Source organism: Ixodes scapularis, unplaced genomic scaffold, assembly GCF_016920785.2.
Source record: "Ixodes scapularis isolate PalLabHiFi unplaced genomic scaffold, ASM1692078v2 PGA_scaffold7__128_contigs__length_106722199, whole genome shotgun sequence".
In the NCBI taxonomy this organism is placed as follows: domain Eukaryota; kingdom Metazoa; phylum Arthropoda; class Arachnida; order Ixodida; family Ixodidae; genus Ixodes; species Ixodes scapularis.
The window spans coordinates 41,650,311-41,773,683 of NW_024609882.1; the positions used below are offsets into that span (position 1 = coordinate 41,650,311).

The window sequence follows — 123,373 nt, forward strand, 5'->3', positions numbered from 1 at the left end:
TCGCTTTTCCTTCGCACATCTACTCTGCTTCCGCTTGTCGTTTATGCTTGATGGTGATAAGTCAACAGTGCGTATTTGCTCTGCATTACAGGCAAATTTTAAAAAAATCCAGCTCACACTACTCTTTAATTTTAATGAGTGACTGTCACTTTTGAAACGACAATCTATTTAATTGGTATCATAGCATTTACATTAAACACACGTGGTGTTGAATGTAGGACAATCGTCTCTTTATTATTTTTCTTGGTCACGGAGATGACGACCATTCACAAGATTGTACTAGCTAAATTTCTCGTCTACAGTGGGTAACAATGTTACCATACTCTGTCAGACTACACTCCCTGCTGCATAAACAACTAACGATTCATTTTAGGACACACCTGCTCGTAGTTCACTGCAGGACATCAAAAACTGTTTCGTATCGCTGTCCGTCCGATGACTGACATGCAATTCCAGAAGCTTCGAGTGAAAAGGTAAAATATCTAATTGATACAATAAAATGCCATCAATAAAACATCCAGATTTATTGCGTGATTGACAGTAGCTACAAACCGCAACAAATGGTCAACTGAATACATAGGTACTAAGCGTGCACTAACTTCGAAGCGGTAGAAACCCTGAAGTTTTAACGTCAACTTACCACCAAGTTGTTAATGGCAAAGTGGTGTTTGCGGCAAAGTGTTGGAGTCCTTCAGAACGATGACGATCTCCTTCAGGCCGATGATGATGGCGACGAAAGTTTAGTTAGAGTCTAAGTTTAGTCAACGCACCCGACGACGTCGGTGTGCTTGTCATGGTGGTGACGAAAGCCTTCTTTCGCACATGCCTCAGCTGCCTCGGTCCGGGGTTTTGTCGACCCAACCGTCTCTTCCCAGCCGGTTGACGGCGATACTCACGACGGCCGTCACGGCTCTGATCGCCATCCACTGGGCATTAGCTATGTGATCATCGGGGGCAACCGCGCCCTTGTAGTTCCCCGTTGCGAAAAATCTCAGTGTGATTCAATTAGTAGCTGCTGCTCGACGGCCAGCATCTCTCATCGTCGCCGTCTCTCGTTGTCACACTGCGATCACACGGTGCTTTTCGACGAGCGGTATCGTCGTCAGAAACAGTCGTCTTGCATCGCGAAGGCAACCGGGTGCTCGCGGAAAACCCATCATTACACGCGTTGGTCGAGCCATCGTTGCGCAACAAGCATCGCCGCCATTTTCTACGCTCTAGAATCCTGCCCAAAGCTTATTCCCCTTCGTGCAACAGAAACAGAAGTTAAAAGCACGAGCACATCACCCCGAACGATGCTTGCACGAACGTCGGCTTGCACTGCGCAAGCGCGCCTGCTCGACAGGGACGTTGAAAGCCAGGAGCACGCTTTTGTAGCTCCTACACCCGCACTAGATCGCACTCATGGTGAAACAGAAAGTACGGTGTGTCGAGTAATACCGCAGTTAATCTAGTTACGCGACCTCCGCTATGTGCTACGTAGGACGGACGTGGTCATACGTCACTTTGTTGTCACGGTCCGAACTCGAAGAGCGACAGTTACGGCAAACGGTTGCTTTCGTGTTTCGAGAAAGTTCCCATGGGAACCGCGAGGAATTATCACGCGAGCTGTGGCCAGTAGGAGCGAGCGGTTCGTAGGAGTGGAGGAGTTTTTGAGAAACACGAACGTGACCGTTTGTGACCAGAATAGCACCCCTGGAAGAATTAGCACTCGACACAGGCATGACACAGATTTTTTAACAAAGGTACGAACACACATGTCGAGGACTATCGCCGTTCTTGAGGAGCCGAAGGAAACTAGACACGCGCGACGGGACCGCCACCCCGGGGAAGGAAAGGAAACTAGGCACTCAAGCGCTTGGAACGACGACAAAGAGAGGGCGGTAGGGTAGTAGACATGGATTGAGTTTTTGTTGGCGCACACCAAAAATGCACGGAACCCCAGCCATAAACAGCTTCGCTGTAAAACTATAGTACTATAGTAACTATAGTTGCTATAGTAACTGACGAGGTGAGAACGGCAGGGACGTGCTTCTATTGTCCCACTTCCAATGAGAGTTTCCAAACTTTTGACAACGCTTCACCGTCTCGAGCACCTCGGGTGCGCCAGCGCGCAGGCAAGGCAAGACGGAAGGCATGGAGCGCGTTCAGGAGGCCGGCTTCACAATCTGCTGTTCTCATTATGTTAGTAACTATTGTGACGTTCAGATGACCTGAAAAAACTTCCTTCGCCACTGAAACAAAAAAAAATGTTATTTGTAATCTGAATATTGGGCAGTTTACCCAACATAGCCTCCTAAACTAACATAGCAAATGACAGAGAGAAAAAAAATCAGGTCGGTGGCGAGGAACTGCCAGTACTAGCCACAACCGTAAATTCAAGTATACTTGTCCGTTCGTCAAATCTCTACCCCCGAATTGCAAAAACCGAAAAAGTCTAACGCCGCTGCATAAAAATAAACGAGAAAGAAAACTACTGCAATTCTTGACCCCCAGCCCGAGTCAACAAGCCAAAACACGAACGTAAAATAAATTAACAAAATAAAAAAGTTTTTGAAGCAGTCATCAAAGCTCTCCTTCATCCGAAAAAAATCGCAACGTGAGAAAAGAGCGCCCTTAACTAGTTACAGGACTCGCGATTACCGGACGTTCATTTGGCCTTGTCCGTATAGAAAAATCGTTGATGGATAATAAGGATAGGAGTTATTTTATTGTGGCATTGTTTTTTCCAAAACAAGCCCTGAGGTGCAGTCTAACTTGTAGTCAAAAAAAAAGCGTTCAAAGAGCAAGTCACTAGTTGTCATCTGCTTATGATTGGCTCAGCCATGATAGAACACGTACAAGAAACATGACGGACACAATGATGGCACGCTTTTGACGCCGTCAGATTGGTCCCATCAACTTGTAGCGTCTACTGCCAATGAATTTAGGTTGAAACGAAGTATAGACTCCGTTCCACTTTAAAGACCGTTTCACACATACAGCGGAGCGCTCAGTTAGCGCTTCATGAGCGCTGGAAGCAGCGCTCATGTGTCACCGACTTGCACGTGACGTAGCGCTCGGTTAGCGCCTCAGAAGCGCTCCAGTAGGCGCTCAGTTAGCGCTTCAGAAGCGCTTCAGTAGGCGATCGGTTAGCGCTTCAACAGCGCAGTGTGAGCGCTCTCACGCTCCTTGTGCCGTGTTTGCTGCTGCGGAACAGCGCGTGCATGGCGATTTCGTTGTTGTTGTTTTTCCTTTGGAATTGAAAGAAGATGAAGTAAAAGAGCTGCTCTTCAATTTAAGGGTCGGGCAGACGATCTAAGGTCATGGACTCTTAGCGACTAATTAATTGAGTGCGATTTCATCGCTTTCTATTCGATATGAGTGACCTTGGTTTCAAAGACACGCAGTTAAAAAATAATCACCTTCGAAAGAGCTCTGTGTCTCGGTCCCTCAGCCAGGGAACAAGGTTCGCCGGATACCTGTCGGTATCTCGGTGGCGAAAGATTTCGCGCACCCAGAAGGCTCTTCTGGGCGTTAAGTCGTCAACACACATATGCACTAATTGCGTATGTAACAGCATTTGTCGCGTTTCTATTTCAGCGTCCTACATGACCGTCATGGTAACGTTGATGCACATCCAGTCTTGGGTAAGTTACTTTTAAAAAGTAACTCGTTACAGTTACAGTTACTTTCAGGAAAATGTAGCGAAGTTACCGTTACAGTTACCGCATCAAAAGAGTAACTCGTTACAGTTACAGTTACTTTTAAAAAGAAACGACGTTACTTTTCAGTTACTTTTCTATAACACGAAAAATTTATTAAATACTCAAAAACGCCCCTCACCAAGTTTTATTGAATAAAAGTGAAAAAGGTACGCTTTTTACTTCATATTGTATCAAAGCAGCAGTTGCTTCTCGAAATTAGTCTGCAAGTTTCCCTCGTTTGATGGTGAACACGTTCCTGCCCTTGCTGAACAAATCCCGCGCAACCAGAGCAACGAACCAACCCCGCTCAAACAGCAGTAAATTTTGCGTCGACTGTTGACACCATGTCGGAGTAGTGGCGCAAATCAAAATACGAAACATGTGCAGTGCGGAGCAGTGGCGCTAATCAAAAAACAAAACATTCGCAGTGCCCTTCGTGTGTATTTTTGTTTCAGGGTTGATTCACCTGATCAAGAAGCGTTTGCGCAGAAAAGAGAACAGCCGCAGCATAGATAGTGCTTCAAGATACTGAGGTGTAAGCGTTCAGTCATAAAGTATACACGGGTGCGTAAAGATAACTGGATTTTTTTTTTTCATCACATCAACACGTGGCTATTTTTGGGTCGTGACTCGTGAGAAAGAATGTATTCACAAGTGTGCGCATGACCAACTTGACACTCGATATGTCAGAACAGGCAGTTTTGAAAGTGCAAGAATAGCTAGATTGTACTCGTTGGATCATATGTTATTCATAAAAAAACTAGGAAAGTAACGACCAAAGTAACGTCGTTACTTTTATCGTTAACTTAAAAAAGTAATAGAACTACAGTGTGGGCGCTCGACCCGCCACCCCGCGCCCATCCAGCCAACGACGCGCCACCGCCCTGGGGGGCGGCTCCTCGGCACAGGCGGATAATATAAGCGCGTGCGGCAGCGAAAAGGGGGACTGTTCGCCCAGCCTTCAAGCGTACCGCGCAGATGGTAATAAACCTCAGTTTGTGAAAGGGACGAGCCGTCTGGTCAATCTCCCGCGGCGGACGACGGAAGTCGAACGCCACAACAGTTACAAGTTACATTTTTAAAAAGTAACTCGTTACAGTTACAAGTTACCAAAAAAGTAGCGAAGTTACAGTAGCGCGTTAGTAGCAACGCGTTACTACCCAAGATTGTGCACACCCAACCACAGGAACCGAAACCGCAGTGCACGCGTTAATCCGCAGCAATAACCGCCGTACAAGAAGCGCTAACAAGACGCTACTCAAGCGCTAACAAGGAGCTACTAAACCGCTAACAAGGCGCTAGAAAAGCGCTAATCGCGCGCTATATTAGAACTAAGTCACGCGCTAGGAAGCGCCACATGAGCGCTTTTTGGAGCGCTCACGTAGCGCTAACTTAGCGCTCCGCTATATATGTGAACAGGCCTTGAAGGGGCATTGACACCCCAATGGTCGTATTCTTTTTATTGTCTAAGACTGTAAGACGATGCAAGTTGCAGTCATAGACACACAAAAAAAAATCGCATCGCGAAAAAAATTTTGACCGCGCGCGCGCGCCTTTTTATTTTTGGCGTTTGATTCTCCCGCCTCTCGCCTCGTCGCTTCTTTTGATTCTTGACGTCACGTCAAGAATAATGAAATTTAGAAACATCGTAGGCGACACTTCTATGACATTTAATAACGGCAATCGTAAAACATGTTTTTAACGCAATTGCGAACGCACTACGGCCCTTCTTTTTGAAATACCAAAAATCAGAGTCCGTTGTGGTGCCGTCTCCTGGATTTGTATCCTCCCAACGAAAACAGGAGACACCGCTCAAAGCCGGTCCGCCGGCGCTCGCTCCTTTCCTCCTCGCTTTGGGTCGCCATGGCAACAGCAGGGAGTCGTGAAAGAAAGTGGATCCTCAGGACTCCGCAATATTTGACGTCAAGGCACCGGCGCGGATCGCACGGGAACTTCGAATTCGGCATTTGGAAATTGCATTTTTACTTCACAAATACTGAATTCCCAAATTTCGAATTTTGAGGGTAATGTCCTGGCATCATTTTCAATCGCTTCGGATAATAAAAAAAAATATAATTTTGATGTGTCAGTGCCCCTTTAAGTCCGACCGGTGCCAACGCTACGATTCGGTCGGGTCAAGCTGAAGTCAGTCAATCTAAACTTGCTAAACAAGAGTTTCCTGCAAGTAGCGACATTTTTTGAAGCGTCGATTGCGTGACGATTCCGGTGTTAGAAAGCGAATGGCGGCGCACGGCACAAGACTGAACTGAATGACGCCATTTTGTTCCAGCGGTATGTGCTTTGTCATTTGTATCGGTTGTCTTTACTTGTAAAGTAGATATCAAGAAACTTTGGGTCAAGCTAAAGTACCTATAGATAAAAGATTCCTACAAGTAGCAACATTTTTTGAAGCACCAAGTGAGTGATGGTCAACGAGGTAGAGGGGCTTAGAGCGATAAACCGGGGTTCCGGTCTGCACTCGAAAGTGACCCCCATAAGGTGGCTGCCATTGTACGCAAATTTGACCACACGTCACATGACCAAACCAAATACGTGACGTAACAGGAAAGATGGCAGCGCCCATGCAGCGGCTGGCCCTAGCTGGGCCGGAGCTTGTCGGATGCTTTGTTGGTTGTCGTTCGTTTCGGCAAGTTGATTTCAGACGCGGAAGCCTTCATATGAGGCCGGTCGAAAGCGAGTTCAGAGTTCAGCGTGGTGTTTGACGTAGGTATAACGCGAAAATACGGAGGAACAGTGTGCATTTCGCTGGTGACCGTGTGCATTTCGCTGGTGACCGACCGGGATATTGCCACGGAAGAGACAATCTGACCTACGTTGCTCGGACCTCGAATTGATTCGGATACCGCTAGGATAAAATTTAAGGCGACGTTTCTGTGCTCTCGTTGACCATCGGAATCTTCGAGGTTTGCAGTGAAGCGTGTGCAATATATTTGGATACACAGTTTAGCGACGGAAATTGCTTGAGTCGTGCTTGGCGGTGTGCAATCGCGGTGCAGCTTCGATCAAATGACCGAGGGCTCACTTCGGTTGTGCGGCGCACCGGAAGGCTGCCTTGAAGCTGGTAGTTCCCGTGCCGTGCTGAATGATGCTGTGCTGCTTACAAATTGTTCCGGCGTAGAAGTGCACTTTCACGGAGCACAGGTGTGCGGCGCACCGAAGAGCTGCCTTCAAGCTGGTAGTTCCTGTGCCATGCTTTAGGTGATGCTGTGCTGCTTCCGAAATTGTTCCGGCGTAGACGTGCACTTTCACGGAGCACAGGTGTTGCAGTTGGTATTGATCCCGCTGGTCAGCTGTCCGAACATTTCATCGAGCGTGTTACGTACCCAGCTCACGCCGCTTTGTGGCAACACTCTGCAGTGGCTCATTACCAGAAAAGTGGTCCCACATCCATTTCAGTTCAGCTCGTCCACGGCAGTCGCCAAACCCCGAAGGAGAGGATTTATTCGGACAGAATGCCACTAAAGCAATGCAGCTTCTTCAGAGGTCAGGATAGATTCTCTTCTGCGAGTTTTGTTATACTGTCACGGATCCTTGTTCCAGTCCTATCTTCTGTCAATATTCACTATTCTGGGACACTGCAGGTCATGCTCAGCTGTAATCGTATGTTCAGGTGGAGGTGCTGGGCACTTTACCCATAGCCCTTCACTCTGTGTGAACCCGGCGGCTCTTTAGCCGAGTTACCCGATAATGGGACACGGCTGGCGGACTATCCTGCGTCTTATACCCCTGTCGAGCCGTAAGCAAAGTCCTGACACGAGCCTGGCAGAACAACCGCAAGACGACCGAGTATACCACAAGGAGTAACCTCGAAAATACACCACGAAGCACCTGAAATCCGAGCCAGTTGCTGCTACCAGGAAAAACCACCGGAATTCGGTCTCCTGTCAGAAAATCCGAAGCTGACTAAGCCAACAATGACAAACCTGTAGCAGCAAACCGTGTCCCCTCCCACCATTGTTTGCATGCCCGTCGCAAATCACACTCCGACACTTTTTCACGCAAGCTGTATGAAGACGTCAAGGACTGGATTGAACAATATGACAGTGTCGCCTGCCACATTGGGTGGACAGACAACCAGCTCCTGCAGAACCTATACTTCTCGTGGAAGAAACCGCCGGCGCTGGTCTGAGAACCATGGATCCTCCTTAACGTCATGGGAAGTTTGCAAGATCGAGCTGAAGCGCGCATTCGTCAGCCAACATCAACGAGAGAGAGCCGCATTCTTGATTCTGTCCAGGACACTGCCCCAATGAGAGCGCCACCGCACTCGTGGAGGATGTTTAGCGCTTGATCGAGCACCCACGCCCACGCCCACGCCGACCTTAATGCTACAGAAGACAAGAACCTAAGAATCCCATGCCCCTCATGTGAGAGACAACACCTTCGGCAGCCTTGTCCGCAACCCCCCAACAACAGTCGAAGTGTTCATATCACTGAGGCTTCCAACATGGAATGTGCACTGCATGCCCAAGCCTGCCATTATGAACAACTTCTCGGCGTCTCGACACTCGAGTTGTCCAGCTACTACTTCGACGCCAGCCTCCCAGGCATCCACGACACCACCCACGACGTTGTCAGGGAGGAGATCAGGAAGCTACTTCCTGCCATCAGTTGCCCGGCTTTTATTTTGATTCCCGAGATTGTTTCGGAACAAGTTTGACAGGTATTTCAACAGAGACTTCTGCGAGCGAAGCGGCATCTGACAAACCAAGGGCAACTTACGCCACAATGGCACGACGACCGCCACCGGCTGCCCCTTAGTATTCAATGCCAATTCAATGAGACACTCTAACGCCGAAGCATTCCCGACATCGTGTGTGGTCTGTGCTCAACAAAGTACACCGAGGAAAACGTAGGTGATGCGAATGTGCGACCGAAAACCACTTTGCTACCACTGCATGAAGCCGACCATGTCTACCAAAGCAATGAATTGGTCGGCGAGGGTTCGTGCCAAACGACCCTCGATTACGTCTCGAGGAGCGACCACGGGAGATTAAGGATTACCTTCGGCGACCTTTGTCCCTGATGCCGAAGGTGCTGAATCGAAGATTCTGAATCCCTGATTACCCCAAAGCTCCTCATGTCCATCACCTCAACAAGAGGTAAGCACGACAAAGCAGGTGAGCGGCGATGCAGTGACAGTGGATTTGGTGTCGGTTGTTGTCCAAGGACAATACCTAAAAATTTGCTGACACCAATTTTCTGTGTCCACTCCACGAAGCACACAATTTCCAACTTTGAGGGAGAATGCCCCTGAGTGACTTGAAGAAATAGAATGGTTGGTTGCTCTTCAAAGTGAACTGCAAGCATCACCAGACTTGGATAGCAAACAAAAATTGTTGCCAGCTTTCAAGTGAACGGTACAGCAAAAGGCACAGCCACGTAAGCAATACATGCCCGAGCTTGCTACATTGATGCCGAAAACTACCAGGAAAATTTTCGGATTAGAAGCCAGCCCTGCAGCTTCAGTGCATCAGACGTCAGTGGCCGCACATGACGTATGATTACAAGACAGCATCAGTCGGTCAAACTGGCCACTCGACCAAACTGAACACAGACGTGCCTGGAGCGTCATCCGACAACAAGGTCCACAGGTATTAGGACTGAACGCCTGACACGAGACTGTCGCAGAAAGAACTCGTTATGGAACCATTTACTAAGAATCAATAATTATGTAATCAAGTGGAAATAAACATATTTAATACACTAAGCAGATAAACATATTTCCGCTTGCCTTCATGCCTTGAGAGTCTACACACCGAGAATTGTGTCCACTGCACGCTCTGGACCTTACAAGGACACTCCCAACACTCGCTTGTCTCACCCTTCAATATTAATTAAGGGGTCATACCAGACTGGCAGACTTCTTGCAAGGGGCTGCACTCGTTCAACCTTTCCTGAACATGTGGTGCATCCGAAAACCAACTCGTGATGTGAAAATGTTATTTATTAATTTATTCCTTCCAGGGGCCTTCGTAGGCATTGCAGAGAGGATACTTAAAACTACACACATGATAATAGCATTAAAGCACACTGCTGTAACTTGTTAATTGGAAAAACAAACACAACTCTGAGCATATAGTTTAATAGTATGTGTTGATGCATTGTTATATAGCATGACACTTCCTATATGTATGACACAAAAGACACTTGCAGAACCTTATCAAGCAACACAACCGTCACCATTTTTTTCGGCGTTAAGCACACGAATGGGCCCCAGTTCACGTCGAACGCTAATGCAGCATTCGAGTCCAATAGGTGCTGAGCCGAATTCACAGGGATGGCGGACATAACATTCTTGTCGAACAAATACCCAAAGTATGAAAGCCTGGGGTAATTACAGTAGTAGCTACTGTAATTTGTTTCATCAGAATTTGGCAGACGGCAAAGGCTACAGTCTCGGTGAGTCAATACACACATTGGAGAGAGGCACATGACAGCATATGACCAGAGTGGTCGTCTGCACAGATTTGTCACACACCTTCGCTCCGTCTCTCTGATTGGCTCGAGGGGGCTGTGGCGGTTGGCCTTTTCCAAGTTACGGTGATGCGAAGTATAGACAGCCCACACTTTTAAAAAGAGTCTATTGAAGAGACCGAAAGGAATGGTAGTCAACATTTTTCAACAAGACTGCTCTCCAGGCAAGGGATGAACACAAATATGAATCATCTTATCCAGGTAATTAGAACAATTAAATAATTGACCGACTAATACAATGCGCTCTTGATGGAAAAGAGTATAGCTGCAATAAATCCTACAAAACAGAAAAAAATGCGCAGTTAATCTATGCATGCACCAAAACAGTTGTTCTTATAGCAAGTCGAATAGCTTTGAAGCAGGTGCCTGCAACGATTTATTCTTCCCCATACTCAATAAAACGCCAACCTCATAGCTGAAAATAAGGGTGCACTTCGCACTCACACACACACACACACACAAAAAAAAAAGGAAGAAAAGCGATCGAATGTAGAATCGTGGATTAGCACAAAAGGTTAAAATCGCAGGAGCTTCCTCGCTAAAAGTTGCTATGGTTGTTCGGTGACGGAGGGCTTGAAACAACTTCCCTTAGACCCTAACGCGACGTATACACTCCGCGTAGATTCTCAGATATTTCAACGTTCAAAACAAAGCTAAGAGAATGCGAAAATTTCATGTTAAAAACACTCAAAGTTCTATCGCTCCTCGGACACATCCTGGAATCCGAGCACCGGTACGGCGATGCAGAGCTGATGCTGTCTCACAGGCGTTAATATCCAGATGATCCAGAGCGATCTTGCGAAAAAACGGTTTAAGGTCTCATTCCTTCATATTTTCACATTATACCTGCGTCAGCGAGCACGAAGAAGCCCGAAGTCGTCGGAAAGCAGCTGCACATCACGGCTACCGCGCACCGAACAAACTCGCGTCCACCAGCTCTGGGCGCTGCCATCATACCTGTGACGTCACGGCTCTTGGGAGGTCACGTGACGAGTGGTCACATTTGCGTAAAATATGGCGGCAACCGGGGGGGTGCCACTTCCGAACTTCCGGTTTATCACTCTAAGCCCCTCTACCTCGTTGGTGATGGTGCAGCTTTTAGGAAGCGAATGGCGGCGCAGAGTAGAGGTTTGAACTGAATGCCGCTCTTTTGTTCCAGCGGATCGTGCTCTGTCATTCGTATTGGTTATTGCTACTTGTAAAAGAGATATCACGAGACTTTATATCAAGCTAGCGGCGCCAAAACTGCCTTGTCACGGCGTTCACTGCCTTTTTGCGTTCGCTACAACTGACTCAACCAATCACGCAGAATAATTGCGCCGCGATCCTGCGCTTTTCTTTTATTCTTTCCTGCGTGTGTTTGACTTAGCCGGCGATAGTAAATCTACAAAGACTATGACCGCCGTGACAATGCACTTTTGGCGCTGACTGATTGGCCCCATCGGATTGTAGCTATGGCTGTGGTTGGACTTAAAGGGGTGCTCCAATGTTGTCTTCATAGTCCCCGATTGGCCTGAAAATATACTAACTCCAACGAGGTAAAGGGGCTTAGAGCGATAAAGTGGTATCCCGTTCACCAGCCAAAAGTGACTCCCACTTGGCTACTGCCAAGTTGAACGATTGAGACCACTCGACACGTGACCGTACCACATCCTCAGCTTTAACTTACGCAAAACTGGGCAAAGAATTGTATTCCAATTGCTGTAAAAAAAACATATTAAGCTATTTTTTTAGTGCTGTTAGCCCCAGAGATCAGTGTCTAGCTTCGATAAAGACCCAAAATACAGCACCCCGCCTCTCAGCGTCTGGGGGAAGCATCGCCAAGCTGCCCGAATTCTTGTCGTAAAAGCATATTTTGGACTGAAAACAAACGAAACATAACTTATCTCGCCGGTACTGTTATTATAGCTCAATGAGCAATTATTTGTGCGCGGTACTTCGTTAAAAACTAGACGTAAAACTATAAAGTCACGCGGCTAGTGGTCAAAAATGTGCAACATGGTGGCAACCAATGGGGGTCACTTTCAGCTGCCAGTTTATCGCTCAAAAGCCTTCTCCCTCGTTCGCTAAAACGCACCAACAAACATCGCTGAAATACTAACCCAAATATTTAGCCAAAATACAACAACTTTCGCGAAGTAACTGAATTTAAAAGTTGGGACTTCACTGTGTTTATTTTTTTTTTTCAAATTGAAAGTCTCTACGGGCAGCAATGAAAAAGCTACGTCAGCGGAATGCAGGGGCTCACTTTTTTGACTGTATACTTTATTCCCAGCTGATTAAAAGCAGTTTTGTGGTGTCAAATGAATGCTTTGGAAGCTCGCTTAAGTACCCGCGCAGCAGCACGAAACAAAAATGCTCGGCATCGTCCATTTTTTAGACTGCCCGCTCGACCTGCAAGCCTGCCCTCCCCTGACGTCCCGGCACTGAAAAGCGCCGGTATATTGGAATGCAGAGATAGACAGTATTTCAAATACAAGTATTTGAAATACGTATTTCAAATACTTTCTGTATTTTCCATTTGTATTTAATTACAAATGGGGTAATGTATTTGACGTGTGTATTTAAATACTAAAACGTGGGTATTTTAAATACAATTGTAATTAAATACAGTTTTGCGGGCAAAAATACATCCCTCAAATTTATTGTCACGACTCATTTTGCTCATCCTAAGATGTGTCCAAAGCTGCTCTTTTTCATCTCAACGCCAACGGCAACAACAAACCAAGAAACTCTTCATCTCTTCATACACCAGTCCTGCGGCAGTTCGTGTCTCGCTCACCACGGGCGCCCGGGCACGCCGGGCGCCCGCGGCACTTGCTTCTATTACGTTAAATAAATGTTATTGCCAAAGTTACAATTCTTGTTTTTATGCATGTGGTTGTAAGATGTAGTCTCCATCCTTTATTCGGCCATGGTGCTTTTTTCTTTTTCTCCTCCGGCTTTATTTTAAAAGCACTGTCCAGAGCAGGAAGAAAACTATGTTCTGCCCCGAATGCAGTGTCTCTCAATCAAGGACAATCGTTTAGTGACTTTGTGATCACGGTGCTAGTCCAGGGCAAGAATAGTGACGAAATCGACGTTCACAGGCTGACTGGCTAAATAAGTGCCTGTGACAATTAGTGATGCTTTCCAGCCTGATTTCCATCCATATTTTTGCCTGGAACATTCTCAATGCGAGGGTCGTCCAGATTTTCTTAACTGGTGCGAGTTGCAACAATAAAAAATTCTTTAGCTAGTGCTGCCCGTCTTGGTCGACTCGGTTCTTTGTTGGTCTATACCAAAATGTAATTGACAAAAAAGCTGCTTGAAGCTCTGTACTTTTTTCACCTATTACGTCCAAGCTGATTACATTTTTTCTTGTGATTATATTTCTATTACGTTACTAGAGCCTCGCACACTAACTCCCGAGTGTGTGATACAAAATTAAAATGAGATACCCAGAAAACCGTTGCAGGTGCCCTGAAGTCGCTGACTCAAATTTTGAGGAAGGTATTTGGAAAAGTATTTGGAGGAGACCAAATACATATGGTTGTATATGTATCTTGTACTTAAATGCTTTTTTGGAAATGTAATTCGATTTGTAATTAAATACATTTTTGACGAAGTATTCTGTGTGTGTATTTCGACACATATTTGCATGTATTTTGCCCATCCCTTATGGAATGTTGGTTTTGGCATCATCTTTACTTGCCGATTTCACAATAAGTCTTCTAAATTTCGCGATACTAAATAGCATACCGGAAAGGGTAAAGATTGATGATTCCGAAAATGTAGTTACTTGGGGTAGCTACAAAAATTGCCGAAATGAAACGGAGTATAAGTAGGGTAAGCAACAGCAACCAAGAACGGAAATGGAGCTAAAAGCTCGGATAACAGGAAGTAAATTAGTACAAATACAATAAAATAAAATAATTCAGTCTGCGTCAAATACAATACAAGAGAAAGTGACGAGCAAAAGAGTGGAGAGGCTGGGCTAGTCGAAGAAAAACAAAAAAGGTATAGAATTAGAGAAAGGCGAAAGTCTGCCGGACCGCAATCTGGGTAATGTTAATGAATGCCGGGCAGCGTGCTCCAGCAATCCGTGTTCGGATACGAATAGACGTGATTGGAAGCGGGAATGGGCGGGAACACACGGCACGTGCCTGAGTGCCAGGGTCCGGGGCACCGTCCACAAATCCCTGAGGACAACCTTCTATTTCTAGGGTATGTGTACTTTGTAGGTCCAGATTTACTTGCTCGTGCGTGTGCCCCTTTCACCTCTTCACTCGGCTGCACACTCACATTAGTTGGTGTGAAGGACCTGCGTGACTGTTTTGCCTGTATTCACAACAACCATATACGCACACCAAGTTTGTAACGGCCTGTGTGTCTAAAATAATTCGTTTATTTCTATCTACATATCTACATTGATGGTGGAGGTCGAGGGAAAAATCTGTGAAATACACCTTGACAAGGCCCTCGACCCCCCACATAGGCACAACAGCAGAGGTACAGAAAAAAAAACTACTTCATGCGAAAGTACAAAACGGGTGGATAATATACGAGCACAACACACAAATCAAAAAAAGAATGAATAATCCTGGAAATATTAAACAAACCGCCAGATCGCTGGTATTTTACCTATCTAGGTTTACAAAACAAGCTCCAAGTTGCTTAACTGACATCCTACTCAGATCCAACACACTAGCATCATACTGGTTGAGCAATTTAGGCAGCGTATATTTAATTATCTAAGGGCGGTAATTTGTCCTCCGCGCTACCATCTCCCAATGTTCTCCGTGACGAGTGGGGTAAACCGGTTCCTTCACAGATAGGTGTGCCAAATTCGTAAGAAAACGCGTGTTTCTGTAGCTTTGCCATTTGAATGTATTGCTAAGTCTATGGTTGTATCAATTGTATATAATAATGACGCGGAGAGCCGTAAACAGACCAGCTGTGTAAGAGTCAAACGACACGACACCGATAGACCTCAACACCTTTTTTTTTTTTTGTAGTAAAAGTATTTTCTCAAGATTGAATGATGTAGCTGAGCCCCAGACGGAGATGGCAGTAATTTAAGTGGGAATAAAACAGTGAATTATAGATTAGTGACTTCACATTCTTTGGCGAAATTGATCTATGACGGTATATCAATCGAGCTATTCGTAACAGTTTAGGGATTATGAAATTAATGTGATTCTTCCAGGATATATTTTCAAAAACAATTACTCCCAGTGCCCTGAAGTGACTCAGAGTCTAAGTTGGAGTTGAATTTACAGTGATATCTCGCGTTATTCTGACCGATTTATTTTTGATGTGAAAAAATACAGCTTTCGTTTTGTTTATGTTTATTTGTAATGGAGTTCTCCCGACTCCAAATTTCTAGTGTGGACAACGTCAGATTTACCGTGTCTACAAGCACATCGCAGTCTTCTTCCGAAATAAGCATTGTTTTATTGTCGGCATAGTCTACAAATTTGACATTTGGGTTAATGTTTACGACGTCATTTACATATGTCATATAGGTTAAAAAGGAGGGGATCTAATATACTGCCCTGAGGAACACCACGAAGTAATGGTTTTACTGAGGAAGACTTCCCATTGAGACAAACATGCTGGGCTCGATGCTCCAGGTGAGACTTAAAAGTCTGTAACGCGTGTCCCCGAATGTCATAAATGTAAAGTTTTTTTAGTTAAATTTTGTCATCAAGGCAAACAAACGCTTTCATAAAATCCACAAAAACTCCCAAAACCATTTTTCTTTCTTCGAAGCCTCTTTTCTCACAAGAAAAGCGGCCTCCGTTGAACATAGTTTCCTAAAACAAAATTGCGAATCTGTAATCAGTTTGTATTTATTTATAAATTTGTCAAGCGCATATAAAACACTATTTCAAGCGCTTTTGAAAATACCAGTATTATTGATATGGGTCTGTAGTTTTCCATTTAATTCCTTTCTTTTTTATATAAAACCAAAATTTAGCTATTTGCATGGGCTTTGGCAATGCTGAAGTTACTAAAGCCAGGTTAAAAATATGACTTGGTATTGGAGCTATCAAATCAACAACATACTTCATTAGTTTTATCTGGATGCCATCGGCATCACAGCTTCCGTTTTTGTTTTTTTCGTTTTTTTTTCTTTTTTTTGTTGCAAGATAAGAGAAGTTACCTCAGATTCACTAACTGGTTCAAGAAATATTGTGGCGTCGTTCCTCGTATCACAAAAACTAGAATTAAAGTTATGTTTGCTGCTCGTTATACTGACAAAATTGTCATTAAAAGCGTTAGATAATAAACAACCTGTCAGTATTACACCATCACACTCTATTCGTTCAAAAGAGCTTGTTGGTTGATTGCGACCTAAAATTGAGTTTATGTTTCCACACACTATCCACACGTCCGTTTGTAGAATCAAAAACGTCAGAATGATAACGAGTTCGAGCGCGTCGAATCTCTTTTTGTCAAAGCATTGCAATACAACTTAAATACCCTCAAATCAACTAGGTTTCCGGTCTTCACAAACTTATTATACGATGTACGTTTCGTGAGCATTTTACACAGCAAATCCGGCGTTATCCATGGTTTTCGAATAGGTCTTCATTTTCTAAGGGATTTGAACGGAAAATGGGGGTCTTGTGTAGGGTAGAAAAGTGATCTATAAAAGTGTTACAGTCTCCATCAGCGTCGTCCTCGCCAAATACTTCGGTCCAGTCGGTGTTGGTAACATCCTGACGAAACGCATCCAAGCGATCAATACTAATGCTTTGAAATAATATAGGGTGTGTTTTGTTTCTGTTTTGAGATATATTCTTGATACTCAAAAATATTGGGAGATGATCGCTGAGATCATATGCAATGGCTATGCTTTTTATGTCGCTAACTAGATGATTGACTATAAATAGGTCTATTGTAGTTTATGTATGCAATGTAATCCTAGTTGGTGTACTAATGGTATTCTTACAACCGTTGGAAATTATAGGCGACATTATATCTTTTTTTTTTTTGCTTTCGTGTTTGCACTCATATCTAAGTTAAAGTCGCCACCACAGATCAGATTAAATTTAACGTCATTGATAAATACTAGAAAAGTATCAAAGAACTTATAAAAACAACTCACCATTACCATCAGGAGGGCGGTAAACTACAGCAAAAATATTTTGGTTGTTACGTATGCACAATATTTCATAATCATGACTATTGCAACAGTAGTTATCCAGCAGTTTACAGATTATATCTTCTTTCATTAGAATGGTCACTCCTTCTCCACGTTTGGCAACGCGATTTAAGCAGTAAAAAGTTACAGGGGTAAACAAAGTACGTCCGACTTATCCGTATACCAGGTTTTGGTAACCATAATTGTATCAAATAACATATCAAACTGATCAAAAAGCATATCTAGTTTGGTAGCTTTATTTTTGGCCGACTAGGCATTTAAGTGAAAACAGTTTGTAGCGCGTGTGTATTCTGAACCAAGGTAACTTTTGAAGTTCCGAACCGGAGCCGAACCGAACCGAAAACCGGGACCGAACCGTTATTTTTTACCGAACCGGAACAGAACCGAACCGAAATCTTCGCCGCCATCTTCGAACTCAACCGGAACTGAACCGGAAAAATATAACGGTAACCGATTCAAAACGCTTCACGGTAATTTTTTTTATTACAAAATGAGTATTGGAGGCATAGAAATTGGCATCTGTATTTCTATCTAGTGGTCAAATTGTCATATGCCGAATTGCAATGTATCAGAGACAGGGTTTTTCTGGCGGTTTTGTATTAACACTGATTAGTCATCTGTCACATGGTCACGTGACGTCATGGTGTCGATACATGCTGTCAAGTAATATCACGTCACCAAGCCAACTTAAATTGAGAACGTCACTAGATTTATTAACATTGTTGACACCGTGCCGTCATATGATATCACGACTTCTCACCAAGAGTCGCGTGACACCGTGACTTACTCTATTGCCATGAGCCCGAGTCGAGTGCTAGGGTTCATGACAATCAGCTTCGCCAAACATTCGGGAAATGATTCGTGATCAATCAAAGATGAGAATAGCCGCACTCTAACAATGTCTGAAGCTCAACCCATGCCCTACCCTTCGCCAATCCCAGCGCGTGACTATGGTGAACACCGACGGTATAAAATTAGCGTCAGATCACGTGGCCGCTTGTTTCAATAGCAAGTTGAAGAGGCGAAAGAAGTTTCTCCTTTTTATTTTTTCTGCATCTGCCATGACCATAAGAAAAACTAATGGGTGTTTTTGCAAGTAATTAACGTCAGGGATTAGCTCTGAGCGGTATTCACTGAAAGTTCAAAAATTGTCGCACGACCCGTTTTAAATGTACACATCACAGTGGACCCCAAACATGTTTTTGATGTTGCTGAACTACCGCGGAATTCTGTCCTCGAGAATAGAAGCATTGAAAGGACTAAATGTGACTTATCAATCCGACGATAAATAGACCTACAAATTTGTATACGGGAAGGATACCTGAAAAGAAAGATACCAGTGGACTCAGGGGGACAGCCGAATGTTGGCAGCCCCTCTAATGCCGGGGTCACACTGCTTATACAGCATACAAACAACAGTCTCCAAACATCAGTCATCGCGATATTCGTGGTCCGAATGCCGAGTGCCAAGTTTCTTCTTGAACTCGTAGCCATCCGGCATCGGAAGCACGGATCTCGTGGTGACTTGCCCTCGAATTTGTTTGCAGACTGTCTTTTGTATGACGTATAAGCAGTGTGACCTGGCTTTAGTCTTACTGGAGTGTCGTTCTCAAGTTCTCCCCCAAGCTTTGATCACCTCCGTATTTCGCTTAAACTTCACAGTTTTTGGGTGCAAAATAAAAGAAATGCAGTATTAATGTTAACAAATGGCAGCCGTATAATTTTCGAATTAACACCCCCAAACAGAGGAGTGAGTCCCTCAAGAACAAAAATAATCTCTGGATGAGCATCGAAACAAGAAAAGGAGTGGGGATGGGGGTGAGGGGGGAGTTCTTAAAGCATTCTGTGTTGTAAAAATTCCTCAGCACATCTTCGGCACAAACCAGAAAGCGTAATCCCGGAAAATACTTTGTTTGCTAAGACAGACTCGCCAGAAAGCGCGTTTTCGTTGGGCCAGACGCTCGCGCCGTTCCTCACCAAGCTGCACCAAGCAAGCAAAATTTGTGTCTGTGGAATACATGGCTCTCATTGAGCGAAAACTTTCTGTATCGCACTTTGCACCACAGGATTGGATTTTTTCAGCAAGAACAAATCGCAATGACTACCAGCATATAGACTAAAGCAACGACGTCCCGTGCAAACCATATCACACAGTTCCGTTTTCTGGTGAAATGCGATGTTCTCAACAGCAGAAAAAGCATATGCGGAACAAATTGCAACGTTGTTCATCATATATAGCAATTCGCGATGATATGCGACAGCTTCATAAAATGCTATAATGTGTTTCACCTCCCGATGGACGGCAGCGGGCGCTACCAGCCATCCCAGCCAATCCAGCTCTGTGAAGCTGTCGCGTGACGACTCGCTCTGCTCGACGCAGCGCCCTTCCCGGCGGCCAGTTGGTAGTTACACGGCACTGGATCTGTCTCGTTGGTTTGTAGCGTACTGCGCGGTCCATCGTGAGATGAAACAGTATAGAGCGCGCATGACTGATAAAGCAGACAGTTGTAGATTGAGGCCCCGAAAACAGAGTGCACGTAAAAGCGAATATACCATTAGGCTCCCGAGACAGTGTTTTAGGAAGTTTCAAGCTCGTGCAAGCCGATGTCCAAATGTGATTCATTTTAGAAACGTATTCTCTGTCCTTCGTGCTATTTATGTGTAATTAGGAATAGCATTGAATGCACATCTTTGTATTTCTTTTTGGGCTAAGGCGTTCTGTAGGGAATTATAAGAAAGAATACCATTTTTTTATTTCTCTTTCTGCTCATTTAGTGTATTTGCCTTCCGATCTAATATGGAAGCACAAAGTCTTTTTTCTTTTTTTTGCATAGCTTGCGATCCGATGTGTCACACTGCCAGACAGCGAACAAAACGCACGTTTCTGCAGTCACAAGAGCTGGCGTATTTTCGAGTATCGTCCTCCCGTGTTGGTCTGAAGCGGTTATGTGAAGCTCATACAGTAAATTTCGTTGATGATAATAAAATATGCTATATTACTGATGGAAGATTTGACAACATAAATAAAGGCTGATCACCGTAAAGTTATATATCATAAGTAAATGCACACCCACATTATTTAAAATATGCTCTACAAATTTGTTTCCTAGTTTTTTATCCTTGAGAGCCACGTCTAAGTTATTTAAAAGAGCCTCAAACTAATTTCTGATATTGAACAGTGATATAAATAAATAGGTGTTCCCGACACAGATTTAATTATAATGCAATTAAATGCAAAGGTGCAAGCGAGCTGGACAAGAATGATGAAAATAATCCCTGGAGAAGGGGAACACGGGGGACAAAGGACAAACATAAATCTTCAAACATGTTTGTCCTTTGTCCCCCTTGTTCCCCTTCTCCGGGGATTATTTTCATCAACAGATTTAACTTCTCCAACATATAGAACTATAGTCGCTTTACACACGCGCCAAATTACAGCCGCCATTGCTGACCTTCTCTTGTCTTACCGAGATGCCGAGCAACTGAAACGGTAGTTGACGATCCTCTACAAAGGCCGATGCTTTAGAAAAGGACATAGTGGAATCTAATATGCAATAACCTGGACTGCTATGGTAATCATGAAGTGAAACAAACAAAATAAGAGGAAACAAAAACTGAATGTCAGTTATGGCATTGTCCATGCCCAACTGCTGCAAAGCGTCTATACTTAGCTTCAGCTTAAATCTAGATGCAGTCGATGTTACAAGCGCGAGCTCCTGCAGCTTTCAGTGTCCCTGCCACGCACGCGCCCTCATCCAGTGAAAGCACTGTTCAGAGCCGTATGCTCGCGCTTGTAGCATCAGCTGCGTCTGGACTTAAAGGTGCAATGCAAAGATTTTTGTACTTTGCGAAAATAGAGTTTAGAACGGATCCCTGACGTAAATGACCAATGAAACACGCGTTCGTTTTTCACCCCACGCAATACAAGTCCCAGAAAAAAAAATTTAAGAAAAACGAGCAGCGTTCACCCCCTACACTCGCAGCCAGAACAAGCGACCACGTGATCTGGAGCCGATTATATGCCGCCAATGTTGATCATAGCCACGCACTGGGGTTGGCAAAGCACAGGACACGCGCTGGGTTCCAGATATTGTTATGGCTCGGCTATTGTCGTCGTTGCAGCGATTGGACACGGACCACTACCCGAATGCTTCTCGAGCTAGTAATTATCACGAGCCCAAATCGAGTTCCCACGCAATGCTCGGGTCCAACCTATGAACCGCATTCAAATATCGTCATTGGGGTGTGCTGCGATCCCAACGTTACGTCATCAAATTTTGCAAAGGAAAAATTGAATGAAATGATCGCTTTTGTCCTTGAAATTACACCGCAACAAAGGAGTTTCTTGGCCAGTGGCGTTGCGTGCGAGTATCTTTGAGTCCCACTAGTGTCAGTAAGCTCGTGTAAAGTAAAAAACATTCAAATTGAATATATTTGCACCGCTCCTTTAAACTGAAAAAAAAAAATCGGTTGCCGAGTGGGCTAGCGCACACCTTGGCCGTATATATATACTATTTGGCAATTCATTGGGAAGTATAGAAGACAAATGAGGAGGAGCCATTAGCCGAAAGCGGGTTGTGCGTCTTTCAGGGTGCCTTTACAAATCCAAATGTGGCCAACCAGAAGCCGGAAATAATACCCTTGCGGTGGTCGCGAGAAACAAACCTAATAACTGCTTCGGAGTAACTCTCGGTGACTTAAAATAAGGTGCACGTGATGTTTCAATCACCGTCATCCAAAATAATGGCGGAAAAGTGCGACTAGCGGAACGATCGACATAATCCGTACGCCAGGCGTCGAGGGCAGGGAATCTGTCGACAGAGTTCGAGAGGCACATTCATTTCTTACATCTTTCTGCGTAATCATAATCTAAACATCACGTGAACCCTTTATTCAGCCATGATGGGTTGCTACATCTAACTCTTACGCGCTTATTAAAACGATACAAACTGTTTCTCGCTACCACTGCTAGAAGATTTTTTTCGGCTTCTTGTTGGCCATGACAGCATGCCAAGCCCTCTTTCTGCATCTCGTGCACACACTGGCTTTGCCCGCGCCTTTTATTGACTAAACTCTCTGTATAGACGCTTTGCAGCAGCTGTGTATGGACGCCGCCATAACTGACCTTCAGTTTTTGTTTCCTCTTATTTCGTTTATTTCACTTCACCATTACCATAGCAAGCCAGGTTATTGCCATATTAGATTCAACTGTGTCCTTTTCTAAAGCATCGGTCTTTGTAGAGGATCGTCAACTACCGTTTCAGTCGCTCGGCATCTGGGTAAGACAAAAGAAGGTCAGCAACGGCGGCTATAATTTGGCGCGTGTGTAAAGCGTCTATACACGGCCCTAGCCCACACCAGCGCGGAGCACGTGAAGCGAAAGCTCGCGCTGCATAACCCAGGGCATAGCCCCCTCCATACTCACAAAGCCTGGCAGTTCGATGACAGAGCCATAGAGTGCCCGGTCGCAGATTTGGAGCGCGGGAATCTGGTAGCACAGAGCACCGTAGTTACGAAGAGGGAAACAGCGCCAAAAGTACGGAGGACAAAGAACGAGGAACACGCAGACCGAGCGCTGACTGACAACTGGTTTATTTCTGGAAACCACCTACCGGCATAAAAACACAGACAAACATACATCGCACCATCGCCTAAAGGCACGTGTCACAGCTCTCCAAAAACATAATTTTCTTATCGAAGAGCGCAATCGAGGGAGCATTGAAGAACTCATTCTTATACTTCAAAATGTAATAGGTCTCGCATATTTCATGAGTCACCTGCTGACTTCGCCGAGCAACAATCGTCATCCTATGCACAAAACAAGGGGACAGACTGGGTCTAAAGTTCAGCTCCCGTAAGTGCAAAGTGCTGAAGTGGGGGCCTACAGAGAATGTAGAGGGGGCTTTGGACACACCGCTTGTACTGCAGGGGGAGACTGTGCAGTGTGTCACGGACTACAAGTACTTGGGTGTACACCTGTCCACGGGTAGGAACTACATCCAAGCACATGAATCGGCTGTCCGAGCAAAGGCCATGAGGGGAAAGGGAGTGCTGGCAGCAACGTCCATGTGGGCTTTCGACCGCTACGAGGTTGCTCGTAGCCTGTGGAAGATGGTGATGGTGCCCGGACTGACTTTTGCGAATCGGGTGCTGTGCACGTCGTCTCAGACTCGGGAGTTCCTAGAGGTTAGACAGCGGGAGGCGGGACGGATGGCACTTGGGGCACACAGGGGGACTCCAAACGAAGGGGTGCAGGGAGACCTCGGATGGTCTGCTTTTGAGTCGAGGGAAGCGGTGGCTAAGCTGTCTTACGAGAGGCGTCTTTGCGGCCTCGGAGAGGAGCGATGGGCCAGGAGGGTGTTTAAGTACCTCGTGTACAGGAGTGTAAACACGCGCCTGACCAAACGAGTGGCCAGGCTCGCGGGGAAGTATGAGGTACCACCGACCCTGCTGGACGGCCGGCCGCTCCGAGAGGGGGTTGCGGACCTCAAGAAGCACCTGCGGCAGGTCGAGACGCGAAGGTGGACGGAGTCGGCCACACGAAAACCATCAATGACTGTGTATGCGGCCTCGAAGCGGGCGATCGAGCGGGAGCAGCTGTATGATGACTCCAGGGGCAGCGGCTTGCTTTTCGAGGCACGAACGGGGACCCTCAAGACCAGGCTGTGGAGATCGCGATATGACGCTGGGGCCCCAATCGACTGCGTCGCCTGCGGAGCAGCAGAGGAGACAACCGAACATCTGGTGCTGCAGTGCAAGGCCCTCAGCCCGTGCCCCCAGGTGGACCATCTGCCGGACGCGCTGGGCTTCCGGACGGCGGAGCGGGGGGATGACGGCGAGGAACACGTCGAGACCACCAAGCGCCGACTAGAGCAGTGGTGGGAGATTTCCTGGCGGCTGTGGAAGAGGGAGAGGCGAGCTGGGCCGGACGTGCAAGCGCAAGCCGGACAACCTATGTTTTCCGCCCAGGTCGACCTGCCCCACACCGTGGACCCGACCGAAGCTCCACCACAACAAGAACTCGGCTAGGCTTGGCTAGAAACCAGACTAAGCAAGCCTCTTTTTCTTTTTTTGGCAGGCCATCGCCGGAACTTCCGGCGAGCGGCCACCCGTTACGAAGGGGACGCCACTAAATCCAAATCCAAATCCAAAAGTGGGGAGCACTCATATCTATCACAATGAATGGCCAAATTACCCGAAGGTGAAGATCTTATCGAAAGTGCGTGTTCTCTGAGCCTATCATTGATACACCTCCCTGATTGGCCAAAGTACACTCTTCCACAGGAGAACTCAATTTTGTATACCACACCGACCGCGCACGGCACAAACGCATTCTTGTACTTCTTACCACAGTCGAGTTTTTCCTGACGACCCCTCTCAACCTTAGCACATAGACGCCCCAGTTTTGAAGGCGCAGAGAACCCCACGGGGACTCCATGCCGCTGTGCTATCCTTTTGAAAAGCAAAGCGGCATGATTTATGTTAACCTAACATAAATCAAAACATGGCCAGCTTCTATTTTATTTAATTTTTATTTCGCTTACTAAAGTAGGATTTGATATAGTCCCTGTAAACTGAAAGACCAAACCAGTTAAACTACATACCTAACATGAAGGCACAAAAACAAATGTGACTCGTTATTATCTACTATGTCCGTCATAGCTAAATTCCATTCAATCGTCTACCAAATCCTGTCACGTCACCGTATACAACGGTGACAATTTCTGAAGTAAATGCAAATCACTCAATTTCTTTTTCTCGCCCTCTATTGGAGTGAACCAATATTTGCTTATGGGGCTTCTATTAAATGCTACTCCCCTCCTGGTGTTGATCGATATACCGCGTTCCGCCATGTCGATGACCACCGTCCACCCTTTTCTCCATTGGCTTGCATGCAGACGCTTAGTTGTTGGTATCGTTTCTGGTCTTGGTAAAACGCACAAGCATGACGAGTAGTTTCGTTGCTGCAGAACTTCGTAAGTGCGACCGGGGACGCATTTGGACCTCATAAACATACGTATACTCAGCTTTTAACGTGAACCGTTCCTTGCCTAGGTGTTCGGCATGTCGTGAAGTCTGGATAAAAGCGTGGCCGCAAGGCTCGACACTGATTGGTTGACGGGTGGGAAAGGAGGAGTGGGGTTTTCGACACTGCTTGGTTAAAGGGGAGCTCATGTGACCTGGCGGGTAAGCGAGGAGGAGGTTGACCACCTGTGCGCACTGAGGTACATGAGCTCGGGAGTGTGGAAGGCTCTAGCAGATCGCCGGCTTATCAGGTTATCGGAGGCTCCTCGAAAATCTGAATAAAGGCCGGTATGTATAAGAATCAAGTACTTGCTGCCGTTGCTTTTTTTTTTTTTTTTTTGCTTTGGGTTGTTTTGTTAGGCGTGGTCGATCATTACGCGAAAAAGTTTGAGCTATCTAGAAAACACTGCCTCCCCGAATAGAAAGACATGAAACGAAAGTTCATTAGCATGGCGTTTGGCAGGAGTTCGAGCAGGAAAATAACGTCACTTGGAATCGCCCTATAGTCGTGAAATTAAACAGCGCCGTCGGCGCCGATACAGTATCAAGTCTGACTGACAGACCCGACCGGCCCTTTGTCCACATTCGCGTATAACTCTTACAAATGACCCTCGCGAAGAAGGATGGCTTCGCAGCGAAACAAAACTCCACTAGCCGAAAGCGGGTATCTCTTTTGGCCAGACCATCCCCCACCTGGCCCGTTTCGATCCGGATGAGCAGCGTGTATCACTATTGCGTGGTGCACGTTAAAGACCCCAGATTAGCGGTTGTACTGTGCTGGCTAAATTGATCATCTACAGCTGAAAGACAAGTCGCCCGTTGAGGGAGACTAATTTCAGGCTTCATAAACATACACGCAATCAAATTTTTGATTGCGTGTATGTAACACTTTCCTAAGAATTGGTCACTTCACGCCTCTCCACAAAAATTAGGAACAAGAAGCTTTATTGCAGACTTACAATCAAACAAAAACTTAGGTGACGCCCTTTGCAGGCTACGCCAAGTGGCAGTCACAAAAGAAAACTAAAATCAAGGCGGGGGGGGGGGGGGGGGGGGTGGAGTAATAATGAAGAAGAAACGACTTTTTCCTCTTATTTACTTTTATTTTATTTACCGTCTGACGGAGTGTGGCTGACGGCGAGTCTTTCGGCCGAAGCTCTTAAACAATCTGTCTCCACTCCGCCAGAAGTCCTTCTTGCCCGTTAAAAAAAAAAGAGGGAAAAATAGACATATCGCTAAGTTAACACTCTTTCGGTCATGATAAAAAAAAAATTTTACCGTTTCTTGTTTTCGTAACTTTGTACTACTTTTCCTCCACTTGTCTTGATTTCCTTTTTCCGCTTCTCCATCCACTTAAATTGTGCGTGTGTAGTTGTGTGAGCGTGCACGCGCGTGTGTGTGTGTGTGTCTGTGTGTGTGTGCGCGCGCGTGCGTGTGCGCGTGTGTGTGTGTGTGTATGTGTCCTTAGCGACGTTTTATTTTATTTGCGTTGGCGACAAAAGGACAAACTCATGACGAGAACAAAATTTTCAGAAACTAAGACAAAAAGCAAAAATGAAGGCCACTAAAAAAAATAGAGCCCTAGAGACCCTTTCATTCTCCGAATAATAAAGCACAAAGTTACGTAAAAATGCATGGAAATCTTGCTTCCTCAAGAGTGCAGAGTAGAAGCTTGCCTGCACACGAACGGAAGAGGTACTAAAACAGAATCAAAGATGAAGTCAATCAACACTTTTCTCCATCCTTTAAAGGAGCTGTGCAACGATATTCAATTGGAATGTTTTTCTCTCTAGACGAGCTTACCGGCACACCTGGGACTCAAGGATACTCACACGCAACGCCATTGGCCAAGAAACTCCTTTGTTGCGGTGTAATTTCAAGGACAAAAGCGACTATTTTCATTCAATCTCTCCTTTGCAAAATTTGATGACGTAACTCGGGGATCGCAGTACACCCAAGTGACGATATCTGAATGCGGTTCATAGATTGGACCCGAGCATTACGTGGGCACTCGACTCGGGCTCGTGACAATTGCTAGCTCGAGGAGCATTCGGGTTGTGACCCGTGTCCAATCGCTGCAACGACGACAACAGCCGAGCCATAACAATGTCTGGAACTCAGCGCGTGTCCTGCGCTTTGCCAACCCCAGCGCGTGGCTATGATCCACACTGGCGGCATATAATCGGCTCCAGATCACGTGGCCGCCTGTTCTGGCTGCGAGTTGAGGGGGGTGAACGCTGCTCGTTTTTCTTAAATTTTTTTCTGGGACTTCTATTGCGTGGGGTGAAAAACGAACGCGTGTTTCATAGGTCCTTAACGTTAGGGATTCGTTTTAAGCGGTATTTGTGCACAGTAGAAAAATTGTTGCACAGCTCCTTTAATTTCAAAAAATTTTTGTGCGCGCGTTTTTTTTTTTTTTTGTTTTGTTTTATTTTATTGATTTTTGTGTAGATGTTTGTGTTACTTAGCCGCCTCAGCTATTTTCTTATAGACGCTGCCCTCCGAACTTATCTTACTTCCTCTGTCTTTTACGAAAAGATCAAATGAGCGAACTTAAAGTGCAAGGACATCAAAATTCTTTCCCAATTTAAATTTTTTTCTCTTAAAAAGGCCATGAAACGATATCGCTATGCAATGTTCATGACTTTGTAGAGGCGTACTGGTCCTAGTATGGGGGGGGGGGGGGGGGGGGGGTGAGCATACTCGCACAGACCGCCACTGATTCAGAAGCTTTTTTGTCGCGGTGAGAATGCGAGGATGAAAGGGGACTATTTCTTTAAATCTTGCCTTCGCAAATTTTGATGACGTAACTGTGGGATCGAGGCCGCCAACCTAACGACAGTAGAGCGTGGCTCATGGATAGGACACGAGAACTGTGAGCACTCGACATCGGTTGGTAACAATCAATATTTCGGCAGACACTCCAATCACTGTAGTGATGAGAATAGCCGAACTAATGCCCGGAGCTCAGCACGCGTTTTCTACTTTGCCAACTCCAGTGCGTGGCTACGATTAACGTTGACGGCATAGGTGGTATTCACTGAACGCTGTATTTGAGGTGACTGCTCACAGCGCAAGTACAGTGTTCTAGAAGGTGTAGTGGCAAGAACGGCGCCCGCTTACAATGGGCCGCGTGAAGACGGTCAACGTAGATGTGATGTCGCGAGTGGCGCTGGAGTTCCGTGCTCTAGGAGAATTTGCGGCAGATGGCAGATGTGCGATGAGCGAAGAAGACGACGAAGCTGAGGCGGTACGCTGCTCCCGAACGTAGCACCGTAGCCCTTTTCTTTGTGGTGTAGTGGTGGGGAGTCTTCCCCGTTCCGTTGCCGTCTCGGCCATAAATGCAAGGTAAAAGACGGACGCACACACTGCTTCGCGCCGGGATGCAAGTCGGGCAATCCGGTCAACTGGGGCAGCCACCAGCGACCGTAAGCCGTCGCTGTTTCGTGCGCCAAAGGCGGAGTCGCGCAGACTACAGGGTGGGGGGGGGGAGGGGGGGGGGGAGAATCTTAATCGAGAAGATAAACGCCTCGCCCAGACATCAGCGGTGTGCGAGAGACATTTTGAACCGCGCCTTATCCTTCGGGACTATGTGCACATCGCCAATGCGAAGAGGTTAGGATTTTATGCCGAAATATATATTACTTATTTCTAGTCTTATTGCGTACCATGTTGCTGGATATCTGTCATGTGTTTGCTGTGTATGTCGATGAAGTGTATTACCACTTTTGAGAAGTCATAAAGCAGTGAGTTGAGAATAAATTTTTGTTCATATTAGGGGTTGTTGAAGCTTGTGTTCATATCGTATTTTAATGCTTCATGTACTCCCAATCGAGGTATCTTTTTTTCTTTTTTTCATAGATTGCCTTCCACAAAAAACATTTTGTTATATGTTCGCCAGTTGCAGTGGCACCTTGGCCGTTACCAAACGCGCTCCGTCTTGCACCTTACACAACGCTAGTCCCCGCATCAGCAACAAGGATGACAAAAAACAATAGACCAGTTTATTGTTCTTCTCATCGTTAACAAAGTGAGAGATTTATTGAGATTTATTTGTCTATTTTTTCTTGTTATATCAGTATCGCGTGGTTTCTTTCGCAGCTATTAAGCGTGCAGCCAAAGTGATAGCGTTGCTGAACGACCTGTCAGTACTGGGAAAGGGGGGGGGGGGGGGGGGTCGATATTACTCAAATGAACTCTATCAATAATACGCGAATAACAAAAGTAGAGGATAGCACACACTCTAGAGGCATTAGTGCAAAGGAAAACCTACAATTTTTTTTTACATTAGCACTTGTTCTGCGCCGCGAAAAGCTTCAGTCAAACCACAGTAGTACACGCCGAGCAGCGCCGACGACGAGGCTGACGGGGGCACGTTCCTGTAGCAATATCTAGGAAGGACGAGACGAGGCCATGTCCGCTGGGCTTTAGACATGAAGCGCGTGTGTCGCCGGCGCTTTTTTCTTTATTCAAGCCTCTTGACACAGTACCTAGGGCTCAGAACAGCAGCCCTACGGTGTCGTCTACGCGCAAAATCTTCACGCGGTGGCCGCCGCTAAACTCTCTAGAACACTGTAGCGCAAGCTCGGGATGAGTTCTTGTTTATGATATATCCCAAAAAAGGCAATCTTGAGGGTCTGCAACGTGCGTGTTGGAATCGTTGTGCAAGCCTGCCATCAGCAAGTGCTCAGCAGCAGCGAGTCCAGATATGGCCGTCAGTAAGTACCACCTATATATGAGGGGCATCAGGGGTGCTATGTCGCGCTTTTTGCACTCCCAGGAGACTTGGAAGAGGGAAGTGACGTCAACGACACAGCAAATGCAGATTGGATGTTGACAGAAGAAAACGAAATCAACACCCAATCTGCGTTTGCTGTGTCGTTGACGTCACTTCCCTCTCCCTAGTCTCCTGGGAGTGCAAAAAGCGCAACATAGCCCCCCAGGGGTGCTATGTTGCGCTTTTTGGACTCCCAGGAGACTAGGGAGAAGGAAGTGACGTCAACGACACAGCAAACGCAGATTGGATGTTGACAGAAGAAAACGAAATCAACACCCAATCTGCGTTTGCTGTGTCGTTGACGTCACTTCCTTCTCCCTAGTCTCCTGGGCCGGTTTTCTCGAAGCGATGGTAAACCCATTTTGGTAAACCACGGTGCCTAGGAAGGAAAAAGTACCTAGGTACTGTAATAAACGGCTGGATATAAAACAACAATAATTATTTTTGATTGGGCAGTAAGATGCGCCATCTATCGGTGAAACAAGCCAGTCATTTTGTTTATCCTCTTTTTCTGCTGGTTGTTATCGATCTAGTATGGTATTTTAAGTCAAGATATAGTAATATTGTATTTGAAGACCAATTTATTTGCTTCAGATGGTACGAAAAATTTTTAGCTACTATGCTAGAGTTTGCCGACGAATATTCGAAAATGTAAGAAACATTTCGTTCAATATGTTTCGCCATAAACAACGCATAACTTTCCCGTGTGCCTTCCAGTCTGGCAACGCCGGTGCTGTAGTCTCGTTTTTGTTCCTTGCGACGCACGATTCCTGCTGATCTCAACTGTTTGCCCCCTTTTCCTTTTGCCCAACCGATCCACCGGTGACGAGGAGCTAAGCTTCTCGTCACCGTTGAATTGCTGGCCACCGGGGATATGTAGAAACCTTGATGCTGTCGGCATACTGTCGGCGCACTGCGAACAAAAAAACAGTACAATGTCCCAGCTGTTCACCCGGAACGAAGACTTTATCGAGGTTAACCCCCTTTCTTCGCAAAGTAATCGCTACTCACGAGTTGGCGTGTATAATGTAACAAATTAAACGTGTTAGTATAAATATATACCAACACTCGTTCGCAAAACATTTTTTTACTCACCATAAAAACACTTGCAAGGCTTATGTACCGTCATATGTTTTGGATCTCGGACTGCTGAAGAGTGATGCGTTCGCGGAATGCTGCCGTCGGTTAGTTTAGTAGTCCCTCTGAACTACCGCTTTGCTTGACGCGCTAATAGGTTGATGGTGCGTCATTAATATAACAGCCGGATCGAAATGAATGTTCAGCCGAACCAAGAACTATTAGCCCTCCTTAAGCGGAGTCGCGGCCATTTTGCTTGTAGGTACTGCTCCTCCCTCGGCGCCCCTGCTCTCCCAGTCACGTGACCTAGAATTCCCTCTTCTAGGGACAATAGTTAACTTTAACGCACGGTTGGCGTTCGAGAAAACGGGCCCTGGGAGTCCAAAAAGCGCAACATAGCACCCCTGGTCACGTGGCCTCTTGTCCTGGCTCCGAGTTGGAGGTATGAACGATGCTCACATTTTTCGAATTTTCGTCGGTGACTCTCGTTGCCTAGATAGAAAAACTAAGGCAAATTTATTCAGTTATTAACGTTAGGGAGTGATTCCAAGCAGTTTCTAGAGAAAGTAGGAAAAGCGTTTCATGGCTCCTTTAAGCCGGGGTCACATCGCTCATACGTTTTAGAAAAGACAGTCTGCAAACAGGAGTCACCTCAATAACAGCGGTCCGAATGCCACATGCCACGTTTCTTCTTGAACTCATTGCCAGGCGGCATTCGAAGCACGGATCTTGCGCAGACTCGCGTTCAAATCTGTATGCAGACTGTCTTTTGTATGGTGTATAAGCAGTATGATCCCCGCTTTACGCTCCTCTTTACTGTTTCTCTTTATTTCTTCTCACTGCATTCTGCTTTTGGCTTCTCGGCTTCAAAAGCAAAACCCGTCGTGCGGGAAGAAACTCACACCGATACAACTGAACAGAGGAAGACACGCGTGATCTACACCCACCTATTCATTTGGAACGCATCGTGCACACCTCACTTTTTGGGGGTGACCGGGCGTCGACTACACCACAGCCGGCGGCGCGATGCAGTTGATGAGAAGGAAACGCTGACAAAAATCTAGGGAGAGAAGCTTTCGTTAAGATGACACGAAGAGCAAACAAAACAGGCGCTTTAGAAAATATAGAGTAGAAAACGATGCATCGTACACCGGCGTATCTGAAAACATGAAGACCATTTTCTTCGCTTGGATCACGTGCTTATCTTGTAGACGCTTCTTGTATTTATTTCGTCTTTGTGAAACATGAAGCCTGCCACTGAATGAGGTCGACATGATTGAAACTTTAGAAAGATGATCGCCCAGAAAAACAAAGGAATTGATAGGCGTACGTTTAGTAAGGATGAACGGGAGAAGAAAACATGCATGCTCAGCTTACATTTTATGTATGGCTTTAAGAAAAATTGAAACCAGCCTCGAATTACTTAGGTTGTCTCAAAGCCATTCTCAATCTATCGTTTTATATCTTTTTAAGATTATAATTTTGTTTAGAGCTTTCAGGTCAGGCTTTTGTTTACGTTCAGAAGCTAATCTTTAACGTGAACGTAAGAATACTTGAAATTAAGGAAACATAAAACGAGCAAAGGTTTACTAGTTACACAGCTCTCGCTTGATGACGGCAGTGCCTTCTTTCGGCCCTTGCGTTCAACGCTGTCCTTTTTCTCTTTTTTTTGTGTCGTTTTTATGCTATAATACTGAAAAGAATTTGAGAACGGGTACATTATTTATTTATTTTTTATTTTATTTATAAATACCCTCAAGGCATGAAGCATTATAGAGGGGAGTGGTACAGCAAATACAATAAGTAAAATGGAATAATAATTGGGAAAGCATACACGAAAGAAAATAAAAAAAAAACAATAAAAAAAACAATGGTTACAAATGATTAATACACTTTGATACTATATAGTCCACTAGCCTGAAACCGGCAAACACAACGTCTTCTACTAATACAGTTAAATAATCAATCAGATATATTTTTTAAGGCAGATTGAAACAAATCATAATTAGTAATAGTGGCTATCAGAGAGGGAAGGTGGTTTCAGTCACTAGACGTACGTGGGATGAAGGAATAAAAAAAGGAATTAGTGTTGCATGAAATGACTCCTACTTTATGTGGGTGATCCATCCGTGACGACATGTATGAAGGTGATGTTAACAGTTCACCGCGTAAAGTGGTGTGGTGGAAAATTTTATGGAACAAACAAAGTCGTGCGTTTTTGCGTCGTGACGCTAGGGAAGAAAGACCTAGGTTAGATTTCATGAAGGATACGCCAGCAGCTCGTTGGTAGTTAGAATATATAAATCGAACCGAGTTATTTTGAATCATTTCCAACTGATTAACGAGAGTTCCGATGCCAGGATCCCATATCGCTGAAGCATATTCTAGTTGTGAGCGCACAATTGTTTTGTAGAACAGTAATTTAATAGAAGTAGGGGCCGAGTAAAAGTTGCGTTTTAGGTACCCAAGCATACGGTTAGCCTTGTTAGTAATGGAGTCGATGTGAATTTGCCAGCTAAGATTAGAAGTAATATGGACGCCTAAATACTTGTATGATTCGACAATTTCGAGTAGACTACTATCAAGGTGATATGAAGGTAAGTTAGCGGAACAACGAGAGATTCGCATGAATTTGCACTTGTTAACATTTAGTGTCATATGCCACGTTTTGCACCAAGAAGTGATAGCGTCAATATCAGATTGAAGTGCATGCACGTCATTGATAGAGGTTATTTCCCGGTAAAGAACACAATCATCTGCGAATAGATGAATCGAAGGTGATACACAGTTTGGTAGATCGTTAATATAGACAAGGAAAAGTAATGGCCCAAGTACAGTACCTTGGGGTACGCCAGATATTACAGGGTGAAGGAGAGAGCTGACTTCATTCGCGGTTACAAATTGCTGACGATGTGTGAGAAAGCATTCAAGCCATTTTAGTATGTTAATATCAATACCTATTTTTTTTAGTTTTAGTAGCAGGAGCTGGTGAGATACCTTATCAAATGCTTTCGCGAAATCCAGATATATACAGTCGGCGGATGATCGGTTATCGAGTATAGATTGCAACTTATGGGTGAATAAAGCCAGTTGTGTCTCGCACGAAAAAGATTTGCGAAAGCCGTGCTGTGCGCGGTGAAAAAAAGAATTTGATTCCAGATAGTTCGCGATATGGGGGAAAAGTATGTGTTCTAGAATTTTGCAAGGAACGCTAGTGATTGATATGGGTCTGTAGTTGTAGGGTGAGTGCTTGTCGCCAGATTTGTGCACGGGAACCACCCTCCCTATTTTCCAGTCCTGCGGGAGCTCACCAGAATTGAGGGATTGCTGAAAAATTTTAGCGAGGGCGACAGAGGTATAGGCTTTCGTGTTTTTTAGGAACATGGGAGTAATACAGTCAACACCAGAGGAGGAGAAAGGTTTGAGAGAGTCAATAATTTTGGCAACACCATCAGTCTCAATCTGCACAGGATACATGGGTAAATACTCAGGGTTACTAAATGAAGGCAAAACGTCAGAAAAAACACACGAAAAAGCGCTGGAAAACACGTTGTTAAGCGTATCTGGACACTGTTTGTCATCAATTGGTTCACCGTCCAAATTCGTTAGTACAATTCGCGAACTATCAGCCGGGTTCACTACATTCCACTACATTACTCGCAATTCAGGCTATGTGACTTAGGATGCTTGCTTGTTTGCGTTTCTTGTACGTGAACAGAATGAACGGAATCAAGTTGCGTACTAAAAAAACGGAGCTGGAGTGTCAATTTAGAATGCCCTCCTTTCAACGTTGTTTCTTTTTTTTTTTTTCCGCCTGCAAGATTTTGGTCATTTTACTTATTAGTTTGGTTACTACTATTGCTTAGACTAATAATTAGAGGAGTAGTCGAACGAATCATTACAAACAAGTAAATTAACAGAAATATAAATATGCCGTTATGTAGATGACTCGCCGGTTTTTGTTCACCACGCAATCATTACCCTTGTTTTGTTACTCGGTGTTCGCTTATTCGGGCTACAAGCTTGTATTAATATGTAACACAAAATAATAATGATGATCTTATTGATGAAAGTCTATACACAACGTCCTGGCTCGCAAAAACAGACTGCTTATCAGTGGTGCCGGACAATCCTAGGAAACACCCTAACACGTTTAATAATTACTCTTTTAACTCTAACCAACTGAAAATACAACAAAACACGCCCAACAAAAATACTTAATGGTCGAATACAGGGTGAAGAATGCAAAGTAAATCAACCAAAGCAATTATAGATCGAATACAAAAGAAAATATTGCATGGAAATTTCTCATACCGTTTCCTTGATACACATTTTTGAACAGTTTCTTTATTTTCCTAACAAGGAATAAGCCAACCAAGTCTTATGGTATGTTTTTGGAGAAAGAAGTAACATGAAGACCTTTTTTTCATAGTAAACAATTTAGCTGCATTATGCATATCAGTATGTCTCTGGTTTCTTTTTCTAAACTATGCTTTAAGCTCTTATAATTGATGTCATTGCTATTAGCTGTAACTGGTCTAGACTCACATAAAACATAACTAACCAGAGTCTTTTTGGAGCTTGCGTAATATCCAGAACACGGAATACCATTCTGAAACTTTGTAAGTCGTTGCTTCGTTTCAAATCACACACACACAAAAAAAGAGTTCAGGAACGCAGTTCCAGTGAATAAATCAAAAATCAAAAATAAATAAATCAAAAATATTTATTTCGGTTCAGGAGAGCCGCAGCGTTGCTGAAAGGCAAGTTGCCCATACCATAAAGGCCTGCGGTGCCGCACCTAATGATAATATGATGAGATATTGCACAGATGGCAGAAAGGTGCTGACGACGTTTAAATGGAGCTTGTGGGAGATTGTGAGGGGATGACGACGTTTCAGGTGATGACGGACCAGTGTTGTTTAGTGGGCTGCTCGCTGGGCCGGTCGTCGCTGGTTTCACGATTCCCAAAATGTGGTGGCAGATGCCACAGGATACGCTGGATGAACCTGAAGAATTCCCCGGGAATTTATCCAGGGTGGTGTCCGACTTCTTTGCCGTGCATTGGGGCATAAAATCCTTAAAAAAAAAATAAAAAATAAAACTTTAAAAAGATTTTTTTAAGGACATACAAGGACACGTATTGTTGCTTTTTTCCACGAAATACAATTTTGTTTCGCACAATATTTACGCCACTAGACGTAATATAGGTGTAGACCACGGCCCACTCTAGGCCCGGCCCTTTAGTACTGAATTGGCTTGGCTGCTCGGTCGAACATGCTAACAAGCCTATCGTCTCCCTTGCGCGACATCCGGTGCGTCTAGCCTGGCGTCAGACACCGCCTGCTAGTCGTGCGAGCAGACGCGCGGCAGCCCCCGGCATCGTCTGTTATTTCACCACCGTCTATCGTCTCCTGAAATGGCCCTAAGACGCAGACATGAAAGCTGGGCGTCGGCGTCCGTTTTCGCCATCGCCCGTCTGCTATTCCCGACCCGTCTAAAAACTTCTGCAATGCTCAAAAGATGCGACCATGAAAGCGGCGTTCTAGCGTTCCATCATGCACGAGCGGTCCATTAGAAGCGTCTGTCATTGTCTGTCGACGTGAGGTAAAACCACGTTGACAGAATAAGGATTAATTACAGAAAAAATGAGGAGCGGTAGAATCATTCTGCACGCTAAAGGACACTTCGTCGTCGTTTCCAGTTACTGCTGCAGACGCCAGCACCGTGCAGGGACCTTAATCTGAACAATTGGCGAAAAAGTCGGCGAGAAATCTGGCGGCCATTGGCCGGCGCCGGACTTCAGAATGGCGCCGGCCAATCACAGCCGCCGTATTTCTCGTCGACTTTTTCTCAAAGTTCCCAGATTAGGGGTCCTGCGCACGTAACTGCACTCGTGGCATGCTTCTTGGTGCTTGGATAATTTAGCAAAATGTCTCTTGAGATTGAAGGCAGATTTCCTGGGCTGCTACATCACATCAAAACGGCGTAGCAATGTAACCGCTTTTCTCAAATAAAAAGAAAAAAGAATTCAAACTGAAACAGTGTATCTGGTCTGGAAGCATCCAGTCCCAATTGGAATCGTCACGTACCAGCAAATATGTCGAAACATACCCTCTAATAGGATAGTCGTCTTTTCTATGCATCTGTCTCGAACGTGTCTCTGGTGTGAAGCGTACCGCTAAAGGCGACCTTTTGTTCTTCTGATTCGACGTGGCACAATTGTCAGTTTACGCGAGACTCTCAACCAGAACATAGAAATGGGGGGAATAAAGCGAAAACGTGTCCGTACACGTCACACACACTCGTTCAGATCTATTCATTCATTCATTTATTCATTTCACCATTTAAGGCCAGATTACGGCCATACATTAAAAACAAAAAGGGTAGAGGGGGCAATGTATCGAAAAATACAATGCTTACACAAAACAGTCACAAAATATAAAATAATAGTATTAGTAGAAGTTATACATGTACTCAATTTAAATGGGCTAGTAGAAGATTATAAAACACTGCTGCTTGACTGACGCTAACGATGAAGGATGGCAGCTGGTTCCATTGAGCGATGGCATAAGGAAGGAATGGTTCGTTAAACGTATTAGTTTTAGCACTTACTAAGTTGGATTAGGGTGATGTCCTGCTCGCTGCTATTTTTTTTTTTTAAAGGCTGGTTCACAGATTTGCGCTTGAGTGTAATCGACTTTGCTGCAACCGCTTGTAGCCGCTTATGACGAGAACGCACACTGTTGCCCCGTGATATCCGGAAGTTACAAAGTTTTCGCCCTGGTTAAGTAAAGAGGGCTTAAATATCATCAGATGTGATATTTATTTAATTAAAAGTCGCCCCAAGATTTGTTAACTCAGTTATGAACATAATTTCGCAAATATGCATGGCCGGTCGCGTCGTGACGTCACATTAGGCACGGTAACGTCCGAGTCGCGGGCGTTTACTTATTGCCGGTTTTGATCGACATGGCTGATGGTGCGCACAAAGATAACAGTCGAAGAAATTGGGCTTCCCTCAATACCGTAATTTTTTTTTTTTTTTTCTTTTTAACGAAGTTATTTTGCTGAGACGGCAGTCAAGACCTGTCGTGGCTCTCTTTGCATGATGTTACGTCAGAGCTTCCGCTGTGGCCGACGAAAACGCTGTGCGTTTTGCGGGTGCAATTTGAGCAGTTGGGCTCTGCTTAAAATTGAATTACTTGTGCGGCGAAGGATTCAAAATTCAGGTATTGTGCGGAATATATATATAAAAGGGCAATAAAAATATAATTTAGTTGTTTTCATAAAAGAAAAAAGTTTACCGGACAATCCCTTTGAGTGGCTAGACCTGAAACAATTCCGACCTGCGTATGACTAGATCGAAGGTTTTGCAGTATTTCCGAGATAAAATCTACGTGCTATCCTCGAAGAAATGGCTGATTATGACATTCTTAGAACTACATCAAGCACACGGTGAAAGAATAATGTGTAAAATTTGCGCCAATCTTAGGTATTCCAGGGTTAGGCGATACATGCTTCAGTACGTTTTTCTCGTCGTGAGCGGTTACAGGTAGTTACAGGTAAATGTAACTGCGCGAACCAGCCTTTACGAGCTCGGCTCGGAACGAGTGGGTGTGGCGAAAGCATGCGTTTGTGATGTGCGGATCGGTTCCTTTTACGTAGTGACCTGTCATTAGCGCGATGTTCTCGTGTCATGCAGGGCCCCGATCAAAGAAAGTGATGAACGGCAACAACTTGTCAGGGGACACCCCATCTTCCTTCGCGAATGGCTGACTTTTTTTTAACGAATCCAGAACGGCCGCCTTGGTGAAACGGTTAGCGCCCCACTCTGCTCTGCTAGAACCTGAGTTCATTAGGACGCTATATATATATATATATATATATATATATATATATATATATATATATATATATATATATATATATATAAGAAAACCCCGATTATTTATTATTGTTTTGGTTTGTAGTCAGTAACACGTACATTAGCTATTCTTAATAAGTTGTACCACGCCGCTATCAAGCCTGAAAGTTAGTACCGTTAGATCGACGTCAGCGCGCTCTACGTTGAACTGAAGTTTTGGGGTATATTATACGGGACAAAGGGTGTAAGAACACCCTTTCTTTTTTTTTTTCTTTTTTTTTTTTGAGTGTAGTGCTTATTTTTTTACTTTGTTTCACGATAGGGAGTTCTAGTATTTCGTATAGGAGCAAACGCGAGTGGTGTGCGTTTTCGTTAGTGGAGCGTGCTCGATGCTGCGCAGGCGCGTCGTCGCCATGCGTTCATTTAAAACCGCAGTTTTGGACTCCGCACACGCGCAATGTAGAACACGCAGTGCTAACGAAAACCCACAATGCAATGTTCGCTCGTGTACGCAACACTAAAACTCACTATTGATTCAGAGAGCAGGCAAAGCTACGAGCTGATAGAGGGCCAATGGATCGTCTTCAAAAGCTCAACGTCACGGCGTCTGTAATTTTTTGTGAGTGCTCTATGATCGGCGAAATCAACCAAGCGCAGTAATTGCCCTGTGAACATGCGCTTTTAGTTTGCGTGTGTTTGTATGCGTTCTAGTCTATGACTGCGCTTCGAGTTTGGAAGAACGGAAGTGAAACACGGGTGTAGACGTTGAAACTATACTTCGCCGTGAGCTAATAGATCCAGCATGCTACATTTCTTCTCACATTGAGTATAATCATAATGGTAGGTATTTTGAATTTGAAAATTTCGCCTTTTTTAGTATTATTTTCTTCCCCAAACGTTATGTGATTGGAAGCACCTCCCCGCTTGTATGCCTAACATTACTGATATTATTTCGTTTAAAATTGCTCTTAATAATATTCGCTCCTCGAAGGTATTTTAATTAAATAGACTGAATACTGCATGCGGTGACCGGCGTTATACTAATCGGCGTCGCACAAACTTAGCGCCAAACAGGCAGTGACAAGCACAATGCAACTCGTCTCGCTCTTGAGCAGCTGCACAACACTCAGGTCGGCTTCCATTCCTCTTTATTTCTGTAAACTTACTTAATACCCTGAACCTACCGCGTTGTCGCGGACGTTCGAATCAACGCACGAAAACGACGTACCGCAAGAAGACATCACGTTTGTTTGGCAGTCGCGAGCGTTGGCGCGCGTACCGATATTTCCCCCATTGTTCTCTCGACGTCTGCAGTGAATCAGCGTTTTGTTTACGGTCGAAACATCAGCGAGAAGCAAACTAAAGCTACAACATCAAATATGCATATGCAACGAGGAAGAAAAGAAAATCTACCCGAGGTGTTTGATGTACGTTAAAGAAAGTACAAAATATAAAAGAAAAATCATGCATCTCAGAATCGTAGGTTCCGGCTCCAGCATTCTGTCAACCACCTCTCTCCTCCCAATCTAGTAGCGCTATTTTAGTTTGCTTTTCATGCGGTGCGTTTGACAGTTCCTTTGATTTCTGCAGTCCTACAGTATCTTCTTTTCTTTTATTTTAGAAAGACCTAATACGCTAACATGTCAACGGCAGACGTTCCATTTTGGAGGAAGGTTTTCTTCGTTTCGACGATGTCAAGTGAGCAACTATAACATCCACCATTGAAACATACTGAAAATACTTAAGTTGTGCGAGAATCCGGAGAACTGCACTAACTACCCTTACAAATGAGTATGCAAGTGGCAAGTAGAATCAAAGGGGAAAACGATATCATTGAGCGCCGTCGCCACTTTATGGATGACGTTTGCTGTCTATAGTGAGCAGCAGTAATTAAAAATTATGACCGACGCGATTTTATCAACATGATGTTTTCCTTGGGTGCAATGGTGAACTCGAAACTTCTGAGAAATTAAGCTGAATTCGAAATTGCAGGGGGAATGATCAGAGCCAGTTGGTTATTCATTGCATGTGGAACCAGCTAAACACGGGAAGAAAGGAAAAGGTCGAGAAAAGATAGCGGTCGGGTGTCGTTTCTCATCTCCTTCTTTTCTTCCTGTGCTCAGCTGGTTTCACATGAAACGACTAGGATATACTCCAAAAATTTCACCGCGTTACCATAGATGCGTGTACAAATGCATGGAACTGTTCCATTTAAGACAACAGTACTTTAAAAACTGGGTTTTGGGCCCTCGCCTTTTATTTCCGAAAGGCGTAAATGGCTATCAACTCATTGCTTCATTTTAATTGTGTCGTCGTCACTGTTCAAACAAAACAAAAGTTAGAGGTGTAAATGACGAATTGAGAAAGTATCTGAATCAGAAAATAAAACTTTTTTTTTTTTATAAGGCAGATTTTTTTGAGCTGTATACTACTCAAACTTTCTCCGTACTTTCACTTCCTGTCTGGGAAACAGCACACATACAAGCCGTCCCGCGGAACACAACAAAACAGGCGTGGTGGATATAGAAGTGGCGGATAGCCCTCTCGGTAAATCAGATTGTCTGGAGATGCCTGAAGGCAATAAAACAATCCCACACAGGTTCGGAGAAGATAAGAGGACATTAATTTGTTCGCTACACGGATGGATCGCGTTCGCAAAGAGCAGGACTCCTTTACTGACAAGCGATACGTATCAAGATAGATGGACTTCTCCGTGCTTCTGAGCTGTGACCCTGTTTTGCTTTTGTTCCCAAGAGTACCACCACGGCGAAGAGGAATTGATTCTTGTCACTCGTTGCAGTAAACGGAAATCTGCGGTAGGGCAAGGAAAGGTGCGCACTTAAAACGATGGGTTGAAAAAATAGGTACCTTCACGGGGGTAACAACCTCAAACTTTCCCTGAAGGTACATTTTAGTGGCGAACTTTGCCTATCGCTAAACGTAGTTTCGTTCCTATGAAAACTTAGAGAAACATCCTTGACATTTTCAACGGTAGGTTCCAACACGAATAACAGAAATGACCGAGAGTAGAGAGAACCTAGAGCGGTGCCTGTGGCGCCATCTCCCGATAGGCGCAGCAAGCACTCGAGCGTGTGCATGGCCTCGCGCGCTATTCGCGATCTCGGAGGCCATGGCGTGTGCTTGCTGTGCCTGCTGGGAGACGGAGCCAACAGCTCAGCTATCATAAAGTAACAGTTAACTCGGTATTCGGAGTCAGAAAATGTCGTTAAAAATGTAATAAATATATATATATATATTTTTTTTAGAGGAGCGAAGCCACTACTTAAAATTTCTCTACCACAAAAATACAACTTCGTTACGTTAAAAATCTGGGCTCGTTACGTTAAAGTGCCGATTATTCAGGCTGATTTTAGCGCAATTCGTAACACCTTCCTTTTTTTCTTTTTCACATAAGGAACACATGTATCGTACAGTATTGAGAGGGTTGCTGTACTTCTTTGTTTCATAATAAATTGTTTACAATTAATCATCCGTAGTTAAAACCTTATAGCTTTTTTTACTCGCGCACATTGAAGCGCTAACACAATTTCTTTTCCTTTTTTTTACATTTATTTAGCAAATGATGCGCCTTGCGGTTCAGTATTATTCTCAGACTTCCAGATTTTCAGGTCGTATCTTCACTGAATATGAATCCGCTTTTTTAAGCGTTACAAAATTTTATTTGCAGGTCCCGGCCCAATCATCTGGACTCACGGAAATGCGGAAACAGTACGTATTGCACGTTTTGCCCGTTCGAGCTGTTAAAATTCAAGTTTGCTTTGAACATTCTTTAAATATCTGCATTGACTCACGTACTTTAGAAAAATATATTTTGCGGCTTTTCGAACGTGATCAAGTGTCATAAGTGTACTGCGTCTCCGATTTCTTAATGTTGGAAATTTCATATGAAGAAGGCAACTATGGTCAGTGACAGGATAAGAAAAGTTTTCTGGCTGGAGAAAAGAAAGCAGACTCAATGCTGAAGATAGGAGGAGGTTTCCACCTCTCAAGCAATCCGTCCGCTTCCTCCTCCCCTGCCCTCCTTTCCCTCAGAAACTTTTCTTATCCTGTAACTGCCCGTGAGTTCATATGATTTATGTCTGCGTCTTATTATTTGCTTAATTCGCCTGTGCTCGGCGTTTCCAAAACAAACATACAAAAACCCTATCGCCAGAAAAAACATATTTAGGAAATAAATTTTGGATTATGCTCAAGGTGGAGCATGCTCTCCGATCAGATGATGCCACATGTCTTTGCGAATTTTCAGTGGGTGAACACATTCGCGGCGATGTTTTAATATTAATCTATGGCTCACTTTGCGCGTTCGGTAACTTCGGTCTGGCCACCTACCCAAACCGCTCTCTGTAACGAACGTTGGGTGTCCAATTCAGTAAACACGTTCTCACGGGTTTGGTCGTAGTGAATTACCTTAAAAACTCTCAGATCTTAAAGGTTGTTGTCGTCTTCCATGAGCGGCAAGAAGGGCAAACTTCATCGCACGGTTCCGTGCAATCGAGTTTGCCCTGACAGGTCGCGCCATCTGGTGCACAACTTTCACAACGATGAGAAGTCCGGTTCGTCATTTGCGCTGTTGAAGATGCTGTACTTTCGTCGGCATGGTGCACTACAACAGAAATATAGAACCGTTATTTTCTTTTCTTTTTTTTTTTTGTTCTTTTCCTTTTTACAGTTTGCGATAAAATTATACCGTGTGTCATCCTAACGAGTAAAACAGCGAATTCAACAAGCGTGAAGCCCTGGCTTTCCGCACATGTGGGGGGACGTGGTGACAATAATGTGTGGAGATAAAAAGCTGTATTTTTTACCTATTTTATTTATTTTCTGAGTTCTAGCGATCACTTAATTGATACGGTGTTTCGGCGATTGATTAGTTTTTATTGTAGTGCTCAGTCAAAACCGACAAAACTGCATTTGTTCCCGTGTTTTCTTTAATAAGGGAACTAAAGCCCCAGCCGAACGACCTAGGTTTCTGGCGTGCTGCCGGCGGAACAAATGGGTAAGGTGGTAGGTACATTGTTGCCTTTAATTTATTCGAGATGCCAAAATAGCGTTCTGACTCTGCTGTTTTTGTGGCGCTTGATACTGTTATTTCGCGAAGAGTTCCAGTGTGTTTTTCTCAGATTTGCAAAGTTGCTGTTTGTTGTTTGACCGATGCTGACTATTATTTGTTAAACAATTCGGAGTGATTTACTTAGTTTAATTTGAAGCCGAGACATGGTGACATCATAGTCTGGGTATTCATCTAAGCGCTGCATAAAATACATAGTTCAAGTACCAACATACATCTAAACAACACTTCTGTTAAAAAAAAAATCATGTGTATAAATCTTGAAACAATAATAAGGTGCTTTTTAAATACACCGCCAACTTCTGGTCTGCGGGCAAAAGGTTTCGCACATATCTTATTTTTTTTTCGTAACGTGGTCCTTAATTCTGTGGTCATGTTGCGATGCGTCAACATGCAAGTCAATAAATTTTAATTGGCTTCTACTTCTGTCGCAGCGAATCAGTGTTTGCTACGGATTGTAAACAATCCCCCCCCCCCCCCCCCCCCCCCACAAAAAAAGGTTGTTTATGCAAATATATAAGTCAGGTAGGAAATAAACTAAAAATAAAACAAGCTGCTTGAAAATGTTCACTAGCAATAAAATAATAATGTGAATAAAATTAATTTTACCTAAAACACGATTTCGAGTTGCCGCAAAAAAAAACAAAAAAAACATACTGCATACATATAAAAATTTAAAAAAAACAAGGGCAGACATGGGCTGGTGAATGCTAATCACAATTGTTTGCACACCAAGAGGGAAGTCAACCTGAGGCCTTGTTGCGTGAGTGCCTTCTGCGTCAGAGGGCATTCAATTGATTAACCAGGATATGCCCGGAGCATTATGTTAACAATACCAAAAGAACAATTCAGTTCTACCTCAGACAGACCAGTCACTACGTTTTCAATATATGCGGGGACGTACGCAGTCAAACAAGACAGAGCCGCTTTTGAAAGTTAGCAACGCGGAAGTGGTCAAGAGAAGCAGACGACGCGCCGGTGACTGCCCATCGTTGCGCTTCTTTGCCGATGGAGGCGCTGGCTATCGCCCGACTGCGGCGGCTCCTAGACATGTGAAATCTAAGTAAAATTAATCGCATTCGTGTACTTTATAAAGGAGAGGCATGTAAAGGTATTTATGTTGAACACACAGCGAGAAAGTCAGAAAGATCGCCGACCGCTGCAATTGATCAGCGTCAAGGTTAAGCGAGTCGCTGGTCAATCGCGGCGGTCGGCGACCTCGTTGACTTTCTTGCTGAGTGTACCACCAGTTATGTGCGATGATTCACGGTGCGCAATGTTCCCGGTGTTGCACTTTCAGTTCGGACGAGGGGAGCTGGGGGGGCCCGGTGGGATCTTCTCTTCACAGACTGCAACACGTGCTGCTACAGATTTGCGGTCGTCGGACTTAAAGAGATACGGAAACAAAATTTTAGGTCTCATTTTAGTGTTTAGGTATATACCAGGTCGCATCAGCACCTGAGAAACATCAGACTTTCGTTTGTAAACGCGAGGGAAGTCATTTTGAAACTAATAAAACGATTTCCCACTTGCACCTGGTAATTGGGGGGCTGAAACTTTGTTGGGGGATCGTGACGCGTGGCTCCTTCCGCAGTGGCGCCACCCTCGGCAGTACAGCGTACTCATAGAGGTACCCTAGCCGTGAACGCAATGACGCAAGCGCGCTGCTTCGCGCGGCGCGCGATGGTTTTGGTACCACCGAGTTGTTTCTGCGTTTGTTCATCGCGTTTGCGTGCAGAATGCCGCGCTATTACGCGGCAGAAGGCTGCGGCAACAGCGTGCTGAACTGCGAGGCGCCGACCCATGGGTTTCCGAACGACGAGAAATTCCGAAGTTTGTGGATCCGTCTCGCGCGCCCGTCGTCTCTCGGGTGCCGGTGAAAAGCGATCGCCTGTACGGTGACCATTTTCGAGATGAGGAAAGCCCGACCCATTGTCCTCAGGCGTCTGGGTCTTCCTACAAAGAATATTCAGTTGCTACCAGAGGTTGTGCCGACTATTTCTTTTTTTCTAGGAAAAGAAAAGTGGCAGAGTTCGGCGAACCGCACGAAAAGCGAAGCAAACTGGTAAGTGAGCACGCTAATAATAAAACACCTAATACCGGATACCTCCAAGTTGGCTAGTCATTATTAAATAGAGGCATTTCTTGGCGACCCCGACACTTTCAGATTTTGTCGGGCGGACGGTCGGTTTGTCGGATGATTCGTACGGTTCTAGCCCGAATCGCCTCTCCGTCACCATGTGCGAGAGTGACTACTCGTCTTCGCTGACATCTTCCAAGTCCCCTTCGTAGTCGAAACCCTCGTCCTCTCGAATTCATAGATCATGGCGGAACGCACCGCGGACTACAGGGGCCGAATTGAATACGTCACGTCGGCGGTCGTCGTACAGCTGTGCAACCCTCCGCTACTCCGGAACGCGAGAGTGTAACACGCAAAAGCCACCGCGTGGCGGCACTCATAAACACGCCAACCTTTGGCTGTGCTGAGGAGCCTGACGCCGGGAATGCGACGGAGTTCCTATGACGGCTCGCACGCCTCGATGGCCGATTTCGAAGCGCTCGCTAGGATCGGACGCTTCGAACAAAAAATATAGCCATCCGCTCAAAATGCGAACGTGCGATTGTCATTTACGGATATCATAGGTCATACTCATATCTCATCAATTTCCGAAAGGTTTCCGTATATTTTGATTTTCGTGTCTGTACTTCTTTAAATGGGTACTGAATCAAAATAAGTTAAACATGATCAACTCTATCTGCTAATGACTATCGCACGCTTGTATTTCAAACGGATGGCTGTATTTTTCGTTCTCAATGTTCGATTCTGGCAAGCGCTTCATTATCAGCCATCGAAGAACGCAGTGCGTCTCGGGATATCCGCCGCGCCCGCGACTTGCCCGCAACTCAAGAACGTAGGGCGAGGGTAAGACGGGCCGAGGTGGGGGAAGCAGAGGGAGCGCTAAAGAGAGAAGGACGCTTCTCCCTCTCTTCTTCGGCGTTCCGTCTGCTCCCTCCTCCCCGGCCCGTCTTACCCTCGCCCTACGTTCTTGAGTTGCCAAGCATACCGTAGTTACGAGCGCTTACATTTGGTAGCGTCAACGTGTTACAACCTCGCTTAGTCAGAGTGCCCAAGGGCTGTAACACATCACCGGGAAATTGCAAACCGACGGAGTCGTGCACGTTAAGACAACTATCGGCTAGACAGCACGTATTGCGTCGTCTGCTTCCCGACTTGACCGAAATGACGACATCGCGGCAACGTCGGTTTCGGGCGCGCCCTCATTGCTCCTTGAACGGGATAACGTCGCCGCGAGGCGGCTAAGGCACTTTTGCTATCTCGCACGTGGCGAGATGCTGGTAGATTTCCTGTCCCATGTTTTCTAACGTCGGCTTCGGGCTCCATGTCAGTTGGCAATCTTTATTAATTAAAGCGAGCAGGGAAGCAGGCTGAGTCCGTTGAGGCAGCACGGCGGTGGCATCACTCGAATATTTCCCGCAGCGTATCACATCCATAGTGGTGTGACTGCAGCATTACCACGCCACCGCGAAGAAACGCGTACACCACGACGATTTTACGACATTCCTTGTCATAAAGGCAACCACTAAACGAACCAAGAGAAGGCATCGGCGTAGAGGAAGTTTGCGCTTCCTCTATATGCGAGATGAAAGAAGTGGCCCGGAGCCAGGTATGGTGGCCAGCTCTGGATGAGGACGTCACGGCGGCAGTAGAAGCACGCCGTACTTGTCAAGAAGATCAGCGAGCGCCAAGATCGGTACCAGTGAGGCCATGGCCATTTCCGAAAAGGCACCTGTTCATTGCTGTCGACGCTTATTCTAAATTGATCGAGGTATTTCCAGTACGCACATGCTCGACGCATCCCCAGCATTCCTGGGCACGGTCTCCTTGCGCCCTCTCTTGGCTACTCTCAGCAAAACGCAGTAAAATAATAATTTCAGCCAAACTACTGCAGAAATCCTTAAGTTCCCTGGGATATCTATAGAGGGCACTAATAGACTCTTATTTATTATCTACTTGAACCTCAGGATTGTATACTTTTTTATTCCTGGGCCCGATATAATATCGTTTCATTAGGTCCTATGGGCCACTTTGACAAACTTTTAAATTTCTTCTTACTGAAATGAAGAATCGTAAAGTTCCCGAGGAATATAAAGCTGCCGACTCATAGCCCACACCGCAGTTAAAATTTCGGTATTTTAATTAATATTTTTTATTCCTCGAGACTTTCAAATTCGGCACGCTTTTTGCCCCTGTAAAGTTAGCACTCCACCGTGCACCAAACGAAAAACAGATTTCTACGATGCGTTTGTGACATCATATTGACTAAGGATGTGGCGGTTATAATCTGACTATATAATAATTAGATGTTTACAATCAAAATTTGTGCCCTGGATTTCAAATATAAGCAACTGTTATGTAGGGTCAGAAACATTTGCATTGTATACAATTTGCTTTGAATTTGCCTGTGTACGTAAAGTTTTAGCTCGGTTACAGACACAAACTAAACAAAATTCAGGCGTGTATAACTGTACTTTGTTTCACCTTGTGTTGTACCGCAGGAAAGGCTACAAGCGCGAGCTCCTGGGCACATCTCGGCGGCACAAGCTCTCGTGCACCAAGGGCAGCTGCCAACGCTATGAGCTCGCGCTTCTAGCCTTCACTGCGGTACAGCGTAAGGTGAAACGGAGTATAGAAATAACTAGAAATATAACTATAACAGCGCTCCACTGGCCATTCGATTGTGTGTCTTTTTATGTATCTTATTTTATTTATACATATATACGCGTATAAATAAAGAACACAACGACGACGACGTTGAGAGGGTGACACACCGGGCGACGGCGAGGGAGAAAGAAGAAGACGCCGTTCTGAACGGACGTCGTTTTCAGCTCGCTCCGAAAATCGAAATCGGCTATGGTAGATAACGCTGCAGCCACATTTGCTGCAGCTCTGCGCAAAACCTGGTCCCAACCTTCGGCTGAACCAGGTTCCGCAACGCCTGCAACTACCATTCCACCATGGTTCCAGATGGACCCAACCCTGGTGACGTTCACTGCCACACCAACACCTTCAAGCCGGCCAGCTCTTGGCCCGCCACAGGGTATGTTGAACTCGTGGAAGACTGTGGTAGGCCGCTACCTTGACCAAACATCCGATGCAGATATGCATGCCTGCCTCCAAAGCGCTATTTCGGAACTCCGTTCTAAACGGGCTTCGAAGGGCGTCACGGCAAGGTCACAGCGAAGCAACGCTACGCTGAATCGTCGGCCTCACAGCAAGCATGGTAATATCTTGCAGGGAACTCGACCAACAGGAGAAAAACCGCAAAGCGCAGGTGCGGCGGAAAGTCTTAGAGCATCTGAAACCGTAAACATGGAAACGACGGAGCAGCCGACGACGACGTCTACCACGCAGAACTCTGTCGGCGTCCCTTCGTCGGAAGACGCGACGGCAAGCTCGTCGCATGCATCCTCAACTGACGTCGAGAAAACAGCAGCAAATCAAGATGCTGGAGGTCTATGGACGACAGTTCTATCCAGAAAGGCGACAAAGAGAGCTCGCCTGAGTGCGCATCCAGTCCCAAAGACCGCACAGAACTCGCCAGCCCCTAAAGCTCGTGAGCGCTACTTCGTCACTCTGCGTCCGCGCAGCAAAATAGACGTCACAGCCCTCCCCAAGAAAGGACTAATGGAGGCCATTAAGTGCCCTCTCGGTCTCAAGCCAGAGATGGTCTCCATTAAGACCACCAAGGAAAGCAACACCATCACAGTCCTGACGGAGTCCGAGGCCACAAAACGGGCACTACTAAGCATCACGGAACTCCAAATCACCGATCAACAACCCCTAGCCTTCCAGGCGTACGAAACCATCGGGGATTGTCAAATCCGAGGGGTCATCTACAAGATAGATAAAGGAGAAGACAATGCTTCTCTTCTAGCCGGACTGCAATCCAATGGGCCAGCGGTGCTGGCAGCTCGACCAATGAGCCGCGGAAGCAGAACCGGCCTTATCACCTTCCAGGGACCCCATCTCCCTCGAACCGTTTGGTACAGACGAAACGTCCTGGAGGTATATCCATACAGGCCACGAGCTGTGACATGCAGCAACTGCCACAAGATCGGTCACAAGCAGGACATCTGTCCCGAGCCTCAGGTTTGCTCCACGTGCGGCAAGCCCCACGAAGAGACCATGGACGATCAGGGCCAAGGGACCTACCCTTCCCCCATTCCTTTCTGCCAGATGTGCCGAAAGAATGGGCACCTGGCCACGGACAAGTACTGCCCAAAGAGAATCGACATTGATCGCAGGATCCGGGAAACGGCGCGAAAGCGCGCCGCTCCCCTGAAGAATTCGGGCAGATCGAAACACACTGAACAGGCCTTTCAGGCGGAACGGAAGGGCGGTCGCCGATCCGCTCCACCCAACCCTCCTGAACCAAAAGCCACCCCTCCGGCACCAACGGCGACGGTCGATCAAGTACTCCCCATCATGCAGGGGCTATTCCAGGTTTTCATGCATCCATCGCTGCCCAAATGGGCAATGCGATGCAGAGGAATCCTAACCCCCAAGCATGGCAGTAACCATTATTCAATGGAACTGCCGGGGCCTGCGGCTTCGCGCTGCAGAACTTAACATCAAACACAGCAATAGACCACAAGAACGCCCAGATGCTTACCTCCTGCAAGAGGTCAACTGCACTACTATAAAGCTGAATGGCTTCAAGTCCTACGCAGACCCCTCAATACCTTCCGTACGGGCGGACCGAGTAGGACAAGCCATGATATACCTACACAGAGACTGGCCACAACACCAGGTCGACCTCCAACAGTGGTGCACGAAACACCAGGAAGTAGTGGCTGTCCGAACAGCCCAACAAAACACTCCAGTCATCCTGGTGTCTGTATACTACCGGCCTGGGGCTTCCCTCAAGGAACCCAGAGACCATGGATGGATTACACATCTCGACGTTCTTTACCCGGGAGAGCAGAAGATCGTCGGAGGCGACTTCAACCTTCAACACACAGCGTGGGGCTACGCCCGAGATACCTCTGCTGGTCGAGATCTGATGGATGAAATGGTCCACCACAGATACACCCTCATGAATACCCCAGGAGAGAAGACACGCCTAAGCTGGAGCATTAGGCAGAATCATACCACGCCTGACCTCACCTGGACTAACAACCCGCACACGACGAGCCACACCTGGAAGCCGGAGGCAGACGCTCGTGGGAGTGATCACCTACCCATCAGGATAGGCCTGGCACTCACCGGTCCGGCGGCTCTGGAACCTGGGAAGCGGCTCGTAAGAGTGGTAAACTGGGACATCTACCGGAACCGGCTGGAAAACAGCAAGGCACCCACTCTCTGCGACGCCATCAAGGAAGCCATCGCGGCTGCGACCACCAAAAAACAAGTAAAGCTCCAATACCCCACCCCAGATCTTCATTTGTTGAACCTCTGGGCCCGACGGCTGAGAGCGCTACAACGCTACAGGAGAGGCCCGAAAAATGCGAGAGCTCTGAGGGAGGTCACCCGAGCCACTATAGCAGCTCGCAAGTATGCGGACCAGCTAAACCGGCAAAGGTGGCTGGACTTTAGTGCCTCGCTCTCCGAAAAGACATCAATTCGCAAGCTATGGGCAGTCAGTAGAGCTATGCTGGGCCGAAAGAGAGATCGCGCGGCGACACTCACGCTCGCACTCACAACAAACAAGGCTGTGGAAACATTGGCCCAAGAGGCTGGAGACACGCTCTTCCCACAACCAACAGCGACCAACGCCATACCGACGGCGGAAAACCCATATGAACGGGTCATCATCAATGAACCAGATCCCATGAATCTACCTTTCACCATGGGGGAAATGGAGGAAGCACTGCATCGCGGGAAACCTAACAGCGCTCCAGGACCAGACGGAATCACCATCACCATGCTCCGAAACCTTCCCCAAGCCGCAAAGACCACGCTCCTCGAAAACATCAACGAGGTGTGGCACTCCGGCAACATTCCAGATCAGTGGAAACTTTCCACGGTTATCCCAATCCCCAAGCCCGGCAAAGAGCAGAACAACTTAGCTAATTTCCGTCCTATCTCTCTCACCTCATGCGTCTGCAAGCTAGGAGAAAGAATGCTACTTGGCCGCCTTTCCTGGCATTTGGAACATACAGGAGCCTTTCATCCGGCCGGCCCAGACAGGTTTTCGGACAGGCATGGGGACGCAGAAAGTCTCCTCCTACTCTCCCGAGATCTCATCCCGAAGACCATTCCACAAAAATTCAACATCCGAACAGTCGTCGCGATCGATGTGAAGAAAGCCTTCGACAGCGTCCCACATTGGGCAGTCATCCAAGAAGCGCAAGCACTCGGCGTAGGAGGCCACGCCCTTAACTTCATCAAGTCATTTCTTCACGGCCGCACCTTTGCGGTCCGGATTGGCAAGCACGTTGGAGCGCCCAAGCCAAACGAAGTGGGAGTCCCACAGGGCTCTGTTCTGTCCCCACTCCTCTTTAATTTGGCAATGGCGCGCCTCCCTAATCGACTCCAACAGGTTCCAAACCTTCGATTCACTATATACGCAGACGACATCTCACTCTGGACAGTACGCGGTGACATTCAACAACAACAACGGACCCTTTAGCGTGGTCTCGACGTCGTGGCAAGTCACCTTCAAAGCGTAGGTTTAACCGCCTCGCCGGAGAAGACGAGCTACGTCGTCGTAGCCCCCAAAAGGGAAAGAGATGCAGACGTCAGCTCTCGTCTTCACTTGACCCTCGACGGCCGCCCGATCAAATCGGCGAATTCGGTACGAATTTTAGGACTTTATTTTCACGAAGACGGCACCGCCAAGACCTGGCTGACAACGGTCACCCAACAATGCCAGGCGGCCCTCAACGACATAAGAAGGCTTTGTGGTACCAGAGGTGGTCTTGGCGAAGAGGTGGCTCGCCGAATGGTGAAAGCCCTCATCGTATCCAGAATCTGCTATGGCGCCCTTCACTACAGAATCACGAAGACACAGTGGAAGAAACTGGAAGTCCTAAACAACAACGCAGCGCGCGTTATCACCGGCCTTCCCCGTTACACCCCGCTGAGCATACTCAAGGCACACTCAAGGCTCAACACGGTTCAGGAAACCGTGGAAGAGCGCGCCCGTGCTCACCTAGAGCGGCTTCAGCATTCAGCCCCCGGACGTCAGATCCTGGAAATGATAGGCTCTGACAACCGAGCCCTTCCCTCACTTCCGGAGATTGATCCCCCCTGGAGTGACGACACTTGCATCGTGGACGACCGACCGGTACCCAGGGGGCGGGACCCAGCCGTCCTGACAAGCAAGCATGCCAAGTGCGTCAACATTGGAAACTCGTCCAAGAATGGACGGACACCAGTGAAAGACTCGCAGTCTATACTGACGCTGCCTTCGTCCCCTCCCCCACGCCGGCTTGCTCCGTCGCAGTCGTAATTCCCCGCCTAGAACTTTCTATGGCGGAGACATTGCCCGGCGGCACATCGGTTAAGGGTGGAGAACTTGGAGCCATCCAACTTGCGCTACGCGTCATCATAGATGAGGGGGTCCGGCCCAAACACCTCCACATTTTTACTGACTCTGCGGCAGCCCTCACGGAATGCCGCAACCGTCAATCACCGAACAAGAGGGTTAAGGCGATCCGGCGGATGGCCTCTCAACTACTTGTTGACGGAACAACCATCAAAGTGTCATGGATACCCGCCCACGCGGACATACCCCTTACAAAAAAAATTAACTGACTTTCAATTGAAAGTGTAAAGGACTCACTCAATAGACCTCATTCAGTCTCAATTGAAACTTAATTGACTTTTTTTTTTGAGTCGCTATTGATCCGTCCCAGACTATTGGCCACTGAGTCTTAATTGAATTTTTAGCAATTGCATTTCAATTGAATTTTGGCAATAGTGTTTCAATAGAACTTTTGCTATTGAGTTTTAATAAAAATATTGCAGTTGACTTTCAATTGAATTATTGCAACGTGCTTCAATAGAATTTATTGCAACTGCATTAAAAAAAATTGTTCTGGTCGAGAATTTTTTTTCACAATTCTTTAAAGCATGGAACATGAAGGAAACAAAGCACATAGAGGAAACGAACACAAACATCGTAACTAAGCACTCACAACCCACTAATCGTACTCCCTTGACTACCCCACCGCCTTATATACCCTACATAAGAAAGGTATTCATTTGGCCGGTGACCACCTCAGCATCTACTAAGGTTCCCAGTTTGCTATTTCCTCCTTGAAAGTCTCATAGATGATAGACAGTGTGTCGACGTCATTGGACTCTATCCCTTAATAGAAAAACATTGGTACAAGCAATAATCGTTCGGTGCACACGGGTGCAGTAATCCACAAACGACCAAACTTAATTGCATTCCTAATGAGTAAATTCAATAGAATCGATATTGACTTTCTTATGACCAAACTCAATTGCATTCCTAATGAGTAAATTCAATAGAATTTATATGGAGTTTCTAATGATCAAACTCAATTGCATTCCTAGTGAGTAAAGTCAATAGAATCGATATTGAGTTTTTTATGAGCAGTCTCAATTGCATTCCTAATGAGTAAATTCAATAGAATCTAAATTAAGTTTCTTATGACCTAACTCAATCGCATTCCTATTGAGTAAATTCAATGGAATTGATATTGAGTTTCTAATGATCAAACTCAATTGCATTCCTAGTGAGTAAAGTCAATAGAATCGATATTGAGTTTCTTATGATCAGTCTCAATTGCATTCCTAATGAGTAAATTCAATAGAATCAAAATTGAGTTTCTAATGGTCAAACTCATTAGACATTGAGTTTATATCGAGTTTCAATTGACTGTATAGGAACACAATAGAAAGTCAATTGAAACTCATTGATCATTTTTGTAAGGGACAGGGCAATGAACAAGCTCACTCTAAGGCTCGCGCGCAGCTAGATATCCCCCGCGAGCCGAAGAGTGTGCAAAGTCGCTTACACGACCACAGGTACTCGCTCGCGCCGGAGCTCGGTCAAGACGGCGATGAACCAGACTACGATCCCGAGGAGGCGAAGCAAATAGCCAAACAAACCTCGAGACAGACCTTGAGGGCGGCCTTGATTCCCTGTGTAGATCCGCTCCCGAGCGGGTTAGGCAGGGGAAACACGGTGCTGCTCCGGAGGATTGTAACAAACACAACATGAACACCGGCGCGCATGGCACGTTGGTCTGCGCGACACACAGCACCCCACTGCACTTTCTGTAACGACCCCGTCATCCCTGTCGACCAGTACCACCTCCTTTGGGCTTGCCCAGAGTTGGACGAGATCAGACGGAAACACGTACCACCAGACGTCACCAGCTTTGAGGAATGGACTCATCCTGAGGGTCCTCCCGACAAACGTCGAGCTGTCATGAATACTCTTTTGGATTTTATCCACAAGGCGAGGCTGACAGCCTATCTATCTATAAGTCCCCAAAACCCCCTTCCCCAGCCTTGATCCAAGCTCGTAAGCTACCGGTCTGATCCCCACCCTTCCTTCCCTAAGGCCAATAAACGCTTTCTGAGCCTGAACTGAACGGGCGACGGCGGTGCCTCAATCTGAGCCCTGGGGTGCTATGTTGCGCTTTTTGGACTCCCAGCAGACTAGCGAGAAGGAGGTGACGTCAACGACACAGCAAACGCAGATTTGGTGTTGATTTCGTTTTCTTCTGTCAACATCCAATCTGCGTTTGCTGTGTCGTTGACGTCACTTCCTTCTGCCTAGTCTCCTGGGAGTCCAAAAAGCGCAACATAACACCCCTGGTTCTTCGGAAGCGGCAGCTTTTACTTTGACTGGGCTACTTCCTTGGAGCCTGATTCTTCGACCCCAGTGGACCCCAGTGAGCAGCAGCGCCATCATGTTCCTGGGGCTCCTTCATGCACCGATCGCACGGCGTGCCAGATCCTCATGGCTCGCTGCTGACCCGCCCAACCCACCCCCACAAAATCTGGACTTCTGCGAATCGGACTGCCATCCTCGCAACTTTCAGCGATGGTGGTACCGCGGTGTGAGAATCGCGCTCCCTAGCTCCTGGATGATTGGCCTCATAATAGATGGGCTTGCCTACAACTTCCTGGGGTGAAAAAATAACGCAAGGCTCTAACACTGCGCGTATGTAGCAAAACTAGAATTATTATGCGTCGCAGACCCAGCCTCGTACCGCTGTTCCACGACGATCATCCAGATGACAGCCATTTTGATATAAAGCCCCTCGATATGTTTTTGTTTGTCCTTGTAAAAACACCTTTATCAAGGGGCTTTATTTTGATAGGCACCAGTGCGCCCCCTATAGGTCGTGAAAGTTGCGAATACCAACAAGCCATGTCGTCGTCATCATGCATGTCACATTATAATGTTCACTAGACGCGGCACCGCGGGCCTCCGTGGTACGGGCTGCTGTCTTTCCGCGGTGCCGCGGCTCTCCAGAGCCAAATAAATAAAGACTAAAAACTAAGGACTAGAGACAAAATGCTTTGCTGACCAACAGCCGGTAGCTCCTTAAAAGAAAGAACATTAGTGTTTCCTCGTTTAGAGGATACAAATTACAAAACTACATCATACTAGTGGCGCACATCACTGAAATAACATACGCAATACAGAAAATAGATTGTCTCTTGAACGCAAAACGGCAAAATACACATAATTGGGGAGATTTTTTGTTTCTAAAAACCAAATTCAGAAACCTAAACTAAACTAATGTTTGATGAAACTAGGGGTATATATCGTGTGCATCGTTTCGAAAAAGTATCGAACAAAAACACCACGCAACACATTTGATGTTGTCTCACACCTCGAGACACTGGCTTGCACTGGCGCACCGACCGCCGGCTTAGCATAGCGCGTAGTCGTGAAATGTTTGCGACTGATAATGATAATAGCTTATTTGCCAAAAAAAAAAAACGAAGACTCGGCGCGGACCTTTTCTCCGTCAGGGCTGGATTCGGCGCTGTAGGCGTTCTGTCTAATGCAAATTAGCGGAGTGGAATGTATTCCTCCTAGTAAAGTATTTGGCCAGACGCAAACGGTGAAAAGGGAGGGAGGCTGGAGATATTGCCGCGCGCGCAGCTGGCCAAGTAGGCAGCGCGCGCGTGGCCAAACGGTTATCGTACCTGGCTCCCACGCGAAAAGCCAGGGTTCGATTCCTGGGAGCGACGAACCTTTTGTTATTCCTGCGACTTAGTGTTCTGATAAATTCGAGAACCGTCTTGTTGATTCGAGGTCAGAATGTTCTACGCGCCGAACCTTCTACGCCGAATGCTCCAGAAGACCACGCATGTACAAAAGCTGCTCCGCGTGCCAAGCCGGAGTCAGTCTCGCCCTAGCGCTCGAACCTGCTGTTACGCCGACTTCGACGCCTGCGACGCTCTGTTCTTCTTTGTGTTCTCTTCATTTTGGGTACAAGTTCGCCCCATTAAACGTTTAGTTTTCTTCAGTTATCATCGCCTCATCAAATGTCATTCGTGACATTTTGGTGGAGGTGCGGGGTATTTGCATTTTATGCCCGTGGACCGTACCTCTCCGCAAACACGCCGGCCAAGTGACGTGCTCAGCCCGGGAAGCTACCTTTAATTTCCAGGTAATTACATTACTGGAAGCCTTTCGAGTGAGCGCAGCTGCCAGGCGCCATTACCGGCTTGAGCGGCATCGGCGTAACCGCGCGGTGCATTATGGGAAACGTCTCATAATGCACTGCGGTGACGCGCGCGTTGCATTATGGGACGTTTTTCATAATGCACCGCGCGGGAGGGAGGGGAGAGAGTACGGATAAAGAGGAGGGGCACACCGTCCCCTCCCCCTCCTCAAGACCTGCGCTCTAACTCGGCATTACAGGTTGTTGTAAACGGTCTTTCATTTTTTTTTCAAGACTACATAATTTACTTCTGTCTGTAAGTATCCGAGTTTTCATGTCATACACGATGGCCCACGGGAGACGCGGCCTTGCGGCAATACAGCACCGGGAGGACACCTGGTTGGCTCTGATAGCTCGGAATGGGTCGCAGGAGCCGTAGCTTTTGTTGTCTGCGAAGTTACGTGGAACAGAGGATACGGTAAACAGCTTAGTTTTGATAGACCTACGTTTCGCCAATTTCGCGATTCTAAAATAATGACGAAAAATCTGTCCCGCGAATAATGCACCCCATGGTAACGACTACACCACGGATCATGAAAATTTGTGCCGGCGAAATAATTCCGAAACTGGTTGATTTCCGTGTTGCACGTGCAGCACGGCAATCTTTAAAAAAAAAGAGAGAGGGGGGGGGGTGCAACGAATTCCGGACTTCGGTCAAAAATTCCAGAAAGTTGCCCTCTGACACTTTTGAAGTAAATAACAGAAAACCGATTTCGCCTCCGTGTCCCAGTTGTTGAGTAAAAACAAAAAAGTTAAAGATTGGCATTTTTGGCACCCCTCAACTCAGTCCCAGCCTTCAGGGTCACACCTGGTCCTCCCCCCCCCCCCCCCCCCCCTCCCCTTAGTGACGTAACTCGGGGTGCCGCGTAGCTTCCCGTGTGCTCTGTCGGAGGACGCTTCCTCTCCCTCTCTGCTGACATCAGTGGGCGTTATGCTGCAACTTAGAGCCCGAGCGAGGTCACCTAAGCTACTCGCCGTAGTTCCTTCGGCTGCCACTCGCGGCTGCAAGTGGGGGAAAAAGCTCGACTATTGCTTTGCAATTATGCAGCGGAATCACGACATTGGAGATGTTTTCTCTATCCTCCGCAACACGATAAACGTAAAAATGACGAGATGCAAATTCTTTTAATCTTAGAATCGTTGCACCCCCCTTTAACACAGCACGTCGAAGTTATAAATTGCCCATAGCTTTCCTCACCCTCCTAACACTCACCCGCCCTCCAAGACGTAAATCCCGGGTGCGCCAATGACACTGGAACTGCATTAAACTAAAGCAGGGGTCTCCAAACCCCGCCCGCAGACGTCTTCCGACCGCGGCCTGCGGTCCTTCCAATAAACTGCACGTAAAGAGACCGCGCTGCAACGCGCTCCAAATACGCAAACGAAGATACCAGAAAGGACGAGAGAAACTGCATTAAAACGTAGGTCCTCTCACCATAATATAATTGAACATTGTCACCTTCGTCACCATTCTTAGTCACGTACATGACCATTTGGTCTATATATTTAGTGTCCTTTGCCACAACTATTACATATTGTCATAGTGTTTATTTATTTATTTATTTACATACCCTCAAGGCCCTGGGGGCGTTACAGAGGGGAGTGAGTGAAAAAAAAAAGTAGTAATAGAAGACATGATAGGTCACGGGTCACTTTCGCAAAAATAATTAGTAGCAGCACTTTTAAACACATCTAACGAGGGTAATAATATTAATGACGCCGGAAGGTGGTTCCACTCTGATGATGTCCTAGGAATTAAAGAATCGTGATTTGAATATAGGCGGTATTCACTGAGCCTGCAAGTTCGATTTTGCCAGGCAGCGCCACCGTCGATCCGCCATCTTCGAGGTCGAGGTTTGATTGGCTTGGCTACGCGGTCGTTCAATTTCATATCGTTGAAGAAGCTTCGTTGAACAAGAAAGAAAAAGGTTTATCTCGGGGGCGGGCCGTTTTAGTTTCCTTGCTGCCGCCGAGTACCGCGTGTGTAAAGGCTGAACCGCATGTAAGCGAGCGACGAGAAGAGACGAGAGACAGCCACAAGAGAAGCGACGACGACCCGCTTCGCTGTCGCTCGGTCACTTCTGCGACGAGACAAGCCGCATGAAAACGACGGGAGCAAGCGACCAAGGCCATCAACGACGTTTTCTAGAAATCCAAAAACCGAGCGACGAGCGACCGTGAGAAATCTCCGTCGCTCGTCGCCGACTCCCGTCGCTGTCGCCGCTCGCTAAATCGCTTACATGCGGTTCACGCTTCACTGTCGCTCGTCGCGTAGCTCGGTTTTGGGATTTTTAGAAAAGTGAGCGCTCATCGCCTTGGTCGTTTGCTCCCGTCGCTTTCATGCGGTTTGCCTCGTCGCGCGAGTGACCGAGCGGCAGCTTAGCGGGTCGCCGTCGCTTGTCTCGCCGCTCGCCAAATCGCTTACATGCGGTTTTTAAATCGCTTGGGCTAATAAAAAATTCGCCGCATTTTTCATAAGCTGCGCACTCTGTGAGCCGCACGGTATGTCTCTGCACAGGAACGAACATCGAAGGCAGGACGTACGTACGACACAGAGTCGATGGAGCAATGCGGTTACACGGCCGCAGTGCAGCAAATCCGCTAGAGAAAAACAATAAAGAAACTAGCAAAACAAAACAGAGTAATCACACCGTGCTACAAAAGCACCAATGTAGAAAAATCAGTTCTTGCAAGAGCTACCGCCGTGGGCACGGCGCGCGACACGGAGCGCTGCATGGAGCCGAGGGAGCAACGCGGCCGCGGTAAACGAGCCCGATAGCGACAAAAACGAAATAAAACACACAAAAAAGACTCCTACGGCGCTTCAAAAGCACCAAATTATAAGAATAACCCCTAGTTTCAGTTAAAAAGGCTCTTTAAAGTTGTAAAATGCTGCTAAACCACGCTCAAAAGGTCCGGCCACACGACACCCGCGATAGAAAGAGACCTCGAAGATGGCGACCGTGGTGGGCGATGCCAGCGAACCTAGCGAGTGACGTCAAGTGAATGTCACCTATTAGTTTGAGAGAAACTGGCGCTAGAGAAAAGTTACGTTTTAGGTAGCCTAACATAGAATTGGCATTAGCAATGATGTGGTTAACATGAATATGCCAGAAGAGGTTAGAAGTAATATGCACACCGAGGTATTTATATGAAGTCACACATTCTAAAGAAACGTTATCAAGATGATAGATCAAGGGCGAAGTGTTACCGCGAGACACTTTCATTGTTTTACATTTTTTAGCGTTAAGTGTCATGGACCAGAGCTTGCACCAATCAAGAACAGCATTTAAGTCGTTTTGAAGAAGGAGAGAGTCAGAATCATTAGTAATCTTACGATAAATAACGCAGTCATCCGCGAACAAACTAAGCGATGATGAGACACATAACGGCAAGTCATTGACGTAAATGAGGAATAACAAAGGACCTAGTCTCATTAGTCTTTCGCACTGGGCGAATGTGCCGAATTTCCCACCCGCTTTAATTAATGCCTGGTGATTTTTCTAGGTCACAATTTTTGTGTAAGGTCATCATAACTAGCTAAACATTAAATTTCTAATTGAAGTATAGATATTCATCCTCCTTAGGGTGCTGTTTTTAATAGTTACACTCTGGCAATAAATTTTGCGTTGAAATGCTTATCTGAGCTTATTTCGTTTTTTTATTTTTTTTATTTTTTTACAATTACCGTAAAATAACGGTGGATCGCCGACCTCACTTTCACTGAAAACTTGGTTAATCTACCTAGACATGGATGCTTGTGAGGTCAAATCAGGAGCTTCATTTGCAGAATTTCCAAGTTTGGAAAATGTTTGTACTTTTTTTCAAGCCTTTGAGATTGCGACAAAAAGTTTAGAGACGCCTGCAGTAGAGCAAAGGTTTTGCGGTATTTAAGAGGTGAAATGTATATGCTCCCTATGAGAAATCGTCGTTCATAGCATTGACAAAAGCTTAACCCAAAAGAGTCGCAAGTGGGTCAATGGGCTTTGAATACGAAACTATCGTAAAATACCGGGCAAGCGCCCACTCAAACTTTGGAATATAATCACAAAAAAATGGGGGATGAGCACTTGTCCGGTCATCAATTTTACATATACATGTACTGTGCATATTTTCTCAGATCTTAAAAATTTGGGAATGGGCGCTTAATATGGAATGGGCGGATATGCGGTATTCTACGGTAACACTCTTGGTGCCATAGCATTTTGCATTAGGCTTCTTTTCCTTGATATTCTGAACATCTAGCACTTTTAATCAGCGGTTTTAACAAACATAAAATGTCTTGCATGAGGATATCTGTTTCTACAGTTATCGCGCGTACAAATATGCGATTATTACACGGTCGAGTTAGGCAATCCCAAGTGAGCTGGATATTTCATCTGCTTCGCAGGCCGTCTCCTAAACCTTGCATTCCCAATTTGGTTACAAATTTCAATGTATGATCCCAGCGTGAAGGTTGAGCCACTTAGCGGAGATTTGTCTAGAAAAGGATGTGTTACTTCCCCCACTGCACTTGCAGAATGGTCCTTGTGCTTGGGTAGTGTGAACACAGCGGCATGATTTTCCAATACCGCCATTTTATTAAAATGCAATCAGTAGGGTTCCGTGCTTTCATTTTCTTTTTTCCTTCTAATACAGGTGTTTTTCTATTTGTTTTGTACCACCACGAATTTGGTGCTTTTCGGTGTATATTTTTGATGTCGGACAAAATTGGGCGTCTATCGGGGCATATGCTGAAGTAAACCAAAAATCAAACAGACGCAAGCTTTTGCAATGTAACGTAACGTAAGAAAACGGGACCATGTGGACCAGCCTTTATTCATAAACAGCTCCAATTTTTATTTTTTTCGTTTTTCCCGATTTTGATAAAAAAAAAAACACCTCTTGGGGTTAATTTTAGGGATTTATCGGGAATTATTGAAAGCACGAAACCTTCGTCATTTGTTAGACATGCACCTGCTGCTGGATGGAACTCGTATTCAATTTTCATTTCACCTCTATCATATGATTCCAGGATGAGATTCAAAGCAGTGTATTTAAGCCAAACCCTCGCAACAGCCTTGTCTCAAACGATTCATGAAAATGTTGAGCTTTGTATAACTGACTTTAAGAGCAAGGCACACCCATGGCTGAAGCCTTGGAGCGCAAAAGCTTGCACTTAGAGGTTCGTCAAAGTCACTTGTGAAAGCAGTAATTAGCAAATCTAGATTAACCATAAGCAGAGAGTCATCCACACCCTCGAGCGAGTTTATTTTGTCAAAGCATGTGGGTGGTTGATTATGTACAAGAAAAATGATTGTCCATTAACAGCTTCAGCGGGCATCAAAGACGATAACTGTGGAGAACAGGGTTAAGGAAAACAAATGCTTCATCTACTACTTGCAAGGTGAGTAATATTAATTTTCAGAATTACCCATTCACTCAACCTTTGATTGTAGAAATATAAGAACAAGAGTAGCAAAACCTGCCATCAGTACCTCAGAGAAGGACATTTCTACAAATTATCACCATTTCAGATTAAGTTTAACAGAGAGGTGATAACTGTTGATTGAATTTGCAGGGTGTTTAGCAGTTTATTTTGAATAGCAAGTGTGGCATTTATTCGGATTTATTTTTATTAAGTTTCCCATTCTCAGAAATTCTGTGTTTAGTTAGATCCTGTCATTCTCGAATTAAAAAAAATGACATCCACACACAAAGCCATTTTCATGGTGAGAAAAATTTTCCAAGGAACATGTAGGATACCGTGCCCTCTGTTGTAAAAACACTGCAGCCTCCTCCCTCTAAGAGTCCCAAGTGGCACGGTATAAACCTCAACCGGAGCAGTGGCCAGAGCAATCACACATTGTAAACAATTTTATTTTCATAGGCTCAATATTTGGCAAATTCTGGAAAGTGCGGGTTCAGGGAACATTTCCCGTCAACAAAATTCCAGGATTTAGAGTGATATGATATGATTTGTCACAGAAAAAAGAAATATTCACAAGACCAATATTTTTTGCAGCTTCTGAAGTCGTTAATTGCGCAAAATTAGGTTGCTTGAAGCGATGGTGAACCGAAATTTTGATTTCAGAAAACAATGCGGGAATGCGCTACAATCCCTACAACACCACTCGTAAAGCAATATCTCAAATGGACGGCCATATTTTTGGAAAAAGAGGTCAAGATTGAAAGAGGATGACGAGGCGTATGACGTGTTTCCTCCTCTCTTCCTTTCGCCACCTGAAGGCAGCGAGGCGGAGAAGGTGCGAGGCCATTTCCTCTCCTTCTTGACTCTTCTCGGAGAAACAAGACGTCAACATATTTGTCAAAGGCGCCTCCTTTTTTCTTAGGAAAATATGGTCATCCGTTTGAGATATCGCTGCATGAGTGATGTTTTCGCGTTTGTAGCGTCCTGCTGCACGCTTCTGCTGCCGTGTTTTGTGGAATCCAGATTTCAGTTCAGCATCCCTTTAAGTAGTTAGGATGGCTGTAGTCATGACCCAAAAATACAGCCACACTGACCTGCAGCCCAGATGAACATTGATGATAAACCAACCAAAGTTAGAAAAGATGCTGCAGTGGCCACTGCTCAGGATTAATGACCCGACACACTGCCAAGAATGTGAAACCCCATTGTTTTTTTGTCATCATCATGATCTCAAACAAGTCTTTTTTTAGATAAATCCAAAGTGACAAAACTTTCAATGGACGTTTTTCCAGAAAGCCTCAATACATGCATACGTCCTCTCCCGTGGCCTTGCTTCCTGCCGTCGGCAATTTTTAAGGGTTACGTCCTGCACGACCAACATTGTCAGCACCGATCTTTGTGCACATTTTGTCTCTTTTGACGATTTTTCTTCTAGCATCGGCAATATACAGTATAAACAGCAATAAAAACTTATACAATGGCATGTTAGCAATGTGTCCTTGCAGCCATGTTGGGCTGCACTTCATTTGTAGCTCGCAGACAACGCTCCGGACAGCGTTCATTACTCGAAAAAGGTTCATTACAAATAGGAAAGGAATTTGACTGGAAGGACAACTCTGCTTCATTGCTGTTTTTGAAAAAAATCATGCAGTCCCTTTCAGTATCACCTAGAACGACCACATGTCAAATATTATGACTTAGTTCTTTCTCAATGTTCCTTAAATGGTCCGGCAAACTTCAGAACACACCAAGTTGCCAAAATCGTCCGACTCTGGCAGACGAATGCAGGCGCAATCAATACTTCGGTGTTGGTGTAGCTAACATTAAGCTAAACGTCATCAAAATTGCTACTTTTTGTTTGCTTTTACTCCTCCAGGCAAGTGTAACAGGTGACGTCAGTAAGGTCTCTTCTCGGTGCTCAGCGGTGTGCACGTAATTTGCGTAACGTGCCTGCACAGCGCACTTCGCAAACTTGGGAGCTGTCCGGCCGTCCCGCCATTTCCCTCATCACAACCGCCGTCATCGTCTCGCCGTTTGTGATTATTGTCCCTTCGAGTTTTGTTCACACTTCATGCACAGAATGATGTTGCAATTGCGCAGACATTCTCGGATATCGTAGACACTAAAATGTGGGTAAGACTGCGGCGCAGACAACACTTGCGCTTTGCACAAGCCCAGAGCCGTATATGGGGAGAGTTTGGCCAGACTATGATCTCGCCGCCGTAACGCTCTCCTCCCAAGTAAGCCAATCAGCACGCGGCGTAGAGCGAGAGGCATGAGCGCATGCGCGTGAACTCCCAGCTGCTCCCACCTGAGTGGGGAGGGCCGCCATCTTCGATCATTCTCCCGGCGGAATGCGTGGAATCGGCATCTAAATCTCGATTATTGCCTTTTATATCGCTGGCTCTGGCAAGAAAATGACATTCGGTTATTCCTCGGTGGGTTAAAAAGCTAATAAATAAAGATTTTTCGGCGTATGGCCATAAACTTTTATTCAGGCGAAAAAGAAGTCGGCCCGTAGCAGACGAAGCATAGCCTCAGCAGTGCTCTTCTCCGACCAGTCTCCGACAGCGTTGCTCAAATATGGCGGTCGTCTCCTCTCCGCTCCCTTCTTTCTCTCTCGCTCCTTCGGCGCTCTCCTCCCTTTGATTTTCTTTTCTCCTCTCCGGCGCTTTCGTCGCCACACCCACTGGCCAAACTCTCCCAATATACGGCTCTGCACAAGCCCGCCCAATACCGCCCTTCGTGGCGTAGAGGGTCACGTGACCGCTCACACCACGTGGTAGTCATGTTTCTGGTGGCCCGAAGCCAATATTGCCCGACGGAGACAAAGTTTCGGTTTCTTCCCATGTTTAAAGTAAGCAAATGGCATAGTGCCTTTTATAAGTGGTTTCTAATGTGAAATCACTATAACCCTGTAAGTTTTGGATTTGAGCAGAGTTGCCCTTCAAGCCAAGCGAGCCAAACGTTTGCTTATCAACAAAAGGCCACATCCCAAAATCATTCCTTCTGGCCATCTAGTTTCGTTCCAGCACATTTATCCAAGTCCAGCCTCCTAAGTATTGCAGCTTCAAGATATAAAAATACAATAAAAGGATACGACGCTTGGTACGTTTCTTGTACATGATTCGGTAGCCGCATTCTCGGCATCGAATCGGATCCCTCGGTCGGATTTCATTTTCCTGATGACACTCTGAAAGGAAACCACAATGCTGCTTCAAAGCTGAAGAAAGCACGGCACGTCTAAGATTTTAGAACTTTTAAAAACAGCCACACAGATAAGTTACTGTAGTCAATCATGCACCAAAGCTTTGACAATTTTCGGAGCATCCATTGTATGGTTCTTTTCTCTTCTTAAATTGAATCTGGCTCAGGTTATGCGTGAGTACACATAACAAAACCAGTTGAAGCAGATAAATGCTAATCAAATTCTGTTCATACCAGATACAGGTTAGAAGGGTTCTTCAGAGTTTGTTTACGAGAGACTTTGGCTGTGTAAGAGCGCAGTTTTCAGATACTAAATCTTGTGGCACCAACTATTCCTGAGAAAATCGGGAAACCGATCACAACCTGCAAGGACCTCCATAAATCAGCGGCAAATTACAGTGACTGCCTAGTGAAGCCACTACCAGTTTTGTTCGAGATGATGCTACATACCTCCACAGATGTATATCATGGGAGCCTTCACGGTCTGCGTTTGTTCTTTAGATGTCCCCTCCATTCCTTAGCCTTGTGTTGATGGAGAACAGTTACTGTAAAGTAAGCAAATAAAGGTGCACTCAAGACATGCTCAAAACGCACATCCAGTTTAAAGGCGACCGAGCGCCAGCTTTTTCGGTTTAAAAGTTGTAGGAGCATGTGCGCATGGGCCAACAATATTCCTCCTAACAAAAACAGCACGAAAAAGGAGATGAAAAACAAGTAGGGAAAAATATGGGTTCATGTTTTTTTCCTATTAAATTAAATTATCATTTCGCCAACCTACCTTCTCTCAAGTTTCCACTCCCTTAGCCCTGATTAATGTACCGGGGACGTGCAATGCAAAATGCTACATCACTCCACGCCACGAAAACTCAGGTTTGTTATTTATGCTACAAAAGATGTCTTTTTAAGGGGAGACCCTGGTCTTGAAAAAGAAAAATGACAAAAAGCTTTTCTTTGTATTTATCTCTAATTTACATAATATGTTGTAAGTACTACACTCAGGAACTGCACACTTACATAGTTACATTGATTCAAAGTTTCATATCCAGGCAGTTTGCTACCATGTTTTCAAGTGCTTTTCTTTTCTCAGATTACATTTTTTTTCACAACACAGTTTTGCCCGCAGTATCTGTTGATCTAGAACTTAGATCTGAATACTGTTTTGAAGGTTTAATACCTCGTGAGTCAGAAAAAGCAACGAGACTATTATTTCTCGGAAATGCTAGCTACAACATTTTCAAATAGGCAAAGATTTTAATGATTGAATTCTAATTGTGAGCCAAAAACTTTCAAGTTTTGATAAAGTTTCTTAGTATGATGCTAAAATTATGAGAATGGTTTCGCTGCACTCTCTACTGTTTGTAGGACATGCTGACATACCTTGTGCTGTATTTTTTTTTATAGGGGTATTGTAAACAAGTTGGGCAGAATCATTTCTGGTAAAGCTTAGGTTTTCTTGAAAACTATAACATATAGAAAAAAAATTAACTTATGCTTGCACTTAGTACAAAAACTTATTGTAGACCTAAAAATTTAAAATAGATTAGACCAGAAATGACAAAAAAAGTTAAAGACCAGGGTCTTCTCTCAAGTGTAAGTAAAGAGAAAGCTACAAAACAGCAATGTGTACTTTATGAAACTGCGGCATGTATCAGGCTCATTCAGGTTTCAGAAACTATTGAACTGTTCCACGCTGTAGCAGGACATCGTTGTGCACACCACGGCATGCACCGCACAGAGCGTGGAATTTAAAATCCGGCGGTGCCAACAAGCAGCAAACAGGATTTGCTTTATTACTGTGGTCAGATATCTTGCAGACCTGCCAAACTTGGAAGCTTTTGCAACTGGCCACAGCGACCCGGTGGAGACTCCCTCAAAGGAAGGTAGGCACCGCCACGGCACAGAAACTTGGGGTGAGGAGGGGTGCAACCGACAAGCTGATGGAAGTAAAGTGGATCCCCAAACCTACCCGAAATGGAAAATAGGCTGAAGCTTGACAAGGGTATGGAGTGAGGCGTCGGAAGCCGGTATTGTTGCATTGCCATGCCCTAGTATTTGGCTTGCACAGAGAAGTCACCAAGTTAATGGGGATACTGGCAAGGCAGCACTGTGTGGATGCACTACGGATGAACTAAGGAAAGAAAGGTCTTGCCTTCTGGGTGGTATTGGGTAGAGTGGGTGTAATGTTGGATATCAATGTTTTTAATGGAATGTCAAGAACCCATCTGGATGATAGCAAACTGTAGAACCGCTGCAGCAGTCACACATTATATGAATGAGTAGGGCAACCAAAACATAAAACAAAAATTATGATTTGACAATGTCTTTGAGGGCACATTGGTGATCACTAGCAGGACCGCCACGTCCCCTCATGAGGGGCTTTAACCTGGGCAACCTCGACAGCTACATGAATGTGAAAAACTATGAGCCCCTCTGTGGAGTTTTTGAAACGTGCTGCTGGCCAACCTACAGGAAAAGCATGAGGAATCGGTGACCCAGGCACCAGACGATCATCAAACTTACATCAATTTCTGCCGTCACTGGAGCTTCACGACCCCAGATGGAGACGCCAGTGACTGACCATGATCACCTGTTGGAACAAGTCCGATGAAAGACTAAAGAAAAAAGCTCAGTGATGGAAGTGCCATTTGACCTTTTGGAGCAGGCCTTGTAGCAGGCAAAATGTTGTTTTGGAGCAGGTAGTGGCCCTTTTGGAGCAGGGTCCGGCATATGTTGGCATATTACTTGAAAATGAAATAATGCTGCATTGCTATATAAAGCCCAACTCTATTATTGGAACACCGTGCCCGTGACCTTTTTAAGACAGGATATAAAAAACTCAACAAAGTAAACACACACAAAAAAAAAACATTTTTTAAAATAAAGTTTATCTGCTTGTTTTGTATTGTAGTTGTAGGAGAAGCGCTAAAGTAGACTCACTCACCCTCACACTCACACTCACACCAGAAAAACGGTCACTCACGTCGTGCTGACTTTCAACTGCTCGTCAAATAAAAAAATACAATTAATTATGTCACACTGAGTTCTGATGGTACAGGATATTTAGTTTTATCAGCCTGCACTTCTTTTAAGGTATCTGCAGCAGCATCTAACAACCCTCACTGTTGTGGAATGTTTTAGTTCAGATTAGAGTTGTCTTTCGGGCAGCAGCTTCAAATATTGCGGTATCTGATATTCGCTTCAAAAATTCCGATTCATTTTCGATGTGCTGGCGAAGTCACGATTGGATCACGGCGAGTTAACCCGTTGAGTGCGCTCCTTGGCATGCACCGACGCGCTGCAGAGAAGTGACACCCGCGGAGCAGACACCGCAGTCGCGCAGTACATTCTGCTCCGAAAACGATGGTGAGGTTTTACCAGCACTACATCCAGAGTTCGGTGCAACTCAACTATACTTCGTTCCAGCTTCGGTGCGAGCGCAGCCGAAGCTACAAGCGCACGCATGGAGCCCGTAACGGTGCCCACACTGCACGAGCCCACGCGCGAGTCAGGAATGCACAGAGCATTGGGCTCGCGCTAGCTTTGACTTCGCTGGTAGCTAACGCGCGGGAACACGGCGAGCCAACATTAAAAACATTCACAAGCTCTGCCTTTTTTTTTTTAAATAGGCTGCTCAGTGGGATGGTTCTTCGCTTAGCCTCTGCGGCTTTGGTCTCAGATGTTGCTCACGTTGTTCCTTTCAATGATGATGATAATAATATGCCCTCGCAGTTTCGGTTTGCGTAACAGTTGCGGTACCGCCACGCGCTCTGATAAGATTTCAATTTTTATTTTTTTGTTGCTACATCTCATCTCGGCGCAGGCATGGCACAGTTCTTCGGTAAAATGACAATTTGGCGCAACATGTAGCAGGATTGCGTCCTTGGCGCAATTGGCGCAGCACTTCCTTCACTGAAAGCTACAGAGTGGACAAAGACTAAAAATGAAGACTGAAACGAAGGTGGTACTGATAGTAAGAATGTGGTTAATGCCCGAGGGGCCTCGTGCCAGGTATATTGGGGGAGGTCACAAGTCGGCAACTCCAGCATATCTGGCCTTTGGGGAAACTCTCCCAGCAAGAAGAATGCATGCAGCAAGTTCGGTCTTGACCAGGGGTGGCCAGGCTGGCCTGGCCTAAGAGCCGCAAACAAAACCACGGAGCTTCTAAGAGCCGCGCGGGGGGGGGGCAAACATAACTTTTGTTCAGAGTCTGACTGTACGTATGGGGGCACAAGGCTGTACGACTGTACGTATGGGAGTACAAGGCTGCCAAACTGCAAGCTGCAGTTTGTTTTTTCTGAAATCCTTTGTTTGTTTTTTTTTCCTGGGGAAACGCGGAAAGTGGCGAAAAAGGGGGGGGGGGGGGGGGGGTTCCTCTTACAAGGGATCCGCGAGCCGCACTTGAACCAGCAAAGAGCCGCATGCGGCTTGCAAGCCGCGGTTTGGCCACCCCTGGTCTAGACAAAGATGGGCAGCGAAACTTTAGAGAAATTGAGAAAGGGTTGATGAGATGTACCCAAAGCAATTTTGGTGGAACACAAAGGAGTGCAAACACGCGATACCAAAGCAACTATTGCACCATGCCGACACTCAAGATTTAGTAACGGAAATGGAAGGATTGGGTTTCGTGGCTGAGCACGTTGCAGCAGTGTTTCAAGAAGACAACTCGGAGGAAGAAGATGGCCGAGCATGTGTAGTCGAGTAGACTCAAGTGAGGGACACACAGGAGTGGCTGGGGCCTCTCAGGGAAGCGGAGCTCACTAACGTCGCTGGGCAGGTTCAGGCGAGAACAGAGCTGATCAGCTTCCCAGAAAATCAACTTAACAAGCTCCGGCAGAAACAGCGCCAAGCTCCACGAAAGCCCCTAGGCATCAAGCTGGATCTAGGCCGAATCCCAGAAGAGCTGGCACACTCGAATTGTGCCTACCTACCAGGAAGCCAGAGCGGTTTAGCATTACACAGAACAATGACTACGGCTATACCTGTTCTGTAGAGCGTGTTTGCACGAGTACTCGTGGAAGAATTAGGGCTTGGGCTGAGAAGAAAGAGATCTAAAAAAAGCGCTGCGCAACGGATATGAGATGGAGCAGTGCCTGGAACGCGACACCTCTGTCCTCATTTTGTGCGTGAAGCTCGAATGATTGGAGGCCGGGAACTGAGGGCAGACATTCTGGACGTTGAAAAAGTGTATGATAGGACCCAGCAGACAGCATTTTAGAGATAATTACAAGAAAAGGGTCTCTCCAACGAGGCCATGGCTCTACAGATTGAACTCTATCTGCAGAAGCATGACTTTGGTCATGGACCAGTGCCTTTGACAAGGCACTGTCCTCACTCTTTGTTCATGACCTCCCTTAGTGCTCTCAAGGGCAATCTGCATCAATGCAGGGTAGGGCTCAATATCTTGTGCAAGATCAACGGAGAGGAGGTGCAACAGAAGCTCTCGGGCCTTCCGTTATACCACGCCATTTCTGCTTCATGCCATCCTGCTGCACATTGGCAGAATGGCACAAAAAAGGAGAGTGTAAGCGCTGTCAGTCAAGCAAGAAGTCCCGCCGTTTGCTATGAATAGGCTCGTGAAAACCAGCATCGGATGCATGGAAATGCAGGAACAAGTACAGATGGCTGAAGCTGAGATTTGGGCAAAAAAGGCCGAGGCCAAGTCGTCACTCCATCTCACAAGCGAGCGCAAGAGGAAGATTCGTCAAGAGCCGTTCTGTGACAATGCATGCAGCAGCCGCTACTCTCTGAGGTCCGAGCTAGGGGACACTTTGAAGAAAAGAAAGCAAAAGTGTGGCTGGGAGATGAGCCAGCACCTCCTTATAACAAGGCCATAGTACTGGATTTTCTATGTCTTCTATCGAAAATCAGCGCAGGACATAGATTGGACACGGGGGCTAAATAAATATGTGAAAAGGGCTTGTGTCCTCACTCGTTGAACACAAGTTGGATGGAAGGATGCCAATGGCGATAGCCTTTATAACAAGCAATATGTTGCACCACCTAGCCTAGAGCTGTGTCAGCCGAACGTTGACACAGCACTTGTGTCCAACACTAGCTTCCGGTAGGTGAAATACAAAGTTTAGCACCATGGCCTTGTCTTCTAGGAGGTGTTGGATAAGCCGTTGAAGGCACCAAGGAGACTGAAATGTCTATGTGTTGTCGTGCGCTGGAGCCGGTAACAGCAAACTGGGGTGCCGCTGTAAGAAGTGCTTGGATTTTTGCTAGACCTACCGCCGGACAAAGAAACTGGAGCCGGCGACACAGAAAATGCTGATAGACTTAACTAAAGAAAGAACTCCGTTTCATTTTCGTTTTTGAAAAAACAATGCAATCCTTTTTAGTGTCACCTAGGAAGACCACACGTCAAATATCATGACCTAGTTATGCCTAAAATGTTTGTCAAACGGTCCGGCAAACTTTGCAATACACCAAGTTGCCGAAATTGGTTGCCTCTAGCAGGCAAATCAAGGCTACGGCGTGGGCGTAGCCAACATTGAGCTAAACCTCATCACCACTGCCCCTTTTTACTGGTTTTTACTTCTCCGCAAGCATAACGGGCGATGTGAGCAAAGTTTCCTCTCGGCACTCTGCAGTGTCCACGTGATTGGTGTAATGCGTCTGTGCAGCGCACTTCTTGGGAGCCATCCGGCCATCCTGCCCGTTGCCACCGTCTCCCGCGTCACAACTGCCGTCGTCGTCGTCTCACCGTTAGTGATCACTGTCTCTTGGAATTTCATTCACACTACGTGCGCAGACTGCTGCCACGCCACAGTCGTGCAGACGTCGTCGAATGTTGTAGACGCCAAATTTGGTGAAGGACTGGGTGTAGACGACATCTGCGTCTGCCACATGCCCGACCCAACAATGTCCCGCCGGCCCACCCGTCGTTGCGTACAGTATCACGTGACATCTCGTACCGCATGCTAGCCATGTTTTTTGGATTGGATTGGATTTGGGGCTAACCCCTTTGTATCGGGGGATCTCAGCAGCGCTGGATCTAGCCTGGCTAGTAGCTACACTAGCCAAAAACGTAGTTGTGTTCTTTTGCTCTACTCCACCAACACTCCAGTCTCCTCTTTGTCACCTCCACTGGCTGCGAGCTATCGGCGTCGTACTGTTCGTCAACGCCCCGGAAACCCAGCGCCACCGCCATGTCTGGTTCGTACGTCACGTCCGGCTTTATACCCGTGCATTCCAGTATGACGTGTTCCGCCGTCTCGTCTGCTCCCTGCGCGCACATGACGCACTTCACTTCCATGTCCATGTACTTCGCGCGGAACACGCGGGTCCGCAGCATGCCGCCTCGGGCGTCCGAAAGCAGTGCACTGCCCTTGCTGTTGTCCATGAAAGGTATTCGCTTCACCTCCTGTTTCTCTCTGGCATACAGGGCCAGCGCTGGCTTCAGACGTGCCGCTTCCGCCCATCGCCGCGTCTCGCTCTCGATCACCCTCGTGCGGATGCTCTGCTGCAGTTCCGGCTGCTCCGCGGCTGGGTAGAGGAGTGGGCCGTTGACTTCGTATCACTGTTCCAGCTGGCGCGTCCGTCGCACCCACCGGGTTGGGACGGACCGAAGATGTACATACTTGAAAACCTGTCTGGCCAAGCGCTCTTCGCTCATCCGGCTGAGGCGTCGCTCGAAGTCCAGCTTGGCTCGGGCCTCCCTGGCCTCAAAACCGGACCAGCCCATGTCTCCTTGAACGGCTTCGTTCGGTGCTGTTCGGCTTGCTCCCAGTGCCGACCTTCCCACCTCCCTCTGACGGACCTCGAGGTATTGCCTGGTACCTGATGACAGGCACAACACTGAGTTGCCAAAAGTGAGCCCCGGCACCGCCACCATCTTCCAGACCGCTCGGGTTACCTCGTATCGGTTATATCCCCAGAGGGCCCTGGCCGTTGCTATGCCCTTGTTCTTCCTGCTCTTCGCCTTGACCTTCGTCTCGTGCTCTAGGAGGTAGTGGCGTCCCTTCTGTAGGTTTACACCCAGATATTTGTAGTGGTCCACCCAAGGTACAGGATTGGCTTGAATGGACAGGTTGGCGGTCCCGTTTTCCTCTGCTGCCCCAAAGGCCATCAGCCCAGATTTGTGCGGACTGAAGCTAAGCCCCAGGGCCTCTCCCATTGCACCACACTCGTTCATGAGCCCCTGCAGGCCCTGCAGCGAGTCCGCCATCAACACCATATCGTCGGCGTAGATGAGTCCCGGGAGTTTTCCTCCCTTCCTTTCCCCGCCTTCCGAATATTCCAGTGAGAAACCCTCCCCACTCTCCTGCAGCCGCTTTTCGATTCCTGCTATGTACAGCATAAACAATAGCGGCGACAGCGGGCAGCCCTGCCTCAAGCCCTTGGAGCAGGTCACTGGATGTGTTGTCTCCTGCTGCCACTGTGCCACCACCGTCGTCCCTCTGTACACTTCTCGCAAGAGGTCTATCCACTCTCTGCAGAGTTCCCGCTCTGCCAGCTGCGTCCACAGTTTTCGATGTTCGACCGTGTCGTAAGCTTTGCTGATATCGAGAAAACAGAGGTAAAGGGGGCGGTTCTCCTTCTGGGCAATCTCGATGGCCTGCGTCAGCACGAATAAATTGTCCTCAAGGCGTCTCCCCCACCGGAACCCATTCTGCAGCTCCCCCAGGACTCCTTCTGCCTCTGCCCATGTCTGCAGTCGGTCTCGTATTATTTGTGTGAACACGCGGTAGAGTACCGATGTGATGGCTATGGGGCGGTAGTTTCCGAGCGTTGACTTTTGCCCTTTTCCCTTGTAGATGAGTCTGAGTCTTGAGGTTCGCCACTCCTCCGGCACCCATCCCTCCTTCAGGATCTGGTTGAGGATCTCGCGCAGCAGTGCTCTCGTCTCTGGCCCCAGCTCCTTCAGCAGCCTCATTGGGATTTCGTCCATTCCAGTGGCTGTGGTTCCTCCTATCCTCTTGACTGCTCTATTTAGCTCCCTCTCCGTGATTTCCTCTCTGCTCGGTTGCTCCTGCAGTTCGTCCTCCGTCTCCCCCTCCTCACTGTCCATTTGTCGGCTGTCCAGTGTGAACATGTCCCCTATCCACCTCTCAATGTACCGGTTGGTCTCTCCAGGGTCCAGTTCCTTTCCCGTTGCATCGTCTTTGATTACAGCATCCTCCCTGGGTCGACCTGTTTGGCCCTGTACATGTCGCCAGAACTTCAGTGGGGCCTCACGTCCTGCCTCTCTCAGTTCTTGCAAAAATCTCTTATCTACCTTGGCCATTTTGCTTTGAATCAAAGCTGTCACCTCTATTTTCCTGCTCTGGTACTCCCTCCATTCTCTTGAATCTTTCTGTAGGGGGGCTTTCTTCTCCTCCTTTCGTTTTCTGATGGTCCCTCGCAGAGTCCTGTTTGCCAGTTGCCTTCTTGTCATAGCCTCCTTCACCTCCACATCCCACCATCGTTTTCTCCTCCTCTTCCCTTGTGTCAGTCGTTTCAGTTTTTCCAGGTGGTCCTTCCACCACCGCACGAGGTTCCCGTACGTCTCCATCTGCCTGGTTTCCACCTCTTCCTCCAGTTTCAGCGCAATGGTTTGTGCTTCTGCTTGCGTTATGTGGTGTGGTCTCATAGGTTCGCTGACTCTCTTTTCCGTCGGCTTTCCTCCGAAAGTGATCAGCAATCTGTTGTGATCACTTCCCAAGCTCTTGTCGCCTTCCTCGTCTATCTCCATGTAGTTCAGTTTTTCATACAGGTCCGGGGACACCAGGCAATAATCGATTGTAGAGCTCATCCCTCTGGCCGTCCATGTCGTCTTTCCTATGCATTTATCTTGTGTGTTGACGATTACCATATCCAGGTGTTCCGCCATGTCCTGCAGCAGCTTTCCATTTCCGTCTGTTCTCCCATCAAACTCCTCTAGGTGTGCGTTGAAATCGCCTACCATAATGGTAGGTCTCCCAATGTCGTGATAGTCTTTTTCAATGCACTTGATTAGCTTGATGTTTGTCTCCCTGCTGTCAGCCCCCGTCCACAGGTACACCACTGCCACTGCCACCTTTCTCCCCGCCAGTGTCCCCGTCAACCACATGTGCTCTCTGCACTCTGGACTTTCTCTCTGCCAGCCTGGCCCGCTAAAGCATCCTACCCCCCCTCCCCTTCTCTCACTGTCCTTTCTGTTTGCCCCATCCCAAAAAAGCCCCTCGCAATCTGGGGGTCTTTCTTCATCCCTGAGGTGGGTTTCTGTGACTGCGAACATTCCAATCTTATCATCTTGTAACATCTGAAAGGCCTCTTCCCATTTTCCTGCTTTCCTTCCTCCTTGTAGGTTTAAAAAGGCAATCTTCACTTCCCTCTTTTTCTTTTTTGCTCGTCTGTTTTTCCTTCTTTCCCGGTCTGGTGCCTTTTTGTGTTTTCCGCCTCTCGTGTTATCATCCCTCCTACTTTCTCTTCTTAGTGGGCATGTCCCTGTGAGGGACACATCCTCTGGAGTTGTTCCTCGAGTCGCTGTAGTCTCTGGTTCAGAGTCAGCCTGCCTTCCATTCTTTCCTGTCTCCTTTTCATCGGTGTCACGCTTTTCCCCTTGCATTTCAGTCCTAAAAAACTCTTTAGTCTGTTACCCAGTGCTTGTCCCTCTTCAATTGCCGCATCTCTGTTGTAGCAGCCATCTTCCATGTCGTTTCCCGTTCCTGTGTTCTTTACCATTTCCACCCTCGGTCCCAGCTGCTGGCTGATCTCTCTTGATAGCCTGTTCCACTTGGCGCACCTCTCTTTAAGTGGGTCCCCCTTGTCTTTGATTTCTGGGACTTCATACACCATAAAAGAATGTTTCGGGGCTCTCGTGGTCCAGTCCTCAAGCCGTTTCCCTAGCTCCGCTGCCATTTCTTCCACCGATTCTTCGCCTTGCACGTCTGTCACTCCCGCATGTATGACCACCACTCCTGCCTCTGCATTCCATATTTTCCCATCCCTCTCTGCTCTCTCGAGTGACTCTCTCAGTTGTGCTCCCGGCTTAGTTGCAAAGTGAACTTTCTTGTCGTAATCTACCACCTTCAGTGTGGCTCTCTTTATCTTGAAGGCATTGGTGTCCCCTACCACTAAGACTCTCTTGTCCACCTTCTTCTCCTTGTCCTGTTCCTTTGTCCCGTCATCTGGGTCTGCTCTCTGCCTCATGAGGGCCTCCTTGTAGTTCCTGTGCTGGCTTCTTTGTGTTTGGCCTCCAGTCGTCTGTCTCCCCTGCTCCTTATCCAGATCTCCACTTCCCGTCCGTTCTTGGGAAAAGCTAACTGTCTCTTTCCCGTCTGTGTGGTATGTCTTCTTTTCTTTAACCCCGTTTCTTGGTTCCAGCTGTTGCGGCGCGTTTTCAGCCCCGTTGACCGTCATTTGCTCTGGTTCACATGACTTCATCCAGTCATTAAACACCTCCCCTAATTTTTCTCTCTTGTTCCTTTCCTCCTGCATTATTGCTTTCAGTTTCTCTTCCGTCGCTATTCTCAAGGTTCTCTCTTCTTCGAGCTTCGCCAACATCCTACTTTCTATGGCCGCTCTCTCTGTCTTTGCCTCCTCCAGCTTCACTCTCATTGCCTCTCTCAAGGCATTAACTTGCCGTTCGATCTCCTCCTCCAAGGTGATTCTTCTCACCTCATTTTCCTTGCACTCCTTACATTTGTATGTACTGTTCTCCGCCTCCGTGCATGATTCGAACGGTGTCTCGCTGATATCCACCCATTTCTCACATCCTTCGCACTCCACTGACGCCTTGTCTCGCTTTCCCCTCTTCTTTGCCTTTTCCATTTGACTGGTTGTCATTGTTTTCCTCCGTGGAGTCATGATGTTAGGTGTCTCCCTTGCCTGGTTTCCGAGACGCCCCAGCCACCACCGCCAGGTTCCGTCGTTTAGCCGTGCCCCGACACGCCGTGTCGAAAAAACACTTGCGCCCTACGCCCGGTTGCCAGCCCGAGGCCAATGTTGCCAGATGGAATCGAAGTTTCGGTTTCGACTTATGTTTAAAGTAAGATTTAACAATATATATCCCACTTTTCGTGAAGCAAATGACATAGCACCTTTTATTAGTGGTTTCTAATGTGGAATCACTCATTATCCCGAAATTTTTGGAATTGAGCGGAATTGCCTTTTAAAGGAAGGGTGACAATTGCGTAAGCATGCCTTCCACCTGTCTGTTAGATGAAGAAACAACTTTCTTGAAGGGTATTATTAAATATGTCGAGTGGTTATCGATGTATCTAGGCAGTGAGTGTATATACAAGTGTTTGGATGGCCTTGCAATAAAAGAGTTGAAAGTGAGCGCCTGTCCATGCCATTCACGCTTTCTATTCGTCCTCGCCTCTTTTGCGCTTTTTAACATTTTACCTGATAGACTTGCTCGCAAAGTGCTCAGTGGGACTGGGGGCGATGGTGGGATACTTCTACAAGTGGGACTGCATGCAAAACACAAAACGTGTACTGAAAACGTGGTGGCGACAGTAAAACGCTTGTGCGTGAAATGGATGGGGAGCGAGAAGTGAATGCTGGATTGCAAATCTTAGGCAAGGAAAGATGCGGAAAAATATGCTTGGAGTTCACCCTGTAAAAAGAACACAAGTTCGTCTCCTTTTTCAAGGGTTGTGGTGACGTCAGAACGCTGACCTCTGATTGGCTCTGAATAAAGGATGGTGGGTAGACATCGAAGCAAGCTGCCTTGAGGTCTACCCACTATCCTTCACTCAGAGCTCGGCGTTCTGACGTCACCACAACCCCTGCAACAGAAGCAGTCGAACTTTCGCTCCGCATTAACCCAGTCCAGACTAAAATAGAGCCAGCACAGTGGTTTTACGAATGAGTAAAGCTATACGCACTCCGGAGTGCGCTTCGCGCGGAAATGGCTATACGCACTCCTCCGAGAGATCATGCCGCTCGGGCCACCCTTTTCGAACGGCGCGTGAATCACTGGGGCGCTCGTTAACACAGCCCCCCGCCTGCGTTCACGCCGCTTCGCGGCGACAGTATCGGCTGCTAATTACTAAGCGTAACCAGTACACGCCGCTTCGCGGCGTCCAGCCGGCAATCCAAGCCCCGCTGTCCCCGATCGCACCTCCGGAAAGGGAGTCCGATACCATTTAGTTCTGCAAAGTTTCTCGACAACAATCGATTTTTTTTTTTTACTGTTCATTGCAAAAAAGGAAATGTCGTAAATATCGCCAAATGCCTCAACAAAACAAAATGTTTGAGAAAAAGAAAAAAAAAAGTAGGCCCATCGCGGATCGAACCCGCGTCCACTGGCGTATGAAGCGGGCACCCTAACCACTACGCCATGGCACCGCTTAGGAAACTCGTTGTGTCCACTATTTTTATACGAGAAAAGCGGAGTGCGTATAGCCATTTCCGTCCGAAGCGCACTCCGGAGTGCGTATAGCTTTACTCTTTACGAATTTAGTTTTACGACCACTTTCAAGTGGCATGGTCTGATTGACAGGTCTACGCAACAATTCACTCTTCCATACAGCCTACAGCTGCGTTGCAACATAGGCGTCGCACTCGACTCGTACGAGGTTAACTAGCACAAATGTTTTTAAGACAGCCCCTCTATTATGCTGACAATTAAACTAAAAACAGATATCCCATGTTTACTACAATAGAGGCCTTGCCAAACTTGGATGCTAATTGTATTTACACTGCGTTACGCAAGTCAGTGAAAGCGCCATATTTTTTTATACCATTATATTAATCTTGAAATGAGAGTGATAAAAAAACCATACCTAAAGGACGCAAAAAACGTCGTCAGATGAACGAACTCCTAAAGCACGCTGCGCGGACGACGCAAAACCCCCAGGCCACAAACACTGCCGACACCCTAGAATCCACCATGCAACCCCTCGACTTAGTCTCGCAGAAAAACCAAACAAAAAGGTTTCATTCGCTTTCATTTATTTAATTTAAAACATATAATATTATTTAGTGTCAATTATCGATTTGTGATAAAAGTTATAATACGTTTTCATCATAGGTTAGACGTGCTGCGAACCTGCTACCATCTGCTTAAATCTCATTGGCCAACTCAAATGTCCCGCGTTGTTTCAAACTTGAGGGAAGCAAGCGGCGGTTTCACGCAGTTTCTCGCTGTTGTGATGGCATCAGCGTAGCCTTATTTCTTCTGCCATTTCAAGTTTTTCATTTGCAGCACTGGAGGACTACTTCCACGGAAAGGTGATCGTATTCTCATTACAGTTTTTAACGCATCTGTTATCAAGAGTAGAAAGATTTTTCCTTAGTTGTTGATAAGACTTACGTTGGATCGGTGACGTGATAACACCGGCATGACGTTTTCGCGGGAACGTTTTTCGCGTAAACTTTCCTTCCCACCGATTCCCGCAAGATCGTTTTGCTAATGCATCGTTTGGTAAGCTGTTTGAAACGAGCTGATCTCATATGAAGGGCTCAACTGAACCTACGGAGATTGCATTCGCAGAATTTAAATGCTCTGGGCTCTCAATTTCCTGCATAGTGCGACGGTTGCAAAATGCAACCGCGACGGTTACAAGATGGAACCATAGAACGTTGTCGCGAGCGAGCGTTCTCTAAAACGCGATTCCTGGTTGATTGATTGATTGACTGGCTGTAAGCCACTGTATTATATTCGAAACGTTTATTGTGCATTCAGTAGCGATTATGTTTCAAATAGCGACAGACTCCGTCCTTTGCGATTTGTCAGAGCGCTCCTACGAACTTTCGTCATGATGGACGTTCTTTGATTTTCGTCCGCGGTTCGATTTTTGGGCGGTAAATAGGGCTCGAACAGAGAACGCTCTCGCGCTAGAAGCTCGTTCGATACTGTGGGGCAAGTTACATTCAGTAACAGAGTCGCGTTTGACGTCTCAGGTACTCTTCGAGTAGCTGCGCTTTTCGTATGTGTGCACCCCGATTACCCCGATTGGTGCTCATCGGAAAATAACCCCGGCAATGCCAAAGCGATGTTAAATGTTTGAATTTTTCAACATGGAGCACCTATGCTGCCGGCAAGTTCATGATGTCGAGTTAGCTACTCGGCTAGCGAGTCGTGCCATAACAGTAAGCCCATTCTTTACCAAGTGCTGCAGAAACAACGCAAGTTTAACCGCCGGGCTCGAGTGTTGAGCATTGACCCTACAGTGCTCTAGCTTTCAAGAAATGTCTGTGATAAGTGTCAATTCTATGTATTAGGTGCACAACCTAAGACATGCACTAAAAGCTTGGATTTCCTCTGCTGGCATGCTAAAAGCCCATGTTACCTGCACTGAATAACTCTATTCGCTTAACTGTGTCGAATGTTGCATCAAAGCAGTGGCACTGTCTGCAGGGTGGGTCATGTACAAATGTTCCATTCATTTAAGAGAATGTTTCTGATCGTGTGCATTGCCCAAACCTGTTACAAGCAAACATACCCGTAAACAGCGACCTGATGTGCAGCACGAAAACGTAAGCCACAGTCACACCGCTAATACATTGTACGAAAAGAAGTTTGTAGACAGTGCCCGAGCCGTGCTTCTTACGACAGTGATGCCACACTGGTTGTATGAAAGCTTTCTGCATACATGTGGACCGCAAGTTTGTCTGCTTCGTTTAGATGGGCTGTGTTGACATTAGAACACAGAGCTCTGATTGAAGGATAGTGGGAAGACCTCGAGGCAGCTTGCTTTGAGGTCGACCCACTCTCCTTCAATTAGAGCTTGGCGTTCTGACGTCAACACAGCCCCTGCTAAAGAAGCTGACGAACTTGTGCTCCGCAAAATGCAAACATGCCGCAGATCTTTTTGTCTCTACGTCTGCGGCGAGCACCACGTCTTTTGCGTACGACGTACAAGCTGTGCGGCCACAACTTTAGGGTCCAATGTCGCCAGTCCGACAGAGCTTGGGTGAATGAAACCGGGGCTTGACTCTCATGCGTCCGGCTTGTCTTGCGCAGATGGTGAGCCCAACGCCACATGCCAGGTTCTTGGACGGCTTGCACGCCGGTGCCATGTCTTTGTCCCACACGTCCACCCCCGAGAGCGGCTACTTCGCTTTCAGGGGCCAGACAGCCGACTACAGCCGCATCGGCCCCCCTTTCTACCTCTGCTCCGACGAAGATTCCGGCATTGTGTCCCAAGACGACTCTCTTGTCGTGCCTCAGTGAGTGCGTCCGCCGTTTCTCGCAGGCTTGTGAACAGGAGCTTGCATTATGTTAGGACGGCTAAGTGTTCCCTACTGTAATACTGCTTCGTATGCGGAGAGCAAGTCGTCTGCTTCTTGCGCAGGAGTTGCAGTAACACCAGATGGACACCGAGCTCTTATTGGCTGTGATTGAAAGAATAGTGGGTAGAGCTCAATGCTAGATTCTTTGAGGTCTACCCACTATTCTTTTCAATCGCCCAGTAAGAGCTCAACGTTCTGACATCATCGCCAACCCCTGTGCAAGAAGACAAACTTGCACTCTGCATATTCAGAGGTTCTGAGGTTATACAACAAAACCAAAGTGATTGATTGGTACTTTTAATGTTGGTAGGGCTTTCTGGTTTGCCTCATATCACTGGACGACTACTGTCATACCAATTTACGTAATGATATCTAGGGAAGTAAAACCAGAAACTGCTGAGCCCAAGTACTGCCTTTGTGCAATACACTGTATGCGTGCCTGGAAAAGTGACAAACATACGATCACGGGTTGCACGAGCCAAGGCCTCACGTCTACATGCTTTTAGTAAGTTTCTACCTTCATATCTTGGGAACAAAACTTTACAATGTGAAGCGCAAGTTCATCTGCTTCTTGCACAGGGGTTGCACTGACGTCAGAATGTCTAGCTCTGATGAAAGGATCCCATGTAGACCTCAAGGTCTACCCACTAACCTTCCAATCAGAACTCAGCGTCCTGACGTCAGCACGACCCCCGCTCAAGAAGCAGATAAGCTTGTGCTCTGGATAGTCTTTAGGCCTACGCACATTTTCCTAACTTTAAAACCGTCGAGGTGCGGGGTTAAAACCCACTGCCTCACGCATCGAAATTCTCTTGGCTTCGTTTTTTAGACCAGTAGTCCAACTGGTCTAAATAAACAGAACCGACGGAATTCGAATGTGCAAAGCAGTGGGTCATAACCTCGCACCTCGACGGTCTTAAAGGTAGAAACACGTGCGCAGTCCTAAACACTACCGTAAATGTAAACCTCCGCTAACCCTTGCTGTCTACTTTCATGTGCCCAGTTCTTCAAGCGCTGCCGGCACCCCGGGGTCGTCGTCCTGGCGGAGGAGGGTAGGAAAATCGCACGTCGACTTCCTATCACTCCTGCAGTCGTTCGAGCCAGGCCTCTCCCGGAAGCTGCTGTCTTTCTTGTCGGACCACGACCTGGCAGTGGTGTGCTGCACAAGTCGGGAATGGAGGCAAATCTGCCAATCCGTGCCCGAGGCAAAACGGCGCTGGCAGCAATATGTCCAGCTCAAGAGGGATGCCTGGGAATCTTCCAGGGTACGAAATTCAGTCTGCTACGGTGCGTCGATGGATGAGCGGGTGTCGTAAAGTTCCAAACAAGTGCCTAGGAGTGCTCCGAGGTAGAGGTTCATTTCGTTTCCAAGCGGTGGAATACGCAGAGACGTCGCACACCCCGCGGAAGTCTTCCGTCGCCCAATCTGCCAGTCGCGTAGTTGGAGAAAATGAGATGGGGTTCCAGGATGGGTAGATTAAGGGGAATCGTTTGGCTATGCATCCGACTGGACTAAGAGATCTTCATTTTACCAGAATGACGGCATAACTACGAACATACACTACCCAACAAAGACTGCTACAAATTTGTTTGTGGGATTTCTTACTTACTGATTCACAATGTCGACCCACTGCATTCAGATTGGGAAGCATAAAAGCGACACAAATTCAGAAAACTGGCGACACACCCGCAATAACCGCATGACGTTTTCATCCAGAACTAGTTCTAGATTTACACACTCAAAAACTCATTAAATGCCACCCTTGAGTCGACAGTTAGAAATTTTTCTTTTAACGAACAGCGATCAATTAGATCATACTACCTAGGCACAATGTTGATTGTGATAATGTTTCATTTCTAGACCAACTCTTAACATTTGTATAACTTGCTAAATGTTTGCACTATCACTGTTGCTGCTTTGCTGGAACTGGCATTTTTATTTTCTGTTTTGTACATACAGCATCCTTCTGAAATTTAATATTCCCAACATGCTAGTATAGACAAATGTTTGTTAAGTATTTGCGTTCAAGACCCTGATTAAGTGTGACCACACTCTTATTAAAGTGCTTTTGTGTGCCACTCACATTACGTTCCTTGTAAGAAATAATAGTATTGTTAAATTAATCAATTTTTAAAAAGTCCCTGCAGAAAAGAGCAAGGGTTTTCTTTCTGTCCATTCGTCGGCCTTAAAGTCAAGGAACGGCTTGCAGGGTTAGGGCAGTATCAGTGACCATGTCACCTATGCTTGTAGTGGGCATCTGCATGCCAATAGACCAATCTCACCGAGCGTTTGGTGCACAATGCAACTCTGGTCCATGGGAGGCAGCCAGCAGTGCACGAAAAGGCTTGTGCCGTCTTGTGCTCCGAGCGCGCAGAGCTACAGCAAAGTAGGCATATACTAAAAGAGCAGAAAAAAAAACACAGGGACAAATAGAGGGACACAGACGCAATGCTGACTCAACTTGTCCTAGCTCTGTTGTTTTTTTTGCGCTGTTTTATTTATATGTTCACTATGCACCACTGACTAGCCCACCTTCGAACATTACTGCAGCTAGAGCAAGGTTGTCACGCATTTAGAAAGGCTAAAGTTCCCTGGATGCATTGTGCCAGCAGTGGCGTAGCCAACCTGGCCGGTGAGATCTCTCTATTGCTTATCCGGGTTTCGCTACCACGGTGTTCCGCTACAAGCCTCCCCAAGATCCGGCAGCAACACTTGTCACGAAATTAGCTCTATTCAACTACCCTCTGAGCATTCCGACCAATGTGTTGCGAAATGTTTATACAGGGACAGCATTTCTAAGACCTCCCTTCGTAACTTTCAGGAGAACCTGCCAAGCAAGAAGCCGCTGCAGCACCGGAGCGAAGAGGTCCCCCACCCGCTGGCAGTGAGGAACTCCAATTCGGGCAACGGCGACTCGGACAAAGTGCCGACAGGCGCACCGGCCTACGAGTCCAGGTTCCAGCTTTACTTCGAGGTAAGCGCCACAGTTTGGGAATGGCTGCCGCATCGGACCATGGCCGGGCTAGCCGGCGGCTTTCCTCTGGATTTCTTTTGGCCACAGGGAGCATGGCCGTGTTACCCTTGTTAATATTCCTTCCTGAGTCACCTTAAATAACTGTTCCGACCACCGGGATTGAAAATGTGTGCCAAAATGCACTCTGAAATAATTGTAGAGAGCGAATTGAAGATTCCTTTCACTCAGTGTAGATAAACGCTCGTTTATAGACCAACATGCGGCTTTGACATTCCACCGCTCTCTTGGGGCTGCCCGTGCAGATCTGGTGCCGCATGCCCTCACCAGGTGTGTGCATAGGATTGTTTGTAAAGCATGTGCTGGCTGACCATCCGTCCAGAAGACAAGGTTCTGCATAAGTTTGCAGGCAGGTGGCCTGCAAACAAAAAGGACGACTCATGGGCCTAATAGTCTGGAGATGCCTTCAACTTGATCCCGGAGCAGAGAGGCCAACACTGGCGAGGTGCCTAGCCAGAAGGAGTTAAAGCGCCGGAGGCAGAGTAGGGTCGCAGTGACCCCATTAGGCTGCAACAACAGGGAGAAACTACCACCCGCGCGAATGCCGTAATGGACCATGCTCCTTCATCGAAAGATGTCCAGGCAGTCGAGATCCTCAGTAGGGGCGTGCCTGATGCCCCTGTTAGTCTGGCACACGAAACCCCCAGGTCTCACTTTTTGTTGGACATGGACTGAACACACCTTGCGTGTCTTTCCAGGAGGGCAAGCGTCTCGAAGAGGGCGAATGGCAACTGCCGTGCCCCAAGTGTAGGTACCCAAGCCGCGTCTCCAGCGGCGCCGCGTGTGCCATTTGCAAGTCGCCAAACTGCCACTACCGTTTCTGCAAGCACTGCAAGAGTCCGGCGCACGAGTCTGGCCAGCGATGTCCCCAGCTTTCCGTCGCCGGAAGCGGTGCTCGTGGCAAGGAACCGGTCATTGGCGGGAAACAGTCGAAACACAGACTACGCCGGTTGTTGCCGGCATAGTACCGCGGACTTGCCTCGCCTGTACAGCATTTTGGGATGTAAAGAGACATGTGTGCGCAACCCTTTCTTTTAAAGTGACCCGTACAAATGTGTGCATGGTATTTTAACCTGTGAATGCATGCGTGAATGCGCGAGCGAGTGATGACGTGTACATAAGTATGTTAGTTTTAATGCCTTCAGACTCCGTTTGGGAGAGTGTACAGAGGTATGGGTGTGCTTTTATTCTGTGTGTGTGTGTGCATGTGAGAAAGTATGGGGTGTGTTTCAATGTTCAATGCCTGCAGACTCCACACGGTTACTATGTACAAATATGCGAGTGCTTTTATTCTGTAGGCATGTGTGCTGTGAGGGAGTATGAGGTGTACATATGTGTCTACAAGCATTTTTCTTTTTTAAGAATGGACATTTTCTGCATTTGAAGGTCGGTTTTATCTTATACAGCTGGGCTTACTCTGGTCCGGAAAGACTGACAGAAGGCAAACAGTACATGACCTGTGGCTCTAAGTTGGACAACTTGGCGTGAAATTTGGTCGTTGCCGACTGCTGCGATTGATCAGTGCTGCGTTGCGGTTGGCCAATCATGGCCAATTGCAGCACACCCAGGTCGAGCACAACGCTGAACAATCATGGCCGTCGGCAATCTCGTCACCTTTCTCACCAAACGTCCAACTTTGAGCCCCATGTCATAACCCAGGGTTATGCTCTTCTACAAAAAAAAAATTAAAAAAAAATATTTTGATTGACTTTCATATTTGAAGACAAATACAAAGTATGCCTTTTTGGTCGTGCAAAGCTCGAAACGGGTTGGGGATCTACCTCAGTATAGCCAACAACTAGACCTCGACATCTGGTGCTTGGTGTGCCTTGTGTAAACCACTTGGTGCCTTTACACCCTGTATAGGATTGTCATTGCAAACCAAACGTGCCATTAAAACTGTGAATACTCTGTCTTGTGGTTTTGGAGCTTTCCTTTCAACAAGAGATGTGTCGTACGGCTGGCTTCTAGCAGTTTCCGGTTTCCCGCTCCCGTAACGAAAGAATTGCGTCAGAGTTTGGCTAGAACTCGTGTCCAACCTGCTGCCCCATGCAGGCCTCCAGTGGTGAGGTAGAAAATCCAGCACTATGACCTTGTTGAGGCCCATTCATGCAGCGACGTTTGCCCAAGTCATGCTCCAACACAACCTCAAGGCATTGTGCCAGGCTACTCTTGCCAAGCTTTATGCGAAGCACGCATGTTCCGGTGACTTGCAGTTGTAACTCCACACAAGTACCCATAATGCAGTGAATGGGCCTCTATCTGGAACGTGTTGACTGAGCACACTCGCTCATGTGATGGGGGTGTGTGTATGTTTATACAGCCTTGAACTTAGTCTGCCTCAACAACCGCTAGCCTGGGGTCTTTAACGTGCATCACGCAGTAGTGATACACGACTGCATGCCGGTAGAATGCTCATCCTGATGAAAACGGGCAGGGGTGGGGACTGAATGCTCAAGTAATGGGGGACTGCAGGAGGCACTGGAAAAAAACAGCATGTGCTACGGAGGAAAGAGGCAATGGCAGAGTCGCAGCTAAGGCGTATACCCGCCAGAGACTTGAAGTTTGCTTTCCACTTCTACTGGAGCACATGATTTGGCAGGGCTTTCTAGATGCTATGCATGACAATGTTTGTGATGTCGAGACATGAAAAGTGTATCGAGTTCTTCGATACAGTATCCCTGCAGAGCGATGTTCAATACATTCTGTGCTACCATTGCCTTTGCCACCGTAGTGCAAATAAGGGGAAAATTTTTTCTTTTTGGAATTGGTCATGGGCTTTCTGTGTAGAGCACCCCTGAGTGACCTATAAAGATGGCCACAACTGACTGCAGGCAGCCTCGTGGTAGTATGCAAAGATTTTCCAACGTCTTATGTGCTGCTAATCTCTGTCAGTGGTGCGTCATGTGCAGCTAACATAGAGGGGTTCTGGTGAAGAAATGCCACTCCCAACAGCTGCTAGTACGATTCGGATTCACCAGGCACGCAAGTCTGGAGAAAAGCATCTCTCCCGCTCAATGCAGGAGATCGGGTGGGAAAAGTGGGGGTGTGGGAGGGAATTTATTAGGCAGCAAGTATTTTGACGTATGTGACGCCACTTCCGGAAGATGGGGAATTTTCTTCAAAAACATTCTGACGTCCCCCGTCAAAATATTTTTCTAATTATTTTGACATCTCAAACTTAGAACTTTAGAGCTTCGGAGTCCGGACTGAGGAGCGATCGAAGGTGGCGGTCAAAAAGTATTATCTTGCCTGCAGGTAGCATAGCAGTTCGACACATTTTTTTTAGAAAATATGTTGTGTAGTCAACTGCTGTTTTTATTACCTTTTTGTGGAATGCAAAAATACCTAAAAGTAAACAAAAGGTTAGGGTGCAAACGAGCTGGTGGTGCTTAAACATTTGACTAAAACCCCGAGACTGGGACGAGAAGGGACAATCAAACACAGTCTCAAATGCAGCTGTGTTTCAGACTTTGTGTTTGTCCGTCCCTTCTCATCCCACTCTCTGGGTTTTTAATCAAATGTTTAACCCAAAAGTACATCAGCTATCAGGCCGAAAGTAACGTCTGCTTGGTTGCGCCAGACATTACAGAATGCGGCATCGCTACTTTTAATGACGTATTTCACGTGATTTATATAGGCAAAGGAGCTGAATGCCTCGCGTTATAATAGTAATAATTTTCTTTTAGAGGGCATTGAAACCTGCCCTCGCATTATATTTGTGCAAATACAGTATGCTGGCACAAGTATGCAACAGTTTGATGTTCAGAAGATCCGCAACAGCTCAGTTCTTGGTGTGCAGACAACTAAAGGATGTTTTTGTGCAGCAAAAATGATTGGCAACAATATGTGAAGCACTGCCACCTTCCTTTTTCAACAGCTATAGCTTGTGTCACTTTATCTGCGAGTGAAGCTACACACATTGCCCCGAACGATGCTTGAACTGCACGAGTGTGCATTTTTGACAAAGATGCCGAAAATCCGGAACTTGCAGGTAAAGTGAAACAGTATAGCAAAAACTTCATAGAAACTTCTTACTAATCGATTACACTGCAACTTTCTATGCACGGCATAATGCCGAAAAAGCTAAATATATACTTCGCGACTGCCACCACGTGAATAACCAGAAAGAACATAAAATTGGTTTTATTGCAAGATCAGCTTGGGTTAGGAGGGCAGGTATGATGATCATGCTGATGAGAATGGTCTCGCGATTCAAGTCTACAAAGCAGAGTGTTGTCTCTGCAGCAGCAGTCCCACCTTGCACTCCTAGGGCTAGAAGAGAGATGTTACAGACGCTCTCTTTGCTGCGCGCCTGAGCGAGCGAGAGTAGCTCAGAATCGCAGATGCGGGTGGGGCAGTACTGTCAGCTTTGACATGATGCTATGGTGATACAGTAGACTCACCAATTCAAACTCCAGGAAGCTATGAATTTTGTTTGAATTATCAAGAATTCATCTAAATATAGTGTAAGATAAAATTAATTTGCCATATGAATGGCTACACATACAATGCAGATATTCAATGATTTCTTCTACATAGGCCCACTGACCATAAGCAGGCATGCCACACATGAAACATTTGTGAAATGTATGGCACAAGTTTATTATCCCTCAACAATGTTGTTTATCGTGAACTGTGCAGCAGCACATGACAACTCAAAACAAAATTAAGTTTGTTCATCGGGCAAAGAAATTGTCTAATGTGGACTATTAAGCAGGAGACATATGAGCGAGAGAAACAGGCACTGCGCGGCAGTTTTCATAGCAACTGGCACGGACACTGTGGCATAGACCTATGCCATGCCGCCACGTCACAGTGTCCGCGCAAGTTGCTATGGAAATTTACGCTCAACGGGGCTTGAGCCCCGTTGAGAGCACCTCTCCCCGATTCCCGGTGCACTGCCGAGAAGCAACACCCGCGGAAGCAAGCTCTGCAGGTGTTGCTTCTTTGCAGTACACCGGTGCTCAGAAAGAAGCGCACTCAACGGGGCCGCAGGAAAAAAAAGTAAAAATTCCACGAAAACGCCATTCGAATTAAGCGGCTTATAGATATACCAAAAACACAGCGGGACAACCAAATTTTTGAAATCTGTTTGAATTAACCAGAAGTATGAAATATGCGAGGTTAAATTATCGCAAGCCTACCGTAGTGACACTGAAGCATGGGACCGCCTGGAGAAGCGAGTGATTGCCACACCTCCCCATTCTAATGTGCCATAGCTAGAGCTTGTCATCAGTTGTGAACATATGTATACTCTGCCTTCTCGGGCCTTCGTCAGTTTCTCAATTAAAAAACAGAAGGGTTCCAATGAAACATATTTTCTCCATGTGCTTCTGAAAACCAAACAAGAATCCAATGTGCACCCTTATAATACAAGAACAACAATGCCCAAAATTTCACAAGCACGACACCAGACCTAGTTGTTAAGCTTCCTATTGGAAGCTTTTTGTCCAGTGTCATTGGCACAAATTTGTTCTAAAAAAGTTCAAGTTCAAATGCAGTAGTAAAAGACTCGTCTAATTAGGCATGTGAGCAAGACATTGAAGCACTGGAGTCTCAAATTAATGATCGCCTACAATTTGCAACACCACCGCTGCCCGCACTGCCAAGCTAGACTACCATCCAGGGGTCCGCCAAGTTCATTAAAAACTGACGTGGGAATGTGCCATGCACTGGTACACTCTAAAGGCTGGTTCACACATCTGCATTAAACAGCTTTTAGCGTGCTCGGTTGCGTTGCTCTTGCCTGTAGCCGCTAGGGACGATAAAACAGTCTAACGCCATCTATCAGCCCTGGAACACGTCCGACAAGCATACAACTAGAGTAGGTTTTGCAGTGCTTTCGAGGTCAAACCTAGGCATTACGTACAAGAAATGGTCGCCCATAACATTGCCAGAATACTTCTGGCCCACCGTGAGAGAATGATGCACAAGAAATCAAAAATTATATTTGCGGATCTGAAGTGCTGCAAGGCTACCCGATACAGTAAACTTTCGCTAGTTTGACCTCGGTTAATTTGACTCTTCGTTTAATTCTATCGTGTTCACAAGTCCCGGCAAGCCCCTATACAATTCTATGGGAGGAAAAGTTTGATAGCTAGAACTCGGAAAGACTCCGCATCGGATAAATCGTCCCGAGCGAATGTGCGCGGGCTCACATTGCAAAGCACCACGGCAGGAAAACCACCAACAAAGGGCGAAACACGAGCCCTTTGCTGCTAAGCCGAACGTGCGCAAATATGCGCCTGCTCCTCTACGCCGTTGAGATGAATTGTAGCGAATGACCCGAGCCAGCGCAACCAATCTGGCGTGGAGTAGCGCGGAGAACATAGCGCGTGGTCGGGCGCGGAGACAGTGTGCGCTCTCAAAACGCTTTTCTGTAGCATCGTGTGCGGTCCATCTTACGCGCCGGAAAGCGCAGGTTCTCTTTTCTTTTTCTTTCTCTGTTGCCGACGGTCTGGATGTTTGGCACCAAAGTCGGCTCGTGAAGCTTTCTCAGCATGCACTCTCAAAGCACTTTTCTGTAGCACCGTATGCGATCCATCGCGCCGAAAAGTGCAAATTCTCTTTTCCTTTTTTTTTTTTTCTGTTGTCGACGGTCTGGCTGCTTGGCGCCAAAGTCGGCTCGTTAAGCTTTTTTTTTTTCTTTCCTTTTTTTGTAGTGCACGATTTTCCGGGGACGTGACATTTAGTTACGCCGCCCTCCAGAGATGCTTTTGGACACGCGTTTTAAGCGCAGACGGCAGCAGACCCTCCGTGAGTACTTTGGACAGTAAAAGAAAGTTCAATTTTAACAGTTTTTCTCTCCTTTTTATAATCCAATCATTCGGATAATTCAACCAAATTTCAAGGTCCCGTCAAGGTCGAATTGACGAAAGTTTACTGTAGGGGGCGCCAGTGTCTTCTTTCGTCACAAGCAGATACGGGCGAGAGCAGCACGCTCGAGCTAACTTAAACGCAAGTGTGTGAGCCAGCCTTAAAAGGGTGCTAAACCATTTTCTGCTATAGTCTTTATGGTTATAACAGATCTACAGGCTCCAAGCATCCTAAAAAGAACAAAAAAAATTACATTCATGCGTGGGAAACGTTTTTCTTAAAATCGGCATCGAAAGATTGATCGCATCGCAACTATTGCAGACACCAAGGGCGCCGTCACACGAGGAAGAGCGGGGCTCTACCCTTCTTTGTCCCGTGGCGCCATCTGTTCGATACCGATTTTAATAAAGAAATCGGCCACACACGAATAATGTTTTGTTTTTTAGGATACTTAGAGCCCATAGATTGAGTTACGACTTTAAACAGACTATCGCAGAAAGTGGTTCTCTGCCGCCAATTGTGCAGGCAGAGAGCATTGTGGAAGTACTAGTCCTTCTTTTCTCAACGGACTGTAATTGAAGAAAGGGTGAGCATGCGGACAAGATGGTGAATAATTGACATAACTGAGCACGGGAAAGATAGAGAAAAGGACGATGCATTAAAACTAGGGACAGCGCACGGCACGTTCAAGCACAGCTATGAGTATATCTATCAATGAACGATGGTCCTGTACCTGTAAAAGGGTTCATTATTGAGCAAGCTCGTAGCTGTGTTCGGAGACGCTGCACGTTGTCCCTCTTTTCATGTGTCTTCCCCTTCCTTCCCAGTCTCAGGTTCAGTTATGTCCCGTAGCTGCAGGACAGCATCGATGTATTTTCCGGCGCTTCTGGGAAGGGGTACGGCACGAGGCGCGGACTATCCAAACGCTCGTTTCGCCGCTGCCATTGTCGTTAGAGGTCCCCGGACCAAGACAAGGACAGGTACTGCACCTGGTCCTCCACCAGGGATGCCAGGACCACCGTCTTGTGGACCGAGTTGCCCAGGCGACCCCACAGGACCAGGTCGTGTCCGTCGAAGCTCGTCCCCTTCTCCAGGCACACCACGATCGCAAAGGCGTGGTACAGCAGAGGGTCATCTGCAATGTGGCACACGAATGTCGGCTGCGCAATAGTGCGGACTACCCGGTGAAGAGCGACTAAATACGCTTCAGAGTAACTGGAGTCACTGAATAGGCAACGCTTAGAGTATTGGCCCTTCATCCAACGATTTTCTAGTGGGTGCCACCATGTTGGTGCTCAGCGCAGAGCACGCACAATGGACCTTATTCCAATAAGCCTCTGCACACGCACACACCCTCTCCCCTGGTCTTGCTTCCAGCTATTGCCATTCGCAGAGGACAGCGTCCCGCACATAGAACATTGTCAAAACCTGTATTTGCATCTGTTTTGACCACTGATCTCCACTAGGGGGCTGGATGATGCATTGAGTAAACAAATATAAAGCCACCGGAAGTAAGTGGCTTGTCCTGGAAGTGAGCACTTGACAGGCCTTTTAACTCTTCCAAGTACTGGCTTGAATGGCATTTGGGATGCTGGATTTTTTCTTGTCATCTCAAGAAAGCCTGCTTGTTGCACAGTAACAGCGCGTGCATACCTGAGAAGCCTCATGGGAAGCTATTTGATGTGAAAATTTTGAGATTCTAGTTGATCAAGTGCACTTGTGTCCCACGTTCCAATGCTTTTTTCTCACAATTTATTTCAAAACGAGATTATTAAAACCCACTCAAAGACACGTATGGAAAAGCATGGATGAAAACATAGACTCGACGCACTAGGAAGCCCAGCAGACGCCCAACTTTCGGGACAAGCATTGAACTTCCGATGGCTTCACTTGCACCAGGCTCGGAGAGCAGCTATGTGCCATCCAGCCCCCTATAGTAGAGCTCAGTGGCTTTGACTATCCTCTTTGAGTGATTGGTATAATGTAGAGCATAGAAAGCAATAAAAAACGATAAACGACACATTGCGATGTCAATCTGTTCCGATGGGCAAAGGCATGTTGGGCTGCCCTTCACTCGCAGGATCGGTGGCCGAGTGAGCTAAAGTGCACACCCAGCTCGACGCGCGTGGAGCGAAAGCTCGCGCTGCAGAACCCAGGGATCCTGGGTTTGAGCCTCACCCCCGCCCCTTTCGATCTGGATGAGCATCATACCGGCGTGCGGTACGTCATATATCACTACTGCGTGAGCATGTTAAAGACCTCAGGTTAGCAGTCGTACTGCACTGGCTAAATTGCTCATCTACAGCTGAGACACCAGACGCCAAGGACGTTATTCGCGACTCCAACTAACTATAGGTGGCGCCACTCATTTTCCAAGATGGCGGGTTTAGTGAGGGTCAGAGATGCGTGCCGCTGTTGAGCCTGTTTAGTGTGCTGGCTTCACTGAGCGACATAAATTATTTCTGGTAATACGAGGAAGCTAATGTTTTATGAGCGCAGGTCACCTCTTTAACCAGAAAACAAGAACGGTGTTTTGGCGTATTAATTATGGAAGGATGCGCGTTTTAATTCTGGAGCAAAACCGAAACTTATTTCTATTTTGGATTTAATTTCTCAATAGAGGTCTTAATTTCGGATTCTTTCATGACTCAAGATGTGTCTCACATCGTAATTATTTATTTAGAAAAGTTGTTAGCGGAAACTTTATTTTGTGACATACTGTTCGATCCAGGCTGATATTCGTAGTTGTTGAAAAAATCAGTGCTGATGTCTGTGCGTTCTCGCTGCCTTTTTCTCGCTCAGATATGGGAAATAATGACAATTATCCCAGCAGAAGAATAAGAGAATAATTTTAATTTTTACAATATGTCCACGAAACGCATAAACTAATAAATGCTGCTCTCACTGCAACAACCCAAGACGGAATCCGAGCCAGACAGCTGAAGTGTGTGTGTGTGTTTTTATAGCACCGCGTCACGCGTAGGACTTCATATTACATCCGGCGTTTAACTGTTTGTCTATCTTGATAACTATGTCAGAGTGTTTCATATGCTAAAAAAAAACAGAATTATACCTTTCTGGAAAGACTATTATGGTTAAATAGAGTATCCTCGTGATCTTGGCGTTAATTAGAGGCATACATTGCCGCGATTTGTATTAATAATAATAATATTAAAATTAACATATTTGAAAAAGTATTTCTTCAAGCTCTAATATAACTTGTTGCTTATTACCTAATTTTAAACGTGCAAAGAAATATGACAATGAAAACTAGGCTAATTATCATCACTGGTTCCAATCGCTGCATTTTAATTACAAATAAAATAAAAACAGTCTAAAATCAATGAAAACATTCTAGCTAATGTGAGAAATCCACGTAAAATTACATTAATTGTGGGTAAAGTATATTGTGCTATCAAAGTCGCGACTTTTGACAATCGGCGAAACGTCCAAAGTCGCCGCCAATATATTTCCAAACCAAATGCCCAAAAATAAAAAAATAAAAAGTTTTTTTTTTATCACTAGTTGTTTCATAACATTTATTTACTTTTGTATTTGCTTGCCGTCGTTTTGCCAATCTCAGCCTTTCCAGTTCACTCGCAAAGCTTACCTGCTTGCACATCTGCTCACTGCAGCACGTTTCGTTGGCGTTAGAAGCCGGTGAAACAGTAGTGAGTTTTAATATTGCGTATACGAGCGAACTCAAGCCCTGTGTGTTTGCGTTAGCTTTGCGCGTTCCACACTGCGCGTGCGCGGAGCCCGAAATTGCGGTTTTGGATGGCGCATGGCGATGAGGCGCACGCACAACATGGGGCACGCAACTCTAACGCAAACGCACACCGCTTGCGTTTGCTTCTATGCACAATACTAAAACTCTCCAGTAAGGTACAATCCCATACCGGCTGCAGCACTACGTTGGGACAGTGAAAAGTGCTGTTTGCATTCGGAAACGACATTTCGCGAGCCATGATCGCGAGCAGTTCTGCCATGCCCGCTGAGCAGGAGAATCGGGGGACCCTCACTAGAGCACTTCCCGTTTCCGCCGCGGGAGGGCGAGCGTTGAGCTGGAGACGCGAATAAGTACTAGGAGGGGGCACGTTGCAATATTGGTGAAGCCTAGTCATAAAAAGTTTAAACGATATTGTGCCCAACGTGACCATAGATCTTTCTGGCTATTGGTGTGCGTGACATGTCACGTGCGAGATGGATGGTTGATTGTAGAAGGATTCCTTGCAGGCTTGCGCGCGCTCCATCCGGTAGGTTTTGTCAGAACGAAGGCTAGACGAAGGCTAGCTACGGTCACGTGATGTGGTCATGTCGGGCTGATAAGTGAGGAGATTAAGGAGGAAAATGAGAGAGGCGAGGCGTCAAAGGGGCATGGCTTGTGGAGGCTACGCGGCTGATGTCATGCCCTCTCCTATCCTTCTATCCTCCTTGCCAGACGCCCACTGAGGCAGACTAACTTCGGGCTGTATAAACATACACACAACAATTTGCTTTGCAGCAAATTAAGCAGCGTAAAAACAAAGTCTCCTTTTCTTTTATCAAAAAAACTTTCTTTTTGCGGTAAATTAAGCAATTAATGGTGTAATTAAACGCATAAATCTATCTTAAAATATTTACATTTCGCGGGTTATTTTATGTCTTAATCTATTTTTATTTCTACGTGCAAATCTCGCAAAGAAAACGCGTAAAAACGAACATTCGAACCACTGATCTACAATAGAGATCAGTGATTCGAACATTAAAAAAATCACGCCGTTTAGCCACTTTCCGCTTGCATCGGTTGGTGGGTTGGACACGCTGCCATTCCGATATCATCATCATCACCCGTGCTTTTACGCTCTCATGGCGTCTTTTGCCCGCTTGTTTGTGCATCTGCCGCGTTAGTTCGCAAAAATTACCGCTTAAGATCTCAGCGCTCCAAAAGGACAGCGAGTGAAGCCCCTTCGCGGTTAGTTCAACCAAGCCGCCACATCTCCGGCGTCCCAGCCGACCCACCAAAAACCAGCGAAGATGCCGTACGCCAATCAGCCGTCGGTGCACATCAGCGAACTGACCGACGAAAACGTCAAGTTCTTCGTCGAAGACACCGACCTCAGCGTCGCCAACAGCCTCCGACGCGTCTTCATCGCCGAGGTCGCCACCCTGGCCATCGACTGGGTGCAGCTCGAGGCCAATTCCACCGTCCTCCACGACGAATTCATCGCGCACCGGCTCGGCCTCATCCCGCTGACGAGCGACGAAATCGTCGACAAGATGCAATACTCGCGCGACTGCACGTGCGCAGACTTCTGCACCGAGTGTTCCGTCGAATTCACCATCGACGTAAAGTGTCTCGACGAACAGACCCGTCACGTGACCACGGCGGACCTCAAATCCAGCGACCCGAGGGTCGTCCCCGTCACGTCGCGACACAAGGACGACACCAACGAGTACGGCGAGACGGACGACATCCTGATCGTCAAACTCCGCAAGGGCCAAGAAGTGAAAGCGAGGGCGTACGCGAAGAAGGGCTTCGGCAAGGAGCACGCCAAGTGGAATCCGACCTGCGGCGTCGCGTTCGAGTACGACCCGGACAACGCGTTCCGGCACACGACGTACCCGCGACCCGAGGAGTGGCCCAAGAGCGAGTACTCGGAGATCGAGGACGACAAGGTCGAAGCCGACTTCATCGTGGAAGGGAAGCCCAACAAATTCTATTTCAACGTGGAGTCCTCCGGGGCGCTCAAGCCGGAGACGATCGTGCTCAGTGGGCTCAACGTGCTCAAGAAGAAGCTCAGTGATCTGCAGACTCAGCTCTCCCACGAGTTGCCCTGCGATTCGCTTACCATCAATTAAACCCTTTCAGCGACTCCATTTTTTGTTCTTTTCGGTTTCATGGTACCAATAAATTTGTTATTTTACTTTCGAGAAACTCGATTGCTAAGATGTTGTGTACCAAGTGTTCTAGAACAGATTCAGATCCAACATACTATTTGTGTAGTAAATATCTAAGACAGGCTGTGTGTCAAATTGTGTAACAAATTTTAGGGTACATTCGCTAAAATTGGCCGTGAAACATGTTTCTGAGTAAAGCATCATGTATTCACAGATGCAAATAGTGCTGTTTTCTGTGGCTTTCCAGACCGCTGCACCAAAGACAGTATTGGCAACAATATTAGACCAGCATTGACACTGGTGACATCAACAAGCACTCTCATGCGAGAACTGAGTCGGGCACTTAATTTCTCGGCTGTTAAATTGCTAACGTAAAATACCAGGCATTTGTCCATTCCATACTAAGCGCCAACACCAAATTTTCTAACATATGAAAAAATATGCACAGTGCATATATATCTAAAATTGATGACCTAACAAGCACCCATTCCCCAATTTTCGCGATCATTTTCATAGTTTGGGTGGCCGCTTGCTCGGCATTTTACGGTATATACGTACTGCAGGAGTTTGGTCGGAAGAGTTGTTGGATAATAAAAGTAGCACAATGAAACTGGTCATATTGATAATAAAAGTTTGACACCAACACACACAAAGTAACTGAAATGCTGCTACTTCACAATAAAAAAGTAGCAGCCATTTTCAATTTCAATGCTGCTTCAATAAATAAATAAATAAATTAAAAAAATAAAAAATCTTCAATCGTAAAGTTAGGTAATTGAGGAAAAACACTCACCAAATTGTTTTCATATGGCCTACAGGATCACCAATATCGAGATTATTTTTCAACCTGGTGCACGGAGGCTGCAGAAAATTGCTTTCAAAGTACCGCTGAAGCCCTTCTTTCCCCGAGCGTGACGTCATATCCAGACTTTCTGGAATCATTGCTCTCGCGCATCTTCAGCACCCATCAAAGCTATGCACGCGCACTCTTGCTGTTTTCAAAAAGGTCGGAAAAAGGCATCACGACTCATGTCAGTGCGAGGGAATATATCTCGTCAGATTGCAATTGCACATGCTGCCCGCACGAACGACACACGCTTCGCGACCGAAAGATCCTAGTATGGCATAACGACCGGTCGGAGGTTTTTTGGCTTTTCCCGCATTCAGTAACGCCTTTGGGGAAAACGAACGTGATATTCAGATTCACGGGATAAAAATACTAGAGTTCACCTCTAACCTTTTTCTTTTTTTTTTTCAAGATCCTCTTCAGCTTCCCTTCAAAGTTGTTTTGCCAATGCATAGCCTAAGGACAAGCAAGAAAACGCTTGGACTACAACAGAAACAGCCAATGGTGAATAAGCAAGTCGCAAGGAACTTCCCAGGCGCACACGATGCAAGGTTGAAATCATTACCTGAATACAACAAAAAGTCTCCTCCGAACTTTGCCCCACAGGTCAGGTGGTGGCCTTTCTCCCAAAGGTCTGCAAACACCAGGCAGCGAAGGCGTTCTGCATCCGTCTTCGGATAGTCCAGTGCAACGGGTTCCAAATCGGTTGTTTTTGTGCGGGGACATTCTGCGCATACAAGGAATTCCTCCCATTTGTCACATTGCTCTACCGACCAATCAATCCCGGCGGAGCTGTGATGCAAGTAAAACTTTGCAAGTTTGAATGCAGGTTCTCAAGGGCTCTCTATTAAGCAGTTCAATCACTGATCGTGCTTGTATCCTTGGGATAGCACCACACCTTGTGACCCTTATCCAATATAACTGTCAGCACTTCTGGTAAGATGTCATCTACAACTGAGTCATTCCCATCCTCATTTTCATGTCAAGGAGCCTAAGTAAAAAATGCGAACCCTCGCAGAGCATTTCCAACTTCCCCCTTCATTTGGCGAATTGAGAATTGTGCAAGTGAATGTAAGATTCAAAATTTTTTATTTTATACACACACACATCTTTGAAAAGCAAGCAGCACAATTTCATTTCCTCCGACAACTAAATCACGGATAAACTACCTCAGGCAGCGATGAACTGTGAGTACAACTTAGCTTTTTATACCTCTTAAAAAACCAAAACCACGAGGAACCAAAAAGGAATACACACGCAAAGACATTTTAACCGGCAGAGTTGCCAGGACGTGTAAAGATGAAAATTTAAAACATTATTTATAAAATGAATATCAAGAGTAACCAGGGGCGAATGCAGGAATTTCCAGAAGGGGCAAGGGGGTTAGGTGCTGGTCAGCGTACCATATGTTTAGGAACCCCCCCCTCTCCCTCATTTCCACGCCCTAAATTTCTACACATGCAGAAATCAAGAAGGGGGTCAGGACATCCGGACCCCCCTCTAAATCTGCCCCTGAAAGTAACAACTTTATTTCTAGATGACCAAAGCAAAAGATATATGGTGTACAATAAAAGCATGACTGAAGGCAAAAGAAAGCCCTTCAACAAATAAGCAAGGCTCAAAGTAACAAAAATCCCAAAGAAAAAGGGAATATATACTTTCAAATGGGAAAACCAGATAAAAAGAAAACTAAGAAGAAAAGCAGCAAAGGCCTAAACTTGTAAGACATGGGAAAGTTGAGTATGCTCTAGGGTAAAGGCTGTGTTCCGCGACTTCAGCAGATACGGATACTAAGAAGAAGCTGAGAGACGGTCGCTCGAGAGCTATTGGAAGCTTTCTTTATCAAAAAAAAAGTGGGATGGCATGTGTCAGTGACACTTCTATTGTTCTTCATTGTAATGAATTTCAGTTTTTGAGTCATCTGGTGAAAAATTAATCAACCTTAACGTGATGCTGCTTTGCCTGTCGTGTGTATATATGTGTTCAATTTTCCTGAATAAAACTAGTTGAAAGTTAGCGCCTGTCCTGTATACTTCTTGTCCTTGTCTTTTTGTTGCGCTATATTGTATGTTTTAGTAAAGAGTATGCCCTAGAATGTGAGTATCACCCGAATAATTTTTTGCTACAGAGTCGGACAAGGGTAGGCTGAAGCATGGCAAGGGTAGGATAAATGCCTCTGCATATTGTTATCAACCCTAGTAGTATCTGTTAAGAAAAGAAAACAACATTAAACTGACATCAAACTTCAGAGGTCAACAGAGTCACTTGAGTGGTCTCACTCCTGTGACAATGAATTAAAGTTTTCTTCAACCCAACACATTTTCTATGCTTCGATAATTGGGACAATAACGATTGGTGGATTCAATTATCTTCATTAACGATGTGCCTCCGGCACCGCCGTATCCATTAAATGTTTCGACCTCAGTGTCATCGTTGCACGCAAGTAACCAGTTTTGATGCAAAAACACAAACAAATACTGAGTGACAAGTATTTTCTATTCTATCTTTGGGGCCTTAAAGGGGTACAGAATTGAAACTTGAGATATCCCACAAACACTTCGAAACATGTGAAATATGATCCATAATATCTGTTAATGCTTGTATTTTCGGCGGACTTGTATATTTTTTGTTCCAACTGACGGAATCCGACGAGCGCTTCAATATCAGCCATCAATGCAACGTGATGCATCTTGGGATATTTGCCCCTGACGTCACGCTTGCAACGTCACGGGCCCGTTAACGGCCAAGGGTGCCGTAATTTCGATCGTCATCACTAGGTGTCGCCAGTTTTCTCGTGAACACGTTACAATCCCGCCAAGTGGGAACACCTAGGGTATCGTGTACTAGAACTGAGAGGTGTGCCGAGCACCACTTGTTCCCGTGCACCTACATCGGACACGCCGCGCCATGGCCCTGCTGCTGATGGGCCCGCGATGTCAGACATTCCAATGAAGCTCGGCCCCCCCAACTACCGGGTGGTAGGGAGAAATTGTTTTATTCGTTTTAAAACTGCTTTTTTTTGCATTTACAGACGAAAGACTGGTGTTTATGAGCTGCGGTCATAAAAGAGACCACGTCTACACAAAGAAATATGCACCAAAATTTCACTTCCCCCCAAAGTTGCATGTACCGTATGTCACGAGATTGTTTTACACTTAATATCCCTTCTGCTTGATGTTCTGCACTCGAAGATCAATTGGCCGATACGAAAAACGACAGCTCTGAAGTAGCGGCCTCACGTCTGTTCCAACATTGACCTGTCGTGCACTGTCATCGCGGCGTCTAGCCCGCGGTATGTCGCCATATTAAGAATGACACATACACATACTTCCTGTGATCTGCACAAAACATTTGTTTTTCGGATCAACATATATGCAGCGTTTTAGAGGTCACAAAGATAGGGTTCATATCTTTTTCTATTTTTAATATTGAATGTGTGCCTTAGATGACCCACGGCTTAGAATATATTTGGTATGCATCATTCGAACGCCACGTGACCAAGGAAAAAAGAGTGAGTGCGACCGAAACCGGCTGTTTTCAGGCAGAAAGAAAACGAACCTTGAGCTGCAAATTGTTTCGGGTAGCTAGCATCTTATTGGCCACATTCAAATAAAAACCTTGGCAAGCATAAATACCCCGTCAGTGACCCTTTGAGGTCGCATTTCTGTAAAAGAACTGAGGCATGCGTAAATACCTTGTCAGAGGTCACCAATCCGAATCAATTATAGTCACTCACAGGATGCGGGAATGGCAAGGAGGTCTTCCAGTCATCCCACCTCTGGCATGGGCTTCCCATCTATGATAACACTTCAGTATCTTGCGAGCTTTGAGCACGCACTTGCAGCCAAAGCACAGCAGAAGCCAACAAGCGCGTGCTGAAGCTTGGGATTCGAAAAGCATGCCCTGCCATTCTCGTCCCATATCTGTAACTACAATAAAAACCTGCAATGGAGTTTCTGCCCCTCACCCGTGAACACGGGGTAACAGGTGAACTCCCTCGACGGAGGCTTCACTCGGCTCATCTCTTCCGCAATGACCGCTTCCTTCTGCGCCTGGACGTCGACCGGCAGCGTTTCCTCGCCGGGAGTCGACGCGGAGGCGGCATTAGGCTGTGAGCTGCCCTTCCTCATCTTGCGCCGCATCCTCTTCGAGACGTGCTGTCCCGACGCCTTCAGCAGCCGGCCGGCGGTGATTTTTTCTGCGTACTGGACGATCTCTTCGCGTCTCTGCGACATGACGAGCTCGGCCTGCGGCAAGACGGAATTGAGAGAGCCGTTCTGACATTAAGCACCGCCTAGTTGCTCGGACGACGGTTGAAATTCTTACGTGCTAATGGCAGTAAAAATGTATTATGGTCGCTTTCAAGCGTCAAACTGCCGCCTGATAAGTGTTCTTCGCCACGCAGCTTTCTGTCGATTCGTTTCGATCGAGTCAAAGAAACTACAAAACCCGAGAAAAGAACTCTTTGAAATTGATCATAGCGGAGGGGAGGGTGCGTGCCAACTGCGTGATCGGACAGAAATCCAAGATGAATGCTCGGGCAGTGCTTGCATCCAATTTGTACCTTGCACTGTGCTATTGTCTAGAATGTACAATTGTCACGTTATCCACTTCGGAGCATGTTACACGGCCACCAGAAGGCTACTAATTAGTGTTGTCAGGATGCCGTACATTCAGGTGATGATATTCAATTCCTTTTTTTACTCTCATGTTACAAATGAGCGATGAAGGCATTGAAAAAAACTGCAGAGGTGCAGCTTAAATAAAATGACCAGATTAAATTTAGAAACGGTATAGTTTAGTATGCGGAAGAAGCATGCTCTTAGTAAATGCATTTGGGGCTACCTTGCATAGGCAGAATAAGAACAGATGTTAGTAGTAAATACTTACATTCTCTACCACCTTTAAAAATTCTTTGAATAAACCATAAGCTTTATTAATGAGAATAGACATAGCCTCCTGTATATTGATTTACAGTATAGAGGAGACAATGTGATAGATTACAGCTTTAAAAGGTGGCCCTTCAACATCTTCGCCAGTTGAAAATGTTTGATGAGACAAATCAGAGATCAGCTAGGCTGCCTTGAAACGGTCGGTCACGGCAAAATATTGAACAGTGTTCATACGGTGGTTAGTTCAGTTGCACATATGGCATCCAGCTTCAAAAGTTAAAACTGTGTGATACCAAACAGATCGTAAGAAATTTCATTGAACGCCGCTTCATCGAATAAGTGGACATTTTATCAAACGCTGAATCATTGAACGCCGTTTTATAGAATTTCACTTCATCGAATTTCGGAGCATTATAGTGTTTTTAAATGCTTTACTCTAGCTTTTGAGTTGTTTTCACATTGCTGTCGAATCACCAGAAATAGAATTACTACCCTGGCCACCTTTTTGGCTAAAGTTTCGTTTATGAATTATGGAAGATAAGCATCTGTACTCCTTGTTCTTTATTTGTTCACACACGAAAGGTACATCCAGAAAGGAATATAACTATTCTTTGTTTTGCCTTTCTTACTTTGTATCTATATCTATATACTTTTGTTTTCAGTCTATCCTAGTCCTGAGAATATAGCTTATTTTCTAAGAACGTAGGTTGAAAAGCCGGCAGGTACACGGCTCTGCCGATTACGAAACAAAAACAAAGAGGGGAGACACATCTTTTTTTCTGTTTCATGCAACATGGAGACATATGTCATTTCTTCAAAGACGGCTTCATGCTTGAAACAGAATGAGTCTCTTCAAGGATGAAACCCAATGAGAATGAGTCTCTTCAAGGATGAAACCCAATGATTACAGGTTTCATAAATTGTCAAGGCAGAGTTCCCGTTTATTATTGGCAACATTAGCAGTGCAATTGCTAAGAAAAAAAAATAGAAATGAAAGGTGCAGGGGACAAAATTAACTTTCTTATTGTTAGGTCCCCTCTCTGTAGGAAAAAAAACAATCTGCTATCCTTCCAAAATTAATAACAAAAAAGCTATTTTTTAGATTAATAAATTTTACCGGCCGATTAGGCGGTATTCAGTGAAGCAGCGTTCGATGAAACGGCTTCAGCGAAACAATATTTAATAGAATGGCGTTCGATGAAATGCCTGGGCCCAGGTATATAGTATGTTACAGATTAAGAAAAGCAGGACAACCTAGAGTCGCGGAATACGTTTCCAAAGTATTGAAACCTTCAAGCTCCGTGCCATGGCGCTCAAATTCAGCCATATCCGTGTCGCCATTTTGGATCCTTACATAGTAGTGCACTGCACAATAAGTGTATGCACACCGAGTCGCTGGCATTGTCGAAAGGTCTTTCGGGTCAAGTGTGTGGCGTTGTAGATAACCGGTTTAAATCATTTGCAACATCATTCACAATGCAGTCTAGCTGCACACATTTAATCACTACTCCACGGTTCACGTTAAAGACCCCCAGGTTAGTAGTCACACCTCACTGGTAAAATTTCTCATTTTGAGATAGGTCACCTATCGCTTTATAAATATACAAAAATATCAACAGTTCACTCGACCAGGGTGGTCTGTGCCGAACTTTATCACTCAGAGCTTAGCCGCTTATTTCTGTCATCAGATTAAGCCACTGGAATTTTCCTTGTTACGCTTTTTGAGCATACAAAAGACTGTCGTAGAAATGCAGAAGCATTTCATAGATATTTACAACTGCATACAAGATGCTCAGGACCGGACAGCAACAGGATAGATTGAAACATAGTATCAAGCCCTTGTGACAGCTTGACTATTTCTTTACTGGCCAAATGAAGTTCACTGCCGATGTTCAGCAATGATTTCCCGATGACGATTCTCAAGGCAGACAAATGGAACTGACGCTGAGTTACGAGAATGGCTTGATATGAAATTATTGACTCTCTAAACTGCAAACACCAAGGATGTTTGTGTCATCATTCATTCTACCTGAGCAGCCAAAATGCATCTTATTCACTCGGGACATCAAATGACATACTTACCTAAGTATAAGACCTTGATGTCAAGGCTTCATTCATGTTTTTTGTACCACAAAAGAGGAAAACAATGTAATAAAAAATAAAGAAACACAAACGGCAAAAGCTTGAGTGCCCATTCACACAAAACTGTTTGCTTAAATTGCATTATGAGACCCAGACATTCGTGGTTAGAATTTTGCATGCAAAGCCACTTCTTTCATTTTTTTAATGCCGCGTACAAAGCAAAGAAATTTGAACAAAAAGCACTGCAATATAATTCTTGTTCAGAAGCAGCCGTTCTTCCAAGCATTGAAGATAAAGTAAGTAGGCAGGCGAGCTGGTTGATATTACAGATTTTTGAAAACCGGAGATGACGGACGAAGAAGAAGGCAACACACAAAATGTTTTGTGTGTTGTCCCCTTCCTCATCTGTCGTCTCCTGTTTTCAAAAATGTGTAGCTTCCAAGCATTGTTTGTGCCAAACCAAGCTCAGTTGAAGCAGCGCCTGATCAAACTAGCTTTGTGAGGTGAGGCAACGAGCAATACTCACCTCACAAAGCTTGCTTCCTGCAGTGGGCTTGGAATTCTTTCGTTTTATAATGGCAAGCCAAACACTCCCCCACATCATATTAGCGTTCTTGCCTGACGGGAAGCGGAGGTCTTTTGCCGATCTCTGACCTGCTTCGGCACCCGAAGGCACAGCAAGCAGGCATATGGTATTCGCGAAATACGGAAACGTTAGGATGTGATTTTAAGAAAATATGTGTGCCGTGGCGCTAAGTGGCTGAGAAGTGACCCGAAGCGTTGCAGCAGAAGCTGGCTGGTCTTAATATGGTGGCTCATAGCGGAGATTAAAAAAATTCATAATGGTAGTGACGGCACAGGTCTCACGTGACTGCTGCCGTCCAGTGATGCCGCAAGAAATCAAAATATACACGGCTAGAGTGGGACTGTTGTCGGCAAAGCATTAAAGAATCGGGATGCGATACTCTGACACAATATTCAGTGACACTAGGACAACCCCCCTCCACAAAGCTCTCATGCTCGCCATGATTACTGCTTTAAGCGCGAAACACATGTACGACGAAACCGTCCGATCCGACGTCCGACCGCGCAATACGACGGTCGGAGGCGAGGGTTTTCAACGCTCTCCGATGCTACGAAAACCCTCTCCCCCCCCAAGGTCATTCCGGCAGTCCGCACGTCGGATCGGACGGTTTCGTCGTACATGTGTTTCGCGCTTTACTCCTCTCCAGCGCTCGCTCTGCTAAAGTGGAAAGAGTGGAATGCTTCATGGGAGGATCTTGTCACGCTTTTCTTAACTTGCAACAGCTTGTCTCCCCCCGGCTGAAACTTTAACGGAGCAAAACCTTCTAAAATTATGTTTTGCCATTAGACTTAAGCTACTGCTGAGGATCTAATGCAATGATGTAATCTGACCACCCGTCTCGAATGGCTAACCTGTTGCTCGTGGATCTCTTGCGCGTGCTTTTCGAGCCGGGCTCTGTCTTGATCAGTCGGGGCTTTGGTCAGCCTCGTGTTTTTCACCAGAACAGCTTTTCCTGCAAACCGAAATTGATTCCAGCGGCAACTCTTAGCGCTTTCGAGTCTGATTGTCTGTGCGAACAAAATGGGGCTCACCTTTTGTGACGAGCAAGTGCGTCTCGTCCATTGAGAGTTGCACCGGCATTCCCAAAAACACACTTTGATAGGGACACCGCGGAAGACAGCCGACTTGCACGCCGCTTATTCGGTATTCTTTTCGTATTCTTTCCACATCTGGAACAGAAAAGAACTCCCTCGTGTCAACGAGTCAGCCAAACAAACACGAGCAACCCGCCACGGCGTGCGAATCAAGTCATATTTTTCAGACCCAGTTCAAAAGTTGTCAACTTACCGTCGGCATTCCAAACGAAAACGTGATCCTTCTGTAGATACAACTTAACAGGATCCTCACTCATAGTAACGGTCAAGCAAGGATTAATTCCACAAAGGCACAAATGATACTCTTGTATCCTGCGTTCCGAAGAAAGGAAAAGCATCAGAGCAGACGAACGCGAGCAGGAAGCGGAAACGATGGCGCCACCAGCGTTTAAATGCCGAGATCACGTGACTTTCAATTTGGCGCCAAATCTTGGCGGAAATCGGCGTAGTGGCGGCCGACCTTTGTTGTTGATCCCGTGCGCTGGTTCACTGGTTCACTGAAAGTAAGGTGAAATCATGGCTGATACCGACGCTGAGCAGCGGATAAGGGAGTACCAGAGGGAGTACCTCGAGTTCCTGGACGACGACGTAAGTCAAAGATCGAATACTCCGAGGCGCGATTTCGGCTGCGCTCGCTCACGTTGTGACCCTGTTCCGTCGAACAGGACGACCAAGGCTTCTACAGCCAGAAGGTGAAAGAGCTGATTACCAGGAAAGAGAGCAGGATAATCGTCAACATCAACGATCTGCGCAAGAAGAATGCCAAGCGGACGAAAGGGTAACGCCGCCATCCATTCTGTGCACTCGCATGGTAACACGGGAGCGGGACAAAAACGAGATGACAACGCAAAGCTTCTAAAACTCCATCGTTCCTCAAGGCACCCCAAAGCACTCCACTTCATGCAACAGATTATCAGCTGCCTAGACAAAAAAAAAAAAAAAATGTAAAGATAATACTGCGTCCTGGGGATTAGTAGTGCCGAAAATAGACTGTTAATCCAATTAAAAACCCTGATAACATTTTTTTTTTTTTTTCAGGTTGCTAAACAACACAAGTGAAGAAATTATCGCGTTCCAGCGTGCTCTCAAGGAATTCGTGATTTCCGCCGATCCATTGCTGGCCAAAGAGCAGGAAGAGTACTACATAGGTCTAGAAGGAAGGTGAGCTTGCACCGTGTTTTTCTTTCTTTATTTATTTATTTATTTTTTAATATTTACCCCTCAAACCTCCCCTCATCTGGTATAACGTTTCCTTCAAACTTCTTCGTTCGTTTTCAGCTTTGGGTCCAAGCATGTTACGCCTCGGACTCTGCACTCTCACTTCCTTGGAGGCATTGTGTGCGTTGAGGGCATTGTCACCAAATGTAAGCTTCTTTGCAGCACTCTTTGCACTTAACACAAGACATACGTAAAATGTGGTCCACGCTTACAGCTATATCATAAAATACTGAGCATCTGCCCATTTCACAACAAGCACCCAACCTTCAATTTTGTAACATAAGGAAAATAGAAAGAGGACATGCCTTTACCTACGGAGCGCTAGTTCTGCTTCTTGCACAGGGGTTGCACTGGCATCAGAACGCCAAGCTCTAATGGAGGGATAGTGGGTAGACCTCAAGGCATTTAGCATTGAGGTGTACCCACTATCCTTTCAATCAAAGTCAATCAGCTCGGCGTTGTTGTGACGTCACCGCAACTCCCGCGCAAGAAGCGGACAAACTATAGTGCTCCGCATTGTTGACCTAAAGAGCACCCATCTCCCAGTTTTACATGGTTGCCTCAAAATTTTGAGTGGGCGCTTGCTCAAAATTTTATGAGCGTTTGCCGCAGTTGGGAGTACAGTTTACTCTCATTAATTCAAACTTGTGGATAATTCAAACTAACATGCAGGACCCATCCTATGCATCTCTATGGAGGGACACTCCTGATAATCCAAATGTTGCTTAATTGAAACAAATGTTCGGCCCCCCTCGAGTTTGAATTAACGAGATTTGACTATATCGGGACAACCTCTCCCACAAAGCTCTCTGCTCGCTACGATTGATGGCTTCCTTCTCTCGACAAGCCTCCTCTCCAGTGCTTTCTCCGCTAAAGTGGAACGAGTAAAGGGCTTAGGGGGATGGGCTTGTCTCGCTATCGTTAACGTGCAGCAGACTAGAGAAACTATGAAACGACATACAACTGAAGTGCAATTTCTGCGATCGTTCCAGGCTCCCTGGTTCGCCCCAAGGTGTTGCATAGTGTGCACTACTGTCCGGCGACGCAGAAGACGCTCGAGCGCCGTTTCACCGACCTCACTTCCCACGACGCTTTTCCGTCCTCCGGGATCTATCCCACGAAGGTGCGACCTGCCCTCCCAATTTTCGCAAGTGTTGAGGTCACTTGCAAACACGCTTATTCTTTTAACTCCATTCACACCAGCGTGATCTGTGCTGCCCAATGTCGCAAACACTTACAACAAAATTGAAATGTACTTCAAACAAGCTATGTCTCAAGTCCATATCCTGCATTGTTGAAACTGAGAAAATCAAGGAAGGAGCTTTTTTTTCTAGCAGTATGTTCAAGGTACGAGGGAAAGAACGGCAGCGTTTGAACACTTTCATCAATTCAGTACCGTTGAAAGTTGGGCAAGTCGGTTGATTGTGGTTAGGAGGAATGAACAGTGCCAAAAAAATGAAGGGACAGAGACCAAGCGCCTACTTTAGGTCGGTTGAAAGTCGCCACTTGGTATGCGTAACCCCTCTTGTCGTTCATTTCTCTGGCACAGTTCTCTCTTTGTATACATTAATTCAGTTGAATTCATTAGTGTTATCGTGCTATGCTTGTTTGGCCATTTGTTGTAGATATTTCTTTCTTTTGTATTTGCAATGTCTTTACTTTAGGCTGCTGTATTGAGAGGAGGGGGGGAGGAGACCCTGTTAGGCATCCCACCTTTTCTCTGCCCCCCTGTAGATTCTATCTGCAAAATAAAGAAAAAATTGACAGCACTTTTACCTTTAGATTTCTATAATGCAGTACTTAAACATATAAATTTGTTGAAAAGACATTAGGTAGTTGTTTTTGGGGAGAAGAAGAACCTACATATTTTATCAATTTCCTGTTAAATTTGGTGGGGAAACCGACTTGGTGCACGGTCACATGATATCAATTTTCCCATCAAATCTAGTGGGAAAACTGAATTGGTGTGCAGGTCTCGTGGCATTGATTCCCCCCCTAAATTTAGCGGGAAGACTGAATTTGTGTTTGGGTTACACGACATCCACTTCCCTACTAAATTTAGCATGGGGATTGAATTGGTGTATACGCGTGACATCTACAGGGTGTCACAAAAGAAAATTTACATGGTCTTTTTTACCGCAAAAATGAACTAGGCATCGCTAAACGCTCATTCTCCGCCCATAGGTAGCGCTAGAGGTCACAACCAGATGCCAAAGTTTCAGCCCGATCCGATAACTTAATCAAAAGTTAGAAGTGATTTTCTGAAAATTTCAATGGCAAAATGGCGGCCGACGGAGTTTTCAAACACATGGGGCTCTATGGCACCAGAAACCAAAAACGGGCAAAAATGGGCTCCATTTTCCCATTGGAATTTTCAGAAAATCACTTGTAACTTTTAATTAAGTTATCGGATCGGGCTGAAACTTTGGCATCTGGTTGTGACCTCTAGCTCTACCTTTGGGCGGTGAATGAGCGTTCGACGATGCCTAGTTTAGTTTTGCGGTAAAAAAGGCAGTGTAAATTTTTTTTTGTGACACCCTTTATTTCCCTAATATACTTGGCCTGGAGATTAAATTGGTGTGTAGGTCATGTGACATCCATTTCCCTAGTAAATTCAGCATGGAGACTGAATTGGTGTATGGGTCACATTGGCCATTTCCCTACTAAATTTAGCATGGGGACTGAATTGGTGCATAGGTAATGTGATATCAGCTCCCCCACCAAATTTAACTAGAAATGCATGGACAGACTAACAAAATTTAAAAATTGGGAGGTGGGGTAGAATTCTGTTAAAATGAATTTTTGCTTAAAAAACATTGATTGACTGATTGTTTACATTTGCACACCGCAGGACGAAGACGGGAACCTGCTGGAGACCGAGTATGGACTGTCCATCTACAAGGACCATCAGACCCTCACTGTCCAGGAGATGCCCGAGAAGGCACCCGCCGGCCAGCTTCCCCGTTCCGTGGACATTGTGGTCGACGCGGACCTCGTAGACCACTGCAAACCGGGCGACCGGGTGCAGGTGGTGGGCACCTACCGCTGCTTGCCCGGAAAGCAGGGAGGATTCACCAGCGGCACGTTTAGGTGCATACTCTGCTTCTGCGCAAATGGCATCCATTGTCCGGCGTGTTGAAGGTCATACTTCAGATACAGCAGCTGGAGTGGAGGTTTCCTATGGGGAGCGCAAATTCATCTGCTTCTTTTGCATGGGTTGTGGTGATGTCAGAACGCCGAGCTCTGATTGAAGGTTAATGGGTAAACCTCAAGACAGCCTGCCTTGAGGTCTCCCCACTATCCTTCAATCGGGGCCAATCAGACCTTGTCGTCATTCTGACGTCACCGCAACCCCTGCACAAGAAGCAGACGACTTGCTCTCCGCATACGTTGTAGAGTCGGTTTATCAAAGAAAGAAGTTTGTTTGCTTCAATACACTTCAGAACATTTGCACCTTTCCTTGGAGATCTGAAAATTTTGCAATGTGGTAAAATGGGCAACACCACAAGCACAAGCTTTCTTTTTAAAACTGCATGCATATGTGCAAAAATAACACTATATATTATAATAAACTGGTAAGCTCTATATTGTATTCAACATGCACTACACTGTACTATTTTGCGATCTGCCAAAAGTGTTTTGTAACCTTAGATTATTATAGGGAGATTCTGCCACATGGACATGTCTATGAAAAATATTTGGTTGTCTGTGAAGTCTAGAAGCAACACTTTAGAGCTGTATTCGTTAGCGCCTACAGATTGTATGTTGCGTGTGTTAGCAACATAGAAAGTTTGACCTTGCTGAGGAAAAGAGGGCTGTTTAAAATATTTTTAGTGCAAGGTGGCACATTAGATGGTACAGCTCGTCCAAGAGCACTGGAATTTTAGCTCGCTTAGCCTTCATCGTCTTTTAATTGTTCTCCCCCGTCACGGCCACTAATGCATATTCATCACAAAACGTAGCTTGCCCTACCTACATGTTCGCAAGTATGGCCTCTGGGCACCGCCATCTTGCTGCTAATGTGTGTAGATTGTCCAACAGTCAAGCCTTGCTAAGGCATGCCCACGGTTACCTGACTGGCTCCCCAACAACGCATTCTTCCACACAGGGTGACCAGATTAGCTTTAGAAATGCGGCTGCTTCCAAACGTGTGTAGAAACCATTGCCGTTACAGGTCCATCCTCCTCTCCAACAACATTCGTCTGCTAAGCAAAGAGGTGGCCCCAAACATCTCTGTCGAAGACGTCAACAAGTGCAAGGCCATCAGCAAGCAGAAAGGGGTGAGGGCTCGAGTTAAGCGACATGCCCACGACCTACCGAGAAAAATGGAAGATCGGTGTCAGCAGGCAGCCTTTTCTTCTTCAGGACGTCTTTGAAATCCTGGCCCGATCTCTGGCGCCATCCATCCATGGCCACGACTACATCAAGAAGGCCATCCTCTGCCTTCTCCTTGGTGGTGTTGAGAAAGTGCTTCCCAACGGAACGAGACTTAGGGGGTACGCGATTCAAGCAATACCTCAGTCGCATGTCTTGACGAGTTTAAAATATCTCCACCTGTTCGGTAAACGGAAGTTAATGAATGCTGCTCTCCAAGCAGCGGTGTCTATTCACCTATGGTATGGGTCGATAGCACACTTGCGTTGCAGCATATCATGCCCTGACGTACATCCGGCACTGTTTGCATGTTTGTTTTAGGTGTATGATGTTTTTGAGAGACAATATATTTTCGGAAATTAGTGGTTCTAATAACCTTGTGGAAAACACACATTTTGCGAGCAGCACGTATTATAAAGTTGAAATAAACTGTAACGATGCCAGGGACCATTGACAGCGAGTGGCAGCGTGTATCAGCGACAGTGACAAAAGTATCTATGAATTGCACTTCATTTCAGTTTGTGTGAGTGTATCGAAACCTACAAGAGTGAAGTCCTGGCTTTCGGCATCCCTGCCAAGCACCCAAGCTGGTGCAGCTTAAGCTTCGGCTTCGCTCGTGCATAAAGCAAAAGCAAACCGTAGTAGTTTCGGGTGTGCCGCACTGCTCTGCAGCATGACAGCTTCGTCATCTTCCTCAACTTGCTTTCGCTGTTTTTACTCTTTTTTTTATTCATTTCTTTTGTTCAGTTAGAGCGCAATCGAATGGGAACCTTACTTTTCTACTCCGACAGTTCTGTGGTAACTGTAGTGCACGCCCTCTCCATTTATGTGGAGGTTAACCTTGAACGTCTCATGCTTTAAATCGTACGTGCAGGGACATCAACTGCCTCCTGATTGGAGATCCCTCTGTGGCCAAGTCGCAGCTGCTCCGATACGTCTTGCACACTGCGCCGAGGGCCATCGCCACGACCGGACGCGGGTCCTCCGGCGTGGGTCTCACCGCTGCCGTCACTCACGACCAGGAAACGGGTACCGCTATGCCATTCTTCCTAGAGCTACCGAATGGGCTATGCTTCAAAGTAATGCCACATCGGCCATCTTGCTGGAATCGACCAGCAACTTCCGCTTTTCACGGCACTCTGAAGCATTTTATTGCCGCTTTGGGCCTTCGTGATGAAAAAACAATTTGCACAGTAGAGTAGGGTGCTCGCATATTCCTTTTTTTTTTAATATAACATTTTGTTTGTAAAGTCTTCGATGCATTCTACTAAAGACCCCACGTTAGGCGGCCATACTCAGCTGACCCCATTGGCCTTCTGCAGTGGGGACACAAGATGTCTCTCCAAGGTAGACTGCCCTCTTGGTTTACGAACATCCCAACTACAGATCTGACTTTTCAAAACATGAAAAAAAGAATTTTTTTTTTTTTTTATGTATTTGGGACAGGGCTTGGGCAGACAAGTGTAAAAAGAAAAGACACTATTCGCCTGTTGATAGAGCTTTTTCTATGGCAAGACCATTACGAGTCTGCTTGACTGAATATCTTTGGCATACTGCTCGCCGCATAGAAAAACTATATGCTGCTCACTAGATCAGTCGGACTGCAGTTCAATTGCAGTGCACGTGTTGCAGCTCGAGCCTTTAACTGAACGTTTTTATGAGAAGATAGTGTGGATTAGTTTAATGCCTTGGACAAAAGCAAACCATAACCGGATAACTGACAGCAAAACATGAGGCACAGCAAGTTGCAAGCGTCGTGTTATCGCCCCGCAGCCAATGAAATGTGCGGGACCAGGAATAGATCATAAAGGTAGAATCGTGAACATAATGAGCCGAACCACTACAGCTCTTTTGCGTGCCCCAACAGCCTCAATGTCGAAATCTACTCGCAGGGGAGAAGCGCCTGGAGGCCGGCGCCATGGTGCTCGCCGACCGAGGAGTCGTCTGCATCGACGAGTTCGACAAAATGTCCGACATGGATCGTACCGCCATTCATGAAGTCATGGAGCAAGGGCGCGTCACCATTGCCAAGGCTGGGATTCACGCTCGGCTCAATGCCCGCTGCAGCGTTCTGGCCGCTGCCAACCCTGTGTATGGTCGGGTGCGTCCGTTATTTCGAATACTGATTCGAGCCTCTTCTCACGAACTGTGCGGCCGTGCCAATCTTTCTTGACTGATGGCCGAGAAACCCTTACAGGTTTTGGCGTTGCCGCAAAGAAAACTGAGGCCTACAAACCTTGCGAACAGTAATAAGCACAATGGGAAGTATTTGGCACGTAGCTATGCATTACTATAGATGTCTCGGGTCTTCTAAAACAGTGACTGAACGAGAACACTTGCTCGGGAAAAGGTCGGTCGAGGATGCTTGGGCGCTCATGGAATGCCCGAGGGTTTTCCGGAGAACCCCTCATACTTCTAAAGGGGCGCTCCGATTTTTTTTACACACGTCTGGATCGCGTACCTGGAGGAGCCAACGCAACGATACGCTTGTACGTCTCGCAGTACGACCAGTACAAGTCTCCCATGGACAACATTGGCCTCCAGGACTCTCTGCTTTCTCGGTTCGATCTTCTCTTCATCATGCTCGATAAGGTAAGCATCCGATGTTGAACCCCCTAAGAAAAGCTGGAGAATGCTTTTGTGATTGATAGTAGTTGGCCTTATGGCACCCTATGCAGAGCACAAGTTTGTCTGCTTCTTCGCGAGGTTGCAGTGACGTCAGAATTCAGAGCTCTGATTGGTTCAATAGGAAGGATAGTCATTAGACCTCAAGGCAGCTGGCACTGGGGTCTACCTACTATCCTTCCAATAGGATCTAATCGGAACTCGGCGTTCTGACGTCACCGCAACCCCATGAAAGAAGCAGACGAACTTGTGCTTTGCATAGACGTTTGCAAGTACGGCCTATGGGTACTGCCAACTCAGGCTGGCACGTCCGACAGCGTGCTGTTTATACACGTTTGCAAGTCCAGCTTCAAGGCGCTGCCATCTTGCTCGGCAGGGGTTCGCTTAGACGCGTCGTAATCCGATTACAAAGCCTTGCTAAGGCGTTGTAATCGGATTATGGCCGCGCCCAAGAGCGCACCCCACTGAGCAAGATGGCGGCGCCCTGAGATCGGACTTGCAAACGCGTATAAACAAGTCCGCATCTGCCCACCCCAGGCGTGGGCACCGCACATGCGCAAAAACCAGACCTGCGTGAGGTGAATCATGTGCGCGTGCACCATAGAGAGCCTGTATCGTAGAGAGTGTCCGACGGCTTGATCGGGGTCTCGCGTTTTATGGGTTGCAATTGAATTGCGAGCAGCAAGAAGGTGACGAAAGCGTCGATCGTCTGCAAACGTCTTTGCCTTTCCTCCTCGCCACGCAAAATCACTGCTTACATGCACCCACAAGCGATTTCCGCGAAAGCTGTTCGTCATTAAATTCCAAACACTCCCCATATATTTGGATGGTCCATCTCAAGCCATAGGGAATGTGCAATTTAACTGGACGTTTTTCTTCTCTTCGATCTGGGCTCTCTATCGCATCGTGGCAACGGCAGCACCACAACAGGTGCGACGTCAGAGCCACGTGTTGGCCTATAGAACCTCTGATAGTCTTGCTAACACGTGCCTACGGTTGCCACAATGACACCCGAAGAAAGCATCTTCTATTCACAGTGGCCAGACTAGCTCTTTACGCACTGCTGCTTGCAAACGTGTTTATCCTGTGGTCCGGAAAGCCATGGCCCCTGCAGTTTGAACTACCAAGTGTGGCCTTTCCTTAGTGTTTTGATTTTAATCAATCTTTATGTCTGTTTAATGTTTAAAGATGGACCCGGAAAGCGATCGGGAGGTCGCCGACCACGTGGTGCGAATGCACCAATACCGGAGTCCCGGAGAGCAGGACGGAGAGCGTGAGTTTCCGACATTTCGTTTTCTGGCGCGATTCTCGCCGTTGTCTCACTGAGATGACGAAACAGCGTCTTAATGTTGTGACTTCTTTCGTCTCAGCTTTGCCGATCCGAAGCGCGGCCGATCTGCTCACGACCCACGATCCCGAGGAGCTCGACAAGGAGGGAGAGAAGGAGACGTCGATCTACGAGAAGCACGACGTCCTTCTGCACGGTTCCAAGCGCAGGACGTGCGTATCCGCAGCCTCCGCGACCGGCCTTTGCGCCGGCACCGCTAAACGAGCCGAGCTTCGAAGTAACGACGCTTCAGCCATCTTAGCACTTATAATCGTGGTTGCCAGTTATCCGAAGTTTCATCTGAAAGCTCGAGAAACATGTTTCCGTTCTCCAGAAATGTTTAGGTTGCACTTGAAATGCGAGCTAAACAATATCGCCCTAGCTTTTTCGGGTCGTAACGATTGCCATTTGTGCTGGCTCTGGACCAAGTACCGCAATGGCGACACCCTCGAGAAAATCGAGCAACGGGAGCGCCAGTACTCCGAGCGTAGCATATTTCTGGTGGCCCTACTTCGCGCAACCGGTTGCCGACGGTCGACAGCACGCCGTCACACTTGCAGGGAGAAGACAATCAGTGTGGAGTTCATGAAGAAGTACATCCACATTGCCAAGGGCATCAAGCCCACGCTGACCCAGGGAGCGTGCGACCAGATCGCTGAGGAGTATGCCAGGCTGCGTTCCTTCGACACGGAGAACACGGACGTGGCCAGGGTGCGTCCTTAACGTGCGATAAAAATAACTCTTCCCAATTTGCGTCTCTCACGCGTTCTTATCATATCGGTCCCTGTCCCTGCGTTCTCCAGACCCAGCCAGTGACGGCACGGACGCTGGAGACCCTGATCCGCCTGTCGACGGCGCACGCCAAGGCCCGTTTCTCTCGTACCGTGGAGCCGGGAGACGCGATGGCCGCCATCGAGTTGGTGCAGTTTGCCTACTTCAAGAAGGTCCTCGAGAAACCACGCAAGCGCAGGAGGAGGGGCGGCGCCGAGTCTTCCGACGAAGACGACGACGACGGTGGCGACGACGGAGACGAGGCAGCAAGGTGAGCATCTTTCCGAAGTTCTCGAGGAAACCGAGCATTGCGGAGGTTGCATTATTTCTTGCTGTACGCCATCAAAAGGAAAAAAAAACAGTTCAAGCTAACGGTACGAGCGACTGTTGCGTCTGGCGTCCCATACCTCCCGTACATCGAAACTGACGAATGATGTCACGAGATCCGGCATGTCATGCCATCGTACATCTCGATCCTGACAGTAGGTTGTAGATGTTCCGGCAAAATAGATAGGGGAACACCAGCGTCGTGGCACCCCAACTTGTTGCCGCGGAAGCTTCCACAAACTGTCGAGACGAGAGCAAGCCGCGGCGGAAGGGGCGCATTTTGTACCCGCCTCTCTACCACCCTAGGAATCGCATCAGCATGACACTTCTACGACTTCGTTGGGAGGAAATTGAGGGACCACATTGGAGGATGCAGTAAATGCGCCAGTCGAAGAGACGCCCATACTAACACGAAGTGTCGCAGGAGCAACAGTGTAATTCCTCTTTTAGCGTTGAGTAATACAAATGCATTGTTCTGCCTTACTATAATGGTGTTGCATTCTCTGGTTTCTTCTTTTACAGCAAAGCCACCACTCGGAAGGAACCCCGGAAAAAGCCGGGAGAGGAAGGTTACGACCCCTATGACATTGACAATATCGACGAGTCGCAAGGTAACATGCCACGTTTCAAGGTTACTTTCGTTTGAAATGTACAATAAGGCAAGGAGGTTGACTACTCTATGTTTGAAACATCTTTTCCGGCTTTTCGGCTCATTTTCTATGCTGTGCTGATGTCGGTTGCTGTTGTGCACTATGGCCTATTCAATGACTCATTCATGTGCTGCTTGTACAAAACAGTGGTTCAGGTCCTCCCACTTTCACGAGTGAGGATCGGGGAAAGGTCGCGTTCAGTGTGGAGTCATTGACTCTTTGCCCAGGTGTATGTTAAGATGGACCATATTATCAAAATCATGAAGTACTCAATGAAGCCTATAGTGCACTTTGATTCCAGTATCAATGATAATAATCACCATCTCATGTAGTCCACACATTGCTATGTAAGCTACGGAGCCTGTATAGGTCACTTTGGTGTGTAATTCAACTCGCTCAACTGTGTACACTATGAGCCAGTTGACAAGTCAAAGAGTTTGGAAGTGGTCAGACTATAGCATTTAGAATCAATAGGCTACATAGGGAATTCTACTCAATGCTTGGGTGGAACGGTACGAATTGGGTGTGCAACCAGTTGTCAAAAGACATGTCATACTTCTACAGAGCATCGAAAGGCTACAATATGTCGAAACCGATAAAAATGTGCATCTGCGACTGCACCAAAATCTTCATGCCAGAAGCAGCCATCGCGCAAAGCACAAAATATAATCGCAGAAAAGGTTTGACCTAAATCACCAACGACCTTAGTACTTTTTGTGTATAAAAGTGGGAGGCCGTTAGGAGCAACGGCGTCTTTCCTTTCTGTTCTGTCGCAGACGACAGCGTGCCGCCAAAGAAGCCCCGGAAGGACGAACCATCTACGTCCAGGGTAGCAGCGCTGAGGGACAGTGCATCAGAGATCTCTGCCGACAGGCAAGCAACTCCAAATGCTACCTCAGTCTCGCGTGCAACACACATCATAAAATGCCGAAGAAGCATCGATGTCCCTACAAGCACCCTCCCCAACAAGAGCAGCCGCGAGTCTAAATATTCCCGCGTTTACTCCAACAGCAGTCTACAGTAGGTAACGAGCTAAGAATGCTGCAGGTGCTCTGCCTCCAGCACGAGCCTAGTGCCTTTTACAAAGCTCATTGCCTCCACCTGGATTCTCAGCCCGTTACTAACCAAAAAGAAAAACTGTGACACTGGCCTACCATTCCATCCCGCCTTCACCGCCGACACTTTTTTAGAGGGCAGCCCTTAGGCGCCCGTGTCCGGCGTGGCGTCGCCGTCACTGTAACCTTGAGGTCACGTGACCCCCGTGAGGTCACGTAACCCGGTGATGTCACGTGACCTCTCGGCGACGGCGACGTTGAAGCTGCTTGGAGGCAGGAGTAGCAGGCAGGATGAGGAGGAGGGAGGAGGGATATACCCTCCCCTCAGTACTTTTCCCTTCTCCTCAAGAGCTACGCTCTAATTCGGCGTTACAGGGAGTTGTAAACGGCTTTCATTATTTTTTTATTTCTTTCTTGACACTTTTTAAAAAAAGATTGAGTGTGTTGCACACCTGGCGGCCACTATGTCTGCAGCTACGTGTTTCTGCTTAGATCCCTGTTTTTGACAATTTTCTGCTTTCCTTCGGTTTCTGGAGCATTCTTTTTCGTTAGCCTCCTGGGTTCTGAGACTGTTGACTACGACAAACACGAAAAAACCCAACGAGTTGTGTAGAGCTTCGTTGTAAAAGTGCTCCGAATCCACTCCAAATCAACCGAGGGAAATTTCCAGAAGAACGTTGGCACGAATGGCGTACTCTTAACTCCTCAAACGCAACACCGATGACCAGCCCGCTCTTGCACCTCGCAGGATGACAAAGTTCCGCGGCTTGCTGGGCAAGCTGTTCAAGGACACGCACACCCAGTCCCAGCCGGTGTCCAGCATCATCGACTTCCTGGCCAAGGAGGAGCAGACCGAACCGTTTACCCAGGAAGAGATCGACGTCGCCATCCAACGGATGATGGACGAGAACCAGGTCATGTTGTCCGACGAGATTGTTTTCCTCATCTGAGGGGATGGGCCCTGTCCAGACTCCCCCCCTTGACCGGGGCCCTTAAAGTTGTGTAAATACCTACCATTGTGTAACACGTTGTGGATGCTCATGGTCCTAATAAAACTTTTAATCTGTCTGGTTTGTAAAATTGAGGTACCGGGTCTCGTGGTGCGAGAAAATGTTGCGGAAGTCGCGGGTTCTCAAACTGGGTTCCCTAAAATACCCTTGTGGCTTCCCCAAGCTCACTAATTTCCCCGACCGCTCCTGCCCCTGAGAGTTTTTTTAGTGCGAAAGCATCGATTGTCCCATGGAGCGAGCCGACGTCATCAGCTTTGTTTGAAGCTGCGCCAAACGGCACATTAAATCCTTTCTCCACGTGAAGCCAGCTCTTAGCTATGAAACCATGTATAAAGCCTAGCCAAACGGCACCTATAGTCGGTGACACGTCAAGAATGAAGTGGAAGCTCCTTCCACCCCTTTCCACTTCAGCGGAGCGAACGGTGGAAAGGAGGTTGCTTCTATTTTGCGTTCACTTTACCAAAGTGGAAAGAGGTGAGAGGAGCTTCCACTTCATTCTTGACCCGTCGCAGACTATAGTTTCTCCGATCCCAAAAGAGTGGAGTAAAGCTGATCGATTTCGGGCTCGCCCACTGGCTGGCGTGCGTTGACGAGGCTCCCATTGGCCGCTGCGTGTCAGTTTCAATGACCGCCACTGCGCTGTGTGTCCGTCAGTGTGCCGGTAACACAAAACGTCCAAGGTCAGAGCGGCGAGGAGAGGGTGTGCTCTGCCGTCGACACAAATATGCTGCAGACGAAATAAGGGAGTGGAAGAATGATGTGCATGCTTTCGCATTTACAACTCGTAAGAAGTACTCAGGTGTACCTCAAGCCTTTTGAAGTGTAAACAGTGTTTGAATGGATCTAAGCCACCCACAGATCTGTGATTATGACCCACTCCCTATACTCTGTTTCATGTTAACTTGGCGAACTGTGGAGGCTAGGGAACCCCGCGACCCAATAAGAGCGTCGGAGCGAGGCATGTGACCCGACATCACTGGAGCATTTGTGTCACCACGCCAAATGCGAGACGCCAGGCCCAGGGGAACCGGCTATTGTCTGCTAGCCACGAGTCGTCTGCTCTGAAACCAACCAACTTCGGATGAACTTACTAGAATAGAAAGTTGAGCGAGTTGGTAAGAATCCATTTGAAAAACAGTGCAAAAGACACACGGACAAGGAGAGACATAGGACGAGGCGCTGTGTCTCTCCTTGTCCGTGTGTCTTTCGCGCTGTTTTTCAAATGGATTCGGATGAACGTCGACCGCAGCAACATCTCCATCCGCTAGAATAGCGAGCGCTTCGGGAACAGTTCATGAGACAACCATACGCTCAATTTACCCACAAAGCTGTGATGAGTGCTAATACCAGGTAACAGTGCGATGGTTTGAGTGGAAACGGCCGATTACAAGACTGCGATCGCCAACGGCCACGGCGCTACAAGGAGAGAAAAAATTGGAAGCGGATACGGATGTGAAGTCACTCTTTTGGTTTATATAAATGTGTGATTATTTATTCTTCATATTTTCTTGTTAAATTTGGAATCGCACAAGGTTAATTGACGTTACAAAAAAAAGGCTAGAACAACTTTTTGTCGTGAACGGCGGTGTTGCTGTGGCGTTAACAATGCCCCCGAGGCCTCGACCACAGAGTCTTATCATGTGCCTTGCTCCGGCACTCTTATTGGTTCAAGGGGGGGGGGGCACAGCCTCCACAGTTCAAGTTATCATAAAACAGAATATTGCGTGTACGTTAGGGTTTTAGTTTTTTGGGGCTTCTGTCCCACTTTATTGCATCAATGCCAGAACAGGTTTCATTGTCAACGAGTTTGAGATTCCCTGGTGTAAGTTACAGTACAATGCTTTCACACTGTAGAGAGTGTGTAAAACTACAGAATGAGTGCCTAGACTTGGCTTCGAAACTTTGCACAGAAAATAGCCGGGGATGTCGCAAGACGCTAGCTGGACACTGAGGTTCTAGAAACTTTCGGCAAGATTCAACGATGCAGAGACCTTTCTGGACAGCATTGTAAGACATTGCACAAAATATCCAATTTAAAAGGAAAACATCGGAAAAATAGTTTATTTTGATTTCTAGAAAACAGTTTCCCCATCATAATACTAAACGTGTAAAGATATGGTTTAGTTTGTTTTTGAATGTGTCGAACAAAAACTCCCA

At 46.5% G+C, this 123,373-nt stretch overlaps 5 protein-coding genes across 6 annotated transcripts; 4 read left to right on the top strand and 1 right to left on the bottom strand.

Moving 5' to 3' along the window:
• The first annotated feature begins 23,181 nt into the window (after nt 1–23,181).
• Nucleotides 23,182–24,366, top strand: LOC120850008. The gene has a single exon (XM_040222345.1). It carries the CDS (start codon nt 23,371–23,373, stop codon nt 24,364–24,366), a length of 996 nt encoding a protein of 331 aa, XP_040078279.1. The 5' UTR covers nt 23,182–23,370.
• Nucleotides 24,367–66,948: 42,582 nt separating this feature from the next.
• On the bottom strand, nt 66,949–108,212 carry LOC8042899 (tRNA-splicing endonuclease subunit Sen34). 2 transcript variants are annotated; one of them, XM_042286445.1, is made up of 7 exons: nt 108,053–108,212; nt 107,797–107,934; nt 107,617–107,717; nt 103,173–103,452; nt 99,771–99,932; nt 93,468–93,613; nt 66,949–67,023 (listed from the first exon to the last, which is right to left on the bottom strand). In XM_042286445.1, exons 1-7 carry the CDS (start codon nt 108,195–108,197, stop codon nt 67,021–67,023), a joined length of 975 nt encoding a protein of 324 aa, XP_042142379.1. In that variant the 5' UTR covers nt 108,198–108,212; the 3' UTR covers nt 66,949–67,020. The 2 variants fall into 2 exon arrangements, with proteins under 2 accessions (XP_042142379.1, XP_002415910.3); XM_002415865.5 differs by lacking the exon at nt 66,949–67,023 and having other exon boundaries at nt 89,790–93,613.
• Nucleotides 80,480–87,571, top strand: LOC8042902 (F-box only protein 43-like). Its single transcript, XM_029970715.4, has 5 exons — nt 80,480–80,623; nt 82,359–82,564; nt 83,631–83,892; nt 85,450–85,602; nt 86,358–87,571. The coding sequence occupies exons 2-5, from the start codon at nt 82,359–82,361 to the stop codon at nt 86,622–86,624; spliced, it is 888 nt and encodes a 295-aa protein (XP_029826575.2). The 5' UTR covers nt 80,480–80,623; the 3' UTR covers nt 86,625–87,571.
• On the top strand, nt 97,242–98,391 carry LOC8042901 (DNA-directed RNA polymerase II subunit RPB3). The gene has a single exon (XM_002415864.5). It carries the CDS (start codon nt 97,495–97,497, stop codon nt 98,317–98,319), a length of 825 nt encoding a protein of 274 aa, XP_002415909.1. The 5' UTR covers nt 97,242–97,494; the 3' UTR covers nt 98,320–98,391.
• Nucleotides 108,213–108,265: 53 nt separating the features above from the next.
• Nucleotides 108,266–121,286, top strand: LOC8042900 (DNA replication licensing factor MCM3). Its single transcript, XM_029970716.4, has 18 exons — nt 108,266–108,447; nt 108,525–108,637; nt 108,898–109,020; nt 109,138–109,223; nt 110,070–110,200; nt 111,929–112,167; nt 113,252–113,357; nt 113,443–113,573; nt 114,326–114,480; nt 115,344–115,552; nt 115,954–116,043; nt 117,265–117,349; nt 117,447–117,576; nt 117,964–118,114; nt 118,207–118,445; nt 119,024–119,112; nt 119,928–120,024; nt 120,955–121,286. The coding sequence occupies exons 1-18, from the start codon at nt 108,376–108,378 to the stop codon at nt 121,154–121,156; spliced, it is 2,448 nt and encodes an 815-aa protein (XP_029826576.2). The 5' UTR covers nt 108,266–108,375; the 3' UTR covers nt 121,157–121,286.
• Nucleotides 121,287–123,373: the final 2,087 nt, after the last annotated feature.

Bases quoted from the DNA above. Each gene is read 5' to 3' on its own strand.
- LOC8042902 (XM_029970715.4), top strand. From the start codon at position 82,359: ATGGTGAGCCCAACGCCACATGCCAGGTTCTTGGACGGCTTGCACGCC. The intron at 83,893-85,449 runs GTACGAAATTCA...CGTAACTTTCAG, and splicing joins ATGCCTGGGAATCTTCCAGG to GAGAACCTGCCAAGCAAGAA. The intron at 85,603-86,357 runs GTAAGCGCCACA...GTGTCTTTCCAG, and splicing joins GGTTCCAGCTTTACTTCGAG to GAGGGCAAGCGTCTCGAAGA.
- LOC8042901 (XM_002415864.5), top strand. From the start codon at position 97,495: ATGCCGTACGCCAATCAGCCGTCGGTGCACATCAGCGAACTGACCGAC.
- LOC8042900 (XM_029970716.4), top strand. From the start codon at position 108,376: ATGGCTGATACCGACGCTGAGCAGCGGATAAGGGAGTACCAGAGGGAG. The intron at 109,021-109,137 runs GTGAGCTTGCAC...GTTCGTTTTCAG, and splicing joins TACATAGGTCTAGAAGGAAG to CTTTGGGTCCAAGCATGTTA. The intron at 116,044-117,264 runs GTAAGCATCCGA...TAATGTTTAAAG, and splicing joins TCTTCATCATGCTCGATAAG to ATGGACCCGGAAAGCGATCG.
- LOC8042899 (XM_002415865.5), bottom strand. From the start codon at position 108,197: ATGCTTTTCCTTTCTTCGGAACGCAGGATACAAGAGTATCATTTGTGC. The intron at 103,453-107,616 runs GTTAGCCATTCG...GTCTTGCCGCAG, and splicing joins AAGAGATCCACGAGCAACAG to GCCGAGCTCGTCATGTCGCA. The intron at 93,614-99,770 runs GTAATGATTTCA...GCCACATTGCAG, and splicing joins AGACTTTTTGTTGTATTCAG to ATGACCCTCTGCTGTACCAC.
- LOC120850008 (XM_040222345.1), top strand. From the start codon at position 23,371: ATGAGGGGAAAGGGAGTGCTGGCAGCAACGTCCATGTGGGCTTTCGAC.